The sequence below is a fragment of the Erpetoichthys calabaricus genome, chromosome 9 (genome assembly GCF_900747795.2).
Source record: "Erpetoichthys calabaricus chromosome 9, fErpCal1.3, whole genome shotgun sequence".
Taxonomy (NCBI): Eukaryota; Metazoa; Chordata; class Cladistia; order Polypteriformes; family Polypteridae; genus Erpetoichthys; species Erpetoichthys calabaricus.
This window is the reverse complement of record NC_041402.2, coordinates 32,704,033-32,848,211: the sequence shown is the minus strand read 5'-3', so window position 1 is coordinate 32,848,211 and position 144,179 is coordinate 32,704,033. Positions and strand designations below refer to the sequence as shown.

Below are 144,179 nucleotides of genomic sequence, written 5' to 3'. Positions count from 1 at the left end.
TAGTTTAAAAACTAACTTACACAACAAAGGAGCAAAACTAAAACTCTTTTAGCTTAAACTTTTCCTGTCTATTGTGGATGAGTACAAGAATGACACGCCTTAAAAATAAGAGTAGGGACGCCAACCAGGTTATCTCATTTAAGCTAACAGAAAAGTTCAACAAAAAAATCAATGCCTCTTGATTTTCAAATAAACTAGAAGGCTTAGTCTTAGCCACAGGTTCAAAGTTTGTTTGCTTGGAACCTCTGTCCAGCAGGTGGTTCTTGTCATAAAGACAGGGCCAAGGATTCTTATAGATGGGGAACCAGAACAGGCGGAGCTATGTGCCCTTACTGGGTGGTTTCTCGGTGCTGTAAGGAGAGAAGAAGAAGAAAATGTTAGCAACAGTGCCCCCTCTCATCCTGAAAGATTATTACATACCTCGATCGAGCCCATGAGGAGATCCTCCAATGTGCACGTGTGACATTATAAACTTAACCAGCATGTTTTAACAAATACAATAATAGTCACATTCATTTTTCTAAAGATCATTTAAAGGATACTTTTTTAATTAAAATGAATGTGTTATTCCATGTGGAAATAAGATAATCAATAAAGTTTAGATAGACTGCATTTTCAGAAATATTAGACACATTTTATAGGCAGTTTCAAAGACTGAAAATCACACCATAGAAAAAGTAATTTCATATTTTCTTAAAAGAAACATCTGATACAGAGAGTGATAGTGATGTTGGAGGCATAACACAGCGTGTTTCTGCACACACAACGTGATGAACCACCTCAGGATCCCAAATTAGGACCCAAGCACAGCTGTACAACGGATGACACCTCAGCACCACACTAGTTCAAATGGAATGGAATGGAACAGAGCGAGGTTTATTTTTTTTTACAGTGCCTGGAGTGCCAATCCTGCCACCAATCCCCGAGTTCTCCTTGCAAGTTGGAGGATCCACTTGCAGGGTTGGATGCAGGTTAACATCAAACCCAAGATGGAGCAATTGCAGGTTAAGGCTTTGTGTGTCCCTCCCGAAGCTCCACACCTGTTGGAAGAGAATGCAACCCTTGGGTGTTCAAGTAGCGACCAGAGAACCTCTGATACAAACGATGATGACAAATAACTGGATATGTAATCAAATCTCATTTGAGCACTCTTTATTCTGTAAAGATGCCTTATGTTAATTATAGATAGTCTGGAAAGCTATAACTAAAAAGTTGAAGAAGTATTTGGTTAACATTGAAGACTAAAGTGTAATTTAAATGTAACGATATGAGGCAATGCAACTGAGTTTCACTAAATGTGCACTACTGAGTATGGAATAATAAGGAAAAAGTAATAGTCAGACAGTCAGTCATTTTCTAACCCGATATATCCTAACACAGGGCCACTGGGAAGTAATAATTGTGTACAATTATTATTTTTCACAATACAACATTAGCAGCAAATGAACATTACATGTTTTTTTTTTAATGTAATTGTTACTGGCTGTCAGGTCCTTCCAAATAAAAAGATGTTCAGCTTGACCAAACTTACTAAAATCTTGGATTGGAATAATGCAGTTAGGTTTTTCACTAAAGCAATCCAATCATCATAGATAGATTTTATTATTTTAACAAACAATACCAATTACCAACTCAACTGGGAATGTGCTTGAAAGGTTGCAAAAGCACCAACAGAGAGATCCTGCTTATAGGCCGACGTGTAAAACCTGCGCAAAGATCACCTGCAACATTCTCTTGGAGATTAGCAGACAAATATGATAGAAAAGACACCAGCCTCGCAGATGCTGCTTCAGTGAAGTAAGAGCTCAGAGCTTTTCTCTTCAACTGTCACACACATAACTCTGCTCACTATGCATACCTTATCTACTACATACAGCATGGCAACTTGCATTTTCATGTTTTCTTAAAAAAGAAATCCTAATGGTTTTATTTCCCAGCAAACAACACACAATAGCCTGGCATACAGCAAAAACAGCAAGTTATTCAAAAGTCCTAGAAGAAACAGTAGTGTATTGCTAGGATTTCTGTTTTTTTGGGACCTCATCGAAAATGTTTTTCAGGATAGTAATTTATTTTTAGCTAATCAGCTTCAAAGTTTACCTCTGACATAAAGACATGCAAAATCCTCTGTCTAAGGAAATTCATTAAAGCAAGTGCAAAACCTTCAAAGCTTAAATAAAAAAAAATCTATTATCATTTAAATTTCTAAGATATGAAGATATTTTTTAACCTATTATTAAAGCATTTGAAAGTCCAGGTTGTCATGCCATGGGTATTTGAGGATTCTCTTCAGAGCTCAGAACAAGCAGGTAATGCCACTTTGGGAAACGATGGTGTGCTGTTGCTAACTGTTCTGTCTCTTCCTCCTGCAGTTCAGAGAAGACAAAGAGTGAGGGCACATGACTTATGCAAGAAAGACCCCACCCCTATCGGTCCAGGCATTATAAAAATCGATCGACCACGGAAAGAGGTGTCAAGCCTATGGGGATGGAGCTGTCAATTACAGACCTGCTCTTTGATGAGCTGCATTAAAAGGCATTAACTGGAATCTAGAAATGGTATTTTTGGTTTTTGCACATTTATGTAGTGCCATCATGCACTTGTTTATTTGACTACACAAATTAAACGGAGTTGCCCAGTTGACTCCCTGGGATGTTGTGTAGTTACTTGGGCGATTACAGGACATATGTTCTCTAGTTTATGATGTCAGTGGTTAAGTTTAAAGCTGATTGGATAAGGATCAATGGATCTCTTGGACTGACAACTTTGATGAACAACAACCTTCCTGGAACAGCAGCACCACATAAGAGTATCACACCAGAGTTTTACTGCTTTGGCTAAAATGATATACCTATCTGAAAATAACAAGAATAAATTAAGACTGAGGAGACTAACTGGCATAAATTTAACACATAAACACTTACTTTCATTAACTGGCGAGTTTGAAGGTAAAAAGTCCAATAGAATAGATAAAGTAGAAGAAAAACACTAGAAAAAATTGTTATAAATTTGCAAACAGTTCTAACTGAAGGTGATGCGGTTTCTGAAAAAATAAATAACTGACTTAGGCAAAGATAAAGCAAGGTATAAAAATAATCTGCACAAAACGAATAACAGAAATTTTTAAATAATCTGATTGCAGATACTTTACATCCTCCTCAGAATGAAAGCATAACCTGGGGCCTCATGTATAAACGGTGCGTACGCACAGAAATGTTACGTACGAACCTTTCCACGCTCAAATCGCGATGTATAAAACCTAAACTTGGCGTAAAGCCACGCACATTTCCACGGTAACTCATACCTTGGCGTACGCAATTTCTCCGATCGGTTTTGCAGACTGGCGGCACCCAGCGTCAAAGCAGTGCTACTGTTCCTGTGTGATCACCTTTCTTTCTTAGATCCACATTCCTGATGCTGCTTTATAAATACACTGAAACTAACTGCATATTGTGTATTAGTGTAATGCATCTGATTGTAATTAACCTGCAGCAATATAATGGTCCAGGGAATAGCCATAGTATTCCAAATACCATAACTGCTTTAGCGTTGTAACTCTCACTGCATCTTTTTCTTCTTTCAGCTGCTCCCATTAAGGGTTGCCACAGCAGATCATCTTTTTCCATATTACTCTCACTGTACCACTCGGAGTATTTATATCACTGTATCTGAGTGGGGAATCACAGCAGCAGCTGAAATATCGGTATACAGCATGAAGCAGACGCTGCCTGAGCCATGGCAAAACGCTTTATAGAGACTTCCCAGTACGGACTTCGCGGTTTAGAAAAGGTTTCATCCCAAGAACTCTAAACGCACTCAAATCAGTCCATCAAGTGCTCCTTATATAACTGTTTACTTATAAGTACAATCACCTCACTGTAAACTTGCACTACAGTTATAATATTGCACAACCTGCGCCACTTTATAAAGTGCGTATTTACATATGATGACGGTATTCATTTTTAAGATGAAATGCAGCAAAATATGTTGATTATATTATACAGATAAAACTTTAACTTCATTTAAATAATCTGTATTGTTAATAATTAAACATGTGAGGACACGGTGCCGCAGCGCTAGCTAGCTCAGGGATTGTTCCTGCATTGCGTTGTATTCTTGCGCTGACGCGACACTGGAAAGATAGACGGATAGAATAATTAAACATGTACTACGAAGATATTTCGATGTTCCTTAAAAGTTTTGAAGAATCGGCGTTCTAAGCTTACAGATGGCTTAACGTCTATTACAGAGCTGATTGTGTGGCGATTGGTCATTTGGAGAAAGAAAAGTAAGGACAGGAATTGGAGGTTAGTACGTTTGAAAGAGACAGTACTTCTGTAATAAATTATTTCATCGAAGGTCGCACATGGCGCAGCAAGCCTCTTGCGTGAGATATGAACAATCACTGCGCCACCGTGTTCCCATGTTTAATAACATGCTTTCATTCCTATCATCATGAAAGTGATATCACGTATACATGTCAGTATTTTAATTATTCAGAGAGCTGTAATATCACAAATGAAATGGATTCTGTGTCGGAGAAAGAGAAAGAACGGAAGCACGTAGTGATTCATATACATAGAGCACAAAGAAGATCAAATACAGAACAAAGCATTTAACGTGCTACTTGAGAAACTAGTAAAATAAACGATTTTAAAATGAAGTCTATGATGTTCTACTTTAATGGCAAAATAAACTACGTTAAATTTCGAGATTAAAGTTGACATTTTGTGCTTTTTTCCCACTGTGTGCCTATTTTTTTTTCTGTACCCTGATAAGCTTTCATATGACACTCAGACGGTGGGCTACGACTCGCCTTTTCATGGCGACTTTGATATGTGATTTCTTTTTTATTTCGGGCACTGTGCGACTTTGTGAAGTTGAGCCTTCGAGTTTCTCCGACACTCTGTCACTCGATCAACTTTCTTTTGTTGATTATACCACTGCTTAAACCAACAAATAGTACGTTTTTCCTTTTCCTCCACTTGGTATTCGCTGAAATTCTTATATTTTCCCCGTGCTTTTCCCATTGTCTTTTCACAGAAGGCTATTTATATTGATTTGCATATTGAAAGAGGCGTAATTCTGGGAGGAGTTGGGGCGGGACAGAAGGCGCGTGCACGTGCGTTACTTTTCACGCCGATCGGGATTTATGTAGTGGAAGAATGTGAAAGTATGCGTGCGCACAGATTCCTGCATCAGGATTTTTCTGTGCGTACGCACAATCCCGCTTTTGTGCTTACGCCATGTTATAGTGTGAGTTCTACGCACGGCGTTATACATGAGGCCCCTGGTGTTTTGCAAGGTAGTGTAAAAAATAATTATAACTTGTAGTGTGGTGGTCAGACCTGAGGGATTTCATTTGGAAACACAATGGGCATATGTACTGTACAATTACAGATAACAGAGTCAAGTGTGGTGCTTTAGCACACTGTAGTTAAACAGTAAGACTGTTAAAGGCTCCCTGAAACACCATGAGCTTCAATAGCCTTAGGATGGATATACACATTCTAACAGCACCAGCTTTCAGGCAGTGAAATATTTACATTATGAGCTCCCTAGAAACATTTCCTTTAAAACCAATGCTGATTATCCTCAACCGTATATACAGAGCTACAGATTAATATACAGCAACTGGCTCTGTGACTCACTTCACTCTGGAGGTACTGCTCTGCCAAAATCGACTGTGACTACTCACACCTTCTAGCAATTGTTTCATTCCAGCCTCAGTCTGCCCTAAAACAATCAGCATGAATGTGAAATATTTCTTCCTTGCTTGTTATTTACAGCTTTTTTTTGACACATGAACAATTTATTATTTCCTAATAGTTAAAGCTGTGATTGATGCAACTGCTTCACTCCATGCCTAGGGATATACATTGATGGCAGTGCAAAATTCCACCTACCATCTGATTTGCATTAATTTCAACTACTGTCGACAAATATCTCTGGCGTATACACACTTTGAACAGGCAGTTAACAAAACACACAAATATACTAGAACTATTTATTTCGATGTGAATGAAAAAATGATGCAAAATTCTAAACACACACAGAATAAAACCTCTTCAGTCTTGAGCTGAGAAAGCCTGCATGAAGACTAAATTCAGGTCTGCATAATCCTGAATGGCATCAATATGTTGATCCAAAAGAATGGAACTACGTCTTTCATGATTCAAATAACCACAGCCATTTTACCAGGGCAAAATGCCCATGATCACTGAGTGCTTCAAGTGGCTGCTCATGGAGCCCATGAAATCACAACTCCCTGCATCACATGACTCCTTGCAGTTTGCATACCACTTGAACTGGTCTAACAAAGGCGACATAACATCTGCCCTTCACCCGTCCATGTCTCACTTGGACAAGAACAACACCTATATCAGAATGCTGTTTATTGACTTCAGTTCAGCTTTCAATACCATCATCAGTGGCGTAGCTAGGGGCAGGCAGAGGTGTGCACATTTTTGGGGGCGGCATTATTGGCCAAAAGTCTCAGTACAATCCATGTGTAAGCAGCAGGGTTCGGAAAAATAACACTCATGAATGAAAAAAGTAAAATTCTCTGATTTTTAGCCATAAATGCTTCAAAAATTATTTTCAGATTGTCCTTCTGTGACGGCATCAGACACAGCAGTTGAAATTTATGAAGCAACAACAAAAATAAGCATAAACATTACACTGATACTGCGGTGGGTTGGTACCCTGCCCGGGATTGGTTCCTGCTTTGTGCCCTGTGTTGGCTGGGATTGGCTCCAGCAGACCCCCGTGACCCTGTGTTCGGATTCAGCGAATTGGAAAATGGGTGGATGGATGGATTACACCGATAATAATTTCTAGGAAGATAAACAACTAATTTATAATTTCGTTTCGTTATCAATCCAAATGCATTCTTGCTCTGCGCAGAAAACATCTCCACCTATCACTTGTACACTACACTGGTTCTGGTTTTCACAGTGTAATTCTATTAAACTAATAATTAGAACACGGCTTATCAGTGCGTCTGTAGTATTTTCTTGTCTATTTCATGCTTTTAAATAATTATATGTGACGAATTATTGCTGTTTATCTACATATGAATGAATCTATTCAAAATTTATCTTAATTTTTCTCTATATGTCATTTTAGTTTTCTATTTAAATAGGTTAACATATTCACATATGTTGGAAGGCAGCAAATTGAAGCACCGCCCCATTCCAAGAGGCACAAACTCGAGCTACGCCACTGACCATCATCCCTCAGAACCTGATATAAAAACTGAGACTACTGGGCTTCACTTCTTCCCTTTGTAACCAGATGTTGGACTTCCTGGTAGAAAGACCACAGAGAGTTCATATTGGCAATAACATATCCAGCACCATAATGCTGAGCACTGGAGCCCCCCTGGATGTGCACAACATGTGCATGGACCATAGCCTAATGTTACTCAATAATTCACCTCTTTTGTAAGTTGCTTTAGAGAAAACCATCTGCTAAGCAAATAAATGTAATGTAAATGTAAGATGTCTGTCCTTCTGTTCGTTTTGTGCACCGGGGAGTTTCAGACTCTTCACTTCCTCTACCCACATACTGACATCCCTTTGCTCTCATTCTGTTCTTGACAAGTGCTAATATCCTAGAAGGATAATCTGACTTTTCACATTCCCACAATTCTCTCTCACACAAAGTCCAAGAGCTGAATGTATTGCTGTCATCCTCTTCATCGGGGCCTGATTGGTCCCTAAGAGTACGCTAACTGCCTGCAGTTTCTCAGTGAGGTTTCTTTTGCAGGCGCCATTTATACCCACTGTGGGAAAGTCTGTGGGGCATAACTCACACGTGTCGTTTGCACATGTGCTACAGCTACATACTCAACCGTGACCTATCCATCCTGCAAGTTTTGGACCAATATGATGCGTTTTTCCCAGTGTTGCAATTTTAATGGCCAGCGATGTAAAATAAACTTTTTAATATTAGGAATTATGTATGGGCTTAACAATAATAACTATAACACAAAAATAATATTGAAGGCAGTAGATATTATTAATAATTAGAAAACCATTTATCATACTGATTTTGTTTTGTTAGAGGAGATTTTCATTTAAATTAGATGAATGGCTACATATACAGTATTCACAGCTAATTATGATGTGTATCATTGTAACAATGTTATTATTCATTTATAATTTTAAATTCATTAACTGGTATGTGAAGAGTAAGAAATCCTGATGAAAGACATTAAACCTGCATAAAGCCAAATGGAAACTATAAATCAAGAATATGTGCCTGATGCAGATATTTCTTGCACTCCCTCCACAGATTACAGTTTATTATTTCAAATTATTTTGAAACCAAATACAAGAACAAACAAATATAAAAAACATCGGAAGCAGAATACAGATTTTTTTAAATAATAAAATAGTATTTTAAAAACTTTATTTGGAATAACTATTAAATTATCACCTCATAGATAAATTTAAAATACTCCAGTTTATTATTAGATTTATCTTTAGGGAATTTCCAATGAAATTGTTCATAGTTCAAGATATTCATCATGTTATGAATAATATTGATAATGTCAATAGGGACAGAATTATGGTTTTACAATATTCTTTAGTTTGTGTATTAAAAGAGCTCAAGGGACAGTTGTTCAATCCAGGGCAAAATGGATAGAACCAGGAGAAAACAAAATCTACCTACTTAAGTAGCTTAGAAGAAAGAACACAACAAAAGAAGGATTTTAATGTACTGAAGTTGAACAAAGTGACGTATAATGATCCCAAATTGATCTCTAAGGAAATCGTTACATTTTATTCAAATCTATATTCTACTTTGCATCGCTTTAAAGAATCATTACAATTATTTGATGAGATCAAATATAACACTGCTCCCATTGATGATACATCTAAGCAGGGCCAGTTGAAACATTTTTGCTGCCCTAGGTGAAGCTGTAAATGGCACCCACCCCTTTGCTTTAAGTGGAATTATTACTGGCAGACCTGTGCATCAAACCTCAGAGACACAAGAGAGGAGCCAGGACTGGTTAAAGAACATATGGCAGGGTAGGATACAAAGCAATTTGACAATGTTGAGGGGAGGGGGACTTTTGACTGTTTATAGCAATGTCTGTCTCAGACAGATACCTACATGATAGGTGTCATTTCAGAATGCTTATAGGAATTGGGCTGTAATAGCAGGTTTGATTTATTTATTAAACATTTAATGTCTCACTAAAGAAAAAAGTGTGCATTGCATAATGAATTTTTCACTTAAACTATAACTATATCTTGTAGCTTGTATTTAAAGCACCAGCCTTACTGGGAATTTATGTTGATGGTGGCAGTCTAGTTATAATCTTACCAAGGCAGATCCAGAAATATTTACATTTCATTTAGGTTATTGAAATAAATTGACAAGTTTAAAACATCTCAAATAAATCAATAAAACTGAATTATTTTGCTTATCTTTAAGCAATTTCTGACAAATCCTATTTACTCTACCCTCACTAATGTATGCAAATAGGGCATTCTAACGATCCAATCAATGCGCAAACTCAGAGAGTTTTTCCAGTGAGACTTTTTTTAGCATGCCAGGAACAAACATCATAGAAAGTGGCGAACAACAGACAATGATATTTGACCGTGAAGTTTTAACACCCATGCTAATGTAAGCCCTTTTGTGAGATGATTATAGTTTAAACTAAACTGGCCTTTGGCAACACATTTAAGAGTTGTAGTCTTCTGCACATTTTGATAATTTATTTTTTTTTGCCATTATTATAATTATTATCATTATCATAATTGTTGTTCTGGGTATTCTTGGATCATTATTTATGTTGTAGCCTATGATTTTTGACCACTGAAAACAAAACTAAAACTACAAACCTGCATCTGAAGAAAATAAATAAATGAGAACATTCCATGTAAAGATAGCCTCTGTGAGGCTGACTGCGATGCATCCTGGGAATTGTAAAACCACCCATGATAGGTTTGTGCAGATCATCAGACATTAAAAGCAAACATCACAACATAAAACAATATGATCAGGATAATGGGAATCAGACAGTCGTATTGAGTCCATGTGTTCATATTAGTCAGTGTCAGGAACTCCTATTTTAAATATTATTTGCTTCTGTTGGGAGATTTTATATCCTAAGGTATCCATTGGGTTTATTTGCTTTTGAAATATAATTATAGTTTTTATATTGACTTGTGATTTGGTCCATTACAGTATAGTGTTGTAATCCTGACTTGCAAGGACCATCACGGAGTGGGTGTGTTCTTAGAGGTTGTGCTTTGTCAATCAATGGAATAAAAGGTCAATCAGAGGGTTGTTTCCCCATCCGACTACAAGGATTCCAAAACCATTCAAACCTTCTTGAAAAATTTAGTTTTGTTTCTCTGATTTTTGAACTCCTTGCATTCTTTCTGACTTTGATTTTGTCTTGCGATTCTTGGATTAGGTTACTGATAGTTATTCTCCTGGTTCTAACCCAGGCTATGTTTTTTGACTACATCCTTGTTTTCCAGTGGCTCTCTGAAGTTTCATGCCTGCTGGACATAACAGTCAGGGTCTGTATTGTTTAAAGAAATACTGCCCCCTAAATTTTGCAGCCCTAGGTGGCTGCCTAGTTTAACCAAATAATAGGCCCTGCAGCTAAAAAGAAAAGCAATTCAGATCTAAAAATTGAAGAAACTGATAATGCAATTAAAAGGTTACATCCAGGAACATGAAAGATCAGGGTGGTCTAGACTCAGATTTTTATACATTTTAATGGATAAAGATACGATTGCTGCTATATGATGTTTTAAAAATAAATAGAAAGTTACAAATTCTAGCCAACAATGAAACAGGGATTTGTAAAACTTATTCCAGAACCAGGTAAAGACAAAGCAATTATTAAGACCCATAATCTTACTAAGGGTAGATTATAATATTCTCAGCCAAATTATTGTACCTAGATATAAAGAAGCTGCCTGGAAAAAATAAGAGATGCACAATCTGTGTTTTAAAAGGCAGATCAACCTACAATACTAGACTTATACTGGATATTTCAGATTATAAAGATTGTATTAACATTGACGGTATTGTTCTATTTTAGATGCATTAAACACATTACCACAATCTTTTATATTCCCAACTTTGTAATATGTTGTCTTTAGAAAAAGATTTGTAAATATAAGTAAGATGCTGTAGTAGAATCAGTTGAGTATCACTTTCCCATGGCACTTCAAAGAGGCCCTTAAAGAGGTTCAACTGAATAGAATGTTCTTACTCTCCATTTCACTTCATTGCATTAGCAGAAATTGTTTTTATTTTATAATTTATAAGTTTCATGTTTTTGGAAGTCTAATCGTTTTTAGCCAGCTATCAAGTGAAACCACTTTATTTCTTAAAAATGCAGAGCAGATTCCCAAAGCCGTGAATGCTGTCATATTTTTTTCTCAAGCTTCTGGAATGTCTAAATTTGAATAAATGTGAAATAATAGCTATCTGTGATCAGAATTTAAATAATCCTTATAGCATTCCAGTTAAACGTTTTAGAATTATGATTACTGAAGTACTAGAAATCAATCACACTCAAAACACTTAAAAATAACCTGACATTTTTGTTAATAACTGACTACAAGGAGATACTGTATATCACTTTTTGGACATCTGAAATGGAAAGTATAAGACTTCAACACAGAATTCAAGCGTTTTCCACATAGTCACCATCAAGCTCAATGCACTTGCATTTGTCAAAGCAAGTAGCAAAATTACCTTGAGTGAAGCTCTCAAGTTGATCATTCATCAATTAACTCATCACGCATCTCAAAAACTTTTCCACACAAAGGTTCTTAACTTTTTGGGAACAACCAAACATCACAAGACACCAAATAAGGTGAATAAGGAGGGGGTTCAACTTGCTGGATGCCAAACTTCGTTAGAATTTCAATGGTCAGCTTTGCAGCATGCTCCAGTGCATTGTCAAGGTGAAAAGATGACTTGTTCAGAATCAAACTGGGGCAACCTCCACTACTGTCACTCTTCCCCCTCATACCACTTGCCATGACTTTAGGTGACTAAGAAATTTTTTATAAACCCAGCAAAGAATAAACTTGATGATGTGAACTCACTAAGAACTGAAAGCTAAGGACTTTTGCAATGCCCCTTGTACGCCACATTATACTTATCCAGTTTTTTCAATGGCCCTTTGTAATGAAATGATAAAATCTATTAATCAGTTGTTTTTTTAACTGTTTATGAGAAAACAAATATTAATATACAAGGCAATGTGACATCGTTTTAAAAGGGTGGGCTATGAGCTATTGACTTTCATTCAATCAATGTTACTCTTAAATGAAAATCTTTATAATCAATTGTTAAAAATCATCTAGATTTTGGTTTAACCTTCCATCAAACACTTCTGAATATTTTGGTGATATATATTTTGTTTTCAATTGCAATTTTGACATAACCAGGCTGACTAAAAAACATTCCACATTTCACATGCAACAGCTCTGGACAAGTTACATCAGCCAGGAATAAATCAGCGAGCCACCTCAAAGAGCCATGTAAAGTATGTAGAATCCAACCATTGTGGCACTCAGCGTCGATGCTACTCTGACTCTGACTTCACAGCCCTGATGATCTTATACTCTTAAGATGTCCATCGTAATTTTTTATTGTTCTAGGATATTCACTTAATGGTGGTGTTGTTACAAGCAATTTGACTGATTTCAATTTTTATGTCATCTGTGAAAACATTTTGAATACTGTACATTGTAAACACCTCAAGCTCATAGTACAACTAGTGTATGTGCTAGAAAGAAATTTCAAAATGATTGTGAAACAATTAATAACTCAAGTGTCAGAACCAGCAGAAAATTTTGAACATATTGTGAAATATGCTGATAACCAAACTCTGGCAGTCATCCATTCACGTCCAGGTGTCAAGGGCTTGTCCCAAATGAAGATGTAAGAGTGTGTCTAGCAGGAAAAAGAATTATGCCCCCAGTGTTTCCACTGTGGTCAGATGGGACACAGAGCAGTTGGCTATACTAAGAGGTGGGAATCTGAAAACATGAGTAACAAGTCCTCTCAGACTGAGGTTCCCACAATGCAATACACTTGTCTACTGATTGTCAATGACTTACCTCTTAAAAAAGACACAGTCAAATACAGTGAAAAGGAAAATGCAGAGACCAGTAAGAACAATTAATGAAACACCAGAGTCAGGGTTACTCTGATGAGAAAGCTGAAACTTCATATGACCTCCACTGCTGGCCACACTTTTCCTGCACATGTCAGATCTGAGGTCAAAGAATGTGAGACACGCTCCAAGCTCAGAGCCAAGGCCCAAGAGTTCTACCCTGAACAATGAAAACCATGAGAACCTGACAGAATTCCACAGCAAAGAACATCAATGGAGCAATTGATTTTATTGTTTTGAACTAAACAAATTGAAAGGTCATACAGGGTTATATTGAAATGATACAGTTAGCCTGGTTGAACACAAATTTGTAGCATCTAGCATTTCAAAGTGTCTCTATTCCTCATACAAATTATATATATATATATATATATATATATATATATATATATATATATATATATATATATATATATATATATACTGTATATATTGTACATTATATATATACAGTATATATATATATATATATATATATATATAGGGGCGGCACGGTGGCGCAGTGGGTAGCGCTGCTGCCTCGCAGTTGGGAGATCTGGGGACCTGGGTTCGCTTCCCGGGTCCGCCCTGCGTGGAGTTTGCATGTTCTCCCCGTGTCTGCGTGGGTTTCCTCCGGGCGCTCCGGTTTCCTCCCACAGTCCAAAAGACATGCAGGTGGATTGGCGATTCTAAATTGGCCCTAGTGTGTGCTTGGTGTGTGGGTGTGTTTGTGTGTGTCCTGCGGTGGGTTGGCACCCTGCCCAGGATTGGTTCCCTGCCGTGTGCCCTGTGTTGGCTGGGATTGGCTCCAGCAGACCCCCGTGACCCTGTGTTCGGATTCAGCGGGTTGGAAAATGGATGGATGGATATATATATATATATATATATATATACACATGTATATATATATATATATATTCAGGCTCACTGGTTCTGGAGTTGGTGGTCCTGTGACTCCAGCATCCTCCTTCTGAATCCTCCTCACAATGGCTGCAAAAACAGGAGTCCTTGATATGTGTTGTCGCCTCTGGATTTGAGGTTTTATCAGTTCCTTGTCCAGCTCTTGAAGAAGGAGTCTTCATCTCTGGAGCTTTCCTTTTTGGATTTAGTACCATCCACATGACAACGCATTATAAGCAGAGATGTTCAGGTTTTTAAAAAATATGACAGATGGCCAGCGTAAAGTTCTTCTTTTTCAGCTATAACCACTTACTAACTTATCCAAGTTATCTACTCCTCCTTCTGTAGCATTGTAGTCCATAATGATTTGTGGTTTATGATGCTCCCTGCCACAGATTTTCTGGTATCTATGTAGTGTGCTCATAAGAACCACATTTTTTTCTTTTTCTTGGGATGTAAGAAACCAGGCATGTGTCAGCTGTAAACAAAAACTTACTTGAAGTGACAAGCCTGTTCTTTGTACTCATCAGCTGAGATGGGAGCTCTGTTTTCTTATTGTTCCTACCATTGTCAGTTTTCTCTTCAAGACTTCTTGTCCCAGCTTGTGCGAAGTAAAAAAAATTGTCACATGTGATGTTGTGACCACAGAGCCCTTGTGTCATGTCCAGGACAACCGGAATCCCTTGGCTTTTCTCAGAGGCTCCTCCAACAGGCTTTCCAGTGTATATACAGTACCTGCATATTCCATGCGTAAGATGAAGCAACATCACAGGCAGCCCTGATCTTAATTCCATATTTGGAAGGGTTTTTTTTAATCTTTTATTGAATTTATTACAAACATGGTCAAACTTAACAAAACTAAATTCAATTCAACCCCATTCATGAGAAAAAGAGGAAGGCCAACAGCCAAAGTAGAACTTTAAGAGTAGTAAAGAGGGAAAGGAGTCCTTCTGCTCAATATAAGTGCTTATTCTAAAATGTAATTGATTAGATCCTACCAGGTTTTAAAAAATTGTTGAACAGATCCTCTAAGTGAGAATTTAATTTTTTCCAATTTCAAATAGTATATAACATCAGCTACCCACTGACTTAAAAGAAGTGGGCTAGGATTTTCCCAGTTGAGCAAGATAAGTCTATGTGCTAGTAGTGAGATAAAGGCAATTACAGTTTGTTTGTCCTTCTCCACTTTAAGCCCATCTGTGAGTCCACCAAACACCACTATTAATGGATTGTAACACTAAGGCTGTCTGATAGGTTGTTAAAAATGTTTGTCCAGAATTATGTTAATTTAATACACGCCCAAAACATCTGACCTAGTGAAGCTGGAGCTCGAGTGCAAGGTTCGCAGCATGTATCTTGCCCTGGAAACATTTTGGACAACTTTAAACAAGATAGATATGCTCGATAAAAGATTTTAAGTTGAATAACTGCATCTACGCATATGGAGCTAGAGTGAGTTCTGTGCATGGCTGCCTTCCACTCCATTTCTGGAATGTTGAGTAAGAGATCCATTTCCCAATGTACTCTGGGATCTTTAAAAGGAAGGGACTTAAAAATAGTTTTATATATTATAGTTCTGTCTGAGTCTTCAAGATTGATCAATATTTCTTCTGGAATAAAAATAGTTGGGAGGTAAAGAAAATTGGGCAGATTTCATTTAGCAAAGTTTCTAATTTGAAGATTGTGGAAAAATTGTGTTGACGGGAAGCCAAATTTGGAGTGTAATTGTTTGTAGGATGCAAAGACATTATTTATATTAGGCATGTCAAGCATGCGGCCCGCAACAGAAATCTGTGCGGCCCGCATGACAGATCCTAGTTAGCACTGAACTTGTACAAAATGATTACTATCGTTTGTGATTGAATCATTCTGCATCTTCAGTGTTACTTATTGATTTTTCTTACTTCTGCCTTCTGACAAAAGCGCGTTTTCCCATGGCATTACGGTACCGGAAACGTCATCTGCTAGTATAGCCACGAGCCTTGACCAAAGTTAATGAGCCGTAACGTCACAACTGAAGTGCTAGGCTGCAGCAGGGGTGGCCTTAGGCATGTGCAAACTGTGCACCTGCACAGTGCCGCCAAATCCCAGGGGCCGCCACGCCAATATATATTGAATATAAAACAGAAAGAGAAAATAACGACACAGCTGACGGCAATGTGGCCGAAAAGCATTATGTTTCTTGTTAATTAGTACGCTGTATTTACAAATATCGCTAGAGTCGGAGCAGTAAGCTATATGTAGTATTATAATGTTTTGCCGTAATGAGAATATCATGGGCCGCCACTTGGTTTTCAAGTTACGGACACGCATATATAGAAGTGTGTCATGAGCACGAGGCGGCTATGCAGTGTTTTAACGGATGTGGCCATCCGCCATGCATAAGATACCGTATTGACATTGCCAGGCGAAGGCTACACTACTGACTGGGCTGCTGAGACTGGCCACTGGGCAGAACTGACCATCACGAGTAGTAATAGCCCACATATTTTCACGTTTTTTTGCTCTAGTTTCATGTAATTTTGTGCTAGTATTGTAACGAACAGTTAGTGCAGACTACAGCTGAAGATCTGAAGTGGACGCGAGAAGTTGGTGAGTTGTTTATTAACATATTTTTGTGATTTTGAGTTTGTAAAATTATTGTAGGTCAGGTGGCTTTTTGCATATCGGCTTATTTTACAATATAAACTTTGAAGTAAACTTAGTAAAGTAAAATTTGATTTCTGGAGGAATTGTTTTCCAACTTGAATTACTAAGCAATGAATTCAGTGAGCATTTTCGTGATTTCAGTTCACACAAAAAGGGCATTGTGCTGTTCTCTTACAACGTTGAGAATGCGCCTGAGAATATCTAAATGGAGTTGATTGAACTGCAGTCAGATTCTATTCTGAAGGCAAAATACAACGAAGTTGGTGTGCCAGGCTTGTATGCTTACCTGCCACCCTCGTATGTGCAGATCCGTAAATTGGCATCAATTGTTTTTGTTAATGAAAGCCACCAAAACCCCACATCGCTCAAGACTTACGGTCGAGCACCTTTCATCCCTCATAAAAGTTGCAGCTGCACAAGATTTCAAGCCTGATATTGACGAACTGGTTACTAACAAGAGATGCCAAGAGTCGGGACAAAATAAATAAATCTCACACTGTAAGGCTCCAATATAAGCAATGAATATAATATAATGAATATCAATCATCAAGACACTATATAAAAACAGTCGGAATTGTTTTTTCCGTCCCGTGAGTGCAAAGTGTAGCGGTATTCCGCTTATCACAGACTTACTGCTTGCGGCTTGCGGTACGAAGCGACGCGATGTGAGCAGAGTTCTGGTGCTCCCATCGTTCCCTTGCTTTTAAGCGCGGTGCGCTGGAAAAATAGACAAAATTATGTCTCTGGAAATAATTAATGTTGATGGAGTACAAATGCCTCACCGCGTAGTAAATATCAGGGGAGATGGTGCTTGCTTATTCTCATCTATAGCTTATTTAGTGCATGAAACTCCGTCTTTAGCGGTACAGATTAGGGCTGACATTGTATGAGATGTTTTAAGTAATTGGTCAAGGTTTCAGCCATTTACAATGATGCCGTCAGGAATCTCTTATACAAATGAGCTTCAGTATCTCACTGAAATGTCAAAGTCTCAAACTTATGGTACCATTTCTGAGCTAATGGCAGCAGCAGAGTTGTTCCCCTATGAGTTTCAAGTATATTATTATGGAGTCCTACACTCCAAGTTTGGACAGGCACTCGAGGAGATAAAAAAACTTAGGTTTTCGGGAGATGTTATGAATGGGCACTTTGATGTTCTCATTCCCTACACTTACATGCCTGATGTACACATGGAGTGTACACAAATTGAGGATAAAAGTCGGTCGCCTTAAAAGGCGGGTGAGCCTAGTAATATAGTAAGGACCTAGCTAAGAAGTTAAGAATCTAATTCTACACTGTTGTATGGAGACTGCATGGAAATAAATTGCTTTTCTTTAAACTTTAAGTGTTACATTTTTAAAGTGTTCAGTATTGGAAAGAAAGCTACAGTAACTTTGTATAATAGTATTTGTTACAGTACGGCCCGCTGACGCACGTATGGCAGTCGAAGCGGCCCACCAATGGTAGTGGGTTTGACATGCCTGATTTATATACAAATCTCTAAATGATTTAATCCAGTACATTTTAAAAACCTTAAAAACTATGTATTTGGCAGTTTAGGCGGCATTTACTGCCTGAATGGGCAGCAGCCCCGATATGGTATAAGCTGCTCATCAACAGTAACTCTGGGCCCAGGGTTGCAGCACAGCCGAAGGCGTTCCACCCTCTTGTCCCACACTGACAAGATTGCAGCTAACTTTTTTCTCAGTCGTCGAGCCAGTCAGATGTCTCGGTTATCAAAGCGGATTATCCAGGAAATATTGTGAAAGTCTTTCAGAGACATTGTTGCATAGAAATGTTCTTGGCCAGTTTTTGCATTCAACAGGGATTCAGTGGACTCCCCATTGGATTTGAAAACTCCAGCAAGTATCCATCCATCCATTGTCTCCCGCTTATCCGAGGTCGGGTCGCGGGGGCAGCAGCTTGAGCAGAGATGCCCAGACTTCCCTCTCCCCGGCCACTTCTTCTAGCTCTTCCGGGAGAATCCCAAGGCGTTCCCAGGCCAGTCGAGAGACATAGTCCCTCCAACGTGTCCTGGGTCTTCCCCGGGGCCTCCTACTGGTTAGACGTGCCCGGAACACCTCACCAGGGAGGCGTCCAGGAGGCATCCTGATCAGATGCCCGAGCCACCTCATCTGACTCCTCTCGATGCAGAGGAGCAGCGGCTCTACTCTGAGCCCCTCCCGGATGACTGAGCTTCTCACCCTATCTTTAAGGGAAAGCCCAGACACCCTGTGGAGGAAACTCATTTCAGCCGCTTGTACTCGCGATCTCGTTCTTTCGGTCACTACCCATAGCTCATGACCATAGGTGAGGGTAGGAACATAGATCGACTGGTAAATTGAGAGCTTCGCCTTGTGGCTCAGCACCTTTTTCACCACGACAGACCGATGCAGCGCCCGCATTACTGCGGATGCCGCACCGATCCGCCTGTCGATCTCACGCTCCATTCTTCCCTCACTCGTGAACAAGACCCCGAGATACTTGAACTCCTCCACTTGGGGTAGGATCTCGCTACCAACCCTGAGAGGGCACTCCACCCTTTTCCTCCTGAGGACTATGGTCTCGGATTTGGAGGTGCTGATTCTCATCCCAGCCGCTTCACACTCGGCTGCGAACCGATCCAGAGAGAGCTGAAGATCACGGCCTGATGAAGCAAACAGGACAACATCATCTGCAAAAAGCAGTGACCCAATCCTGAGCCCACCAAACCGGACCCCCTCAACGCCCTGGCTGCGCCTAGAAATTCTGTCCATAAAAGATATGAACAGAATCAGTGACAAAGGGCAGCCCTGGCGGAGTCCAACTCTCACTGGAAACGGGTTCGACTTACTGCCGGCAATGCGGACCAGGCTCTGGCAACGATCGTACAGGGCCGGTACCCCATACTCTCGGAGTACCCCCCACAGGATTCCCCGAGGGACACGGTCGAATGCCTTTTCCAAGTCCACAAAACACATGTAGACTGGTTGGGCAAACTCCCATGCACCCTCCAGGACACTGCTAAGGGTATAGAGCTGGTCCACTGTTCCGCGACCAGGACGAAAACCACACTGTTCCTCCTGAATCCAAGGCTCGACTATCCGACGGACCCTCCTCTCCAGGACCCCTGAATAGACTTTTCCAGGGAGGCTGAGGAGTGTGATCCCTCTGTAGTTGGAACACACCCTCCGATCCCCCTTCTTAAAGAGGGGGACCACCACCCCGGTCTGCCAATCCAGAGGCACTGCCCCTGATGTCCATGCGATGTTGCAGAGGCGTGTCAACCAAGACAGTCCTACAACATCCAGAGCCTTGAGGAACTCTGGGCGTATCTCATCCACCCCCGGGGCCCTGCCACCAAGGAGTTTTTTGACCACCTCGGTGACCTCAGTCCCAGAGATGGGGGAGCCCACCTCTGAGTCCCCAGGCTCTGCTTCCTCATTGGAAGGCATGTTAATGGGATTGAGTAGGTCTTCGAAGTACTCCCCCCACCGACCCACAACATCCTGAGTCGAGGTCAGCAGCGCACCATCCCCACCATATACAGTGTTGACACTGCACTGCTTCCCCTTCCTGAGACGCCGGATGGTGGACCAGAATCTCCTCGAAGCCGTCCGAAAGTCGTCTCCATGGCCTCCCCAAACTCCTCCCACGCCCGAGTTTTTGCCTCAGCAACCACCAAAGCCGCATTCTGCTTGGCCTGCCGGTACCTATCAGCTGCCTCCAGGGTCCCACAGGACAAAAGGGACCGGTAGGACTCCTTCTTCAGCTTGACGGCATCCTTCACCGCCGGTGTCCACCAACGGGTTCGGGGATTGCCGCCACGACAGGCACCGACCACCTTACGGCCACAGCTCCGGTCAGCTGCTTCAACAATAGAGGCACGGAACATGGCCCATTCGGACTCAATGTCCCCCACCTCCCTCAGGATGTGGTCGAAGTTCTGCCGGAGGTGGGAGTTGAAGCTACTTCTGACAGGGGGCTCTGCCAGACGTTCCCAGCAGACCCTCACAACACGTTTGGGCCTACCACGCCTGACCGGCATCCTCCCCCACCATCGAAGCCAACTCACCACCAGGTGGTGATCAGATGACAGCTCCGCCCCTCTCTTCACCCGAGTGTCCAAGACATGTGGCCGCAAGTCCGACGACACAACCACAAAGTCAATCATCGAACTGAGGCCTAGGGTGTCCTGGTGCCAAGTGCACATATGAACACCCCTATGCTTGAACATGGTGTTCGTTATGGACAATCCGTGACGAGCACAGAAGTCCAATAACAAAACACCGCTCGGGTTCAGATCGGGGGGGCCATTCCTCCCAATCATGCCCTTCCAGGTCTCACTGTCATTGCCCACGTGAGCATTGAAGTCTCCCAGCAGAACGAGGGAGTCCCCAGAAGGTATGCCCTCTAGCACCCCCTCCAGGGACTCCAAAAAGGGTGGGTACTCCGAACTGCTGTTCGGTGCATATGCACAAACAACAGTTAGGACCTGTCCCCCCACCCGAAGGCGAAGGGAGGCTACCCTCTCGTCCACCGGGGTAAACCCCAATGTACAGGCTCCAAGTCGGGGGGCAATAAGTATACCCACACCCGCTCGGTGCCTCTCACCGGGGGCAACTCCAGAGTGGTACAGAGTCCAGCCCCTCTCAAGGAGATTGGGTCCAGAGTCCAAGCTGTGCGTCGAGGTGAGTCCGACTATATCTAGCCAGAACCTCTCAACTTCACGCACTAGCTCAGGCTCCTTCCCTTCAGAGAGGTGACATTCCACGTCCCAAGAGCCAGCTTCTGTAGCCGAGGATCGGACCGCCAAGGTCCCCGCCTTCGGCCACCACCCAACTCACACTGCACCCGACCTCCTTGGCCCCTCCCATAGGTGGTGAACCCATGGGAAGGGGGACCCACGTTGCCTCTTCGGGCTGTGCCCGGCCGAGCCCCATGGGTGCAGGCCCAGCCACCAGGCGCTCGCCATCGAGCCCCACCTCCAGGCCTGGCTCCAGAGTGGGGCCCCGGTGACCCGCGTCCGGGCAAGGGAAAACGCCGTCCAAAATTGTTTTCCATCATAGGAGGTTTGTTTAACCGCTCTTTGTCTCAAACAAACAAACCTCCAGCAAGTATAAGAAACCCAAAGTACACATGTAAATTGGTTTGGCCCATTTCCTTCCACCTCTCTCCAAAAACATGCCTCTCCTCCAAATTAGTGCGTTCCAGAATGATTTTCTGAATGGTGTCTGGAATAAAAAGTTCTAAAGAATACATGATGTCATGTACATTTGTGACTGCCATCCGTGTTGGCCCTTCTTGCATCTTAATCACATTGGCAACAAGACACTGTGGTTCCTTACATGGACAAGAATACCATTCAATTTCATCTCATTTTTTTGACATCCATATGTCTCAGCTTGTTTGTGAGTCAGTTCTATCCTCTTCTGCAAACTCACTGTCAGACTCCGAATTGACAGAAACATTCATATTCTGAAAATTCTTCTTCTTCCAAAGTGAGCACTCTCTCCACGTTGTCTTCTCTCTCTTCTAAAATGATGTCTAAGGCCATCTGAGCAGAGATTTTTCTTTGCCATACTGGAATATTTTTGGAAAGAAAACACATATGCGGAGCTATTTATCTGTTGTGTCCCTTCCCAATTCCATTTTGAAAAAAAATTAGAATGATCGGTCCGATGAGATATGGGATTTATGCAGGGCCGGATTAAGATGAAATTGGGCCTGATGCTGCAGCGCAAAAAAGGCCTATTTTTTCTCGCCATTGGTGCATGTGCATTCGACATTCACCGTACATACGCACTCAGACCAGACCGACCAAGGAGCCTTAATTGCTTGCAACGCAACCAGCCAGCCTTTATTGAACATGAATAATAACGACGTAGTATCATAATAACTCAAGATTAACATCAAACTATGTAACATCAACATTCAATAGCAATTCTCTGAAAAGTGCACTTAATGCAGAAAATCTAACAATGAAATACACAAAATTTTGCAATTCTCTTAGGAAACAGAGTAAGAAAAAATGAATTTGCAGAGACATTGGGTCAAAGTGACTCAGTTCAGGCTCTTGAGGGTAAAAATTTGTCCATGATTTAAACTTCATAATAGACCAGAATCCTGTCAAGGATTTTAAAAATTCTAAACATCCATGCCGGGCCCGCGGACAGGCTTTTAGTTTTACCTTTACAGATAACCATTTAAATAGCCATTGATTTTTACTGTACAACTAACTTTCAAGGTGAAAAATTTACTACGTGGCACTTACTGAACAATAATAAAGTGGCAAGAATCCCCAAGATATTGCAAAAAACACAGCTAAATTACTAAGTAAACTGTTTAACGTAAAATTGATAGCATTAACTTGAAATCTTCGGTTAACAATAAACACAACAACGTTATAGTTACGTCACAGCGCAAAGAACAATAGTAACTGTATAATAAGTAATGGTGTGTCTAGGTGTCCAAAAGTCGGACTCCAAATTTCATTCTAAGAATTATTTTGAGGTTAATATAGCAAAGGAAAACTGTTCAGCTTCTGGAAAATTCTCGTCTGTTTTCATCTGGGCCTATTTCAGGAATGGGCCTAATGCTGCAGCATCAATAGCACCCACCTTAATCCGGCCATGGATTTATGTGAATGGGAAAGTTATTGTTTGAGGTTGGATGAGTGTGGAGGAATTGATGGGGGTATTCATAGTTGATGGTGATGTACCTGTAAATGATTGGTATGATAGGATTAGGTTTGGGATATGTGGAAGCAATGCTTCTAAAGTGGGGTTATTGCTGTCTTACAGACAGTTTCCAGACATGCATTAGACCAAGGTATTGTTGGAGGTCAGAAGGGCATGGAGGTGTTGATGGGGGTATTCATGGCTGATGGTGATGTAAATGATTGGTGTGATAGGATTAGGTTCAGGGTATGTGGAAACAATGCTTCTAAAGTGGTGTTATTGTTGTCTTGTAGACAGTTTCCACAGCTGTACTGCTCCCAGGTCTAGCAGACCCAATACCACCAGTGAAATGTAAATGTGTCGGGGCGAGGGCACAATATGTATTTAACAAAAAATTGTCCCTTAAAGAAAATAAGCCAAGGACATCGAATTTTTTTGAAAATTGGTTACACATACGCGATAGTCACATAAAGGTTAAAAAAGGACGTACCTGTGTGTTGCTTTTAGAAAAACACATGTCAATAATAAATGGAAAAGCCAATAGATGAAGGGACAATACAAACCAGTTTTGTTTGAGAATGGAGTAAGTGAAAAGGCACACTTCCCGAGTAATCCTGTTGCAGGTTATTGTTGGTAGTTATCTTCAAGACATAGATATTTACCACCATGTTCGAAAAATCAGACTGCTTTGATTGATAGCTTAAACATACTATATTATGATAACAGAAATGTCTGCTTCCTTAGAAAATGTTTTAATCACTTCCTTTGTAAATTAACGAGCTCTGGGAACGTTGGTCTCTAATCAATATATATTGTCGTAATGCCATTGTCGTAATGCCACAGAGGAAATTGGTATTACCATCGTTTTAACTGATCGTCACGTTGACATGGAAGCAGTTATATACATCTGGGTAAATGAGAATAAAAAAGTATGAAGTATTGCGAGAGACTCCTGACTTCTGATTGCTTCTTTTATCCTTTTGGCACCGTATCGCGGTGAATACACCTTTTGGACTGCCGAGACAGAGGCTGGTTAACGCGCGTCACCTCAAGTGACGTCATGCGACGCGCCTGACTCGCGCCTACTAATGACGTATAGGGGTTTTCCTGAGATGTCTGTTGACATAGACATGCGGTTGAAGGGTTCGCGGTTTATTTAGGTCTGAAGGAACGCGGCTGCTTTTTCTTTCTGGAAGAAGCCGATATGGTTACCATAGGACAGGAGCTGCTGACCGATGAATTCGCTGTGCCAGAAACCCAGCAGACGCTCCTTAGAGAAACAGTGACGTCTCGCCTACAACGACTCTTCCGGGTTCATTTGACTGTTTTCAATCCTTTGGAGCGCGGCCTACTAGCAGAAGAGAGCCGACAGATCTGGGTACAGCTGCGAGGGGACAGGGAGGCTGTGTGCCGGGCCAAGGTAGTGTGTGCGATGACGGGACTACATGCGTGGAGAAGAAAGTTAGATGTAGACTTGAAGGGTGTATACGACTGTATGGGATATCATCGGTGGGACTGGGATTGAGCACAGAAAATCGAAGTGTCCAGAATGTGTGATAAGGCATGGAAAGGGGAAAAATTATAGTATGTCTATTTCCAATCGTGACATTGCACGTGAAACAACGAAGGAGGGAAAATAAAGGGCATGTATGTTTATAGGAATGATCGGGAGAATGTAAGAGCAATTGTGCCATATAAAAAAACTGGCCAATGTGACGACCGTATGTAAAAACATATACATATATAAGTATACGTAAGTGCACCAGGGAAGTTACCAAAACAGTCGCATTTAACCTACTACGTTTATAGTTATTTTCCAAACATTGCAATTTTAGTAATACAGAAGTTATATTTAAATTACAGGCATTTAATGTAATAGTGCGGTTTCCACACTGCGGTTAGCTGTGCCGGTTAACATCATTTCAGAAGACTCCCACTTAATCGTCAAGCCTGTTAAGAAGGTAGCCATAGCTTTGGAACGCACTCTGGACCCTCTTGTGGTAGAAGAGAAGAGAACGAACACATTCTGTCTCAGACAGTGGCAAATCGTGTACTTTTCAGCCAACGATTTATTCAGCAGAAGTGTGTCAAGAAAGGCTACTGCTGTTTCTGTATACGAAAAGCAATACGCCTGTATAATGCCTCATTGAGACTGTATCTGCCAAGTCAGGAGTTTTCTTTCATTTTAGTCTTTCTGGTGTGTGTGTGTGTATTTAATTATGTATTAGTTATTTAGCAAGCCTCTGTAAAAAGCTAATTTCCCACTACGTAATCGATTTACATAGTGATTGGTGGACAGCGAATATACCCACAGGAATAGCATTGTTGACTCTTTGTTACCAGTTTTTATAGCTGACATTGCTATCACTTTATCTTCTACTGTATGCTCGGATGATCTCCATTTTGGCAGTGGATTTTGAATTTGTCTGATTAGTGCAAATTCCTGAAGATGTTTGTTTTATTCCACCAGGTTAATTAGAGACAACTCCTTGTTGAATTACTTATTTCTCGACCTCTACATCACAGTTTGTGCATTTAGATTGACTTAGGTATTGGAAGTAGTAAGACATTAGTTATTCACTGTGGACTCCTCTTTAAGAACCTAATACAAATTTTAGCAACAAAAAAAAAGTATATATCCAAGACAAAGACCTCCAGCATAAACAGTGGAGCTTATGAGTATGTGAGAGCAGTTTAAAGGGATAAAACGTTTGAATTAACATTGGCAGAAAAATTCAGGATGTTCATGAGAAATGTAACGATTTCCTTCATGAGGTAGAAGTACATAATAAACAATATTCATGTCAAATATTCGAAATGTTAAAATGTGTGCTTCAATGTAAATGTTTAAAATTCTAAATACTGGTTATAATAGAAATATGTCATTTTTCACCCTCTGAGAGGGGTCCATAGGGAGAGCTAGGTCCTAATAAAGAATCAAAAATAATATTGTATGTTTAATCTCTAGCCTTTGAAATAGTCTAAAACGATACCTTGCATATTTATGTTTGAAATTTGTCATTTTCTACCTTCTGGGAGTGGCTGTTTGAAGGTTAGGACTATCTGTAAAAAAATCAAATATCAAAAATGTTATCATATTCTTTATTAGCAACCTCCAAATAGCATACAACAACACTACACATGCCTATATTACCGATCCCTGTTTTTTCTAAGTTTTATGAAAAGGAGTAACTTTGTCCCCTTGTATCTCTTTGGGTATGGTCTGGGGTTGGTTAATGTGGCATGCATAACTTCAGGTTCTTCTGATCATTTTTGAGAAGACACCTATTGGTTTACTCTTTATCATAATAGTGTAATAAAACTGGACAGCTAAAGCCTGGAAAAATGTACCCTGGTCTTGTGAATCTCAATTTCTGCTGAGGCCTATGCTAGAATCAGAGTTTGACACCAACAGTATGAATCCATGCCCCACAACTTGCCTTGTGTCAACAGTCCAGGTTTATGGGGTAGTGTAATGGTGAGTGAAATCATTTCTTGGCATGCTTTGGCCCAGTTAATACCACTCCATTATTACTTGAATGACAGTGCCTGTTTCAGTATTGTTGCTCCCCGTGTGCATCCCATGGCCACAATTTACCCATCTTCTAGAGGCTATTTCGAGCATGATGATGCACCATTTTTAATAAGCAAAAGTAATTTCAAACTGTTTTAATATACATGACAGTAAGTTCAGTGTTCTTCATTGGCCTTCCTAGTCACCAAATCTGAGTCCAATAGAACACCTTTGTGATGTGGTAGAACAGGAGCTTCACAGCATGAATATGCAGCTAACAGAACTGCGATATTAGTGTTGTGTTGTTAAAAGATGCTGAATGATTGTACATTGAGTACACGCACACCTCTTTTTTCCCCATAAAGATCAGATCACTCCACACAGGGTAATTCTGTACACATTGGAAGCCAGCAAAAGTTATCCTGTTAATGTGAAAAATGTTATGAGGCTGTTGAGTAATTATTGTCCACTAAGCTTCATGTGCATCACAGTTAAATTAATGTAAGCAATTATTAAGGAATTTATATTAGTGTATAGTCATCTTGTGTTTACCCAGATAGATTATGTTTTAGTAATATGCTCTGGTGGAATTTTATGAAGATGCAGCAAAGATATATGATCAGAGGCGTGCATATTATAGTATTTATCTTTATTTTCAGAAAGGCTAGGTCCAACCTAAATGGCTTGCGATTTATACAAAAAGAAGAATATTGCAGATGTTAGGGCTTATTCCATCAGCCTTAGCTGCTGGGCAGGGAGCAGCTCTAAACGGACCACCAGTTCATCACAAGCCCATCTGTTGGCATTCATCTACACTTGTACAGGGGCTAGCCAGTTAACATAATCTGCATTTTTGTAGATGTGGAAGGAAAACTGGAATACTCTTAAGGAAAACTAACAGACACAAAAACAGTACTATTATCTGAAAAATTAAAAGACAGAGAATGTGCACACTCCACATGTACAGCAACTACTGGCAAAATTCTATTGTAGATTTCTGGATCTGTGAGCCAGCAGCACTAACTTCTTTTTCACTGTGCTTCCTATAATATTTTTTACTGCTTTATCTTGATTAATTTTGTTAAGCATTATTCCTTAATAGTTCCTAAGCTTAACATTGAACAGGAATAGATTCAAATAATGATGGGAAGGATGCAGTATTTTTTGGTCATCTTCTTCCACCATGCTTTTATAATGTGGTATCATTATATTTATATTTAATAGTGAATTATCCCATTTTACTCCGTGAAGCCATTGTGTGGAGCAGCTTTGATCGTGCGTTTTATGACAATAACTGTCATAAAACTGTCAGTGGCCACTATTGACTCACTATATAACTTCAAGCAAGTCAGCTACCTTATAGTGTTTCAGTGTTGGAAACAGGGATAAAAAAGCAGTACTTTGCGATTTATGACTTTTCAGTTGAAACAAGTCAAACCTGCAGATTAACTGACAGCTACTACTTCTAAAACTCTCAGGTGTTTATAGAATAAACCATATATATGTGTATTTCAGACTTTACAGACCTAAGGCAACCAGTCACTAGATTAAATAACTAAGGTTATCATAAGTTAGCTTAAAGGCAGGAATGGACCATTTTCTGATATGAGGGGCAAGTTAAACATTTTGAGACTAAACTTGAAAATGGTTGCTAATTTCTTAAATTGTCAAAAGTTATCTCCCACATGTTAAAAAAAATGAGAGTTTCAAGTTTCTAACATTTTTGAAGTACTGTATATTGTATGTCTACATTTCAGAGACAAGTCAACACAGAGACCAAAAAATCTTAAGTTTTATGCTATTTTAATGCTAGAGAGTAATATACCTTTAAGGTTTCAGTCTTGGCTATTCATCACATTTCAGAACCAGTCTCCTTCATATGCCATAGTCGGGTGATGGACTTCAGAATTTTGTTGAGGTATTACATCTCTTGGAAAAATAACTCCAGGTCTGGCAGAGGAAATGTCATCACCGTGGAATGACTCATAACAGAGAATTGCTGAGTGATGGTCTGTGAGGTAGCTGACACTATAGAAATTAATTGTGGTGTGGGTTAGTTGAGTCAATTTTTTTCATAAACAATTAACTGAGGACTATGTATATTGAGTGCAAAAAAACATTGACTCCTGAAATGATGTATCACGGCTTCTGGTGGCCTCGGAGCCACCTCCTAAATAAAAATAAGGAGGTATTTAGTACTCGGGTGTTATACCATGTAAACCATTATGGATGTAGTGAGAAGTCAAGCAAAATGACACCTTTTATTGGCCAACTAAAAAGATTACAATATGCAAGATTTCAAGGCAGCTCAGGCCCCTTCTTCGGGCAAGATGTCTTAGAAGCATTTCATAACAGAAGATGAAACTTGGATATATTTTCCACTATGACCCACATCATCTAACATCCGGCGCCGCCGAGAGTGGCAGCCTTTTTAGCAGCTCCGTGTAGGACTATATGTGTATGTGTATTTTTCTACTTTTATTTTTCTATTTTTATTTATTGATCACTCCTACCACTTTATTTTATGTGGATTTGTTCCCTGGACACACTTACTTTTACAACGTGGGCATGGATTTTTACACGCCGAGACTCGCCTATTCAAGTACTCAACTTCGAGCGCTGAGAACAAATGCCAGTGCCGGTGTGGTTCCCTATTTACCTGACAAGGTAAGAAGGCGGTATCGTGGCAGCAGAGCCGGCACTATGCTAAAAATGAAGCGGCTTGCGAGAAAGTGGCGTTTTAAGCCTTCGGTGCCTTCTGTTATTCTGGGGAATGTGAACTCAATCTCAAATAAGATCGACGAACTGGCTGCGCTGGTGAAAAATGTCAGAACCTACAGAGAATGCAGTTTGTTGTGTTTCTGCGAAACGTGGCTAACTAACACCATCCCAGATGCTAATGTGGAGCTACCCGGTTTTAGCACAGTTAGAGCAGACAGAGACGCAAGTACCTGTGGGAAGCACAAAGGAGGAGGACTCGCTCTCTATGTTAATACACGGTGGTGTAACTCTGGACATGTTAAAGTCAAAATCTCCACTTGCTGTAGGGACATCGAACTGTTGGCCGTAAGTCTGCATCCCTATTACTTGCCCAGAGAGTTTGGACACGTCATTGTTGTCATCGTGTATATTCCTCCTCGGGCGGACGTGGAGATAGCGAGTGACATCATCCATTCTGCTGTTGCTAAGTTGCAAACGCAGCACCCCGAGGCACTTGTGCTAATCGCTGGAGACTTTAACCATGTGACGCTGGACAAAACATTACCTGCATTCTCCCAGTATGTGGACTGCAACACCCGGGGAAATAAGACTATTGATTTACTGTATGCAAACGTTAAAGACGCATACAGTGCCACCCCGCTGCCTGCGCTTGGGAAAGGAGATCATAACCTGGTTCTGCTTCAGCCTCACTACAAACCAAAAGTGAGAGTCCTACCTGTAACCACACGATCATTCAGGAAGTGGACCCCGGAGGCTGAGAATGCTCTGAGACAATGTTTTGGAACTACAGACTGGGATATCCTGCAGGGATCACATAGTGAGAACATTGAGGAGGTTGTTGACTGCACTACTGACTACATCAACTTCTGTATGGACACTGTAGTTCCAGTAAGAACTGTACGCTGCTATGCTAACAACAAGCCATGGATTACAAGTGACATCAAAGGCCTTTTGAACCAGAAGAAAAGGGCCTTTAAAGACGGTGATCAGCATGAGCTCAAGCGCGTGCAGAAGGAACTCCGAGTCCAGCTCAGGGCGGCGAAAGAGCAGTACAGGAGAAAGCTGGAGCAGAAGTTGCAGAACAACAGCATGAAGGAAGTGTGGGATGGGATGAAGATCATCACTGGCTGCAGCTCGAAGCGGGGTACCACCATTGAGAGAGACGTGAAGAGAGCAAACCAAATGAACATCTTCTTTAACAGGTTTGACCACCCTAACCCACTCTCACCTCAGAGTACTGCACTCTCTACACATCCTTCTGCATAGGAGAGACATCCCCACCCACAATTACAGCAGCGCAAGTGAACAGAGAGCTGAGGAAACTTCGTGCCAGCAAAGCAGCAGGTCCAGATGGAGTATCGCCACGACTGCTGAAGGTCTGTGCATCAGAGCTGGGGGGTCCTCTACAGCGCATCTTCAACCTGACCCTGGAACAGGGGAAAGTCCCGAGGCTTTGGAAAACATCTTGCATCACCCCAGTCCCAAAGGTATCACGTCCTGGTGAGCTGAATGACTTCTGGCCTGTCGCTCTAACATCACATGTGATGAAGACCATGGAGCGGCTGCTGCTTCACCACCTGAGGCCACAGGTCCAACACGCCCTCGACCCTCTGCAGTTCGCATACCAGGAGAAGGTGGGAGCGGAAGATGCCATCATCTATATGCTACATCGATCCCTCTCCCACTTGGACAGAGGCAGTGGCGCTGTAAGAATTATGTTTCTAGACTTCTCTAGCGCCTTCAACACCATCCAACCTCTGCTCCTTAGGGACAAGCTGCCAGAGATGGGAGTAGATTCATACCTGGTGGCATGGATCGTGGACTATCTTACAAACAGACCTCAGTATGTGCGTCTCGGGAATTGCAGATCTGACATTGTGGTCAGCAACACAGGAGCGCCACAGGGGACTGTACTTTCTCCGGTCCTGTTCAGCCTATATACATCGGACTTCCAATATAACTCGGAGTCCTGCCACGTGCAAAAGTTTGCTGATGACACTGCTATCGTGGGCTGCATCAGGAGTGGGCAGGAGGAGGAGTATAGAAACATCATCAAGGACTTTGTTAAATGGTGCGACTTAAACCACCTACAACTGAACACCAGCAAAACCAAGGAACTGGTGGTGGATTTTAGGAGACCCAGGCCCCTCATGGACCCCGTGATCATCAGAGGTGACTGTGTGCAGAGGGTGCAGACCTATAAATACCTGGGAGTGCAGCTGGACGATAAATTGGACTGGACTGCCAATACTGATTCTCTGTGCAAGAAAGGACAGAGCCGCCTGTACTTCCTTAGAAGACTGGCATCCTTCAACATCTGCAGTAAGATGCTGCAGATGTTCTATCAGAGGGTTGTGGCGAGTGCCCTCTTCTACGCAGTGGTGTGCTGGGGAGGCAGCATTAAGAAGAAGGATGCCTCACGCCTGGACAAACTGGTGAGGAAGGCAGGCTCTATTGTTGGCATAGAGCTGGACGGTTTGACATCCGTAGCAGAGCAACGGGTACTCAGCAGGCTCCTATCAATTATGGAGAATCCACTACATCCATTAAACAGTGTCATCTCCAGACAGAGGAGCAGTTTCAGCGACAGACTGCTGTCACTGTCCTGCTCCACTGACAGACTGAGGAGATCATTCCTCCCCCAAACTATGCGACTTTTCAATTCCACCAGAGGGGGTAAACGTTGAACATTATTCAAGTTATTGTCTGTTTTTTACCTGAATTTTTTATTACTCTTTAATTTAATATTTTTTTGCTGCTGGAGTATGTAAATTTCCCCCTGGGATTAATAAAGTAAGTGTCTGTCTGTCTGTCTGTCTAGATTGTGGGAGCATGTTGATTCTAAAAACACCAAACTAACAAGTGCTGTTTAAATCATTTGCACAATTTTGTATGATGTTGAGGTTGCAGTCCATATTGGTTACGTATTCAAAAGGCCCTCATAACGTATCAAATATTAAATATATTTGCTTTGCTGTTTGTAGCAATGAGTCAAATCGGGGAGAAAAAATCAGGTAAAGCTGTTAGCCATCCCTCTCCTCCTCCAAGGCACATTCAGACTGCTCTTCAGAACTATGGATTGTAAGAGATGGCACTCGACTTCTTCAGACCTGTTCCTCTGTAACTTCCACCACTTACCCAATCTGAAGAGCTATCTCTGTAAGAATGTATTATGCCAATGATTAAGACAAATTTGCTTCATAAGAATAGTTGCACAAATAAGGCAAAAGTTTTTTGAAACTTTATAAATGACATAACAAGAATATTAGTGTTACAGAGTTTTGAATTGAAAAGTGAAAATTTGTTTGGTTTTACTATATCTCTGTCAGATGCAGATCTTTTTGATCACCCCTTGTGTATTGGTTAGCACAAGAATAGGTAAGCAGTAGATTTCTGTGGCCCCTGTTATGTATGTTGATGGCAATGTAGAAACTGATGCCTAGGTCTGAAGTTGGTTAGCAGCATTTGCTCTTTTGAAAGAGTATTGTATGTGGTCCATGAAGAAAAAAATATAATTAAGAAAAGTGTGTTATTAATAAAATTATCGATTGATTTATTATTGATATTGCTAAATTCAGTTCAGAATCAGGGATGCCAAGGATTATTCCTGTTGCACCACATTGGCATTAAGAATGACAAAATGCCACACTCATGCAAATGCCTCTAGTTACTCATACAGTATTAATGCAGAGTCACCAAAAAAACTAATACAGGTTTTAAATGTAAGGGACAAAAGGAAAACGTTTAAGCTACACACTGACAGGTCCTGAGTCAGAACTCAAACCCACAATTTTGTTACCCTGTTTGCATTTATATCCTTAATCATGTATCTTGATTTTATATAATCATTTTTTGTACTTGAAAATCAGTCTGATTTATACCAGTAGTTGGATGGTGTGATTAAGTTTAGTATTAAAGCAATTTATGTTCCAGAGATTAAAAAATAAATGAAGCAGTGGCTTCAGTATGGTGCTCTTAGATACCAAGGAGCTAATGAGCATAATGCATTTTTTGAATCATCAATCCAAACGTCTTACGACCAAATTAAAACAAACGTTTCCAGAAAATGCTTCTGGCAGTAAATTCAAATATACATGATCAGAAGCTGAAAATAAGTTCTCACCGTTATGTCTGTTGTACTAAAATATTGTTTGCAATTAGTGCCTAAAGGTCACTTACATTTCCCTTCATTTTAAGATGAAACCTGGGCACTTGCTATCCAGATGAGCTTTTGCAACTTCAGAGTATCCAGAAAATTAAGAATTGGCTATTTTCAGGAATTCTAAGACAATTGAAACTGTGCATTAGGTGAGAAGGCTTAAAACAAAGCAGGTGACAAACATAATTGTGCATAAGTTGCTTTTAGCAGCAGCAAAAGACATGGCAACTTTTGTCCTGAAAGAAAATATCTTCAGGTGAATTAACTTGATCTCGTTATTGGATATTACAGGTCAGATCTGATGTTGATCAACTGTATGCATCATGTGCTGACAGAAAATGCAAACAACCATTTATTTATTTATTTGTGTTTTGCAGTTGGATAAATCCATTGATGTTGTAGACTTAAAATTGTTTACACAGATATGGTTTGAGAGCAGTAGTGAAATGGACTAGGATGTTCTGTTTAGTAAGAGCCCATCTATGCATACAACTCCAAAGGAAGTGTTTAAACACATTTAAACACTTTATAAACTACTAATGGTATTAATTGTTGAAAATTTTTAGATATTACCATCAGTGGTGGTGCTGACAGTTTACGCCATCCAGGTTAGTCTGAGATCATAATCATTTACAATGTTAATCTGAAAACACCATAGTAGCAGTAGTGAACACCACTTACCGTTTCTGTCCATTGAGGTCTTCTGACTCTCTGGGCATTTTGTCTTTTTTTATTGTTGTTCTCTGAGGTAAGAATACTTCTTCATCACTTGTATTTTAAGATTTCATATCACTCTGGTTATGATCATTGTAATGGTTAATATATTTAATAATTATAAAAAGCGTCAGCCAGAATTGCTAAAGGAAGTCAGAGACTCTTTGTCATATGTAAGACCATATAAAGTCTGTGATCAAGAGAACAGATGCAAAACTGACATCTACTGTAGATTAGTCAGACCTTGACTTTTTCATGAATCTGACAGATTTTTTTTGGACACCGTATGACTGCTGCTCTCAAACCATTAGAAATCTGAAACCAGAGAGCAATTATAAAGTTTGAAAATGGAGCTACAGCAGTGCTTCCTTGTTACTGGAACAGTCTTCATCAGTATTAGAGTTTTGTTCAGCCTTGACAGGAATACTCTCACTTACCTTTCCTCTAGAGAACAAGACAGCCCCATGGAACATATGTGTGACAGTGAATTTAAGAAGACATTTTCCCCCTCTTCAAACTACCCGTCACTTTCTTTTAAGTTTTTGCACAAAACCCACAGTTGCCAGACAAGGCCTTAGAATTTCCAAGTGCTTTCTACTGTACCAGATTTTCATCACTTATTGCTTAGCCATCAGAGTAAACACTTAAATTAACACTGTTGTAGAAGCCAAACTACATCTGTCTTTTTAGATCTACGTTTTTACGACTCTTTCTTTTCTCTGGCCTTTTTGTTGTGAAGCAAATTGTCCCAGTCGCATTTATTTTTTATGATTTTGCAAGAGAACTGACAAAAAATCAGATATGTGTGGAATATGTTATTGTCCATTTAAGTTCATCTGCTACTTTATGGTCCTAGAGGAGGAAAGCAGCCCTCAATATAGAACTTGGTAGAATAAAGTTTTTTTGCCAAGCATGCCACTTTTTTTTTAACCTTACAGATGTTTTTAAACTCTTCCAGTATATGAATATTCTTCCAAATATCTGTAAGATCATTCCATTGGTCTTCTGAAGTCTTCATATGAACAGAGGTTTGTTTTTAGAGTAGTTTTCTTCTGGATACCCTCACATTCATGTTCAGTTTATAGCAAGAGAGGTCTAGAGATAATTGGATGTGCTTTTGGGCCTCATTCGAGTTGTCTTCTTGATCTGTGGGATAATCTTGTGCACTTAGTTACACCTTTATTCTACCATATGCTAGAAAAGTGAAATCCATAATCCTCTCCTCAATGATAAACATCTTGAACACTTTCTGAGGTCATCTTTAGGTTATGGTATTACACTAAAGTACAGTATATAAGTAAAGCCACACTGACTGATTCTGTTGCCTCTGTAAATCTTTCATGGTAATTGATTATTTGGGTAGCTTGTTACCCAGTTATTTTAGCACCTGGTTACAATTCATTTTGTAATCTAGTAAATCTTGTCGTTCTTCATTCTGTATTGTATGCATCACTTTATATGAGGAGTAAGTAAAGTCTGTTGTTGTAAGACTTTTATTGTAGAAAGGGACTAGCTTTGATAAAATATTTTTGTATAAAATTTGTGGCATTCAAACAACTACAGGCGTTCATAAACTTCAAAACACCTGTGTTTATGTATACCTCAGTTTTCATAATAACCCACTTGCATGGGGTCACATAGGGACTGGATCAGCAACATTGTGGTTTTCAATTCAGTAAAACACCTTAGCATCTTACTTGCCTTTCATGTGAACAGAGTGGTCAAAGGAAATTGGTGGATCCAAAGATGGCTATGAACTGCTGTTAAAGCCTCTTTCACAACCTCTCTTGCCAGCTGCCAGAATGAAGAAAAGGTACTGTTGTGTAAGTGTATTTTGTTAACTGATTTAACTCCTTAACACAGCTGAGAGCTGGAGCCTATTTTGGCAGCATCTGTGACAAAGCATGATACCCCTTCATCATAGAGCCAATATATTGCCTTTTTTTCTAGTGACAACATGAAATTCTGAGTTCACTCAGAGTCATGTCTTTGAAGATTTGTTTGTATTGTGGGTCAGTGACCAGTAGTTTTGAACGTTGTCAGTTGTTGCTGTAAATCCATAAGGTTGTGTTTCAGTCCCCACCTTTGACTCTGCGTTCCCCTAAACAATTCACTTAAATTTAAAGTGCTCAAATGGTGATTTGCACCATGGTAAGGTAATTTAAAGTGTCTTTGAATTTAGGCATCAGCTGAATTAATAAATAATAATAATGTAACACTGCCTTGAATAGCAGCAGATTTTCCATATATTTTTATATTACAGGTGTTGATAATGTGAGGGGTGTTGTTTAAATAATAGGAAAAAATATTAAAATGTGTAGAAAGTATGTGGAAGTTATTAAATAACAAGGTGTGGATATTTGGAACTATTCTTTTCGTTCTCTGTAATTTGCTTTTGACATTCCTTGGTGCACACCCACCTTCATTTTTCATTTTGCCTAAATTGATTTTTTTTTTTTTTTGTGTAACATTTTCATTCTAATCCCTCTTGTATCTTTGTTTTTTCCAGGAATATGTCAAGGGTCTGTGCCATCCTGAGTTAGAGGAGACTGAGACATATCCGAAAGACATGCACTGTATCTTCGATGGTGCAGACAAATTCTTCCTTCATGCAATTCTGCAGGCTAGTAGCGCTGATGTTCTTGTAGTGCAAACAGGCCTGCTACACATTAGTGGAACTGCTGAAGCTGTCATCATGGCAAAGAGCCAAGTTCAGCAAATGGTTAAGCTTTTTCATGATAGACCATGCCTACCACCAGAGTTGGACATATTGGTTAAAAAAGATTTCAGAAACTTTGTAGAATCTCACTCTGATAAATATGCTATGGAGCTTATGTTGCTGCCCAGCAGCTTGAAGCAGGAACTCCTAACCCTAAGCCAAGGAGCCATGCCAACTGAAGCAGTCTCACTTGTGACTGCTCAAGCGGACAGGAGTAAGGCTGGCACCCCTGTAACGGAGCTAACCAACCAAATATTGGACACTGTACTAAGTGACCCTACTCGAGAACGTCCACCATGCAAAAGAAGGTCATCTTCCTGTGAGGAAAGAAGCACCAAGCGTCAGTTTTCTTCAGAGGTATCCAGCCCTTGTACTTCTTTACAGACAGATGGAGATGCCTCAGAGTCTGATGACTCTGTTATGTTTGTGAATAGCAGTGTAACAAAGGAAGTTAGTCCTGAAACAAATTATAAGTGTCTAGTGAACTTTTTCAAAACAATGGGGTACCAGCAGGATATTGTTGTCAAGGTAATTGATGAGATGGGCCAAATGGAGGAACCTCTTGTACTGCTGGATCGTATAGCTGAAGAGAGTCTGAGACAGACTGAATCATGCAGCAAAACAAAAGAAAGTCTTAATCAAGCTGGGTCAAGTAGGGCCTTCAAAACAAAGGGCTCCCCATCCCTGGTGGTGCAAACACAGAGCCCAGAGGATGTGGAGACAGATGGTCCTTTTATTGACTTAACCCAAACAGAACATAACTTTATTGCAAGGGGAAACTCAAAGCAGCACATCACCCAGAATCCTGTGACAGCAACACACCAATTAAGGGGATCAAGTCTAGAACATCCTATAGTTTCCCCTCCACTACAGGGTGCCCTCACAACTGTAACACACAAGTCTTTCCGCTCATCTATAGAGACAAATACTTCCCCTGTGACTGGGGACAAACGGTTTAAAGAGTCTCTGAAAACTCCTTACAAGCTCATCCTAGAGAACAAACCAGGTAGAGAGGAGCTCAAGCACATCATCATTGATGGGAGCAATGTAGCCATGACGTGAGTACCAAAGTCAATAGCTCTTAAATCTTCTTGCGGTCACAGTATCTGTGTTTCTTCCCTCTGTTTCTTATTAGATGCAATCTTTTTTGTTAAGGGGATTTCTTTAATGGGTAATTGTCTAGAAACAAGATGCTTGAAGTTACTTTTCTGACATTTGTGTCTCCATGTGTATAGCAGGTGTTCCATGTGCTCTTACCTCTATAATAAAGCTGACAAGGACTTTGAACACACTGTAAAATTTGTTCAAATGATTACTTTTGTATGTACAGGTATAGTATGAATGACTGCGTGATTGTTGAATGCCCACTTTTAAAAAATTCCAGTTTTTAAGCTGTTTTGCTGTTTTTGTACAATAGGAACTAGTAATGACATCTCTTTAAGCCAATCATGATGTTTCATTTATTTAGTTTAAAGGACCATGCAAATAGTATTTAACTTTTGTTTTTTGAAGTGGTTGTAATTATTTTTCTCTAGTTTTAATTACTTTGTGTCTTTATACAATAACCATCAATGTGGAATAATACTGATGGCTGAAATTTGTCAGAAATATAAGAAGTGTGAGTAGAAAATCACTTGTGTGTATGCAGTCATGTGAAATAGTAAGTATACCACATGGAAATTGTTGACTTTTTCACCATATTTGAATGGGCAAACAGTGCCTACAGATAAAAATGATACACAGTACTTGAATATAAACACATTTAATTGATTTTTAATAATTTTTTCAACAAAAATAATATTGGTAGATATAATGGTTTACTGTGGAAAAAGTAAGTACACCCTTGGCCTCAGAAGCAGGCATTTCCCCCAGTAGCAGAAATTACTTTTGGTAGGCGATTTGCATAACTACCCACCAGTCTCTGACGTCAGCTTGGTGAATTGTTTACTGCTCCTCCATACAGAATTCCTTCAGTTGCAAAATGTTTGTCGGTTTTCTTGCACATACTCCCTGTTTCAGATCACACCCCACCCATCTTTCCTCCTGGCCCCCACTTCCAATGTGATTTAAATCAGAGCTTTGACTTCGACATTCCATAACTCTCCATGTCTTCTTTTTGTATCATTCCTGGGTGGATTTGTTGGTGTGCTTCAAATCATTATCATGTTGAAAGATCCTTTTATGGTTCAACTTCAAATTTCAAACAGAACGCCTAACATTTTCCTCAAGTACACTTTGATATGATGCAGAATTCCTAGTTGTTGATGACTGCAAGGTGCCCAGGCCCCTAAGGCCACAAATTGACCACAAACAATAACATTTCAGCTACCATTCTTCACAGTTAATTCTTTTCCTGCTGTTACTATTGCCAAACAGTTCTATCTTTGATTTATCTGTCCAGAGCACCTTGTTCCAGAAGGCCTGGTCTTTGCCTATATATTCAATGGCAAACTGTAGTAGAATGATTGATTTCAAATAATTTGGCAACCTTCTTAGATCCCTTGCCAAATTCATTGGCAACCACAATCTTTTTTTCTGAGGACCGTAGAGAGCTCTTTTGATCTTGGCATTGTGACACCACTCAGATTAAAAGCAGAGAGAACACCAGGCTCTTGATATCTGCAGGTTCCACCTGCATACTTTCTATGAGAATCTAATTATTGGCACCTAATGTGAAACAACTTCTTTTTAATGTAATGGATTTGTAGTGGTGACAAATCTGCATTTATTTTGTTAATGTAGAATATGAGAATACATACATCAGGCCAATTTTATGTGTCATTTGTTCAAGTATATCACCTTTATCTGCAAGCAATGTTTGTATGAAAATGTACCATTTGCCTGTTCAGATATGTTATAAAAGTCAACATTTTCTATGGGAGGTACTTAATTTTTCACATGACTATATCTACAAGGTCAACAAGTCATCATTAATCAGCATGTAGGAAGCAGTCAATTATTACTTGTTTATGATATGTAAAGTCTGTGGTGGGTTGGCACCCTGCCCTGGATTGTTTCCTGCCTTGTGCCCTGTGTTGGCTGGGATTGGCTCCGGCAGACCCCCGTGACCCTGTGTTCGGATTCAGCGGGTTGGAAAATGGATGGATGGATGGATATGTAAAGTGTGATTGCATAACTAACCGCTTATGAAATGTTTTTAAAACACAACTTATTCTCATTTTTAAATTTGTGCATTTAATGTATATGATAGGACAGGTCATAATTTAGTTGTTTCAGGACAGTGCAGTTCAGCTGTCCCAGTTGCTTCATAATTAAGCTGAGCCCATTGCTTCATAATTAAGTTGTTTTTGCCTCTTTATTACTAGCCTTGAAGTGAAAGAGGACTACTTGTTCAAACTTGTGCATGTTAGTTTCGGCAAAATGAGAGCACAGTGTAATTCATCTAAAATAGATCCAAACTGTTTTCTGATTCCACTTAATGAGATCATATTTCATTTTGAATAAAAATATTCTTTATTTGTTGCACCATTATAGTAAAACTAGTAACAAATGTTTAGTTAGTGCTGAAAACAATTAAAGGTAAATTTGTTGTGTTTTTAATTTTAATAACTTTGGTGATCTGGGCAAGAACGATTTCTTGTCTTCTACTCACGAGTGTTTCCTGAGTGATTAGTTGTGTCAGTACTGCCGCAACTACTTTTTAGGAGTAAGATTACCCTACCATTATTGGTGAAGTGTGCTCATTCTTTAAATATTTTGAAAAGTATGCTCTTCCATTTTGTCTACTGTTTTATTTGTACAGTACATCTTAGCTTATTATTCTATTCATTTGAGTTTAGAAAATGTTAGATTAATACATATCGTTAGTACAATACAATTTAATGTACAGTAATGTTATGTAAGCTCAACACTATTAATTGGATGACCTTTTCTGTGTTTCATATAAGTATTTCATTTCTACTCAAGTGTCCATATATGGATGCTGTTTGTATTTTATGCAGTCTAGGTATCAGACACAAACCAATTTTCACCATAGTTCATTACAGTCTGGGTTATTCAGCATTTTATGCTTGCCTTTAGTCTTTCAAGAATGTACATCGCTAATAATCTCATCTGTTTTTTTTAACACCATATGACACTCTTCAATTGATGAAGGTTGTTTATGACTTTCTAATCACCATTTTTGTTCCACTCAACCTCACCACTTTTTATACTTCAGGATCGAATAAAAGTCTTTCCCTATCTACCACAATGAAATGGCATTTGTTGTTTTCAGATATTGAAGGATTCAAACCTAATACACATGCACTACCAGTGAAAGGTTTTTCCAGTTTTTATTGAAATATAACCAGTTCATATCCAGCAAATAACCTTAAGTTGTGCAAAGATAAGCGGTAAACTGACAGGTTTAAAAAAAAAAAAAAAAAAAAAAAAAGTTTAGAACTGAAAAATAATGTAATTTTCAGATTTATATAAAAGTCTTTTTAATGGAACAAGTAATGTGTTAACAAATTACATCTTTTCTACAGTGGTGGAAGTTATTTAAGCCTTGAACGTTGATGCAAACAATTGAGAGGTGTCCTAACTTTTGTTGATTATTTACAAATCAATGTGGAAACAAATTGTTGCTACACCCTCTGAAGCATTATTTGGACAATATTGCACTGCAGAAAGTAGTACTGTATATGACTATTATAATTCAGAGAAATAGGCAATTAACAAAGAAAGGAAGACAGACAGACCATTGTAATCCTTAGAAGTATAGGTCTTTGTTTTAGAGAAAATGTAAAGAAAGCAAAGCTATTACTTGGAGCTTGGAAAGTGGAGAAACGTATGAGAGGAACATTTGTTAGACCCAGAGACTCAACAGAATCAAGTGTTTTGGAGTCAACAGCTTACACGATACGGACCTTAAAGGACAATGGTCAAAATAAACAAGTCTCACTTTCAGTATTAAAGAGAGGATTTCAAGCTACAGGTTTAACAGGTCAAGTGGAAGTAAGAAAACTATTTGTAAAATTGCAAAATGAGAAAATAAGGCTTGCCTGGAACAGAATTCACCACCAGTCTCAATGTACTGTAAAATTTTAAGTATAGTATAAACAAACAATTGGAGATATGGATACTGCACAGCTGTTAAGCTTAGCTTAAAGTAGTTGTCCTGTGAGGCAACTATCACAAAAGCTGATGACTCTAAGAAAAAAATTTTGTCTTCTAATTGTGTGGCTTTTGGTCAGCCAGAGCTGTTCCTCTTAGAAATTCCTCTAGCTTCCATGTTCCTTTTGATTGTTTAGGAAACTGTACTCCTTGAAAGCTTGGCTTTATTTTAATTTCTTTAATGGCAAGATCACATTTTTAAGGGCAATGATGGTCTGTCTGTCTCCCTTTGTTAGTTGCCTTTTTCTCACCGTTATGATAGGAATATCGAGTACAAATAATGCAACAAGGGGTGTTCCAACACTGTTTTTATTTAGACACAGTGTTTGTAAGTAATCAACCAAAGTCAGGACACCTGGAATAATTGTTTGCATCAACTTTCAATGCTTAATTCACTTACATTGCTTTTGTACATAACTCTGAAAATTGCAGTGTTACATCGTTGTCATACATTCCTGCGCGGTGTACCAAATGCAGCATATGTAACTTGTAACTGTACATCCACTCATAAAACCGGCTGAGGGCACACTGGACGGAAACCATTGCGACACTGTACTTGTAGTGAATCAAGCTGAGGATAGACTGTGGATGCTGCCGGTAGGTTCAAGTAAAAGGATATTAGACAAAAATAACTTGAGATTGTTGTACAAAATACACCAGCGCGAGTCGATAAGGGTTAACATTGTTTAGATTTCTTGAAGGAAAGTATTTTAACTCTTTAGACAATTTTTATGGTCTGACTGCAGTAATAAATAAATATCCATTTAACAGTTATGGTATTAATTTATTAATATTATACCATTTCTGCTGTGATTAGGAGTAGTATGAATTTCACATTTGGTGGTGCTGTCTCCTTATCAATTCAACACCCTTTGTTTCAATCCCCACCCTGTTTCTAGTTTTCATGTTCTGTCTAGTTGTGCATGATAGGTTAATTGGTGACTCTACATTAGCATTGTGTGTGTGTGTGTGTGTGTGTGAGAGAATTAGTAATTAGTTTGTGAGTATATCCATCTTAATAAAAGGAAAAGTGTCTGTGTGTTTCTTTGGTTGCTATGTCTCAGTTATGCCAAAAAGATAGCACATCATAAACATTTTTAGTAAAAAAATGAATTGCACTTGTTTTTCCAAAAAGATGGCATATCACAAACATTAAAATTGCTTTTGTGAATCCCATACCAAATGGCATTAATAGAGACGTGCATTGCATGGTGCAGCGCAAATGTTAACGCTGTGGACTGCGCTGATTACTTAGGTTTCAACCCATCTTTGATGGACAGCACAGCTAGTAGTGTATTAACAGTAATAATAATCTTTGAACATATTGTTTGGAGATAAAATGACTAAAGGTATACATCCATAGTTTCTTATGAATATTAGATTGTTTCTCAACAGTAACCTTTGACAGTAAAACATGATATTCATTTGCATCATTGCTTACATACGTGTAGAAGATGGTTTATGTTGTTCCTCTTTGCATGATTGAGGTATCTTCATACACTGTGTCGTGAATGCATATAAATGCAACTAAGCTCCTACCAAGATCCAAAGCAATACATGACTGATGATTGTACATTGTTTATTATAGTATTTTTACATCTGTCTGGTGATTTCTTCTTTTTGCAGACATGGGTTGCACAAATACTTCTCATGCCGTGGTATTGCCATTGCTGTCCAGTTTTTTTGGAGATACGGACACAGACATATCACAGTTTTTGTTCCACAGTGGAGACTCCGGTATGATCCTCTCACTACAGGTAAGCATAGCATTGTATTAGCCAAGGTTGTAAACTTGGTTATTGTCTCACAATTGTAAATAACTGATTGAAGCTGTCTGCCTTTAATAGAGACACACTTCCTGCATGAACTGCAAGAAATGGGGGTGCTATCACTCACACCAGCAAGAATGGTCTGTGGAAAGCGAATTGCATCCCATGATGACAGGTAGGATGTATGGGTTTGAGTAACCACTCTTTTAAATGTCATTGACTGCAAGCTATGTGTGTATTTCTTTTTTTATTTTATTTGTATTTTTTAAACATCAGAAAAAAAGCATCTAGCTAATTCATTCCTTTTAGGTTGCTATGATTTGGAGTCTGTATTTGCATTTAAAAAAATGAAACAAACAAGAACGGTATTGAGAAATTTTAATTGTACTGAACTGCTGCTAAGGGGCTCCCCCTTGTTTAAAAAGTATTATGAAAATGGTGTAAACTGAACGAATAAACATAGGAAAAACTGGACATGTTTCCTGTCAAGGTGCTTCCTGGTCCTTTTAATAATTGTGCCTGTTAATGTTAGCAAGCTAATTAGAAAGTAAATTCCACACAATTCCAATGCACAGTTCAGATAACTTTTCGCAATTTAGCCTCATGTTTCATTTGCTATGTAAACCCAGATAACCAGATTCACTTATATTTAAGTAAGTTGCTTACACAATATTCCTTGTTTATCATTGATTTAGATTGGTTCCTATGAAAATTCCAATCTTTGCAGGTTTTAATGCAAAGTTATTTATTCTTAGATACCTACATGATAGTCAGTTGAGAAGATCCTTCATATAAGGTTCTAGAGACCTCAGGTTTCATGTTCTCTTTCATACTGTTATGTTGCTCCTTGTTTCCTTCTTAATTATAGGATGATGTAAAGCTGTTCTTTCTCTTGGGGATGGGAACGAGAAATAAAGGGTTTCCTTTGATTCTATCTACAACATAGAACTATGATGTGATTGTGTATTTTTTTCCACTTATAGTCAATGTTTATGTATCCCTCTGAACAGTTTCTTATTAGACATTTTCTGTCTTTACCTGCACAAAACCCCAGTAATGGCAATTTTTACAAAATTTGTATGCAGAAGGCTGCAGCCAAAGTCTAAACATGCTTTTTTTTCTCTTTTCATTACAGGTTTCTGCTACATTTGGCTGAAAAAACTGATGGGATCATAGTAACAAATGACAATCTGAAAGAATTTCAGCATGAGTCTGAATCTTGGAAGAATATTATCAAAAACAGGTGATTTTTTTTTTTTTTTTTTTTTTTTTTTTTGTACCAGTACACTGTGGCATCTCTCACTCTGAATTTGGAATGACTGCACAGCTTGAAAGCTGTGTGCTTTGCTCATCTTTTTCTTGGCTCCTATAACAAGAAGGTGTTAATTTGCACCGAGTGGCACCTTATATATAGACTTTAGTTTACATTTGTTACTTGAAAAGCAAATGGGTGTTAATGTCTTGTGATCTCTCACCCTCTTTAGACTTTTGCAATACACATTTGTGGAGGACATATTCATGATACCAGATGACCCTTTGGGAAAGCATGGGCCAAGGCTAGACACATTTCTGTGTAAAGACTCCAGGTATGTCTGTCATGCCTCTGCTCCCTCTTTGGTCATCAGAGGATGCAAAAGCAACTGCATTTGACATCCATAACCTTTTTGCCTGCAGCAGTTGCAGAATGGTTTGAAAAATGTGTAAACTCGTGGAAAAACAGTCTATTAGCTGAATAATTAAAATATTTTCACTGTAAATAATTGCATCTAAGACTTTTGCAGGAGTGCATGGTTCATCGTTGCTCTCATTGCTCTGAGAAACTAAGTTTATTTTTTAGCCCCGCCAGTGTCTGTTTGGACCAGTTCAGCATGTTATTTTCATGTTGTTCACCCATATAGGTAGAATGAATGTTGTTGCTGTTAAAAACATATGTTGTTTTCTCAAGTAGTAAAATACCAGGTGATTTGCATACTAATTATAGTAGTTCCTTCTTTGTCCGTCACAATTTTAGAAAAAATGTAAAGAATGGAATATGTTGAATATCTGGTATAGTCAGATATCACACTGCAGCCTTATAGTCATTTCTGCCTGAGTATGCTCTGGCTTCTAAATGACACCAAATGGAATAATGTTGTTCCTGAAAATAAATTATCATTTATATGTATGCTGAAACATACTCTGCCAATAATGAAATGCAGTCACTGCATAAAAAAAACTGTTCTTATTCAGTTTGTGCAGTCTGTATTTAACTAAGTAAACAGAGTTCTGAGAACTACAAATAAGTTTAAAAAAAAGTCTACTTGTGTAATATCCATCCATTCATCCATTTTCCAACCCACTGAATCCGAACACAGGGTCACGGGGGGGTCTGCTGGAGCCAATCCCAGCCAACACAGGGCACAAGGCAGGAATACATTTTTAAAATATATGTTACATAAATAAGGATTCTTAATATTTGTGCATTTGTTTTTTATAACTACACAAGTACGTTTAATTCAGGCTTATGTAGATATTTTTGAAAATCTCAGTGTATGAATACAAAAGACCATATAGAGAAGCAAGATGGCATAGTGGATAGCACTTCTGCCTCCTAGAAGACTTAATTCAGATTCCAAGTCTCGCCACTCCATGTTGGTTTTTCTAGCACATTCCAAATATGTTAGGTTATCAGACCACTCTAATTTTGTCCAGCATATGTGAACGTGGGTGCAACGCTGACTTGGACTAAGTGAGATTGAAATTAGTTAGATGTGTAATGCTCACTGTATGGTGTATCCCTGCCCAGTAAGTTTGCTATAGTTGAACACAGAACTGTCTGCTTATATCCTAAATCGTAATTCATATTACATCTTCTTAATAAAATTAAAACAACACCCAATGACAATTTGTTTGATATTTTTGCCTTGTAGTACTGTAAATCAATAGTTTTTTTGTGAAGCCTTAGTGAAGAAAGTGTATATCCTATTTTCTCATAAAATGCTTATGTAGATTATAAACTGAACAAATAAAAATAAATAAGCATTAGTGTATTTACTTTACTATCAAATCTGTTTAATAAGCATTTTTTAACTTGAAATTTGAATATTAAATTAAACATGCATGTTGTTTCTAAGCAAAGTATCTAAACACTGTGCAGTTTAATTTAAAATTGGAATCTTAACTATCTCCTGCACTCATTCACCTGCTGCTGTGGCAGAGAAAAGCCCCCAAAAAAAGCATGGAATTTGGGTGGACTTTCAACTTAATTGGACAGGTGGTGGCTGTTGCCTCAGCTGAAAAAGCCTTTTATTTTATTCATTTTATTTAATGTAGAGTTTGATCATTTAAGTTTCTAATTTGCATAATGTTGTGTTTACTTCTGCATTCCTGGAAGATTTGTCAGTTGTGTAGATACTTAAATTCGAAGACAGCTTTCAATCTTTATTCTAGTATTGTGTTGTGTTGCCAAAATGTTATCATGTCTTGTGAGCTAAAGCGCTGAATACCATAAAATAAATAAAGACCGTTATTATTAATGCAAATATAAAAAATCTCCATGTAAAACTGACCTAGTGCTCATTTTAGAACCTGTTGATTCAATTTTTATATCCTTAGAAAATATTTTCAGTACACGAAGACATAATTCAATTGAGACACGGAGTTTAATGTGGTTAAAGCTGTTTTTGGTACTGCTACTGAAATGAGCATTTTAGTTCATAGGTTTACTAGTGTATATGTTCAGGACTTATTAGTTTTGAATTTCTCCAGCTACTCTAGTTTTTTTCCACTTTCCAAAAAAAGCATGTATGTAGGAGATTGTCTGGCCGCTGTAGAACATTAGTAAGTCTAGGTATATGCATTATTGTGCCCTAAATGAACTGGTATCCAGTGGAGGGCTTGTTTCTGTCTTGTACCTAGTGCTACCAGGATAGGTTCTGACTTTCCACAACATTATAATCAAACAAGCATCCCCACTAGTGTATGGATGACTAATTCCAACTTGGAAAGAAATCATTGATTTTTATTTTTTCTTTTCAATGTATAATATCACAAAAATGTTCCAAGCCGCCTTGTATTGATAAAATTGCTGCATTATACATTTGAGCAAATTCTTTATGAAAGTTTACTTTTGTACACCAATGTATTTAATGTATCTATTCCTTATGCAAGTTTAATTTGCATACAGTGGACAAATAAAGAGAATGCCTAAAATTGACTTAAACAGGGCATTTAGTTCTCTGAGAAACATCAAAACACCTTTTCATATATTCTGCAAATATCTGGAACCATACAAGATGAATAGAACTCTATTCTTTTATACACAATCCCATGCCCTTATCCAGACCCAGCTCCAGAATATCCGAAAACTGAATGGTGGCATTGTTTTCCTTGGTGGCATTGTTTTCCTTAAAGATTCCACCGAAGTCAGGGTAGAAATGCTTTACCATAGCATGAACTTGATCGCTCAGAGTTGTTTCGTATTTATTGACATTGGTCTTGCCCTCTAAGAGAATAAACTTTGCCATTAAAATCCTCTTCACATTATGAAGTAATCCTTCCCTGTAGAAAACAATTATGCAGTAAATTTTTTTGTTTGTTTGCTTATAATGTTACACATGTACTTCCCTGCTTCTTAAGAACGAGGTAGAGCACCATATTTCTTCTTTGAGAAAGTAAATTTTTAGGTTTAACAAGAGCTTTTTGCACCACAACTTGACCATCAAAACGCTCTTTGTGAACTTGACAAGATTTTATTAATGAAAGTTTACGTTCCTGCCATAGATTTTTGGGGGTTTTTTTTGTTTTGTTTTTTTTTTTTTTGCATCTTGAATGAATACATGATCATCACAGTCAAGGACTTTGCAGTTTCATCCAGTTATTCCCAGCTGATATGTGAACTAAGTTGTGGTTTCTTATGAAGACCATATAGTTTAGTTGTATTATCATAACTGAAATTTCTGCTAAATGTGCCAAAAATGAATATCACTGACATCACTTCTTCAATACATGGTTGCAAAATTAAAGAAAAATTATGTCTGTGCAAAATTTCTATACATGACCTTAAACATGATGGATTGTTAATTGCTTGATTACCTTAAATTACCCACCCATCTAAAAGCACATGCTTTCCATCTAATGTGCATCACAGGTTTCTTTCAGCTTCCTTTTCAGTTGAGCATATGTTTCTGTTCAATAGTTGAAGCAAGAGTCATGAAAATCATTATGAACTGAACTGAATTTATAAATTTTAAGTAATAATGCAATATTCTCAAACTGGACTGGGAAAATGTTAGAGTAAACATAGCAAAGGGTCAGTGCCAAAAGACTGTAATTAAATGTGAGACACTTTTGGATTGTTGTTTAATTATTAACTGATGTGTGCATGTGTGTGATTAAAAAAGCAACACTATATAGGAATCTTGTGGAGTATCACTTTGCATGTGTTGTTTACTCAAGTTCTTTTTAAAATAAGTGGAAATCCTATTTGTTCAAAGTTGGAGTAAATGAAAAGAATCATTATTCAAATTTCTCTTTTTATTTGCAGTACTTCACATGTTAAGAAAAATACTTGTGTGTATGCATATAATATAACTCCTTTAGCCATGCTGTTGTAGTTGCCCATTTGGTAGTCTTTTCAGCACTTAGATAAATTTACTATGTTTTACAAAGTGACTAGAAACATATCACTCCTGTGAAAAGTTTACATAGAGAGAAACAGACATTTTTCAAGAGCGCATGTAACAAACTTTTGAAACTTTGCAGTAAATGATATAATACCACCAAGGACACAAATCCTGATCTTTTTGTTGTAAGTTTGGAGCTCTACTATTTTCCTGCCATGCCAATGTTTAGATAAAATTTTTCATTATAAGGTTTTATAAAACCATCAAGAAAGAGTGTTAGAAAATGAACTATTTCAAATTAAAAAGCTCATAGACAGCAGTTTTGTGCCCATAAAAATATATTATATGAGCAAATTAAAAAAGCTTTCATTACTGTGATATTTTTACTTTTACATCCCAGATGTGCATGTTAGGCTGATTGGCACCTGTAATGCGGCCCTGGCTGGTTCCTGTCTTAATAATAAATGTGGCTGGGTAGACTCTTTGGCCAATTGTGACCCTTAAATGTGATTAAGAGCTTTAAAAACCTGATGGACTTTTTAAAACTTAAAATAATATTATACAGGAGAAGTAAAAAATTGGCTATTGGTATGTTTCAATGAGAACAGTTTGAAATATCCACAGAACAGCATTTTGCCATTGACCATGAAATGCACATGAGGACTTTACAAAAACCACCCAATAATCACTGAGTATATGCAGACAGCATAGCAACAAATTCAAGTTTGCACCATACGTTGAACTTAAATTAAGTTCTGCTAATCTCTAACTTGAAAGATTTTAAATTGATATTTATTTGATACCTTTCCAAAGACATTTTACAACATTTTATAAAGCACAAATGATTCTTAATGGAGCAGAGTAAATAGAGCCTTTGAACAAGTCCACATGGGTCATCTTACTAGGTGTTTACAGTCATGTCTCTCAACATTTTGGACTCCAAGTTCCTTCCTCTCTAACACCTCCTTGCCTGAAGAAGGGGTCTGACTTGCCTTGAAAACTTGCATATTGTAATCTTTTTTGTTAGCCAATCGAAGGTGTCATTTTGCTTGACTTCTCATTACATCCATAATGGCTCACATGGTGCAACACCCTAGTACTGCAGTTTTACCATTAGTAAATAAACTGTATTAAATATACTACTAGTCCTATAGTATAGAAAGATGGTGAACTGACATTAATCAGAGAAGAAACAAAAGACACCAGGCCATTTGCTAGCGAAGTGATATTTGACAGCTGCCAAAAAAGCTAGTTTCTGATGGGATATGTACTGTTTGCATCCTGTCTTATAAAAAATGTGTCTTAACATTTGGTTGTGTGTGTGTGTGGTTGTATATGTATATGTGTATATTATTCAAAAAATGACATTTTTATTTTGAATGCGCTAGTGATATTTTTTCCCAAATACAGATAAAAGATGGGGGTTCCCCACATAAGATTTTTTGTAGGTGATATCGCAACTATGTGACTCGAATAATAATGAGATGTATACAAGTTCAGTTTACAAATAAAATGCACAAGGTGTGGACCATAAGGGCATTTGAGATTAGAGGTTATTAGAAAAGAAATGTGTTTTTAGACTGCTTAAATACAGTTTCATTAAATATTTTACTGCCTGGTAAACTAAATGCTTAATGCCATCTTAAAAGAGCAGTATGACCACTAAAATGTTCCCCTTTTGTAAATTTTTTCTCATTACCCTTCTCCAGGTGTAATGCCCAGCCGGAGCCTCGATGCCCATTTCTACCCAAGCAAATTCAGACTCCAGTTCCTTCACAGCTCCTTGCCAATTCTGCCTCTGCTCGTTACCCCATCCAGAAGTATCCCATGGAGAATCCTGGTCCACCGACACGATCTGCCCTTGAGACAAAAGGACTCCAGCAGCAGTTGTATGACATTTTTCCTGAACAAAAGCAGAAGATTGATAGTGTTCTTTCCGCACACCCCTATATGCGGGATTTAAACGCACTTTCTGCTATGGTGCTCGACTAGCAGAATCCCATTTGTTAGTGAACTTCTGGAGTGGCCTTGTTTTCTTTAAGGAAGACACTCTGTTATGTTATTGTTATCTTAATCACTTGTTAATTTGGATTCATTTAAAGTAATATTTTTTTATTTTAATTTATTATTGAAATATTTGCTTATTTGCACCACTGGCTAACTTGCTGTCAGCGGACAGTAGTTCTGTTACCCTAATTTAAGCCGTTAAGGTGGCTGATGTTCCTGCATACCCACTTAAGTTCATCATTGCAGGTGTAAAGTAAAGTGATAAGTAATTACATTAATTGCTCACTGTTTATCTTCTGCTTCACATGGGAAGCATTGTGCCAAACTTAAGTGGCATTTTTGGTGACTCTGGGGACAAAACGCAGGTGGTTATCCACCTCTTTGGAAACTAACATCACGTTTTCAGGTAACCAATGTATATTATTCAGAGAAAAGTACAAACAAGGCTCAATGTTTCTGTTTAATTCTTTGATGAGCAGAATAAAACCTTCAGGCTTACATGAACCAAATAACTAGGTCTGGCATAGTGCTCTTATATGTTACAGTACATCAGTCATTCCTAAGGTCACTTCCTGGAGAACCCTGTGGCCACATTCATTTTCCGTGAGTTATTTGACCTCTAATGGATCTCATTGCTTAATGAGCTGGTCTTTCTTCTTCTTTGTCTGCAATGAGAAAAGCACAGCAGTGTGAGATTTACAATTATAATACATTTTTATGTATTGGTATTTTTGCTATAGCACCTGCCACTCTTTTTGTTATTTTTCTATTAATACACCTTTTCTTTTCCCTTAATTACAAAGTACTAATGACAATTAATGACAAGCAGAGCAGACACAGTGCAACCAACACTGAATGCCGAAGCAGCTGCGTCAGTGCGAGACTACTAGTGTGCTCATTAGTATATAATGGCCCGCATAAGCAAAACACCTGGAAAAGCACAATGAAGATTATCATGATGATGCTGCAAGTCTTAAAAATGAAGACAAAAAGAAAACCTCAAACTACCTTCATATACTAAACAGAAATGCTTGACGTATTCCAATAAAAAATTTGAAAAAACAGTTTTGTAATGTACTGCTTTGAAACTAAATCATATAAACTGGGGACAAAAGCCACAGGGGTCCCCAGGACTGAAGTTGGGGGCCCACTGAACTGCATTTTCAAGCAGCCCCCTTTACACCTTTTCTCGGCTCACTGATAACGTCAGCAAGCCAGTTTACCTTACATGTGATGAACTGCCGTCCTTCCAAGTTGTTACAATGAGTGAACTGCGAAGGAAAAGCTGACTACAGTGATTGTGTCACACTTGCTCACCTCAGCGCCATTCTGTCAGAGCGCTCCACTACAGCAGGTATCCTTAACCTCATGGCTCGGTGTTTTCACTTTCTCGGTGGCCACTTCCTGGAATGCTGTCACTGCAATTTCCAGCTTCATGTTCAGGTATGTGATTGTGATTAAGTGTTTGTATTTTCAGAACTGTTTATGTAGTCAATTATTGTTTTCAGGAATTATAAATCACCTTGTATTTTTACCCTTTTTATTTTTGAGGCTAATCAGTTATGGGTGGATAATAAAAGCTGCCCCTCCATTTTCTCAGTCTTCATTTACTAAAATGCATACACAAAGGGTAAGAGCCTATCCTGTTGTCATCTGAAGCTAAGCAGGAAATATCTTAAATGTCGTTATCTGGTAACAAAAGTTCTGTGATAAGTAATGTCACAAAAACAATTGATATTGAGTATCCATATAGGGCAACGTATGTGAGATGGTGAGTTAGCATTAGTGATCAGCTACTCCCATCCACACATTTTCTCAACTTTAATCATTCCAGTTCAGAATCGCCATTTTGTTTTGTGTAATTAACTACTTGATTTACTTTAAACAAGGAAAATTGCTTTTTAACCATTCAGACTTCTATTGTAACAGTTCTAATTAAAAATGGACATCTTTCTTAGAAGCCCTCCGATACCAGTTAGGAGAGGTCTATGGGTGTGCAGCCCACTTCAAGAGCTGCAATTGCATTTAATTAGAATTAGTGCCAAATTCCAGCTACACCATTTTAATTAAGTGAATTTAAGATATATATGATTGTATTCTTATGGTCACAGTTTTGTGGTAAGACCCACTTACAGTTAATCTTTGATAATTTATTTTTCAGCATGATTAACAAAACAAACTGAAAATTTTAACAGGCCACAATTGCTTCTACTATAAAATAATACTGAAAAACCTAGCTTTCAAAAAGGCTCTTTCTTCAACAACATAAGACATGTGCATCTTCAAACACGTGTAGTGTAACTCTGTCTACAACATGGTGCTCTTCAAAGTAATCTCCACCACTGGTGTTGCTTTTGCTTTACCATTGAACCCACTTTAGAAAAACTCTTTTGGGCACTCCCCGGTAAAGCATCTGATGGCTTCTTCCATTTCACCTGTATCATGGAAATGCCATCTCTGAAGGCTTCCCTTCATGTGACCGAGCAAGTGAAAGTCTGAGGGTGCCATATTGGGGCTGTAAGGCCGATGTGGCACCAGTCCAGTGATCATGATATGCGTTCACGATGCGTTGTGATGTTGCAGAATAAGTGTGGAGTTGTGCCAACAGTTCATAACACACCCGTTTCTCCCCTTTTCATTGGCCAAGATTCCTGTCTTCATCTCAAAAAATGACCCTCATGTGGCTTTAGTTTTCCTTTTTATAATGTGCTCCAATGATTCTGGAAGTAAACATTTAGCAATAGTTTTGAAAAAAATAAAGTGTTTTGCATGTTGTGAGCATACAATGTGGATTATGCACCACAAGTGATGTAAGATTTTTCTTTTATCATTTGTTTTTCCCAGGGACGTTTTTCAGATTCTTTGCCATTGCACAGTATTAGTCAGTTTTTCTCGTCGTTCTGCATTTCTTGAGCCAACACGACAAAGTTCATGGAGTAAGTAACAGGCATAAATATATTTGGTTGGAGTGTGTTTATTCTGTTCCAAGTATTTTGGCCCATTGTTCCATCAATATACTGTAGTACTGCAATATTCTTTTAGCGTGATACAGTATTATATCATTGCTGCACTTTGACAAGCGTAGGATTTTTTGTTTCTTGTTCCATCCATGGAAATTAGAACATTGGAACAATCTAGACGAGAACAGGCCATTCAGCCCAACAAAGCTCACCAGTCCTATTACAATACAATTTACAGTACAATTTATTTTTGTATAGCCCAAAATCACACAAGAAGTGCTGCAATGGTCTTTTAACAGGCCCTGCCTCTTGACAGCCCCCCAGCCTTGACTCTCTAAGAAGACAAGGAAAAACTCCCAAAAAAAACCTTGGGAAAGGCAGTTCAAAGAGAGACCCCTTTCCAGGTAGGTTGGGCGTGCAGTGGGTGTCAAAAGAAGGGGGTCAATACAATACAATACACAGAACAGAACAAATCCTCAATACAGTATAAAAATAAATTCTGCGCCATACTTCTAAAATTTTTAACAGTAGATGATATCACATAATAAGATTTGGATAAGTTTAGAGTCCTGGAGACCTCATCCATGAAGCTGCCTCCCCCATTTAGCCATTCCACGGCTGAAACCGCGCTGGGCCAACCAATCCGATGAAAGGACCCGTCTTTCCCACGATTCCTGCAATCCTCCATCAGTGATGACTTTACCTTAGGCAGGCAAAACAACTTGGCAGGTGGGTCGTGGCACCAAGTGCCACATTTGAGTACCGAGAAGAGAAACAGAATAGGTGAGGGTTAGTATCCATTTGTAACCATCATGTTACTTATGTTTTAGTGCTAATGACCAACAACAGAGATGCAGTCTGTACAGTTAATCAGCAGCTCTAGTCAGGATATGCTAAACAGCCGGGATTTGAAAGCTGAGACCAAAGGGGCATCTCTTATAGTAGCAGGCAGACCATTCCACAGTTTAGGGGCCCTGTAACTAAAAGCTCGACCTCCCATTGTTTTTTTATTAATCCTTGGAATCCTAAGCAGACCGGCATCTTGAGATCTTAATGTGCGCTCAGGTTTGTAAGTCATGATAAGTTCAGACAAGTAAGCCGGACCTCGGCCATTTAATGCTTTATATGTTAAAAGGAGGATTTTGAAATCTGCCCTAAACTTAACCGGGAGCCAGTGTAAGGATTTAAGAACTGGAGTTATGTGGTTGTATTTTCTTGTTCTTGTAATAATTCTTGCAGCCGCATTTTGGATTAACCGGAGGCTGTATAAACAACACTTTGAACATCCAGTGAACACCGCATTGCAGTAGTCAATCCTACTAGAAATAAATGCATGAATTAATTTCTCAGAATCCTGTTAATTTAGAAAGCGCCTTAATTTCCTAACATTTTTAAGATGGAAGAGACATGTTTTGGACAACTTTGTAATATGCGCTTTAAATGACATGCTAGAGTCAAAGATAACTCCTAGACTGCAGGCTGATTCAGTAAAATTAATGGGGATTCCAACTGAGTTAAATGATGACAAAATATTGTTATGATCAGCGTCATTCCCTCCAATAATTAACATCTCTGTTTTATTTGTATTTAAAGACGTGTAGTTCTCATTCATCCACTCCTTTAATTCACTAAAACAACTAATTAAAGACAACATTGGAGAAACTTCATTTGATTTAAATGAAAGGTATAACTGGGTGTCATATGCATACGAGTGAAAATTAACATTGTTTCCTAATGAGAGATCCCAGTGGAAGCATGTAAAGTGAAAACCGTAAAGGTCCCAGTACTGAGCCCTGTAGGACACCATATTGAACTTCTGTGTATAATGATGGAGTACTATCAGCACATTTCTGTACATATTGGAATCGATTTGATAAATAAGAATTAAACCAAGCGAGCACGGCGCCTGTAAGCCCAACATCATTTTCTAGCCTATACAGTAAAATAGAATGGTCAATGGTGTCAAATGCTGCACTTAAGTCTAACAACATAATTACAGTGGAGTTTCCTTCATCAGAGGATATTAGAATGTTGTTTACAACACGCATTAGTGCCATTTCTGTACTTTGTCCAGTGTGGAAACCAGACTGGAATTTCTCAAATAACTTGTAATGCGTAAGGTGTGACTGAAGCTGACTGGCGACTACTTTTTCTAGTATTTTAGAGAGAAACGGTAAATTTGAAATACAGTAGGCCTATAATTATTTAGTATGTGTGGGTCTAGGTCTGACTTTTTAAGTAATGGTTTAATGAGTGACACTTTTAGTGTATCAGGTACTGTGCCATGCAATAATGAACTACTGATAATGTTAGAATAGGCGCTGCAAGAACATCCGTTGCACTTTTTACTAGTTTTTGTTGGCACTGGATCTAGGAACAAGTAGTGGGCTTCATTTTAGAAAATTAAGTTAAGACTTCCTGCTCAGTTACAGGATTAAAATTACTAAAGTGCTGAATGTAATGTGAGACAGGGTCTGCTAAGCTAGTATGTGGTTTGTACTGTGATGCTGAGATCTGAGGTCTTCTATTTTTAATTTTCTCATTGAATATTTCATATTTAATTAAGTCCTCCAAAATAACATCAAGTTGAGTTTTGAAGGTCCCTAAAAGTCCTACTGTCTACCAAACTATTTGATAGCTTATTCCAAGTTCTCTGCATAAAAACAAACCTGCCAACATTTATGTGAAATTTACCCTTTACGAGTTTCCAACGGTGTTACTGTGTTCTTGATGAACTCATTTTAACGTCACAGTCTCGATCCACTGGACTAATTCCCTTCATAATTTTAAACACTTCAGTCCTGTCTCCTCTAATCTATTTTTGCTGAATCTGAAGACTAAAATCTTTTAATCTAGAACTAATGCCTTTAATTATAATTTTATAATTATATGAAGTCTCCGTTCAGCACTAAAGATGGCTGATGTACTGAGATGCATGTTACATAATATAAGTGAGCATTCACATATTCTTGCAGTGCAAAGTTCTGAGATTCTTGCAATCCATTTCCACAATTACAAAAAAATGTAAGTGATGTATACATGTAACTTTCATTACATTTAAATTAAAATACATTACAATATAATGCAGAATTGAAAATATATTGTTAAACATAAATGAAATATTATATTGTAACCCAAGTACAATATATTGATGATATTGTACTGTTAGGTCCCTGGCAGTTCTCACCCCTAGTAAGTGAGGTCCAAACTTTCTCAATTTATATGCTGCTTGTCTGTTTGTTCATGGGATTTTTTAAAATTCTATTTTAATTGCAAGACAGATTCAGGAAAAGTATGAAAAGAAATGCAAACTGTTACATTTAAAAAGAGCATTGGACCCTAGGGAAGCCATGAGATGAACAAAGCAGTATATGGGAGTGGAGGAATGGCCTGCAAAAGTGGATGTGTCTATGTATGACAGCGCTGAGACAATCGTCCGTACTATGTATGGAGACAACCAGAGCTTTAGTTGTGGAACTCTGAGTACAAAGTTCGGCCCTAAAGCCTTTTACTGTTTGCCATGGTATGGAAGCAGTCAGAAGACAAACATAATAAGGACTACCAATAGAACTCCTATATACAGATGATGTTGTTTTAATTGTTAGAATAGAGAAAAGTTTCTTAAATGGAAAAACAGAGATGGAGATGGGATTAACAATGAACCTGGACAAAACTATGGTGATGATGGTACGTGTCAGACAGGGAGCTGTAGAAGAACCTGGCCAACTAGTGTATGTGCTAGAGGTAAAGGTTCAAACTCTTATCAAGTGCCCAGAATGTGAGAAATTGATTCACAGAAAATGGAGAGGCATATAGGAAAGACTGAACGATCAGCATCTCCTTCATGTGCAGAATCCCACTGATAGTGAGTGACACAGCTGACTTTGCTATTGAAGGTGATACAAAATTAGAGTGGGTCGATTAAGTTTTGTTATCTTGGCAATATGCCAAGCTCCACTGGTGGGGCAGATTTAGCAGTGACCACCAGAGTGAGGTGCAATTAGTTGTAGTTGTCATAAAGTTGCTTGGGTTCAAAAGCACAGCTTTCAAAATTGCCCAGTAGAGGGGGAAAACACCATCAACATACCCAGTCTAGAAATCCAAAGGGACCAGACAAATCTTGAAGTTTTATTTTACAAAAATGGTTGTGCAAAGCACAAAGCTCCAAAGAGCACAAAGGAGATGCCTGAAAAGTCAAGGTGATACACCATAAACAAAGTCCTAAGACAGAATTCAAAATTGTGGTCAAAACATAGTACAGGTTCAAAAATGTTATATGACACAGTCCCAATATAAAATCAAGAAATCGAAGTCAAGATGTAGCAGAGGTTTTAAAAAAAATAATCAGAAAGCACAGTTCTAAATTCGAATCCAAGACGTAAAGTCAACGACAAAGCACTGGGTCGAAAATCCAGAAAACACAAAGCAAAGCAATAGAACAGTAACTCACCAAAACAAAAGAGCTGCCAGGACTCATTGGAGGCCATCCCTTAAATAGGATGAAGGGCCGTCCCTATTGGTGATGGGCAGGTGGCCCTACCCCTTGTGGGACCCCGCCCAAGGGAAAAAGACAAATGAACACAAAGAAAACTGTACATAATAAATAAAATAAACCTTAATACAAATTAATGGCATAACATAACACAAAATAAACAAGAACCACAATTCTGAACACCAGCCAGGGGGAATATGTTGGCTGAACCATGACAGTAGTCATTACTAAAGTCCAAGGTGACTTCAATAAAAATGAAAGGAGGAATTTATTCCACTTGTGTGTATGTCTGTATGCTGTACAGTAGTAAGACCTGAGGAAATTAAAAAGAACTAAGATGTGTCACTGAAAGATACATTAAAGAATACAGGTCTATGCAGCCATCCATCTACTAGACAGACAGAATAAAAGACACTATATGATAGATAGATAGATAGATAGATATTTGCACAAAGTGTTTTGTGGTTGTGTTCCTTATATAGAAGCAAGATATAGGAAAGAAAAATGATAAAAGGCAATGTAACCTGGTAGCCAAGAAGTTGGACAATATGATGCATTGTTTTGAGTTCAATTCCCACAACTGACCCACCCTAAGTGAATAACTTTTTCTACTATGTAACCATTGTACTATATACATAAAGTGGATTAATCTTTTGTTCATGTTCAAAGCATTCTATATAACAAAACAACATAACAATTTCCAATCCTCTTAAATGATTTTAGAGTAATTGGGGACCTGGAGCCAAATCTAGCAGCACTGGATTAAAGGTAGGAACCAACCCTGGATTCATTACTAGTCCATCAGAGGGAATCATTTACACACAAACACACACTGAACCAGTTTAGAGTTGCCATATAGCCTAGCACACAAATCTTTGGGATGTGGGAGAAAAACTTCAGTATCTAAAGAAACACCACAGCAGAATTCACTCTGACAAAGACCAAGTACAGGTTTCAAACCCAAGATGATTAATGTGTGAGGCAACAAAAGCAACATTTATTTTTATAGCACATTTTCTTGTATGAAAGGAGCTCAAAGTACTTTAAATAATAATTGCTAAACAGTTACAAAAAGCAAGTGAAATTATTTCACAGAAATGCAAATACAATGAAACACAGGGCCAAATGTGACACATCAGGGGATAATCAATTAAAAATGAATGCAGTGAATAGCAGCAAAATCCTGTGCTGCAAAGGGTGCGCCCACAGGGCTTCTTCCTAAAACACCCAACACCAATTTTTCCAGTCTGTGCATTTTAAACCTCCTCCGGGGTTTCATGGAGAAGTGAAAGATACTGAACAAAAGACTTGATGTGAGAGAAAAACAAAACTACAATTGCTGTTATCGGGAACTCAGTAACACAAGATAACTGAAGCTTAAAAATAAATATTGATGTTGTAGTTAGCGCTGCCACAGTGGAGACAGACAGACACACACATACGCAGACCACCGCAGCTACTGGGCTTCAGATATTTGAGAAGTGCCTCTGTCTGCTACAATATCTTTCTGTCATTTTAACTATTGCATCAAAATATGACATAACAACAGCAAACAGAGTTTAGAAAAGCATTGTGGTCTATGGATACACGTGTTAAAATGCTGTGGCTGTTTTGTCATTTCATGTTTGCATTTTGAATTGGACAGTAATGTTACTTTTCTTTAGTTATTCATTTAGATGTGCAGTCAGAAAGTGGATGTTGTGCAGCCCAATCAGTGCATCTACTGGTGTTGTTGGGCAGATTTGTTGATTTGGGTGTTTTTCATACTGAAATCTGCATCTCCTGAACCCTTTCATTATCAGCTCTCTTAATGGCAGTCCTTTAGATAAGGATTGACACACCGTTTAGGTCTAAAGCATATCTATCTATCTATCTATCTATCTATCTATCTATCTATCTATCTATCTATCTATCTATCTATCTATCATACAGTGCTATATCTATCTCTATCTATCTATCTTACAATGCTATATCTATCTATCTATCTATCTATCTATCTATCTATCTATCTATCTATTCTGCAGTTCATATTTTCACAAGCATAGCTGCCAATTCTTTTAGCCTTACATTGTCTCCTACACTACCATTGTAACACTGAACAACACAGAGCACACACAGCATCTGTGACAACATACCGTTCACCTTTACCACCCTTCCATTGATGCTTTCGAATGTCAATGTATAATCTGATTCTACAGAAAGTTTTTGTCCTTTGCATCAGGTTAGGTTTATTTTTAAAACATGCAATTTGTTCGTTGTGCACACGCTACATGTTTATATGTTTAATAGAGTGTTTTTAAGAGACTTTTCGACTGTAGACAGTTAATCGTAATGAGACACTTGCTCTCTGTCAGAAAGGTTAACAAGAGCACCTCAGACATTTGCAGTTCAAAATCACTGCCCCCATTTTCAGCACCAGTTTCATGAGGTATTGGATTGGTTTAGAAATGGGACACACAGTAAGCACCTATATTGGTTCCCACCAGTTTTAAGAAAAATTCACTCATGGTTGTCTGCGGACATATATATTATACGCCTGGCTTCAATGAGACTACAAATTAGAAACACAATGGGCAAGTTAATAAACAAATGCTAAAGTTAGATGGCTAGGGAGGAGTGGAAAACAAACACTCCAGCTTGTTGGATCCCGGAGAAAATAAAGCTGTGGAGTTCCAAGGTTAAAAGCCCCTTCTTAATGTTTTACAGAATATAAATGTGTTGCCATTACGATGATACCCTTATGGAGATTTCTTCATCTTAAAAAAATGCAGCAGGTGGCAACAGTTCTAACCACAGTGTCATACTACTTGTCAAAGCACAGCACAAAACACTGAAAAAGGTTTGGGGTAGCCACCCCGTATACTTGAAAATCAAGCGTAGAGAAAAGTATATGAAGTCTTTTCAGGCAGAGCTCATTACAGAACTGACTCAGGCTAACAAATATATATATGGTAGGTACAGGAAATGAAGTCAGGAGAGCCGAAACCGAAAGTGATGTCATCAGGCGGGATGAAAGAGAGAAAGTATTATGTGACGGCGCCAACCCCTGGTCTGGTGGATAAATACCCTTATTCAAGCATGTAACCTGCTTCCCAATCGCATGTTTGTGACATACTATATATCAAATAATGTTAACAAAATTATATAAAACTGGCACAAAGTCTAGGTTTGCCTACTGACTTGTTGCCAGTGTCCCTGGGCTAGGTTCTGGTTCTCCCAGGATCATAAACTGGATTAAGTTCAGATTATGGATGCATAGAAACAGTAGCAAGTAAAGTGTTGGACTGCAATGCATTACATTTCCAGATTAAGGATTGCATCCCAAATTACTGCACAACCCTGGTGATCTCAATCATTCTGCCATTCCTCTTGTATCTAATCTTAGAGAGTTAAAGTTTGGTTGTTAAATTTATTTAAGTGTCTGCAAATTTCTATAGAATATGGTATAGTCTTTTACCCCCATAAGTTAACACGAGATAGAATTTTCTTAGCTATATCTGTATAATTCAGTGTTCATTAAGCCATTGAGGAAATAGTCTTACTGCTAGCATGAACTGTTAGATATGTTTGCAAATAGGAGTTGGCATATAGTTTTCTGACTCTGCTTAACTTGCTAAGTATGACTGTATAACCCAACTTAGAGAAATGAAACAAAATACAGTATATGAATCTTAAAAAATAACTTTTCTTAAACAAGAACTTTTCTTTAATATCAATTTTTCTCTATTTTTTGTCTGAACTGTTTTGCTTTGAATTTTAGTTAAAACTTTAAAACAAAGATACTTGGTCTGTGGAATTATTTGAACACATGTCACACTTATGAAGCAAGCAGAAAGCTGCAGAAATTTGGAAGCAATACTGAACTGAATGTCCAAAACAATTCAGGATGCTATTCAGTATTGAAAAGTGCAAGACATAAAAGTTTTGTAAAGTATAATTTGTGCTGCTGCCTTGAAAATCTGCCATCTTGGGTTTAAATCCAAGCCTAGGCCTTCTCTTTGTGGAGTTTTCACTTTTTCCCCATGTTCCTTGGTTTTTCTTCTGGTATTCTTCTTTTTCTCTCACATCCTGAAGACATATTCGTTAGGCTAACATACTCCAAATATGTGGGTGTGTACCCTGTGAGGGCTGGTTCCTGCCTTGTATCCCAAGCTTTTCCCCCCATCACCCCTGAACTGGATGAAGGGATATGTGAGTACTTGAGCCTAGTTAGTGTGGTGTAGTAGTTAAAGGTTAAGACTGATAAGTGATACTCGTCATTTGTGGTTAAACAGGTAATTTTGTCTAGATGGTGTAGTCAAGTATATGACTGTCAAGTGATATTGACAATTGGCAGATATATTGTAATTATGGCTTGGTTATATGGTCTTACCGCTAAAGTATAAGACAGTGAAAGACAGGGGCCGCCACAGAGCCCCAAACACAAGCGCACAGAACAAATTCCAGGTTGAAATCAAAAGAATTTATTACAAAATACCTTGCGCAAAACAGTTAATACAAGTTGTCTCTTCTCTTCACCACACTGCTGCTCCTCCAAGGCGAGTGTTGCCTGTCTCCGCTCCCAGCTCCAGCTCACTTGGATAAGGCAGTGCAGTCTCCTTTATTGAAGACCCGTGAGTACTTCCAGTGCCAGGAGCTTCACCTGTTGAAAGCACTTCCAGCCCATATGAAAGTCCCAAAGAATAGGGAGTGTAAGTCCCTGCAGCACCCCCTAATGGCACCTATGGGCCCCAGAAGGGTTGCACTTCCAGACTACAATTCCCAGATACTGATACCCAGGTTTGCTGGCACCTAGCTTATGGGAGGAGACAATATTCTATATATACAGTAGATAGATAGATAGACAGATGTGTGTGTATATATATATATATATATATATATATATATATATATATACATTGCTCTTCCCAATCCTTCCACGCTGTTGGTGTCCTGACCAAGCAAGGATCCCAACTTAAAACTGGCTGTGACGCAGGTCCTCGTGTGTCATCCTTCATAAGTGACTTTACACTGAGTCAGCATGTGGTCCTGAGCAATTATTTTAATATGTTGGTGTTTCAGCTGTAACATTTAGTGAACAAATATATGTATGGTCATTATAACCAGGTGCATTACGGAAAACAAACTTTGATTAGTAATATAATGGCTATGATGTGTGACTGTGTGGCTGAGATGTCTGGGCTGATGGTTGTAGTCCACGTTGACCAAGTTAACCTTAACAAGTCATTTTAACCTCCCAATAATGTTAAAAATGCAATAATTGCTTTTTTATTCTTGCCTTTAACATTTTTTTTCCTGAGTGTTGAAGAGGGTGACCAAGTGGAAAGCAGGAGTGTAAGCAGAAAAAAACAACAGGATTTAAGGAACGCAGCCAAATAAGCCACGAGATGGAAATGTACTCGTTGGCCAGCATTTACTCAAGTCGCCATGCTAGTGTAGGAAATATGATACCAGCAGGGGGCAGTGTGCCACATTTGTTGAAAGTCATATGGACCTTAAGAAATGGCAAGGGAAGGTGGGCAGTTGACTAAAACAAGTCCCTCATGACAGCAAGATGATCCAGTGAAGAATATGTGGAGTCCTATTGCATATAACAACGAGCAGGCTGTAATGTATGTATGTGTTGACCCCCAGGGATACAGAACTACCTGACCTCAAGAGGGACCCCTAGACCTCCATAGGTGTTCCTGCTCACAGAAGTAGATCCAAGGATTACCATGAAAGTGACAATAATGTGGGGTTCAATAGCTTCTCTCTGGCAATAGCCCATAGAGTGTAAAGACTGCATGTGAATTGGGGGTAAGCACTTACTGGTAGGACTGGGAGAAGTCAGACCTAAGAGAGAAGGTGAAGGAGCGTTTGGCACTTTGAGGAGGAGAAATGGGTGAGCCATCTCAGGAGGTAGGCATGATGTGAGACCAACAAAGATAGGCCCAAAGTGTTCTTCTTTTTTCTTTCTATATTTCTGTTTTCCCTTTTCTTATGTAAACATGATACATTTATTTACTATTTTAAGCAGTTTACCATTAGGTCACTCTTTCCTTATTCTGGGTCACAGTAGGAGCTTTTCAATGGAACAACCCCCTTCTGTTACAGTGTCATGCAAATCAATATACATGTAATTGTTCCATGTCACTGGAAACGTGGTGGAGGGCACTCTGTGAATGGTGTCCCACGCAGGAATGTGAGAGCAACCAATAGGAAAGCAAAGAAATGAAACGACATGCCAGTAGGAGCAGTGGCAGCCTGAATCCAAGCTGTACTGCAGGGACAAGCAACTCCTGTGACATGGACCTTTATCTTTTTGTATATTTTAAGACTTTCCTCAAGATCTTTATAAAGTTGTCATAATTCTTCCTCCAAAACTAAATAAAGACATGCATTTCCTTTGTATTAAACTCATAGTCATAATCATTAATATGATGTGCTAAAATTTGCCTCCCCAGACTCCAGGAAACCTCATCTCTTAGCAGTTAAAAGCTATTAAGTGACTTGTATGATTGTGATCTGCTCTGTAACTGGAGACCCTCGTTAGGTGAGCTACTAATGTTTCAGCACTGTTAAGTGTTCTCACATCACCATGAAATAGATACAAAGGAAACAGGGACCAGTGCATCAAGATGGGAGGCCTGCATCCATTGAGTAAAGTGGCAGAACCCAACGGTCACAGTGTGACACATCCTGGAATATGCTGGATGAGTGGTCCCCTCTTGCCTCAGTCCATTGTGCTGTGTTCTAATGTTAAGGCTTAGTGAGCTTCTACTTCCTTTAATAATGAACTCAACCATTATCCACACATCTCCCCTGTGGCAGTTTTTTTTCACATTTAAATTATCTTAAAAAATTAATTCACTACATATACAGATGAAAACATTCTAAATTTCATCTATTTTTTGCTTATTCATAACAACTTAATGTTTCTGATCACCAGACAAACTTAGTGTAATACAAAATATAACCTGAGTAAGCACAATACACCATATTTAAATGAAGGAAAAAAGTTCACCAACATTTACATCCCTCATGTGAAAAAGTAACTTCCCCCATAAATTTAATACTTGGTTGTGCCTCCTTTAGCAGCAACAACTACAGTACAATCAAATGCTTCTGGTAACATGAGATCAGTCTTTGGCATCACTGTAGAGAGACGTCAAGCAAAATGACACCTTTCATTGGCTAACTAAAAAGATTACAATATGCAAGCTTTCATGGCAACTCAGGGCACTTCTATCTTGCCTGAAGAAGGACCCTGAGTTGCCTTGAAAGCTTGCATATTACAATCTTTTTAGTTAGCCAATAAAAGGTGTCATTTTGCTTGATTTGTCACTACATACGTAATGGCTAACACAGTACAACTCCCTAGTACTGCATCACCGTAGAGAAAGTTTGTCCCACTCTTCTAAGTAATTGTTTTAATTCAGCCACATTGGAGGGTTTTTGACTATACACATTCCCATTTATGTGGTGGGCTGGCGCCCTGCCCGGGGTTTGTTTCCTGCCTTGTGCCCTGTGTTGGCTGGGATTGGCTCTGGCAGACCCCCGTGACCCTGTAGTTAGGATATAGCAGGTTGGATAATGGTTGGTTGGATGGACATTCCCATTTAAGGTCCTGCCACAACATCTCAATGGAGTTCAAGTCAGGACTTGCTGTTGTGCTTCAGATTGTTGTCCTGCTGCTTAATCCAATTGCACTTGAGCATCAGAACACAGACTGATGACCAGATATTCTTCAATACTTTCTGATAGAGAACTAAATTCATACTTTGCACAAGTCATCCAGGCCCTGAAGCAGCAAGGCACCCCCACACCCTCACATTACCACCAACATGTTTGACTATGGACATGATATTGTCATTCTAGAAAGCTGTGTAAGCTTTAAGCCAGATGCCTTTCAAAAAGTTCCATTTTTAACTCATCAGTTTATGGAACATTAGCCCAAATATTCAGGAGGTAATCAAGGTGTTTTCTGATAAATATCAGATGAGACTTTATTTTCATTTTGTTGAGCAGTGATTTTCACTTTGCAGCTTTCCCATGGATACCATTTTTGCCCAGTGTGTTTCTAATGGTGGAATCATGAATACTGACATTAAATGTTCCTTAGATGTTTGGATGTTGGATTCTTCTGTGACTTCCTGGATGAGTTTTCTATGAGCTCTTGGAATGGTTGATTGAGTGACTAAGGGGGCAATTACTCTTTCACATGGATGATATAGGTATTGGTGAACTTTTTTTCTTCAATAAGTCAAATGTCATTTAAAAATGGGGTATTGTGTTTACTCGGGTTGTCTTTTGTATTGTGCTAAATTTGTTTGGAGATCAGAAAGTTAAATATTAGAGGAAATCAGGAAGGGGGTGAATACTTTTTCATGGTACTGTCAATGTATTTCTTTTTCATATGGCTTAGAGATTAAAGCAAAGTTTTACAATTTCTTCTCAGTGATTAAAAAACTGAAAAATACTGGTTTTACACAAATGTGTCTTCCTTGATGCAATATCTGATAGATCATGCAGCCTCTAGTCTTTTATGATAAACTTCTACTACTGTCATTTTGTTTTACATTCTTCTTTGCAAACCCAAGCTGACTCAGGCTGTAAGGTAAATGTAATGAATAGAAATGATCAGTTCATGCCATTTTCCTTTTTATTGAAGTCTGTGGCTTAACTGGGCCACTAAACGAAATATTGGGAGTCATTTCTAGAATCATTGCTTTACTACAAGATCTTCTCCCAAGTCCCCAATGCTCTCATACATTGCAACAGGTTTTCTCTCTACTTTGCAGAATCTGTTTTGTCTTTTGTCTTCTTCAGTCTCCCAGGCTCTGAAGAAACTATATAGGAAGGGTGATGCTCCCATCAGTATGATTACTGGTAAAGATGGCAATTTCAAGATAATGTGTGTTATTACACTTGTACCAAAATGGTTCTTAGAACTGCTGGGAAAAAGATCATGGTCTTCCAAACTTCTACTGCTTGGTGTTAAGAGTCTCCCATATTCCTTCTGGCAGAAAGCTGAGATCAGATATAAGCATTTTCCAACACTTGGTTTAGATTTGCAAATCTAACAAGCAATTTGGATTTATTAAGCATCGATATAAATGCTGCTGCACAATTACTCCATTCACATCCACTACCAATCCAAAGTTTGGAAACACCTAGAAATGTTAATGGTTTTGATAGAATTGATACCCTTTTTTTTATCAAGATACCATTAAATTGACATAAAAATATAACTAAGACATTACAAGTGAAACTAATAGCTATCACTGCTTGAAATAAGTGGCATGACTACAAAGCTCCATTTTCAGCAGCCATTCCTTCAATGTCCGAATGGTCAACTCCCTTAGCTTGTCCTTAATTAGTCAGGTATAAATGCTAATTGCTTATTAGAAAAACCTTTGTTAAATGTATTAGCACTGCTGAAGCCTGTTGGTTGTAAGGCATCTGCATTCCTAAAGTTCCATTTTTTGTTCATCTTTCTTTAATACTAAGTTTTAGAAGAAACCAAGTTTACATAGATTCACAGGTATGCCAAATTTTCTTCATTTTCTATGATGGAATTTGTTGGGCTTCGGAGAATTTTAAATTTGAGAATATTTTCTCCTACCCTTCTTATGATTGAGCTTTTTCAGTACCTTACTTGGGACTTGCTCTGAATGCTCCTTTATCTTCCTGATATAGTTTTTTTGATAGGAGTTACAATAAACAATACTTCACAGATATCAGTGCATTTAAACTGAACACACCCACAAACTTCATTCAAGTATTTCTAAAAACAATTATATGCCCAAAATGACAACGCAAAAAATGGATTTTTGAAATGTATGAGAATTTATTAAAAATTTTAAAAACTGGTATCTCACATTGAGGTTGTTTTCCGATTATTTACTTACCGTAGTACTTTGAGCTTTTGGCAGTGATTTTAGTTTGGAGTCTTCCTGGCTCTGATGTGATAAGCTTTGCACACCTGGATTTCTGGATTTTCTGGCATTATTTTCTGAAGATCCTTTCAAGCTGTATCAGGTTGGGTAGAGACAATTGATGGACAGCTGTTTTCAGGTATCTCCAGAGATATTTGATGGGGTTCAAGTCTGGGCTTTAGTCTGGAAACTCAAGGACATTTCCGGCACTCATGTTTTCTATTTGTTTTGTGCTTTGGGTCATCAGCGTGTTGGAAGGTAAACCTACGACCCAGTCTGAAGTCCAGAGCATTCTGGAGAAGGTTTTCATTAAGGATATCTTTGCACTTTGCTCTGCTCAGCTTTCCCTCAACCCTGTCTAGTCTCCCAGTCCCTGTCCCCATAGCATAATGCTGCCACCACTTATGCTTTGCTGTTGTAATGGTATTGAGCAGTTGATAAGCAGTAGCTGGTTTCCCCCAGACATGATGTTAATCTTGGTTTCATCAGACCTGAGAACTTGTTTTTCAGAGTCTGAGAGTCCAAGCTGAATTCCATGTGTCTTTCATTGATGAGAGGCTTCTTTCTGGCCGCCACTCTGTCATAAACTCCACATCGGTGGAGTGTTGCAGTGATGGCTGTCCTTCTGGAAGTTCTTCCGTCTACACTCATGGCCAGAGTGACCACTGGGATCTTGGCCACCTCTATTTCCGAGGCTATTCTCCCATGTATGCTCAGTTTGGTCATGTGGCCAGCTCAAGGAAGAGTCTTAGTTGTTCCAAACCTCTTCATTTTAAGAATTATGAAGGTCACTGTGGTCATGAGAACCTTTGATACTGTGGTACATAATCCAGTTTCTAAACTCTGCAGGCAATCCTTTCAACCTCAGGGCATTGTGTTTGCTCTAATATACATTGTCAACTGTGGGACCACTGGTATGTGTCTTTACTAGTCATCTCCAATCAACTGAATTTAGCACAAATAGACTCCAAACAAGATGCAGAAACATCTCACTCATGATTAATAGAATGGGATACACCGTAAACAAATTTCAAGTGTTATAGCATTGGGCCTGAATACTTGTTTCAATGTGATATTTCAGTTTTTTATTCTTAATAAATTTGCAAAAATGTATAAAATCCTGTTTTTGCTTTGTTATTATTTGTTAGTAAGTGAAGCTTGATGTGGTGAAAATGAATTTAAATAATTTTAGCATAAGGCTGCACAACAAAAGGGGAAAAAGGCGAAGTGGTCTGAATACTTTCTGAAGTCACTGTAGATAGGTCAAAGCAAAGGGGATGAATACTGTTGGAAAAAGCCATATACTTTGTATATTAAATTCAGAAGAATCTCTAAAATTTTAGTACCATAATGATATTATAGTTTGTATAGATCAATAGCAAAATTTACCAATCTAAGTTAAGATTTCACAATGAAACTCAGCAAAATAAGGAAAATGTTGAAGGTTTTTATTTAGTCAAGTTTACACAAGAAATCATGAAATCTGCCTTCTCAGATGTATCCAATAACAGACAGGAATAAAATAAAATAAAAACAAATACAAACTTAGACAGAAATTTTGTAATATTTATATAATTTACATTTCCATCATATGAAAACAGATTTTACCTAAAATAGTAACCTAAACTCTATACTTTCAGACTTTATTTTTTATTATTTATGATATTGCTATTGAAAAAAGGTGTAAGGCACTGGGAAGAAGGAATTTCTGGAGTGATTTGCTGAAGTTCTGTGTGAAATGCATGTCCATCATTAGATGAGATGATTTCCATTTTAATTAACACTACTTTCTGTGACACAGTTACCTGTGATAGCCCCAATAACTTAACTGTATGTTTGGTAACCTGTTGGAGCTTTTTTTTTTTTTTAATTCTGATTAGTCAGACCACCAAACCATGCAATGAACCTGAAAGTGATGACAGTCTGGATCACACTGGGACAGAAGGAGAAGATGAGGTTCTTGTTCACTTTAAATAGTCAGAGTTGACAGAGGAGAAATAAGTGCTGTGTACATTTAAAGTGTAAGTTTTTTGTTATTAATTTTCCAATTAAGACTATTATCTAGGATAGTACCTAAGTATTCGTTTTTTGCTACAATTTTTGCATATTAACCCAGAACATTGATAGGTAACCATGCAAATTTCTCCCTCTTAAAGTCAAATATTATTTGTTTGACCAAACTTTTTTGACACAGGTGAGTGATTTATATAGACGTCTCTAAACTAGCCCCATTCAGGTGACCCTCAACTGCATATCACGGTTATAAAATGGATAGATGGAATACATGTTTGAATTTATATTACCAAGGGTCCATAGCAGGTCACATACAATAGTTTCGTAGTACAAAAATTGGCGGAGGACCTTCCAAACAACACAGGGAGCACGCTAAAATAATAACACTCCCCTCACGCTTTTGTGTCTCTTATGAGAACATTGGCAAAAAATGAACATCGTGCTTCTTTATGTCTTGTGAGAGAAATACGCCGAGGCGGAGTCGGCGCCGGAGGGGAGGCGCCATCGGGAACAAAGGGGCGGGGCACATCCTGTGAGCAGCTGCCCTTAATCGTTTGTCTGAAAGGTTCCCTGTGCGCGCGAGCGGGAGTGAGCCGGCGCGCGACCAGGTGGATGAGGAGAAGAGCTGCCAAACAAATCCAACAATAGGCCGTCGACGGTGGGGACGCGTGTCCACGGAGGTGAGTCCCGCAGTGAAGAGCGGTTTTAGAGGCGCGGTACGGCGTCGTGTTTTCATATGGGGCCTTTTCAACGGAGGGCGAAGCGCAACGCCGAAAGGCCTGCACACTGGATGGCCACATCTCTGTCCTGATGGGCTGTGGCCTTTGGCTGGCGAAGCTTCGGCAATTCGGAAGGTTGTGTGTAGTTTTCTTCGTTCTGGATAACATGGCGCATAGCTGGTAGGGCTCTGTGTATTGTTCCGTTTGTACAACGGTTTCGTAAAGGTTTGTTTTCAGACGCAACCACCTCGTTTTGGTTCCTGTGTGTTTCTGACAATTCAGCCATCTCCCCCTCTTCTCCTTTACGTGGTCATGTAAAGCTCATCCACTTCGTCCTTGCTGGCAGACCTCTCCTCCCCCATCTAAATTGTGTTAGGAGCTTAATCACATTTTTGCAGAAAACTCGCATTGCACTTGCCTTGCCGGTGTCATGTCAAGATCGTTGCCTTTTTTTGAATTACATAGTGTATTTATTTGACGATCACCACTGCAATAGGGAGTATTCAAGCCAAGCAGACATTTCCAGACAAGTTTTATTGCGAACTGCAACTAGTGAAAGTCTGGATAGGCCGCCGGCGACGGGCATCCCGAGTTTGGTTTGAAATGCACAAGTGTCCCCTCACTTACACACTTCTGAGAGGACTTTGTGTTCAGGATTTCGAAGCCACCACGATATTGCACATGTCAGCAAAAAAATAAATCCTAAGTGATGAGCGTGTCTTTACTGGCCTTCACGACCGTCTCGATAGGGGAGCACTCAGTACAAGGCGCAAACGGTGATCTTTTTAATGTGTAGTCACCTTTTAAATTGATATACATCTTTTCTTGGCATTACAGGGGACCAAGTTGTGTATTTTGTCTTTTTTGTTAGGTTTTATTATAATTATGAGACGCAAGTTGTTTTATGGGCCTTGAATATGATGGTATACGAAGTTGTATTTTCAGGGTTTACTGCAAAGTTTTTGTTTTTTTTTCTTTTTCATAAAAACTACTTATGAATGCCTTAAAATGATTTTAGGGTTTTTTATGGGCCTTTTTTGGACCATATTTTGTGTAGGAAATTACACTCTTATGGTAAAGAGTAAACAAATGTGTCTTTAGCAGAAATGATCAGAATGACTTGAAGTTGTTAATACCACATCATCTGATCCTGGGGGTTCACCCCCTAATGGAAACGAGGGGTTTAAACTGGCACCTTTTCACAAAACTTTGAAACAATGGACATAGGTAATATAGGCATGTGTAGTGGGTTTTTGTATGCTATTTCAAGGTTGCTGACCACAAATATTTTTTGACATTCAGTTCTTGACCAGTGTTCCCAGCCCTCTAAGACCCACTCCCAAAAGGTTGAAGATGACATGTTATGCACCTTTAATCCATCCAAAGACACTCAAGAGGAGAGATTAGCAGACACTGTTCAGCTTCTGCATCTCTTCAATGAAATTGGAAGTACATTAATTTAATTGGTAGATCAAAAGTATAAGTTAATTAAGTAGACTATAACGTAAGAATATTGCTGTACTCTGTACATGTGACAGCAATGACCCTGCACACCTACTTAAACTAATTTAAGTGTTGCAGATTGAACTGTTGTTATGGGAGAGCTCTGTTCATATTTAAACGAATATTTCTCCCAACTATATTTTTATTTACTACTTACCATAGCATATGAAGTTTGTTATGGGTGTGAAATTTTTTTTAATCTTATGTTGTAGTGAAGAGAGTATGTGAAACATTCTGACTGAATGGGACCCAACAATAATCAATGCTAAACAATGTGGAAAAACATCCATGGGAGGGAAAAAGAAGAGAGAATCTTGCGTAACTTGTGTCTCGTACCTCACATGTCCTTTATCCATTCTTATGCTGAAAATGTATAAAATGCATGTATTTTTTTGCTAAAATATTAGTAATATGTACTTTCAAAAACTGTGTACAAGTTAAACAGGAAAGGTGCTTTCCCATAAATGTTTCACATTTGCCACTGTCCAGCATTGGTTACTGTTGTGTCCTGTTCAATCAGAATGTTTGTCATGTACTTTCTCCACTAAAATCTCTTTTCATGAGATCAATAAATCTTCCTCAGTAGTCACTACAAGCTACATTGAGGTAAATAGCATATGAAAATTACCATTTTTTGGGTGGAGTACTCTATTTAATATAATTGGTATACAAAGCAAATTATAACACAAGTGGTTTGCAAATCAGAATGCATCTGTGGAGTTTAGCATGTGGTATATCTGGTATAAGGTGAACTCCACAAATTAGCCCTAGTAGTGAACTGTTTGCTTTATCCATATGAGTGTATTTGTATGCACACGACTCTTCTGCTTTAGACTAGAATCATTTCTTTGCCAATTCAATCAGCAAGCATGTTCTGATAGGACAGGGGGTCTCAAGCTCACTTGACATCTCCAAGTCTGGAGCTGAAAACCCTTGTGATGGCGATATCCACTGGTAGCACCTCTTCTCATGTTTACATCACATATCTTTATGCAAACAAGTTGCTACCTGTAACACTGTTTTGGTTTGCAAATTAACATTTGACCATGGTGCCTACTGGAAAAAGATGCACATGAGCTGCAAGCTGTAAAAGTCAACAATGTTTTATATACTAATGTCAATAGATGGCCTTTTTGGTGTTTTTCACTTGTTCTGACTTGTTAAGCACAATTCAAGTGTAGTTATTGTATGAAAGATGATATATCTAACTGACGTTGTTGGGATTTTGTTTTTCTGTGAAATCCAGTGTTGCCTTTTTTCTGTAGTACAGTACCTTTTTATCTTTAAAGTTGTTTCCCTGTAAAATGTCTGATTCAGGAGCATCACAGTAAAGTGAAATGGATTGCCATTAAAGTCCTTTTTGTAGCCATATGGAGAGATGGTGTTTGCAGTCATGTGGTGGTGGTTTTTTCGTCTTCCATCCATGTTCTGTGTCTGTTATAGCCAAGTCAGCTCTGGAGCCTTAGGAGATGTGCTTGTAGAGAGTTAAGGATTAATTAATATTGCATGACAGCAGGTGACAAGTAAGGCTGTTGTCTTGGCCAGTATAAATATCATGCTGATGCTTGTTTTTATAGGTAGCTTTTTCAGTTTAAGAGCTTTTAGATTTAGAATTTGAGTGATCATTGCATTGTTTTACCAAATGAAGGCACTGGTCTTTGGGTATCAGTGCCGTCGTTAAAGTAATTTCAAAGGTAATAAGAGCACAAGTTAAAGTCATGGCCTGACCTTTTATAATGGACCGAGTGAAGAGCCATTTGGATTGATGTAATTCTTCTCAATGTAAGGATGCAGGTTACCTAAAGACAGTTCAGACTAAATCTCTAACCTTGTAAATTAAGTGTTCATTTTCATCTTGCCCATTCATATATTGTAATACTGTTGTTGATCAGTATTTCAGATGGTTTTTACATCAGTTGCAGCTGGTTTTCTGGAATTTAATTTGTGACCTATTCATTTGGTTTTAGGATCACTTTCTCTTCTTTAGTGTTTAATTTTAAATGTATTTGAGAAAGTTATGATTATTCATTTTGCAATTGGAGAGTGAGTCAGTATGCATCTGTGTATATCATGCAATGATTTCCAAAGAATTCAATAGCAGTTTACATCTTTTGGAAAAATGTTACTTTTTCTTTAGAAAGTCATTTGCACATTCATGTAAAGAGAATGAAATGTGGCTGCTGAGGTAAGTTTTTTGTTGAGTTGTGCATTTACTCTTAAGTTTGCTTGACCATGTGCCTTCATTAATTCAAGACATTTGTTGTTTAGCAGACTGCTTATTCAGTAGCACTATCTGTATGTCCAAACAAATATAAGCATTCCATTCTCAAACCCAATTCAGGGTTGTGGAAGGACAGAGCATGCCCTAATGGCCTTGGATGCAAGGCAGAAATCAGCCCTGAACAGGGCATTAGCCCATCACAGGCTCCTACCACATAGTGTTGGGAGGTATACCGGTTCATACCGAAAAGTTTTTTATTTTTGTTATGATATGGATTTTTCCGCAATACTGGTTTAAATAGCTTAAACAATGTTCGGAAAGTGGTGCAGTGGAAAACTGTTTAAGGGGGGACATTTTTCACTGCTACACCGCTAAACACGCATGCAATGGAGTACATGCGTTAGTGGAGGTATTGAGCGATGAAAATAGACGGAGAACATTCAGAAACTGAAGCTGTAGCAGATGATAAAGTTGAACGTGATGACATGGAAGAACGTTTGCCGAAAAAAGGAGCCGTGTCTGTTGTCTGGAGATACTTTGGTTTTAAAAGGTTGGATGTAGACCAAACAACTATTTACTGCTAAAGTTGTCGCCGGAGGTGGCAACACAAGCAATTTGCTGCACTCCCCCTAGCCGCAAACATGCTTTGGTGTACCATTAATGTATGGAACTAAGATTGGCTCCCTCCATGTCCTCAGGTAAAACTGAAAAAGCTAGAGGACACTCGAGTCAGACACGTTTGCCAAAGGTACTGCCTACAACAAAAAAAAAAAGCAAGTGGTGGATCGAGATAACCAACACAATTACAATCCATATATAGCTAATGTCAGTGGACAGAGATTGGTAACATTAACAAAGTGTAGTTGGTTTACAAAAAATATTTACTATTTATTCCTTTTCTAAGACCTGTTCAGTGCAATACAACTTTTGACGAGCACCTCTGGATATTTTACTAAGTCTAAATGCCTGTTTGGATGGTTGAAAATATGTTGTCAAAATTATAGTTTAAGTTGTTTGCTAAATTTGTTCAATAAAAAGGTTCTATATTTTGACTGCAGCTGTCATGCAATGTGATTCCTTCTCTTCATTAGTGCCACCCCCTTGAAAACTATCGCTTTACGGGGTCATGCAAACCTGTATTAATGTGTGTGCACATTAAATTTTTTTTTGTGCAATTGTAACGACAGTGGAATAGGTTATTCTTAGCCAGTCTATTGCAGAAATTGCAGTAGAAAACGTGGTTAACATCCACTCATGCACGGGAAATAAATACCGTTGAATACCGTGAAACCAGTATCATTTTGAAAAATACCGTGATATAGAATTTTGGTCATACCGCCCAGCACTACTACCACACCAATCAAGTTTTTAGAGTCTTTGGTGAATGTCAAAAGAGTGTGTGCAAAATCAACACAGACAATGACTAGGTCTGGGAATTAAGCACATGATACTGCATCCATTAAGGAGTTGTTGTAACCAATGCACTACCATGGCACCCTATCCAAATAAAAATCTTTACCACCCCATAAAAGTCAAAGTAGTGTAGTGGTTAGCTCTTTTGTCTCACAGCTCCACTTATTTGTTTGGCTAACCCCCCTCCACTTCCTATTCTGATTACTGTCTGTGTGAGCTATGTATGTTCTCTTTGGTTTTTCTTATTACACTGAGGTATTGCATCCAGGCTTGCTTTTTGCTATAGGTCGTCTTATCTGTAAAGGCTGTAACTCGCCGTGACCCTGTATCAATATATACAATATATTTTTATGCTCCAGTTTTAAAGTCTAAATCATATTAGCTGTTTTTAGAATAAACTTTTTATTTTATTTACAGATGATCCATAATGCATTTGTGGCATCCTTGCAGTTAATATAGTTTAAAACAAGACTGCAAATGCAAGTGTGTGCCAGTGCACATTAGCATTCTCTTTTTGGTTCAGATTTTTATAATTTCATTTTGGATAAAGAGCCATTTTAATTTACTTCTCTGAAACTATTACAGTATGTTTAATTTAGGCATTTGTTGTAGTAAAAAATGAATTGGATCCTAAGTGTTTTTACACTGATACTTTACATGTTATGGCGTTCATTTGAATGTAACATTGATCAAAACAATGTAAATGTTTATAATTTTTTCAATTGTTTTTGGTCTAAATGTGTCCAGATCAAAGCTGCTTTTTGAGTTCAGGGTTGCAGAGAGCATAACCTTATTAAGAAATCCTTTGGTGCATGGCAGAAGTTAGACATCCAGTACATTATCATTAAGTTGCCTAAAAACAATAATATACAGATTTCCAATATTTAAAGTCGCCACGTGATGAATATATTTGGAATTTCAGCTGCTTACCTTACCTTACATTACATTATCTTGTGCTAATAGATCTACAATTTTAGAAGCCATTTTTTGAATTAAGGTGCTGTTATTGACTTTTCGTTTTGCATGCTTTAAGGCTGTTTTTCCATTGAGACTCCATTGTCCTTTGGATGCTTTAAAACAGTGGAAAGTTGTATCAATTTTTCTGTTCCTGTTTGTATTGTTTGTGGTGCAGCTTTATGCTGGATGTTGCTAGACTGTAAATATTTATAAATCGTTGATGTGTGTATTCTTGAATATTGAAAAATCCTTTACATTAGATTTTTTTTTTTTTTGGATAGTTTGCTAAGCATTTTTTGTCATCTTGTTAATTTTTAATGCAAATGTTAAAATGTCTCTCATACTTTTCCTCCAGTTGTTTGGAATCTTATAAGTCTTTACCATTCCTGTCTTGCTCTATATTGAATGTAATTGGTGGTGAGTAGGAGATAGTATGTTGGATTTACTTGTTACAGTGCAATGCAGGAGGATATGTTTTAACTCTGGTGCTCAAGAATTTTGCAGTGTTTATGCATTTTACCCTTAGAGGCATGAGAAAAAGGACAATTTGATGTGGGTTGTAATAGACATGTATTGATGTATCATCCTCTCTTCATGGTACACGTGTCTGTTAAAATAACAATGCTTAATGCTTTTCTACCCTTGAAGTCTCGTCTGGAGGTCACCCCTCTGAATAAGCACTCGGACTGCTTCTTTGTCACTAAGTTTGCAGAAATTTTTTCACCTGTTATTTGATGATGTGCATTTTTTTCCCAAGAGTTTGGTTAATGTATCTATTCTATAGCCAGTAAATGTACGGAATTTATGATGTTGGTGGTAGTCAAGTGCACATGGTCATCATAACGAAGTTGCAGCATATAGCATAAAGCTGTGCAACATACAGATAATAATAAAGATACACCCAATGTGGACATCCTCCATAACGACTTTATATTTTAAGATTGATGCAGATTTTGTGTGTTTATAACCATATTGCTACTGTACATTTTGACATGCAAGCATGTGTGCCATTTCCACAATCTCCATCACTTGGCAGACTTTAGATATTTTGGTATTTATCGTCACCAGTTTTTATTCAAGATATTATCACAGTAATTTTCTGCTGAAATTTGGTTTAATTCAATAAGAGTTAGACATACATACATACATACATACGTGTGTGTGTGTGTATATATATAATATACACACACACACAAGCATGAGCATAGATGGGCGGAGTGGTGGCTCTGAGGCTAAGGAGTTGCGCTGGTATCCCGAAGGTTGCCGGTTCGAATCCCCGTCACTGCCAAAAAGACCACTGCTCTGCTGGGCCCTTGAGCAAGGCCCTTAACCTGTAATTGCTCCAGGGTCGCTGTACAATGGCTGACTCTGACCCCAAGGGGTATGTGAAAACTACCAAATTCCTAATACAAGAAATTGTATAAGGCGAAATAAAGAACAAAAAAAAAAATAGAAGCATGTTGTGATGTAATTACTTATTCATTTTTATTGTTCTTTTGCATTAGAAGTGTGTGTCTTGTCCAATATTACAGCCTTCTTTCCACAGCTGCTGCTACAGCTAGTTTCCCCCTTAAATTTGGCACAAGATGGGATGTCAGACTCTGTCAGTACAGGTGCTGGTCATAAAATTAGAATATCATGACAAAGTTATTTCAGTAATTCCATTCAAAAAGTGAAACTTGTATATTAGATTCATTCATTACACACAGACTGATGTATTTCAAATGTTTATTTCTTTTAATGTTGATGATTATAACTGACAACTAATGAAAGTCCCAAATTTAGTATCTCGGAAAATTAGAATATTGTGAAAAGGTTCAATATTGAAGACACATGGTGCCACACTCTAATCAGCTAATTAACTCAAAACACCTGCAAAAGCCTTTAAATGGTCTCTCAGTCTAGTTCTGTAGGCTACACAATCATGGGGAAGACTGCTGACTTGACAGTTGTCCAAAAGACAACCATTGACACCTTGCACAAGGAGGGCAAGACACAAAAGGTCATTGCTAAAGAGGCTGACTGTTCACAGAGCTCTGTGTCCAAGCACATTAATAGAGAGGCGAAGGGAAGGACAAGATGTGGTAGAGAAAAGTGTACAAGCAATAGGGATAACCGCACCCTGGAGAGGATTGTGAAACAAAACCCATTCAAAAATGTGGGGGAGAATCACAAAGAGTGGACTGCAGCTGGAGTCAGTGCTTCAAGAACCACCACGCACAGACGTATGCAAGACATGGGTTTCAGCTGTCACATTCCTTGTGTCAAGCCACTCTTGAACAAGAGACAGCGTCAGAAGCGTCTCACCTGGGCTAAAGACAAAAAGGACTGGACTGCTGCTGAGTGGTCCAAAGTTATGTTCTCTGATGAAAGTAAATTTTGCATTTCCTTTGGAAATCCAGGTCCCAGAGTCTGGAGGAAGAGAGGAGAGGCACAGAATCCACATTGCGTGAGGTCCAGTGTAAAGTGTCCACAGTCAGTGATGGTTTGGGGTGCCATGTCATCTGCTGGTGTTGGTCCATTGTGTTTTCTGAGGTCCAAGGTGAACGCAGCCGCCTAGCAGGAAGTTTTAGAGCACTTCATGCTTCCTGCTGCTGACGAACTTTATGGAGATGCAGATTTCATTTTCCAACACGGACCTGGCACCTGCACACAGTGCCAAAGCTACCAGTACCTGGTTTAAGGACCATGGTATCCCTGTTCTTGATTGGCCAGCAAACTCGCCTGACCTTAACCCCATAGAAAATCTATGGGGTATTGTGAAGAGGAAGATGCAATACGCCAGAACCAACAATTCAGAAGAGCTGAAGGCCACTATCAGAGCAACATGGGCTCTCCTAACACCTGAGCAGTGCCACAGACTGATTGACTCCATGCCACGCTGCATTGCTGCAGTAATCCAGGCCAAAGGAGCCCCAACTAAATATTGAGTGCTGTAAATGCTCATACTCTTCATGTTCATACCTTTCAGTTGGCCAACATTTCTAAAAATCCTTTTTTTGCATTGGTCTTAATTGGTATTCTAATTTTCCGAGATACTGAATTTGGGACTCTCATTAGTTGTCAGTTATAATCATCAACATTAAAAGAAATAAACATTTGAAATACATCAGTCTGTGTGTAATGAATGAATCTAATATACAAGTTTCACTTTTTGAATGGAATTACTGAAATAAATCAACTTTGTCATGATATTCTAATTTTATGACCAGCACCTGTAAATGAAAGCAAGGAGAAGAGGCTGGAGTGTCAAAACCCACTATTTAAAAACTAGTTTGATAGTAATATATCAGACATTTTTTAATGCAACAAATGTTCTTTCCGATGTTTTAAAGTAGTTTTGTAAAGTTTTGAGTGGATACAGTTATCAGCCACTATTTCAAATGTTTTATTTCTACAATTTTAACTTTGCATAAATTGTTCAATTTTGCATGCAGGAATTCGTTTATATTTACCCAAAAAGTCAGACGTGCAGAAATATCCAAAGAAAGTAAAATATACTGAAGAAAAATAAGTAATTGTTTATTTTGACCCATACTGCACTGTGTTCCTGTCGGATTATAATTTTTCTGCAGCTTTAAGCCAGTTGAGCTGTCTGCATAAGGCTATAAGTATGATTGGTATCAATGTAAGAAATTGGAGATACTTGCTTGAAATATTCTTAGCAGGTGGCACAGTAGCACACACTGATTAGCATCGCCACTTTACAGACCCAGCATACTCCGCTCAAATCCAGTACTTGATTGTCGGTGTGGAGTTTGCATGATCACCACTTGTCTGTTTTTGTTTTTCTGTGTACTCCAGTTTTCCTCTGCCATTCTCAAAGTCTTGCAGGTTTGGTTAAACGGTCCCTGAATGTGTGTGAGTGGACTCTGCAATGGGCTGGTTTCCTGTCCAGGCCTTTTTCCTGTATGTTGCCAGGATAGGTTTTTAACTCCCTTGTTTCTCTGAATCCGTGTAAGCTGTTTTGAGAATGGCTGACTAGTTTTTTTTATATAAACTAGTTTGACAGTGAACATATTTGCTCTGAGATTACCATGAACTGCAGCCAATACCAAAGAACATTTGTAAAGGACCATAAAAGAATGCAAACGTAAATTGTGGTATATCACCGTGAAAGGCATCCTACAAAGTCCTCAATTTTTTTTCAGAAATGTTCTTTTCAGAGTTGGAGAGGTGTCAGACTTTGACATACTATTTTTCTTGAAAGTTATCCTTGAGCATTGTTTATCTTGTGTGTGTCACTGATTTTATTTTTCAGATTCAGATTTAAAGGCAGTCAGTCCACCACATATACTTGTAATCATCATTCCTTTAAAATGTATGTGTCATGATGCAGCCACATATTTGTCTAAATAAAAAACCAAAAGGATGAAACCTTGCAAATTGATTTGCTAAACAATAAGTCCACTTCCTGTGTCTTTTTTTTTTTTTTTTTGTATTGATTTGAGCACAAGACTGTACTTTGGCCTGTTTTTAGCCTTCAATTTAACAAAGTTTAGTTAAGTTTCTTTTAAGGTGCAGCTTTGGGGGGAAAAAAATGACATCCTGTGCTGGCCGTGTTGTCTTCTCCTGTGGAGCGCTTGCGCAGCTCTAAGCAGATTGTCAAATTCCACAGCTGCACACTCTGTGTATGCAACACATACACCCTGTGCATGTGAACTTAACAAAACAAACAATGAAGAAAATACTTCAAAGTAACAAATAAGGCACAATTACTAAATGTGATTTTTAAAAAAGTTATATTCTTGCCACAAGCAAGATAATTTGCTTACCAAATATTTGTACATTAAAAAAAATCTAAATTTTGCGGATTAATATATGTGTGGAAAACGCACAATTCTGCATTGAATTTCAAGCCCTGCTCTAAAACAGTGAATTCTGTGTCACATAAGTGAAGAAATCACAGTTGCGCTGCCCTACAAATGTAGCCTTAGACTGGTATGAGTTCTTTGGACTACTGTATATAGTTGCCAAATGGTCTAAACTGTGGCATGTGTCGCATAGTTGTTGCAATTTAACTAGTGAATTTCTTTGAAAAGTTTGTTCCATTTCATCCTGTGAATGCTTGATTGGACTGTTAGACTGAGTTCTGGTGACTGACAAGGCCTCTTAGTTAAGCTAAATTTACTGCTGTGTTCATTGGATACTTCCAGGGCTTTCCTGGCCTTGTGATATGGAGGAGTATTCTACTAAATAAGACATATTTTAGATGACTGTAGTACAACCATGAAAATTTGAAATAAGGTGAATATATTGTTAAAATACTTAACTGCATGCCCTGCCCATAGCAAAATATTAAATGTGTGCCTTGAAAACCTGTCCCAAACCATTGCAGTGCCTCTGACTGTCTGAATTGATGACACCTACTAGGATGAATGGATGTTTTCTCGTATCTGGATCCTAGGAGGAGGATCTGGAATTCATCAGACCATGCAGTGTTTTACTTTGTGTTGTTGTACTGTGTCTGCGTTCTCTGGCACATTCTAACTATGTTTCTTACTAGCAGCTTTGAATCTCATTTGGGTTGTTGACTGCCACACCTCAGTATATAACAAAACCAAGGTGTACATTCAGCATCACTGTTATACTTGGCTGTTAGTTATGTGACTAAACTTGTTTTGGGTGGACCCATATGTGATCCTTCCTCAATATAGGATTTGAAAATCCTTGCAGGTTTTCTTTTTCACATATACTCGTAGGTGGGTTGGGCACACTACCATGTCCAAATTAAATCTTTTAGCATTACCTGCATTAACCCCCTAACACACCCACACCCCACACTCATTTGTATGGTGTGTACCTGCACGCTTTAAGTAACATTTTAAACAGAAGGTAAAAAGTTTTAATGTAGGGATTTTTTTTTTTTTTTTTTTTACTACAATGATCTGTACTAATACCCTTCATGCTGTGTGCTGGAAGTTTTATTTACTTTGTAGATTCTGTGTTCTCACCTTGGAGCCTTTTTCTTTTTTAAAAAAAAAAAAAAAGGATTAACATTTAACCAAAAAAGAAAAAAACGTAAACTGGATAACTATTAACACTGTTGACATCCTGTATTTTTGAAAGAACATCAACATTTCTAATTCTTTGCACCTAGCATTATTATGGCAATAGTTTGTTTTTCTGAGCTAATATGTTTGGAAAGAACACTAAAGAAGTAATTCTACACTTGGTACTTGTATAATGTTCTTGGAGTAAAGATGATTGGTGATGCTTATGTTTTTCCTTCTTTCTCAGAACATTGAAGATTCCATTCCTTTTAAGGCATTAATGTTTAATATACTTTAGGTTATAGACTGTTTATAGTTTAATGGTATAAACTGAATATGAAGAGTAATGTTCAAATTGTGCTTGTGATGTCAAAAAGAATATGCAGTATTCTTTCCCAAACCAGAATGTGTAGCTTTGTTTAGCTGTGGTCCTTGTCAATCTAGGTATCCACCCTGTTTTTACAAAAAAGTCTGAACATGCTGTGGTGGTTTTGAATTAGGTTGTTATTGCCAAAATCTAAACTTTTTACCTTTTGCAGACAGGTAATGAATGTACCTACAAACTAAACTGAAACTTAGCAAATTTTGTAAGAGAGAACCTGAAATACCATAAAGCCACGCTGTTAATTCTGCATACAGTATTCTTTTGTTGTCCTTTTACTGTTCCTTAGGATATAGGTGTAGTGTAAAGGCTCCTGGTATGAAAATGTTTCTTTAAATATAGCCAGTGTAAATCAATCCAGACTATAGTAAGCTGCATTCAAATTACTTTCAGTTTGAAAAGATTAAAATAGATTTCTTTGTCAGTTCTGACTGAAATTGCACATATCACTTTGTATACAGCATCTTGTATCTTAGGAATTTAACACTTGCCCAGTTAAGCATTTGCTGGCTTCCTTTTTGCAATTGTGTACATGTGTATATCATGCATGCTGTCAGACTGGTATACTTGTATCATTTTTGCTTCTGCGCATGTTTGTAGACTTGTGTGTAAGTGCTGACTTAGAAATGTAAACATTCACCAGGCAGAGTGATTTGCTGTTAAGTTTGTAGGCTGTAGAACAACTAACAACTTGCTTACCCCTGATGTGAAGTATTCTATTACGTGAAATGCATATCTTTGGTTTTGCCCAGCCAACTTTTGATATTTTTATTTAGTCATTCAAAAGCGCTGTTATAGCTGACAAAAGTCATTAAATAATTTGCTTTACCACCATTTTCCCCATATGGTCTGTCTGCCATAGATCCTCAGACGCAGCCTGAAACGCCATATTCAGTTAAACATGCGATGTGCCCCTGCCATTCCAAACTCCTTTGTCTGGTTTCAAACAAGGAGAGGGGGCTTTGCTGAGGGCTGGAGGTGGGACTGTAACCCGACTCTTCTGCAGAGAGTGCCACTCCATTTTGTGGCTTGTACTTTTTCCCCAGTAATACTGACACCAGTGTGCTTTCTGCTTGCTTGTTTGCTCTATTCATTCATAAGTTGAATCTGTGAGTAAATTAGTTTTGAGAACACATTGGAGTGTAGTTGTAAACAACTGTACTTGATTGAGCTGTTGGTAATTACTCTTATATGAAAATAGAAAAATGCTGTGCTTTCAAGAAACACTTAACAAACATTTATGGTTTTATTTAATGTGCAAAGTATCAGCTTTTTAAAATTTATTCCCCACATAGGTAAAGTACAGCAAAAGCAGTGTTCTGTTTGTTTATATAAAATGGCCAACTGTCTTGAAATACTTTAAATCTGTGGGATGGGTTTATTTAAGGACCAGTAGAGGATATCTTGAATTGTTAAGTGTTTATAGTAGTGTTGCCTTTCCTCATCTTCATTCTTGGTAGAGAGAAAAATGTGTTTGCTTAGTGTACGTGTTTGTGTGTGTGTCTGTGTGCGAGCTTGTTAATGGGCAATTGCCCCTTCAGAGTTGTGTCTTGCCTAGTTTCTGATGCTGAGATTGAAGAAAGTTCATCTTGTATGGCACCTTGAAGGTCATGGCCTACTGGAGGTCATTTTGTAGGGCTGTGATAGTGCTCATCCTGTTCCTTCTTGCCCAAAGGAGCAGATACCGATCCTGCTGATGGGTTAAAGACCTTCTCCGGCCCTGTCCAGCTCTCCTGGAATCTCCTCCATGCCCTTGAGACTGTGCTGGGAGACACCGCAAACCTTCTGGCAATGGCATGTATTGATGTGCCACCTTGGAGAAGTTGGACTACCTTGTGCAACCTCTGTAGGGTCCAGGTATTGCCTCATGCTACCAGTAGTGACACTGACCTTAGCCAAATGCAAAACTAGTGAAAAAACAGATGAGGGAAAAATGTCAGTGGCCTCCACCTGTTAAACCATTCCTGTTTTGGGGGTCATCTCATTGTTGCCCCTCTAATGTACCTGTTCTTAATTTCATTAACACAAAAGCAGCTGAAACTGATAAACAACCCCTTCTGGGATATTGATCTGGTCAGTTAATTAGCAGAAGTTTCATTGACTTGATGCTATACTTGGATTAAAAAGTGTTCCTTTAATTTTTTTTGAGCAGTATATTTCTGCTAACATCTGGTAATCTGGACATCATATTATAATCAGAATATGAAATTTGCTAATATTTGATTCATTAACATTATCCTTAAAACCAACAATGATAGAGTTCTTGGACTTTTTACTTGGTTATGTTTCTTGCTCTGAAAAAAAAAAGATAGGCAAATACCTGGAAAGAATTACTGTATCACGTGGTGCACACTCAGTAAAAACATTTTGCAGATGGCCATACAGTAAAATAACCAGGGGTTATTCTGTCAAGATTGTTTGTCTCAAATATAAATTAAGGTTAGTGGTATAGTTGTGCTAAATTGAGGTGAGGCTAGTGCATAATCAAGATATTCAGTAGACTTCTAGTTTTATACAAAAATTTTTGGAAAAACTATGAAACAGTTTGTGCCTAACATGGCTGTTTTTTATGTGAGGCAAGAGAAGAATCACTATTTTACACATTTGCAAAAGTCAAAATCCATCTGTTAAAGTGATAATTGTTAATGTTTTCCATATGCCTTATGTTAGCATCATAGGCTGGCCACTGTAACTAGTTTGTCTGTATGCACAGTTACAAAAAAGAGAACAGTATAGCATTCAAGGGTAGACAGTGAGAGGAATACAGATTTTGTCAAGACTCGGCTGTCATCTGAACATTTCAGATCCCCCTGGCTTAAGTGGCCTGATATTAATCACATCGGTGTCATCTGTTCTGTTATCACATTTCTTGTACTTTAAAAATTGTTTTTACCTTGTATCTAGTTGGTAGTGGTTTAGTGAATTTGAATGTACCAGCTATGACAGCTGTCTGAAGTTTATATCCTGACCTGTTGTGTTTTTTTTTTTTTTTTTTAATTACTTTGTGGTAAGAAACTTGAACAGTGTGTAGATCTAGCACATATGGAAGGTATAAAAAGTACTAATTTAAACCAAATTAACTCTTTTAGGGCGGATGTCGACTTTTGTCGACAGGAGGGTTTGAGGGCGAATGTCGACAAAAGTCGACATCCAGGAATAGAGGGCGACAATCAGCTGTTAATGGCGACAAAACTCACTGTCACGTCGCAGGCATTCCCTCTGTGCTTGGAGGAATGCTAGACTCCTTGACTCAGCAACTAATCCTTGCGTGTGCGTGAGTTGCGAAATGTAAACAATGACAAGGTGGCATCGACATGTCACAAGAGAGCGAAGTGAGTGCAGAAAAGAAAACACTCGGCAGACAATGTTTTGCGCATTATCGCGGAGTCGGACTCTGATTTTTCAGAATCGGATTTTATTGACAGTGATCAGGAGATCGAACAAGAGAGTGAGAAGCCGGCATGAGCTGATCGGACACCAGCCGATGCCGCGCCAGCTGATCCGCTGCCAGATGAGTGCATTCGCGCAGCCGATGCATCTACGGCAAGGTTCACGTGGAAGGAATACACAGATATTGATCCGTAGGTGCCGAACTAGCAACCGGACTTCACAAGATGGCATGGCTTGCTGTTGGACATGACAGATCACCCGCTCCTGGACTACTTCAGGCTGCTCTCTCCTGATGCTGCTTTTCAGCTACTGTCAGACGAGACAAACAGGAAGGCAGAGAAATTTTTTGAATCGCGGGCTGCGCTTGCATTGCATTCTCGTTTTTCAAAGTGGAAACCCACAACAAAAGACGAGATGAAGCATGCTGTGGCATTACAAATAGAGACGGGACAGAACTGGTGATATAACTTCAGGGAGCATTGGTCCAAACATGCTTTGTCCTCTGGTGGCTTTGGACAGGTTATGCAGCGTGATGATGGGTACGTGCTCCTGCAAAGTTTTATTCACTTCTGTAATAAACAGAAGCAAATACCATGGGGTGAGCCAGGCCATAACGTCGTGCATAAAGTTCAGCCCCTGCTTGACATTGTGGAAAATTTTATCAGCCTGGCTGTGATTTGTCTGTGCATGAATCTATGATAAAATAAAAGGGACACCTTTTTTTCTGCAAATATATGCCAGACAAGCCCACAAAGTATGGCATAAAGGATTTTGTACTGGCAGAAGCAAACACTGGTTTCTGCCTTAAAGTAATTACTTATACAGGAAAGTATTTCTTTCAAAGAGAGAACTGTCCCTTGACAAGTCAGGTTGTGCTGGAGCTGCTTCAGGGCTATGAACATTTGGGTCATGTTGTGTACATTTGGACAATTTTTATACATGCCCAGTATTGTTCATGGAGCTACAGAGCAGAGGAATTGGAGCTTGTGGCACAGTGAGGGTGAACAGGATACACATGGCTTCACAGTTGAAGCCAGACAGGCTGAAGATGAAAAGAGGTGACAATACGTTTTTTATGCGGGTGGATAACTTGGTGGCAGTGGCATGGCACGATGGCAAATGGGTGACTTGTCTCTCTACAGTACACACTAACAATATATGTGAGAGAGTGCAGCAACAGACAATTGAAAAGTAGGCACCAAAGCAACACGTATTGTAAGCAATGCAATGTGGCAATGACTGAAATTGGCTGCTTTGAGCGAGATCAGACTTTGCAGGACTTTGCTGTGTAAAATGTATGTGATATGTATGTGAAATCATAGAGTGTGCAGGCTCATACAACATGCAAGACAGTAACATTTGTCAAAAGGAAATATTTTTTGTTGATTTCAATTGCTTTGTGTTCTTTTTTTTAAAAAAAGTTAGTTTTTGGAAAAATATTCAGCCCTGGGAGAAAAGAAACAAAAAAAAAAATTAGCCCTAAAAGAGTTAATCATCCTAACTCTGTAATCTTCAATCATTTATAAACAGTACCATTGAACATTTCTTGCAGTGTTTGTTGTGGTTTTAATTTTCAACATTTGAGTTCAGCTTCTAGTCTTCATCAACACCTCTATTCTGAAATATAATAACTTGGCACAGTAAATGTTTAGTTTTGGTCAGTTATTATCCCTATGTTAATATCTTTAAAGACTATGTTGGCATTACCTTCCCATTTACCTGATTATCATTTCCTTCAGATTGAAGATTTCATAAATATTACCTGTAAATGTCAATTTATTAATCCAAGTCGGTATGCCTCAGATGGCAAATGTTTTTTTATCACAATAGTACTTTGAGCGAGAAATTTTGTATTATCTTCCAGTTTAAACAGACATTAAAAGATCAGATTTAACATTTATGTTTTAAAGCAAAAGAAAACTTGTCTCCTCTTTTATCTTGCTTAAGAGGATCTGGACCAAAAATGCCAACCTGTGACAACTCTTGATTAATGGAAATAGATTATTTAACAAGTTCTAACAGATACTTGACAAATACGTTTGCATCAAAATTAACCATGTAATTTTTCCTTATTATAATATTTGCACTTTGCTTCATAGTAAATTGCTAAAAGCTGTACTCATGTATTTTCTGTTAATTAGTTTTTGCCGTATTCTTTCCTGCACAGTTATTCATTTTGATTTATTTTGTTGCTTTGTCATTAGTGTTTGCATGCTATATACTGGGGGCTTTCAAGTTCTCAAGTGAAGTCCTGAGAAGCTGCAGGTTTTTTTAGTTTTAAATTGATCACATTGTATAATTTGGTGATCTTTTCTTCTGCTCGTATTTTGCATTTAGAAAAGTGTAGTAGTGTGAGCTTCACATTTATAAGAAATTAAGCCTTTTTTTGCCAAAGCTCTAATTGTTAAGCAATGTTATTTTCTTTTTAATTTGTTTTTTTTTCTGGCAAATGGCTGTGAATACTAATAGGCAGCAGTGACTTTTGTGTTCTTATTAGCAGATAATGACTTAAAGAACCAATCATTGAACAGCAAGCTATAAAGTGAGAATGCATCCCTGTCTAACACAAACTTCTGGTAGTCGTTTAGCATAACCATTTTGTAACTTCTGGAGTAACACAACAAAAAAATAGAAATTAGGAAATGGCATCTTATCTTAATAATGGAAGAGTCTAATTAAGATGGATTATTAGGATGAAAACCTGTAGCCACAGTGAGGCCCTGAGACTAAAGTTCAAAACCCTGCTGTAAACAAATGAAAGTATCTGAAAGGTCTGCCTGCATTGCCAATAAATTCATTAATAATTGTTTAATAATTTTACTTTGAATATTGCCTGTATAGCAAGCTTTTGGTGTCCAAAACAGAAGCAAATTTGATAGTGATTTTGTGTCCCATGGCATGGTATATTGATACTTAAGTACTAAACACATTGGATGCATATTTATCTGTACCTCAAAAAAATACACAGAATTTTGGGAGTTCAGTTCTTTTTATTGATCTGGCATTTTCTCCCTAAACCCTGAACTGTATACTGGAATTAATTCCCTAGGTTCTTTCATGCAGTGTTGATGGTATTATTGCGTCTACATAGTTTAATTTCTGGTTTCATTTCAAGTTAAAATAGCTATAAGGAGGTATAAAATATTCCCCGGGCATTTTTTTTTTTTTTTTTTTTTTTAGGTCAGTCAACACATTGAATTAAGTGGGCTTGGGGAGGCAGACAGGGAGGAAGCTATGCTTTTGTTCACTCGATGTTTCATAACTCTGGCAGAGAAGACATGATGTGTGGTATTAGTGCACACCCCATATTAATGAAATTGAAATTCTAGGTGGTGGTCTGTGGATGTATGAGCTACATAAGTAAATTACAAATCTGTCCGGTGAAAATTATTTTAGAAAGTATAATTATCCATTAGTCTATATCCTCTTACATTGCACCTTATTGGTTTTCCAGTCTGGGTTCATGCATACTTTCATATTCTCACTTGGAGAATGAGAACATAATAGAATTATTATGAATCTTTCATGGTACAAGTAATATTTAGCCATATGTTTTAAAAATAACTAATGTATGCAGTAGTAAGAAGCAACTGAAAAACTGGTCTAGAAGAAAATTAAGAATTAACAGACATGTTCATGGTGCTACTGATTGACTGGTCTAGTAAGTATGGAATAGCTTGTGAAAATGTGACATTTTTACTGTTTTCATTATGTCAGCTTTTCAGTTTCCAACCAGTTTCTATACCTGAATTGCCAGAGGCAGAAATTATACAGCAGAAACCAACTGTGGGTACAATATCAATCACTGGGCAAAGAAATTGTCACCTGAGCTGCAATTTACAGTGGACAGTCTGCCTATGAGCATGTCTTTCAACCCGAAAGAAACCCTAACAGGAAACCTACTAAAAGACAGGGAAAACGTACAAATTGAACACACACAGCACCCCATCCACAAATCAACCCAGAGACCAGTCGCTATGAATTGGCAATGCTACTTGCTGTGCCACTATGCTCACCGTCCCTGAGATAAGTATGACAGAATCCATTAGCTACATTTGTTTGAGAAGTGTTTTGGTGGTCATGGCTTTAGCCAAGTATCTGTTCAGTTCTTCAGTATCATAACCTTTATTTCATTTTAAGAAGCACTGCGCTCGTCATCACTTTGTGTTATCATTTTTGAATTGCCGAGGTACTTTTCACTCCCTCATTGTAAAGCTGAATGAATACTTTTTGGTCTGAATTTTCATTCTTGTCTTACTTTTTTTTTTTCTTTTTTTTTTTTCCATTCCTTCTCTTTTACAGAAATGAATCGCCAGACTGCCACAGCCCTCCCTTCGGGCACGTCAAAGTGTGCACCATCTCAGAAAGTGCCTGCCCTCACTGGCACCACTGCTTGCAACAATGACTTGGCCAGCTTATTTGAATGCCCCGTTTGTTTTGACTATGTGCTTCCACCAATTCTCCAGTGTCAGAGCGGCCACCTGGTTTGCAGCAACTGCCGCCCAAAACTCACATGCTGCCCAACGTGTCGTGGTCCACTTGGCTCCATTCGGAACTTGGCAATGGAGAAGGTTGCAAATTCTGTACTGTTTCCTTGCAAATATGCCTCATCTGGTTGTGAGATCACGTTGCCACACACTGAAAAAGCGGACCATGAGGAGCTCTGTGAGTTCAGGCCCTACTCCTGCCCTTGTCCTGGCGCTTCATGCAAATGGCAGGGCTCCCTGGACGCTGTCATGCCACATTTGATGCATCAACACAAGTCCATCACTACGCTTCAAGGTGAAGACATAGTCTTCCTCGCCACAGACATTAATCTTCCAGGAGCAGTTGACTGGGTTATGATGCAGTCGTGCTTTGGATTCCATTTTATGCTGGTTTTGGAGAAACAAGAGAAGTATGATGGTCACCAGCAGTTCTTTGCTATTGTACAGCTCATAGGAACACGTAAGCAGGCTGAAAACTTTGCCTATCGGTTAGAGCTGAATGGTCACCGTCGGCGCCTCACTTGGGAGGCAACTCCAAGGTCAATCCATGAGGGCATTTCCACCGCAATCATGAACAGTGACTGCCTAGTCTTCGATACAAGCATTGCACAACTTTTTGCGGAGAATGGCAATTTGGGGATCAATGTGACCATCTCCATGTGCTGAAGGAGGTGCCCTTGTGGTCTGGCTTAACTCCAAGGTTTGACCTGCATGTGGAAACTCGGATGTATAGAAACCACTGAAAACCTTTAGCTGCAACACAATACTTGTACTAATATCTAGAGACATTTAGGGAAAAAAATGACCGCGTGTTTGTAGGATTGTGTGACTGTCTGTCCTTTTTGATGAGTGAATGTCAGCAGTTCTGTTCCCCTACATTCAGATGTTCATTTGTCACCACGTGCTGCTGTTTTTGTTCGTTTTTTTTGTATTTTTCTGTCTGTTACTATTTTTATTTTTATGTTTATTTTCCATTAAATAAATTTGACTGAATCTTTATTTTCTTCCTCTGTAGTTTTGCTTATTTGTGTGCAAATATGTTTAATAACTGGGAGAGAAAAGCTTCTGAGAACTTGGAGTTGTAGAAAGTATTTGGTTGTGACAGGGTATACAATTTGAAACCTAAAATTATTACAAGAAATGTGGCACTGGTCACACTTTTTACTTTGCATTGGGCCTGATAAGGGCTGTGTGACAGGGGAAAAAAGTTAAAATTTGTCAGATTGGAGTAATTTATGAAACACAAGTTCAGTTTTAGTAGCAAAGTGACTTTTAAGCAAGTCTTCTGCTTAAAGGAATACTACGCAAACCCCCCAAAAAAGCATGTTTTTGTATGCTACTTAGTCCATATAGTTTACAGAGATGGACAAGAAAACAATGTAATCTCTTGCTTTCTTGGAAAAAAGGACTTCAGAATGGTTGTCATTAAATGAGACTCTATGGTTGCCAACACTGGACAACAGCAAACAATGTGGAAAATGTCAATGGACAAAAAGCAGAACATTCTTATCTATCATGTTGCATAATCCATATCCATTTGAATGCTCAAAGCATGCAGAAATCAGTTCATGAAAACTCATTGTACAAGATAAAATATTAAAGAATTGAAGACTTAATTCTTGACCAATGAATGAGGGAAAGGGGTAGGGGCAGGTCTTCGCTTCAAAAAGTGGCTCTCATATTTTTGAGTTTACTGTGATTTGCTTTGTCTAATCCAGAAGTAACTTTTAAAATTGTTTTGGCAAAAGAGCATGCATTTTATGTTTTGAACTTAGACTGCTTAAGAAACATGGATTGTATAACACATGAGTAGCGTGAGATTTTTCACACCGTTGGATATTGTCCAGCAATGGCCACCATAGAGTCCTGTACTTTGAGAAATGTTATGTCTTTTTGCCATGAAAACACGCAACATCAAAATAAAAAAGAAGAAAAAATCATTTTTGGGGTCGGTGTATTATTCTTTTAAGCTGATGTCACATTTATGCAACTTCTAGTCATTGGGTTTGTTAGAGTTGCCAACTACAGTTTTTGATGATGTTGCCACACCACATGAGTTTACACCACAGAATATCACTGCGTGTGTCAAATTTAGCAACCACACGCCAACCTTCCAGTTTTGTGACAGCCAATAGCATCCTGCCTGATGGAGCCAGTGCTATATGGAGGGTTGACAGGTATGGGGAATTCAGCCACAATCTCTGCCATTTTTTCCCCAATTCTATTGTGGGATGTTAATTTATTTTTTTTTAAAGAGACATCAGACAGACAAGGTGCTTTTCCATTTGTGAAGTCCAAACTTCCCGCATTCCTTAATTTTCATCATTGCATTGCATCTGTTACTCTTCCAGATGAGCATTCATTGGTTGCCCCCTCTCATGCACACAAAGTCCGCCCCACGACTAAAGACAGAATGAAACCTGAGTGAATTGAAGGCCATTTGGACTGTGTCACCTAGGTATGTCACACTAGATGACTGAAAATCATTGGAGAAGTTGCATAATGTGACATGGCCTCAAGTGACTGTTAAAAATTCTTGGTAGTTAAAAAAAAAAAAAAAAAAAAATTTGCTGCCCCTCAATCTAATGTACAAGTGACTGCTGGCTTAAATCTCTGGAGACCACTCCCTGGCCTGTTTTTATTTTTGTATGTGATGATCATAGAGTATACATTTATGTATTATACCCCGTAGGGCCTGTAGGGGTTTTAGTATGGTTTTGCTGTAACTCGTTTCCCAATTACGTAGATAACACGGAGGAGCTGATACTTGGCATTCATTATGTGCCTAGCTTTTCCTAATAACGGAATTAATCCAACAGTCACTGAAGCAAATGAAATACCTAGTGAGAGGTGGGACAGTTTTAGTAAAGAGCATGGCTCATCACAGCACAAACCTCACAGTAGGGCACAGATGCTAAGTAAGACGTTATGAGGTGTCTCCAATCAGATCTGGAAGACACTCACAAAGAAACCCCCCCACAGAACCCTAATGGAACACAGCATTAGAAGAAACTGGCAGCATCTTTCAATTTGCACTTTCTGAACCGATGGCTGAGCAATTTCTTAAATGGAAACGGATTCTGCATCCTTTTAGTAAAGATTACAGGGTAAATGTATGTTGATCTCAATTTTTCTATTCTTATATTACACACTGTAAATATTCCCATGCTTTGCTGGTCTTTCTGGCTTTGAGTTAAATATATTTGATTCAGTTATTCTGTTATGCTTCAGTCCATCTATTATATAAAGGTTTCAAAAAATGTTAATGGCATATATGTGCTTTTTCATGTCTGTAACTGTCTAATATAAGCAAAATTCATTTTGTAACATTACTCAGTATACTAAATCTGTTAGACCTGTTCATGAAGGAGTCTGTTAGAATGCTCTTCTCTATCTCACACACATTGCAACTGCACTTCATCTTAGTTTTGATCCACTTTTAGCCTGCAGCCATGGGGCACACTGACACTGTGCTAAATCTGTTAAATCAAAGTTAGTCTTGTTACTGTAAATATGTACTAAAACAAGATAAGCACAGGGTCATCCCAAGCTCATAGCACACTGCAAGTGACCCATGTAGTGTGAGAAATACTGAGGCAGTTCTGAAGAGGGATGCAGTGCGCGGAAGGTGGCCTCTGTTCTGTACCCATTATTGAATGGCCTAGTAAGTTCTTGAGCAATATGAACAAAGTGTGTACTGTACAGAAAATTTACAATAAGGGAGAACAGATTTGCACTTCATGGTCTTCCTCTTTCTCTTCTCTCTTATTTCTAAACATTTTATTAACCGATGCTTCATGATGTACACTTGCCATTGTAAATGGGACCAAGTTTGGTGGAGAGCAGTTGGCTTCTTTATTTGGATTTCAGTATTAACTGGTGGCAGGTTAAAAAAAACAGGACACCATTAATATTTGAACAGTTGTTTAAATCTAAAATGGGCATTTGAGAGTTCTGAACTGAAACAAGTGAGGTAACTAGAATTGAGCCAAAAAAACCTACTGCTTTAGAAGCAAACAAATGGGTTCAAATTATGAAACTGGAATGAAAACCTGCATCCACTGCGGCCAGTGATTTATTGTAACAGCAGTAGTTAGGGGGTCTGCGGTGGGTTGGCACCCTGCCGTGGTTCCTGCCTTGTTCCCTGTGTTGGCTGGGATTGGCTCCAGCAGACCCCTGTGACCCTGTGTTCGGATTCAGCGGGTTGGAAAATGGATGGATGGATGGATAGTTAGGGGGTTAGAGGTTTTCATCAAATACATCATTGGGACAGGGACATTATGAGGCAGTCGTCTTTAAAATTCTATGGGCATGGATTAAATGTTCTTATTTTCCAACCTGCAGCCTCCTTGGCATTGTTTACCCCCAGAAAACTTTTTTTTTTTTTAACAAGAAAATGTTATGTTTAACAGAGTCATGTAAATACCAAAATGTTTAGGTAAAAGCATGTGGAGTGTCCACTGCTGTACTGACAGATTTAGTACCCATTCTTTGTGTGATATTTTGTGAATCGCCACCAATGCAATCGGGGCAGTAGAAATGTTTGTTTTTGTGCACCTTTCTTAAATTTTTGGTAGCTTGCATAATCAATGTTCCCCCATGTGGTGTTTGTAGGCTGCCACAGCACAAGGCTTAGTGACTTCCACATTTCCCTTCACACAAACACTGACCGTTGCCTCATTGTGAATGGTGCATAGAGTGCTAACGTTGTGCTTGTCTTTGTGCCTAATAATTATTTTGCCTTTTTTTTGGGCAGCTGCTGTTGTACCACGGTGAAACTTCACACAACTGAATACATTGGACATATCATGACCGTTTGGTTGTACAGTGCTGTATTATGCATCAGTTTCTGTTTTCATGTCAAAGTTTGATGACCAGTTCACATTGTCATCACTATCGCTCAATTTGAGCAATGCTTCAGTTTGTTCTAAAACTGCCATTACAACTTTGTGATTGTGTTTTTCATTGGAGGCCACACCCCATTCATGAATAATGATAAGTTACCACAAACACATAGAAATTAATCATGAATGGTGGACAGCATGGTGTTGCTTTATTCACTAGATGGTGGTAGAATGCTGTCCTGAGAGTTACTCAGGCATAATGTTGTAAAATGGATCATTACACGTCACTCTGACTCGGGCTTAACCATATTTACATAGAATTCAGGCTCAGGGTTAACAGCAAGAAGGTTAATACAGGAGTCCCGGGACACACTGAGCAAATCAAACCACCTGAAGATGGCACTTGAAGCCCTAACTTGCACTGACTATACAGAGTTTGTTTTGGCAGTCTGCTGGGTATTATAAAAGGAGGATAATTTCTGCTTTGAACTAATAATTGCAGAATTTCTTGACAGTATAAAATTAGCAATAGGTGCATTGTCTTTTTAAAAAAAAATTTATGCAGACTTACTTTCACTGTCTAGCCAGAGTCTGTAATGCCCTTTTCGTCTTCACTTTTTCATTGTTGTATCTTAGTTGCTCCACTAAAAAAAAAAAAAAACTGTATATGTATACACATACATACATAATACAGTATATATAAAAAATACCGTGTTAGCCCATGCTGTGAAAAGCCCAGGGTCCTAGAAACTACTAAAAGCATCAGAAAAAAAATCAAATGTAGAGATATTGGGTAATTTCATTTTGCTGATGTGCTTGCATCAATTGTGCATTAGCAGCTAAGCGAGTTTGTTTCCTTGGAAGTGGAGCCCTTAGCCTGACTGCACCTCTCACTTCTGGGCTAGACAGACAGACAGACACTTCCACCCGTAGATGTGTTTTTATAATAGAAATATATATACAGTATATATATTATAAAAAAAAAAAATCTTGGAAATGAGACCTGATTTTCTTGGAGAGAGACTTGTACGCCCCGTGAGATGAGTCCACGTCCGGGGCCAGAAATAAAGTAGAATGTCATAAAGAATTCAAAAATGTTGGTGCAGTACACATGCAGAGCAGGTTAGAGATAATGGAAGTACAAAAATATGAAAGTCTCAAAAAAAGGATAGGAAAGATCGCATTACCGCAAACAAAAGACATTAAATATACAGTGCATCCAGAAAGTACTGTATTTACAATGCATCACTTTGTCCACATTTTGTTATGTTACAGCCTTATTCCAAAATGGATTATATTCATTTTTTTCCTCAGAATTCTACACACAACACCCCATAATGACAACGTGAAAAAAGTTTACTTGAGGTTTTTGCAAATTTATTAAAAACTGAGAAATCACATGTACATAACTATTCACAGCCTTTGCTCAATACTTTGTCGATGTACCTTTGGCAGCAATTACAGCCTCAAGTTTTGTTGAATATGATGCCACAAGCTTGGCACACCTATCCTTGGCCAGTTTCGCCCATTCCTCTTTGCAGCACCTCTCAAGCTTCATCGGGTTGGATGGGAAGCGTCAGTGCACAGCCATTTTAAGATCTCTCCAGAGATGTTCAATCGGATTCAAGTCTGGGCTCTGGCTGGGCCACTCAAGGACATTCACAGAGTTGTCCTGAAGCATGTGTACATAAGTATTCACAGCCTTTGCCATGAAGCTCAAAATTGAGCTCAGGTGCATCCTGTTTCTCCTGATCATCCTTGAGATGTTTCTGCAGCTTAATTGGAGTCCACCTGTGGTAAATTCAGTTGACTGGACATGATTTGGAAAGGCACACACCTGTCTATATAAGGTCCCACAGTTGACAGTTCATGTCAGAGCACAAACCAAGCATGAAGTCAAAGGAATTGTCTTTAGACCTCCGAGACAGGATTGTCTTGAGGCACAAATCTGGGGAAGGTTACAGAAAAATCTGCTGCTTTGAAGGTCCCAATGAGCACAGTGGCCTCCATCATCCGTAAGTGAAAAAAGTTTGAAACCACCAGGACTCTTCCTAGAGCTGGCTGGCCATTTAAACTGAGCGATCGGGGGAGAAGGGCCTTAGTCAGGGAGGTGACCAAGAACCCGATGGTCACTCTGTCAGAGCTCCAGAGGTCCTCTGTGGAGAGAGGAGAACTTTCCAGAAGGACAACCATCTCTGCAGCAATCCACCAATCAGGCCTGTATAGTAGAGTGGCCAGACGGAAGCCACTCCTTAGTAAAAGGCACATGGCAGCCCGCCTGGAGTTTGCCAAAAGGCACCTGAAGGACTTTCAGACCATGAGAAAGAAAATTCTCTGGTCTGATGAGACAAAGATTGAACTCTTTGGTGTGAATGCCAGGTGTCACGTTTGGAGGAAACCAGGCACCGCTCATCACCAGGCCAATACCATCCCTACAGTGAAGCATGGTGGTGGCAGCATCATGCTGTGGGGATGTTTTTCAGCGGCAGGGACTGGGAGACTAGTCAGGATAAAGGGAAAGATGACTGCAGCAATGTACAGACACATCCTGGATGAGAACCTGCTCCAGAGCGCTCTTGACCTCAGACTGGGGCGACGGTTCATCTTTCAGCAGGACAACGACCCTAAGCACACAGCCAAGATATCAAAGGAGTGGCTTCAGGACAACTCTGTGAATGTCCTTGAGTGGCCCAGACTTGAATCCGATTGAACACCTCTGGAGAGATCTTAAAATGGCTGTGCACCGACGCTTCCCATCCAACCTGATGGAGCTTGAGAGGTGCTGCAAAGAGGAATGGGCGAAACTGGCCAAGGATAGGTGTGCCAAGCTTGTGGCATCATATTCAAAAAGACTTGAGGCTGTAATTGCTGCCAAAGGTGCATCGACAAAGTATTGAGCAAAGGCTGTGAATACTTATGTACATGGGATTTCTCAGATTTTTTATTTTTAATAAATTTGCAAAAACCGCAAGTAAACTTTTTTCACGTTGTCATTATGGGGTGTTGTGTGTAGAATTCTGAGGGAAAAAAATGAATTTAATCCATTTTGGAATAAGGCTGTAACATAACAAAATGTGGAAAAAGTGATGCGCTGTGAATATTGTTTGGATTTAAACTTTAAGTCTGAGACTTTTAGATGGTCTAATTCGTGTTGCCAGCGAGAATTACAAGATTCCAAAAACGTTGTTGCGGTAGGAAGTCCTGTGAGACGGAGACTTTTAACATGAGATTCTTTCAAGTCACGCCCTACTTACAACTATTTTCAAATAAGACCGCGGTCATCTAACCTCAGTCATGTGAATGCTTTGGTCAGACGCACTTCCTGTGCTCTCTGCTCTTATAAATGTTATCAAGACAATAAGTTCATACGTTCTAGATGACATGTCAACAATTCAATGAAGAAGAAAGAGCATGGACAAAGTCTTGTTTATTAGAGAGAAATAAATGATTTTCACTCACAGGTGGTTATACGTTGCATTGTCACAATGTAAGTCCAAACACGGAAACAAAATTCAGTGCAATCTTGAAGAAAAGTTAATTCCAAGTATTGTTTTTACTAAAGTTTTAAAGTAAAAGTGAAAATAATGCATATGTTACAATTCCCATGAAGATAACAATCTCTTAAAATTGTAGATCCGGTTAACCAAACCTGGGGTGGGTGAGCAGGGGGCGGAGCAACCCAGTATAAATATATAAATGAAAAAATAATACACTGGCACCAGAGCACTGGGCTGTGTCTGCTCCCATTGGCAGTATGATTGGTGTGTGAGACATTTTGTGCAAAACAACTTTGCAGGATTACCAGTCAATCAGAGTAAGCCAAGCACATGGTCAGGCTCATCGCTTCTGATCAGACAATAGTTTGGGACTGTAAATTCAGTTGTGATGAAGTCAATCAAAACTCATAGAAAGATGTCGAGAAGCAATGAGCAGTGCCCTGTTAGACTGATGAGCAAGTATTCTCATTTGTGAAGGTGTACAAGTAGGTCGTCCTCATGCGTAGTAAATATTACATTCCAAAAACAAATATTAATTAGCAGGAGTTGAGACAGTAGACATTTGATCTGAGATAACCTAAACGGAGGATATGTTCATCTGATTGCTACTAGAGAGAAAATATGCTACATCATCCAGTGAAATGAAACTGTCCACCAGACACATCTACCATCCCAAAACTGAAGCACCTCACCAGAGTGGGCCTTCTTTTGTGCACTTGCCTGTATCAAACCTGTAGTACCACATAATTTTCAAGTATTCTTCCCCTTGTTTGATGATGGCCGTTTTTTCCTAGAGCTGTGTTTGGTAAATAAGCCAAATAACTGTTGAAAATTCAGTGATCCACAAATACAACTGTCGACCCTCCAAGCTTCGCCCAATCCCGGGAAAAGATGCTTTTTGCCCATTGAAAGAATCCACAACAAGGCCACAGGGGGGTTTACTGATGTGTTTAATTTGCTTGGAAGTTTGCAGAGTGAAATGCAACCAAACTAACTGGAAATTGAAACAAAGTAACAACTCATCCTCTGATCTGGAACAAAGATGAGTGAGAAAACCCCTTATTGAGTACCTGGTGGAGACCAAAGTCTTTTAAGGTGTCCCAATAGCCTGTTGCTTTCCACGCTGGAGATATGAGGAGGACTCACTGGAACTTAGCACACCTAGTAGATTTCTATTTCTGTCTGCTTCATAAAATTAGCCAAAAATGAGATCTAATGACATAATCCAGGCAAAGGGACCAAACCATTCAATAAGAAACTGAAGCAGCAAAGCACCAATGTATCTGTGAACTTTATTACAAGTCAACAAAATCATCTCCATCAAAAGTGAGGTTTTACAGAGCTTTTCCATTTTTAATGGGCAAACCTGAAGCCTGTGCCTCTAATCAAGTTAGAATGATTACTTCTGATATCTCACATGAGACTCGCTGCTAAAAATGCTTGACTGAATATTCCTACAGCAGCCACTCTTTCTTGTTTCCTACTTTCCAGCATTCATACAAGAAGGATTTACCTCTTCCTGGATACTCACTGCTACGCAGCTTGAGTAACGGCAGCCATTACTGAGGGATCACACCAGAACGATGACCTACATTTAGAAAAGTAGCTTGCAAAATGGCAGTTAATGACCCAGTTGGTGGCCACTGCATCCTATGAATGTTCACAGCTTGCTGTTCACGAGGTCATGGCTCCTTATCCTTGGAAATCCGCCATCGAACGCAGCATTCAGCACATCATCCAGGCAGCTGGAGGTGATAAATTTCAAATCTGCCCGCACATGGGCTGGGATCTCCTCCAAGTCCTTCTCGTTTCTTTTAGGGATGATAACTTGTTTTATTCCTGCTCTGTGGGCCGCAAGCACCTTGTCTTTAATTCCTCCCACCTTTTGAGGGGTGAAAAAAAAAAAAAGAATTTACTATTATTGCTTATTTTATCCAAGGCGACTTACAACATTTTAGATACAATTGCTTGTATTTCTTTTGTTTTTCCAACTGGAGCACAAGCAGGCAACGTGATTTGCTCAGGGTCACTCAGCGTCAGTAGAGGGATTTGAACACACAATCTTGGGGCTTGAAGTCCAAAGCCTCAAGCAGTACAACACACTGCCCACAAGTTACTACAAGTAAATGTGAAATCCACCACCAAACAACGTCCCACTCCTTCACTGCAGGGGCACCAAATGAGGGACTTGCTGGCACCTCATATCTTTATAGATGACAGAAAGCCTCAATCCACTCTTTGGTTCAAATCTCTAAATCTCTATAATCTCTTTGTGAATTTCCCCTTGGGATTAATAAAGTATCTATCTATCTAACTTAAAATAAGACCAACAAAGTATGGGCTTCATGGAATATATTTTTTTAAAGTTTTTTTTAGGGGGCACAAAGGTGCAGTGGTTAGTACTTCTGCCTCACAGATCCAGCACCCTGGCTGTTATCTGTGTGCATGTTCTCCCCATGTCTGCTGTTACTTTTCCTCCAACAGCCCAAAGATATGCTTGTTAGATTTAACGCAGGTCCCACACTAATTCCACATGGCTGGGTTTTCGTGTGTTGCATATCATGGACTGGTGCCCCATAGTTGCTTTTGCAATATTAGCTTTGACTTTCCATGACCAGGAATTGGATTAAGAAAGCCTGGGAATATTTTTTTTCCTATAAAAATTCAAATTGGCTTAAAGTTAAGAGGGGTGCTCATTTTAAAGTAGACAAAATCTGTTTGCAATCAAGAAAACTGTGCAAATATACAATTACACATTTTCTAAAAAATAAATAAAACCACATTCATTTGAAATACTGTAACACCAAGTACTGGGCCTTAAACTCCTTGTACTCATGTAGTAGTAATGCTCACCTACCACTAGATGTCAGGCATTCTCCAATCATCTTAAAATATGCAAATATATCAAGAAGTATGGAAGAGGATTTGTGCCAAAGTTCAATGCAATCCAACGTGTTAACACAAGTGCAGTGTAACAGGTGCACGTGGTGCATTTCATTTGGGCCGGGATTTTTCAAGTCATAATTAAAAATATATCAACCAAAGAAGGTTAAAACTGACAAATTTCAAACATAAGCATGTGGGATATTGTTTTAGAGTATTTCATGGTCACTGATTATTTTGGATTTTTGATCCTTTATTAAACCTCTATGGACTATAAGCAGGTGAAAAACATAAAATTTATTTTACAATCGAGAATATTTAGACTTTAAACTTTTAAATTGGAGCACAAATTACAAATATGTGACACAACTATTCTTGGTTATTATGTACTTTTACCATCCATTTTCCAACCCGCTGAATCCGAACACAGGGTCACGGGGCTCTGCTGGAGCCAATCCCAGCCAACACAGGGCACAAGGCAGGAACCAATCGCCAATCCACCTAACCTGCATGTCTTTGGACTGTGGGAGGAAACTGGAGCACCCGGAGGAAACCCACGCAGACACGGGGAGAACATGCAGACTCCACGCAGGGAGGACCTGGGAAGCGAACCCAGGTCCCCAGGTCTCCCAACTGCGAGGCAGCAGCACTACCCACTGCGCCACCGTGCCGCCCTATGTACTTTTACCTCATTCCGTAAATCATTACATTTCTTATGAACACCGGGTGTTAAGGTGGCTTACACTAATTCAGACTGTTTTTAGTGTTATATAGGCAACAGATGCCAACTGCTGCATCTTAGTTTGGTGGTCCATTACAAAAGCATACAGAGACTACCGAGATTAGGGTATCCATATATGTTTTACATTGAAGCTTTTCAAAAGAATACGTGATTGAAGTTGAGAAGACACCAAATGTAGAGTGACCCTAAAATGATGATGTCACATCCCAGGTGGACAGGGAGGTTATCCAGGAGCAAAGGCTAATTAAATAAATGTGCCCCGTAAACATGAAGGTTGGAGGAAAAAGTCCCCCCGAATTATTTATAAGTAGTAATCTCAGATATTATTATTGTCACTATGATATTAAAACTCAGCTTTAACCATCCCATCCAATGTTTTTTGTTTTTAATTTTAACACTTCTCCTTCCTTTCCCACACTCGCATTCTCATTACTTTAGCACTCGCATCATATAATGGCCCACTGTTTCAAGAAGCTACGCTACTACTTCATGTAATAAGCGTTCGCGCCCTGTGTGCCCCCAAAAAGATGTACTCACAGGAAGTACCAGGCCACGTAGACCTATCTCCCCAGTCACTGCCACTGAACAGTGAAGCCAGGCAACTGACTTGAAATAGAAATGTGTGCGGATACAAGCCGCCGACTGCACCGCGAGGCTTAATGAGGTTTCCCTCACAGCAGTGCTGGTGTTGATTTGGTGAAACTGAGTAACACAAGTGGACAAATACCACATGGATAATGCCACACAAGCAACAATGCTTCTGTATGGCATTGGTCACCATTGGGTTTTGTTATCACAAATGTATTTCTTTATGTTCTACATGAAAACAAGACATTAAACATTTTCTCAGCCATCACTACAAACAACATGGTTAAGTAACCTCAAAAATTTCATTTTTGTTTGGGAAGGGAACGGAAGGCATGCGATTTCACATTTTGTTAATAACAGAAATAAAAAAAAAAGTTTCCTAAAGAATGATGATTTTTTTATGCCAGTTTGTAAAAAGAGAAGTTGTTTTATTTCTACAAACAAAAAATTTTGTATTTTTGATGCATTGTCTAGTTTCTAGTAATATCAGAGGAGGAGCTTAAAGCTGATTGGTTGAAGCGATGTTGTTCTAGAGCCATACGAAACCTGAGGGTATGAGACTCACCGCCGGCATCTTTGACTTTAGCAAATTAGTCCTCCTTGTGAAACACTTCAAGTACCACTGACTTATACACTGGTTTTTCTTTTGAATGAATCAATATGTTGCTAATTATTTTGATTTTTTTAGCAAAAAAGGAAGGGAAATCAATCTACAGTGCCTATAAAAAGTATTCACACCCTTCAAAGTTTTCACAATTCAAAAAATTAGACCACTTTGCAGAGATGTGTGTTCACTTGGACATTAAAGAGTCTTTTTCTGCTGATCAATGTCAAAAAAGACAAATTCAATTCATTGATTCAGTGTTGCACAATAATAAAATGTGAAAACTTCCAAAGGGGTGAGGCGTAGTATAAAGTGCTTATTAATATGTAAATATGTTTCTGCTATTGATGAGACTAAATAGTCAGTCACTTTCACTGATTGAAAGGCAAAAATGTTGTTTTGTATATTTTTCAAAATGTCTGTTTAAACAAATAACCTCATTTCTGTCCGAGGAGGGCAAAAAAACAAATCAATTCCTAAACTTACTGATGTCTTCCCACTGTGACCCACAAGTCAAAATGTACAGAAAAAAAAGAACCCACCAAGTTTATATTTACTTCTGGCCGTCTCACTGAGGGAGCATCAGATAGATAGATAGATAGATAGATCACTTTGCTTGTGAACTTAGGAAACAATCAGTTGGACTTAAGGTTTTGCCCTCATGTCTTTGGCACAGGTCATTCCAAAACAACTCAGTCCAGAAGATGTTACAAACCAGTATGCCGTTAAGTGTTCAATGAAGCCATAAAACCCCTACAGTGTGTCTTCATTGTGATCTTCAAGCAGCTTGGTCAGAAAAAGGTTATTCAAATATTGCTTGAGATCGTCATTGCCCAGTTTTCTTTTTGTGCATCACACCGCTCACTCAAAGCTACCCCAACATAGCTACCCCTACTGTTTCAAGAAGCTACGCTACTACTTCATGTAGTAAGCATTTGCACCCCTTGTGCCCACAAAAAGATGTACTCACAGGAAGTACCAGGCCACGTAGAGTTATCTCCCCAGTCATTGCTACATCTGATCTCACCAAACGGCCGCTGAACAGTGAAGCCAGGCATGTCACAATCGTGACCCCTGCTGAAGGGCCATCTTTGGTTACTGCACCAGCAGGAAAGTGGAGGTGGATATCAGTGTTGTCAAGGAGGTCAAAACCACCTGAAGCTGCAAGAGAAGTTGAGTCGGTCATTTCTTCACTTTAACTTTGTGATCATTACCCTCAATTAAGGGTCATAACCAGTGGTAGACTAGAACATCATCTAGACAATTAAAAAGCATACCTTGACCTGAAAAATCGGAATCCTGATTGGCAAAGACCCCACCAATACAAAACATGCTTGAGGTAGTGCCTGCCATCAGAGGTGTATTTAGAAAAAATTTCTTCACTAATTGTTGCTTCTTACCGTTGGTCAGTTGGTAAGCTTTAGCATTGCTCCGCAACCAGCTGATGGCCAGATGGGCCGACTCCTTCATCACATCACCCAGCTGTCCTGTCAGTGTTAACTGACCTTCTCCTTCCATTCGACTTGCTTCTACAAACATAATTTCCCCACCAAGAGGTGTCCAGGCTAGTCCAACAGCAACACCAGGCTGGTTGAGTCGCTCAGACATCTGTAGAATTTTCCCAGTGAGCAGGCATTAAAACAATGAAGTGAAAAGGAGTCCCCATAATCACAACAATGTAGACATGTCTGACCTGATTTACTTTTATACACATGTAAATAATACCAGTATAAGTTCCTAAACCGCCGATCCCTGTGACAGCTCCACACTCCCTTGACACTTTACAGGAGCCGAAACCATCAGTAGTCATAGCCCAAGATGAGCCAGGCGAATGAGGACACACATATGCAACAAGGGGTTGGTGCAAAAGCGGCGAATAAACAAAACAGTGTTCAAAAAGTGCAGTGCGTCAGTCCTTCCATATAAATAAATACATAAAACCAGTAATAAATATGTGAAGGTTAGGAAGTCCTAATAAATAAATCCAGTAAAACGAGGTTAAAATCCAGAGATCGTTCGTTCAGAAATACAAGTCCCAATGCTTCCTTCTACAACCAGGCATAAGCTTGCTTATCTTATGTAGACCTTGCAGCCAGAGCAGCCACCCACCAACAGATGCACTCACCCAGAAATTCCTGGCTCGGGCCCCCATTGCCAGTCCTTCGGACTCATTGAGGCATGACGCCAAGGCACTCACACATCTTCTGCCCCCTGTCCCTTGGCGTCTGAGAGAGACACCACTTAAGAAGCTGCTCCTACTCCCCAGCATTGCTCAACAGGAATGCCCCAGGCTTCTCTCCAGAAGAATCACACCGAAGCACTTGCCTCCATTCCTCTTTAGTACTGGCTCTCCCAATCCTGCCTCTCATCTCTCTCTTTATTTCATGTTCTTTCTTTTCCAATCTGTCTCTTTTGGTCCTGTCTCGTTCCCTTGTTCTCTTTCCTCTCTGCCATACTGGCTCCTTTATATGGCCTGATTGGGTGCAGATATGACCCTCTGCCCACTCCAAAGTGAGAATGAGGCACCTGACTGATCAATTCATATTTGTATGCAAATGCGTGATCGGCCAAGCAAGGCAATCAACCCCAGAGTGGTGTCGTCATGCACACACCTGCACGATCATGCAGAACATGATTATTTATTTAAAAATCTGCACTGTGCCACAGACCTCTTATCACAACCCCCCCAAACAAACCAGTATGAACTCAAAAAACTCATGGTGGGTCAACTCACCTCCATTTCAAAAATTGGTGGGCCCAGAATGTCACGAACAGCTTGTTTGTCTATCACAATGGGCATCTCAGGTGGTAGTACTAGGTCATGATCTGTTGAAACACATCAGCTATGGTTAAAGAAGTCCTTGACAGCCTCCATCACTCAGTCAGGTCTCCATGAGCTCAATGAGCCCCACATACAGATGAAAGGAGGTAATCCTGACGAGCTGCCCTAATAATCCACACTGGGAACCAAAATGAAACGGCACTAGCAGGACCAAGGGCAAGAACTCAAACACAGCTGCTGTGCCACAATGGCCAAACAAAAGGCCCCATCCAGTTTTCACATCTACTCTCCGAGTCATTCACACACGGCACACATTCTTCAGGTACTGGCACAAATTTACAAAAATAAAATCACAGTATACTGATAAATGCTCTGGGGTGTGTATATTATATATTATATATATAAAAAACACTTACACATACAAACATACATTCTGCAAAAATGAAATCTAAGCAAGTGAAAAGTATTCTTATCACGACATTAAATCTTGTTTTCCTTATTGTAAGAATTATTGACTTATCAAAAAAATGTGTATTTACGATTATTTAGCTTACTTTTAAGAAATCTTGTCAAGTAAATTTTGCTTACTCCTTTAGCAGATTTTTTGCTAAATAAAACCAAAACAACTCCCATTTAAATTTTTTTGTCTAGTTTTTGCATATGCATTTTTTGCAGTAATTATGAATGTACACAATCACATTGCAAGGGCACCTAGTGAATAGACACACATACGCAGACACAAAGTTAAGTATAGACAAACAACAAGAAATGGGTAAAAGTGCAATACACAGAGAATGAAATGTGCAGGGTGGAGCATCGCATGTTGCTATTCAAACGACGTCTTTTTCAGGGGGTGCTTTACCTGTTTCAGCAGGACAGTACCAAATCACATTCTGCACATATTACAACAGCATGGCTCTGTACTAAAAGAGACCTGGTTACTAAAGAGCTTGTCTGCAGTCCAGACCTGCCACCCATTGAAAACATTTGGCGCATTAGGAAATGAAAAGTAAGACAAAGGAGACCCCGAACTGAGCATCTATAATCCTACATCAGGCAAGAATGGGACAACATTTCAATTTCATCGCTACAGCAATTGGGTCTCCTCAGTTCCCACACGTTTACAGAGTGTTGTTAAAAGAATTGGGGGTGCAACACAGTGGTAAACATGCCACGGTCTCAGCTTTTTGAAACATGTTACTGGCATTAAATTCGAAATGAGCATTCAGACAGTATAAACAGACAGACACATTCCACCACACACTATGCACGTATGAACATGGCAACACACCACCTGGCACATATGTCTACCTGACGAATCATCAGCTGGTGTCTTTGCTGCCTTTTGTCCCTCAGCCACTTTCACTGCAACAGCCCGGCAGATTGCACCAAACTTCCTTTCTAGTGTGCGTACCCCTGCCTCACGTGTGTACCTGTTGAGAGAAATGTTGCATTGCTGTCACTCTCCACTACTCAGTGGCAGTAGGTGCCACGTCTAGCTCAAAGGAAGTGTCACCTACCTACTGATGATCTCAGTGGTAGCTTCTTGGGGAATTTGGACCTGCAGTGGGCTCAGGCCATGCTGTTCTAGCTGCTTAGGTATTAAGTGTCGATGGGCAATCTCCATCTTCTCTTCTGGAGTGTAGCCTTCGGAAGAGGTGGAAGAGACACAGAGTGAAACAGACTGTAGGCAAATTTCAAATTCAGCAGGTGACACAAATACACACACACAGCCTGACTACGTCGTGTCACATATTTCACCTGGCACTTGGATGACCTCCATTCTGTCCAATAAGGCTGGTGGGATTGTAGCTGTAGTATTTGCTGTAGCAATAAACAGCACTTGGGATAGGTCAAATGCCACATTCAGGTAGTGGTCAGTAAAACTGTGGTTTTGTTCTGGGTCCAGAACCTCAAAATTAATAAAAAATAAGACATGTAAGAAACTTTAACACCAGCACCCATCTTGGGTTTAAGTGAACATTTCAGTAATGAAAACTGAATTCAAGTGGGATGAGGCCTCATTCTATTTCAAGTGAGGCTTACAGACCAGGGCATGAGCCCTTACCCACATTTTAGTCATCTCCATCACTAGCCCACCTCCAGCAAAGCTGCAGAAGGGTCCCCTTGAAGACTTTTCCCAAGTTTGTCCACCTCATCCAGAAGAAAAACTGGGTTGTTGACTCCCACGGTCTTCAAACCATTTATAATCCGGCCTGGCATGCTGCCCACATAGGTGCGCCTACAAACACATGACCAACAAATGAAGTCAAAGAGCTCAACTTGGGCGATTAACAAACTAGTCCACTTACAGTATGAAGTCTAAATGAACCGAATCCACGACCACCTGTCATCGTGAAATGAAGCTACTTAAATTACAGCAATTACAGTGGAACCTCGGGTCACGAATGTCTCGGACCACGTACAAATCGATTACGACCAACAAGTTCGCCAAACTTTTGCATCTGTTCACAACCACACACTCAGGTAACGAACAAGCCAGTTTCCATTCTGGTTTGTACGCGCCGGTGATTTATGCACGTGTTCAGTCTCTCCATGTACAGTACTGTAAATTGTTCTCGGTCAGACGTGCATCGCGCAGAGGGACTTTGTGGTATAGCGGGTCCACAGCTCACGTCAAGAGGCCAGTTTTAAATAAATAAATCGCCGCACTTGCAGCTTAGCGAGGGGGCGTTGTGGTTGATTGCTACAGCAAAGAATGCACCGGGCTTGTTTTTAAAGATACTGCTTCGAGCATTGTTTTAACCTCGTTGTATTTAATGAAGACTTTTTTCTATTGGATTTTAACCTCCACTTCACTTCTGTTTTTATGGGATCATTTATTTATTGAAGGATTCTGAAAGCACTGCACTTTATTTAATTTGGACTTTGTTTTTGATTGTTGTTTTGTTGATTTTAATAAAAGCACTTGGCACTTTTTGCACCATCCGATTGCTCCATTGTAGTGCCTCACTGTCGTGCTCATCGGTAACATTACTGACGGTGACGGGTTTAAGGGCTCCCGGAAGAGAGATGGGAGCATGCAGCAAACCCGCATCGTCACAGACTTTACCTCAAAACTGAAATCTCCTCTCCACCCAGTTCCTCCTCACTTCCTTCAGGCCAGAACTTGACTCATGCGAGGTTAGTTTTCTTGCTTGTTTATGATTAGTTTTTGTATAAATTATGGATTGTTTTCCCCCCCGAGAGCAGTTCGTAAGGCTATAGCATCAACTCTTGCAATGTTAGTTTTCTCTGCTCAAGGTTTTCTCAGTGTTATTCAATGTTTTTACATTTAGTTTACTATTACACTGTGCATTCTATGGTATAATTAACTATTTTTGTCCTTAAAAATCTTTAAAAAAAATGTATTTACAGTGGGGCAAAAAAGTATTTAGTCAGCCATCAATTGTGCAAGTTCTCCCACTTAAAAAGATGGGAGAGGCCTGTAATTTTCATCATAGGTATGCCTCAACTATGAGAGACAAAATGAGAAAAAAAAAATCACATTGTCTGATTTTTGAAGAATTTATTTGCAAATTATGGTGGAAAAAAGTATTTGGTCAATAACAAAAGTTCATCTCAATACTTTGTTATATACCCTTTGTTGGCAATGACAGAGGTCAAACGTTTTCTGTAAGTCTTCACAAGGTTTTCACACACTGTTGCTGGTATTTTGGCCCATTCCTCCATGCAGATCTCCTCTAGAGCAGTGATGTTTTGGGGCTGTCGCTGGGCAACACGGACTTTCAACTCCCTCCAAAGATTTTCTATGGGGTTGAGATCTGGAGACTGGCTAGGCCACTCCAGGACCTTGAAATGCTTCTTACGAAGCCACTCCTTCGTTACCCGGGCGGTGTGTTTGGGATCATTGTCATACTGAAAGACCCAGCCACGTTTCATCTTCAATGCACTTGCTGATGGAAGGAGGTTTTCACTCAAAATATGACGATACATGGCCCCATTCATTCTTTCCTTTACACGGATCAGTCGTCCTGGTCCCTTTGCAGAAAAACAGCCCCAAAGCATGATGTTTCCACCCCCATGCTTTACAGTAGGTATGGTGTTCTTTGGATGCAACTCAGCATTCTTTCTCCTCCAAACACGACGAGTAGAGTTTTTTCATCTGACCATATGACATTCTCCCAATCCTCTTCTGGATCATCTAAATGCTCTCTAGCAAACTTCAGATGAACCTGCACATGTACTGGCTTAAGCAGGGGGACACATCTGGCACTGCAGGATTTGAGTCCCTGGCGGCGTAGTGTGTTACTGATGGTAGCCTTTGTTACTTTGGTCCCAGCTCTCTGCAGGTCATTCACTAGGTCCCCCCGTGTGGTTCTGGGATTTTTGCTCACCGTTCTTGTGATCATTTTGACCCCATGGGGTGAGATCTTGCGTGGAGTCCCAGATCGAGGGAGATTATCAGTGGTCTTGTATGTCTTCCATTTTCTAATAATTGCTCCCACAGTTGATTTCTTCACACCAAGCTGTTTACTTATTGCAGATTCAGTCTTCCCAGCCTGGTTCAGGTCTACAATTTTGTTTCTGGTGTCCTTTGACAGCTCTTTGGTCTTGGCCATAGTGGAGTTTGGAGTGTGACTGTTTGAGGTTGTGGACCGGTGTCTTTTATATTGATAATGAGTTCAAACAGGTGCCATTAATACAGGTAACGAGTGGAGGACAGAGGAGCCTCTTACAGAAGAAGTTACAGGTCTGTGAGAGCCAGAAATCTTGCTTGTTTGTAGGTGACCAAATACTTTATTTTCCACCATAATTTGCAAATAAATTCTTTAAAAATCAGACAATGTGATTTTCTGGATTTTTTTCTCATTTTGTCTCTCATAGTTGAGGTATACCTATGATGAAAATTACAGGCCTCTCATCTTTTTAAGTGGGAAAACTTGCACAATTGGTGTCTGACTAAATACTTTTTTGCCCCACTGTACATATAGCTCGTACAGTCTAGAACAGATTAATTGTATTTACATACAACTCCATGGAGGAAATTACTTCGGGTCACGACCAAATTGGGTTGCGACCAGAGTTTTGGAACGAATTACAGTCGTGACCTGAGGTTCCACTGTACTACCACCAGACTACAGTATGTTTAGTAAAGAAAGACAGTCATTCAGGGTCAAATAAAATCTATTTAACACGTTTCAATCATAAAGGGGATATGGATACATTTTGGATAAGTAAAATAAAATTATAAAGCATAATTTCTATTGCTCCGTTTGTGCAGTTTAGGCAGATTAAGTGATTTGCTTCGGGTCACACAGTTAGCAGTGGGGACTGAACTGGCAACCTTGAGATTTCAAGTTGTTGGTTTGAATGGACTGATGGCAGGCAATAAGCTAAATTCACTGCCCAGTGGTGTTGCTAGGGGCGGGTAGATGTGGCCGGTCACCCCGGGCGGCACATTTTTGGGGGTGGCATTACTGGCCAAAGGGCTCAGTACAATTCATGTGTAAGCAGCAGGGTTCAGAAAAATATTACTCATGAATGAAAAAAGTAAAATTCTTAGATTTTTATTCACAAATGCTTCAAAAATAATTTGCAGACTGTCCTGTGGCGGCATCAGACACAGCAGTTGAAACTTATGAGGCAATAACAAAAATAAACATAAACATTACACCGATAATAACTTCTAGTAAGATAAACAACTAATTTACAATTTATAATTTAATTCTGTTATCAATCCGAAAGCGTTCTTGTTCTGTGAAGAAAACATCCCCACCTATCACTTGTACACTACACTGGTTCTGGTTTTCGCAGCATAATTATATTAAACTAATAATTAGAACATGGCTTATCAGTGCGTCTATACTATATTCTTGTCAATGCTTATAAATAATTATAATTACTGCTGTTTCTCTATATAAGAATAAACCTAATCAAAATTTATCTTAATTTTTCTCTATACGTCATTTTAGTTTCCATTTAAATAGGTTAACATATTCAGATATGTTGGAGGGCAGCAAATTAAAGTACCACCCCGCCCCGAGCGGCACGAACTCTAGCTACCCCACTGTCACCGTCGCTGTCCTAAAACCACCCTGGGGCTTTCCTAGCTTTGCAGCATGCCCATTTAGAGATTGAACATGAATGCACCGCAGCAGTGAAGCCGACATCCAGAAGCACTGAAAAGGTGCGCTAATATCAAAGAACACAAGGTACATACATACATTCTACTATCTGCTTAGTCCAATGCAGGGCTTTGGAGCGTCAGAGTCTATCGTAGCACTTGGCACAAAAGTGAGAAGCTTCCATGGGCAGGGCACCATTCTCATGCAGACTCCCATTCTCATATGAATTCAACGACAAATCACCAATCATGCCTGTGCTTGGGCATGTCATAGAAAATTTACAGTACTATATAGTAGGTCTGGGTGGTATTACGGTTACTGAAAAAGTACCGAAAACCCAACTTTTAAAACAGTACCATACCAGCATTAACCTAAATTTCCATACTGAAGGTAAGTGGTTGCCTCACGCTCTGTTGTTCCATCAGCGTCAACTCCAAGAGGTCCCCTCCCAGCCCCCATTACTTCCAGTGTCTGGTGTTTGTATTTCTTAACCACTGCAGCAACATCTTCTTATTTTCTCCTTCAGAGAAACAACAAGTGCACCCAGGCCTGGTCATTTAGTATCATCCCTTATTAATGTTACACACACAATGAATGACGCCTTCTTGTACGTCTTTTTTTATCATCACTGCTGTAGCCAAGCTGTCAGCCGGCTGGATGTACTCATGTAATGTTCCTCTGCTCAAGTAATATCAGCCTCCTTCTGCCCCTTAGAAAAGTGGAGTGCTAAAGGCTGAATGTTCTCAAAGTTCTCAGTACAGGTAAGGTGTACCTAACAAATACCTGAAGGCACTGACCCCTGAAACCACCCTTAGCCTGAAGGCTGACCGCTGTATTAAAACAGCCAAGATGTAAAGCTCAGCCTGCCTTGCTTGACTTTTTTGCATGCATAACCGCTCATTAAGCACTGAATCCTGATGAAGTGTCTATAAACATTAGATAAACCAATTTATCAGGCACCAAATATGCAGCAACAAACTGTTTCTCGTCATGGTGCCACATTTTAAACATTTGGAGTCACACATTGTAAAATTCAGCAGCATCAATTAGCAGCCTTTCTGGAACACATGCCAGCTAACTCTGGTGCTGTTGTTTTTGATAACAGACACCATAAAATACGGCCAGATTCATAGCTAGAAGACCACAGGCACAGTCTGAAATAACCAATGAGAACATTTAACCTTACGATTTTAGCAAGTTACAACTTTATACTAAGCATTTCTGTGCCTTTAAAGACAACTAAAAACATTGTCAAATAATGTGCAGCTTAACTCCCGTAATAAATTGCAGTCACACGCCAACTTACAGCTCCATTTGGGACTGGCCATTTGGTTGTGTGTTGGTCACAAAGTGTACAGGTCATTGCGACTGAGGCTGTGTGGGCCTGGTGTGGGTCACCGGTACACATACTTTAACTGCATTACGGACCAAAACTTACAAAGCGGTCTTCAAACCTCGGTGGTTGCATGCCAGGTCTGTCTAAGGGAAGGCAGTGATGGCTGAATCAATCAGAATTGGCCACGTGGTGCTTTGCCAATCTAAACAAACCTAAACAAAGGGCCCTCCAAGAGTCAGAATGCATTATTATTATTATTATTCCAGAAGGTCAAGTAATAACAAAAAAAGTGTTACTATGTACCAAAGTGTTTCAATCTTCTTGATTGAATTAAAAACTGTGTACTGTCTGCACAGATTGAAAATAAAAAAGATAAGCTAGGTAAATGAGTCGTGCTGCATGGCACAACCCATCAATGCCCCGAAGTCTGTAACTCCATGTATGCAATGAGATATATATTATATATAGTCATGGACACCAGGCATGGGATGGCATTCCAGCTAGGATGGTTCAAGGTTCCTTACCAAGGCTGGGAGACCAGTTTAACAGAAGGCCAGGGGGAGACTAATCACATGTGACGATACAACAGGTGGCAGTTTCCCTGGGCTATGGTGTCTGCATGGATAACCGCAGGGCAAGGTGGGAACTGCAGTCCCGTTAGACAGCCCTATTGTAGTCCATGGGTGCCGCCTGGGGGAGCCGCAGGAACAGACCATCCCCACTTTAAAGAACTTCCACCTGACCCGAAAACACTTCCTGGATGCAATGTGGAGTATCGGAAGTATTCCCGGGGTTCGGCATAAAAGAAGCTGAGTCTCCTGTATAGGCAGTCAGAGTCGGGAGGAGAGTGGATGAGACTACGTGGGAAGTGTGGAAGGAGACAAGAAGATTTGCATTAATCGAACGATATGAAGATTGTGTATTATTCTATTGTGGAAAAGATTTGGAGGTACTGTAAAATAAAAAATGACCTTCAGTTTAAACACAGGACTGTGTTGTGTAGTAGTGTTTGGGGTACTGCTACGCCACCTACTGGTCACAATATATTTAACTTATTGCTAGTTTGTGACCATTTGTTGGTGGCAATATCAGTACAGGAAGAAAGACAACCAAGAGACTGCTACCTCTGGAGCTCCACCACTGCTTCTCTCACTACAGAGCGTTTCATTCAATGGCTGGCAGTGCTGCACAAGTATATGATAAACAACGGGTGTACCGCCTTTGTGGCCTGTAGTGGCTGGTTCTGGCAATTTCTAGAACATTATTGCGCTATTGCTTTCCAAAGGCCCTCGGCCCTAAGTATGAATGGCCTCAACAAGGTCGACCACAAATCATTACATGACCGTACTTCCATTGTTTTTGGTTTCAAGCAGAAAAGTAATGTGATTTTTGACCAAAATAATAAGTTTTCACCTATTTAGCCAACAGAGAAATGAGTCCAGCAAATTAAATTCAATCAATTGCAGTAATTGCTGCAGATTCAGTAAAATAGAGGGTGGAAGAAAGATGACATACCTATGACCTCGAATGTCAGATTGGTCACAAACTCCTCCAAGAGCAATTCTGTGGAACTCTCTGCCAAGGGTCTTGGCAATGGACCGTCCAACACTGGTCTTTCCCACTCCAGGTGGGCCCACAAAGCACAGGATTGGCCCTTTAAGATTGTTTTTCAGCTGCCGTACCGCCAGGTACTCAAGAACACGCTTTTTCAGCTTATCTAAGGCATAGTGGTCATTGTCCAGCAAGATGCGAGCTGAACTGATGTCCAGGCAATCTGAGAAACACAGAGGAGATAAAAGTGGACTGAAGGTAGGCATACACTTCTCCGTTTTGAATGGCTTAAAATTAATTACAATGTATATACTACTGAATAGTAACAGAGAGCTGTTAGATTCTGAAGACTTCATCTAACAGCTCTCTTTGTTTTTTTAAGTTGTAGCATAATAAAGATATCCACTTCAAGGGATTAACCCTAAAAGCCACCCCATAGTGACATATCCTACCTTGTTTGTTCTCAGCCCTCCTAAACTGTAATATACACATTGATTCAGAGTGTACAGGTCATGGCCAATGTTCCCTCTAAGCTGAGTGCGTGAGCAATCGCTCACACAAATTCATAGCGTCGCTCATACTTCCCGCACGTTTGCTCACTTCGACCGTCGGAGTTGGTGCTCATAAATTTTTGGCTTAAACAAAATGTCGCTCATAAACAATGTTTTTTGCTCACTATATGCTACTCCTTAGAGGGAACATTGGTCATGGCTATCTGCCCATGAAGGATTGCTGGGAAATACCAAGATCGGAAGAAGAACAGAGTAAACCCCCCCCTTTCCCAAGAAGTGAACATGCATTACAGAGACCGTCAACCTGCTTCACTTTACATCATCCAACCTTTGCTGCTCCTGTCCCAAGGTAACTCAACCATCAGCTCCAGGTAGTTTCTGGTCAGAGCAAACTCTGGCATGGACTGGGGCATCTTCCTCAGTCTGCAAAAATACCATAAGAACATTTTTTGTGAGTAAGGCAGTTCTGGTTTAACCATCAAATTGTCAGCTCCACCATAAACACAGGATCCCAGCCCATCCATGCATACACTAACGTGTTTAGTACCACTGAGTGTATTCGTGTGTGCTCAATGTAAAAGCTACTGGATGGAATACAAGATGTTTAACTGATGTCAAAGAACAGTCTTACTGGCTGTCATCAATATACTTTGCCAGCGCACAGCAGAAGTGACCACCTATCTAGTACCAGACTGAACATTTCTTCTCCCAAGAGTCCAAATTTTTCATGGCATGAATTCATCAAAGTTGGAAGGATTCCTTGGAGATTTACTGTAGATTCATGCTGACTTTACAGCACCACACAGCTCCTACAGACACACGTTCATATTGTACAGCTTTCAGCTCCATCCTATGCCACATGTACTGTGCTGGACTGAGATGTCACTGTCATGTTCATGGAATAAACTTAAGATGACGTGTGCTTATCTTGCTAAAACTATCCATTTGGAAAAGGGTATCACTGTGGCCATAAAAGTAATGAAAGTGGCTTTCGAATGACAAACAATATGTATTAAGTGCCTAATGTGTGCTGAAAAAATAATTCCTGACACTAACGTGAACTACTGATACAGGGCATAATGGATTGATGCTGTTTATGCCCCGTTCTGAACATATCATCTGAATGTCACAGCAAAATTCAAGATTATCACATCAGGTTTGGTGATCATGTGGCCAGTGTAGCCTCATCTTCCTGTTCTTAGCCAAGAGAAAAGAACTTGGCATTGTGTTCTGCAACCACAGCCCGTCACCTCATGGTCTGAAGAGCTGTGTGTTCAGAGACACCCCATCAGCACACCACTTTGTAAAGTGCCATTATCTACTAACTTAAAGAGTTGGAGCATTTTTCTCAGTCTCATTTACAAGGTGTTTTCTCCCACAAAACTAGCGCTAACTGGATGGTTTTTGGATCTTGCAAAATTCACGGCAAATTCTAGAGACTGTAATGTATAAAAATCCAAACCACCTAATCCATCACCCACAATAATAACATTGGCAAAGTTGTTTAGATTGTGCATCTTGAATATTCTAAAGCAGGGGTCCTCAATCACGGTCCTGGAGGGCCGCAGGTTTTTATTCCAACTAATTAGAAAGCAGTCCATGCTGATAATGAAACTTGGTATTGAACTGTTTGTCTTGTTAATGCTTGCATTCACCCGAGAGCAATTTTAATTGCACTGTGGAGTTTCCTTCTGTGAGAACTCTATCCAAGTGTTTTGTGGATCAGAACAGGTTTAAACTTAATGGTCCTTCCAATTCCCCTCTCATTCATTTCTAAACATTTTTATCACAGATACTTCATGGTAAGCTTGTGAGCTGGAGAACTGCTGGTTTATTGGTTATCTGCATCTCATTATGAACTAATGTCTGATTAAGAAACCAGGCAACAATTAAAACTTAAATGCAGCTGTTAAAATCTAAAATAAGTAATTAAGGGTTCTGAATGGTAACAGGCAACAGAACTAAAATTAAGCCCAAAAAACGTATTGCTTTAGTAGTAAATAAAAGGGTTCTAATTAAGAAATTGGTTAAAGTGAAAACCTGCAGCAACTGCAAACCTCCAGGACTGTAATGGAGGACCTCGGATCCACAAAGTAACTAAAATTTGTATTTGATGAATGAAAGCACCAACAAGGCATAGAGTTAAACACCAATTATCATTATCAGCAAGGACGGAGTTCTAATTAGGACACTGGCTGGAATGAGGACCACTGTGCTAAACTTTGTTTGAACAGCTGCTAAACGTTTTGATGACATCATTATATAACGCACTGTATACCGCTGGTTTAATTAACAGATTAATGTAATGAAGTGGCCATTTAACAGTCTTGTACCTTTTCACTTCCTTCAGACAGACTTTCAGTGCTTGCTCTGGCATGTGGACACTTCTGATTTTCTTTTCAAGCATGGCGATGTCATTGCTGTCTTCCTCACCCTCCTCCACAGAATCATCCAAAGAAAATTGCTTGAAAGGGTGTTGTCCACCCTTGCGCACAGGAAGGACCGCCACGACCTGGTCAAAGGGGCAGAAAAGGTAGATGTGATTAATTACTACAACTGTCAGGACAAGAGAGATGTTGCTACTTTGCCATATTTGAGAGGTTTGATTACAGAGTGCCTTGGAAAACAATTCAGTCCATGGACCAGTTCTCTAATTTTACTGAATAAAACATCTTTGACTGAGGATTTGTTCTCTGTGATATTCTTATTTCAAAGCACTGAAAGTTAAAATGAGTTTAATGTGACATTGCGTTATGCTAGGAAGAAACAGTGGGAGGAGAAAAAAAGAAATTTGCTGCTTACCCAAGTGTTCAATCCCCACACTTTAATATTTTGCAAAACCACCTTTTGCAGCAATACCAGCTTTTCATCATTTGGGGTTAAATATGTCCCAGTTTTGTACAAAGTTAGTGGAACAAACATGTTGTCACTTCTCCAGACTTCAGGTTGTTCAGGTGAGATAAATGGCTTCTATGCACCACAATTATCAAATATAGCTACAGATTGTCAGTTGGATTGAGATCATTGACGACCTTTTGTCATAGAGTTACTCCAAGCTAACTATGGCCTTGTGTTTAGGATCATGCCAAGTCTTTCTAACTGTCCACTCTATCCTGCCTTTGCACTTCAGTTTCACTTGAAGTGTTTTTCCTCTTCTACTCCTTACCCAATACACAGAATATACAGAAGGAAGACCTCTACTAATTTATACTCGTACCTTCTTCTGGTCTTCATGACGAGGCTTCCTGGTTTTCTGGATGAGTTTCAATCCTTCAATTTGTCGGATCAAGAGTGGAATTGCCATCTTGAATCGTTCCTCCAGTTCCACTGCATCCAGAATCTACCAAAGCAAAAATATGGTCAATACAACTAAAAGACAGCAGAAATTATCTGGCCAGATCAAGACCACCACGGTGCCCCACCTGTAACTTCTCCTTATTGGTTGTGCGGATCATTGAGGTCAGGATGTCTGGCAAGGTCTCCACTGGCATGCTGTCCAGGAGGCGGCGCAGTTTGGCAACTACTGGGACAGACATGTCCAGCATCCCTACAAGCTATTAGGAAGAGAACACTGTATCAGCCATGTACCACTGATGAGTAAAAAGGTGTCCTTCCAGCCAAACACTCACCTGTGCAGCGTATTTAAGGAGCTCCTCCGACAGCTGTCCCAGCTCTCCCTTTAGTGATGCCTGGCCAGTGTACTGCTCCAGCTGATCTAGCTGCTCCACTTCTGCCACCACAAAAGGACGCTCCTTCACTATCGTCACAGTACGGAAACGGCAAAGTCCTGTGACCAGCAGAGTAAAGTGCGACTTTGGCCAGTTGCTGCCAACAACCTGCACACTAATGCCTGCTGTGCCAATCCTACATTAGACAAGACAGCAAAGTCAAGACTGAGTTAGCTGTCCATTTGCAAGGAGAGGCAAACTCAGGACCTCAGTAATGAACATTCTGACCTCCACAAACAGCTTCATGGGGTTCACTAATCAAAGCCAAATATTCACTACCATTCAACACCCACCCAGAGGGTGCTCAGTGCTTTCAAATGAGTGTTACATCCATGGCTAGTATTTAGCACCCTACCCTGTTAAAGTTTGGGTTTACAGGCTGTAGCAATTCCGTTGTGTTTTTTTTTTTTTTTGTATTATTTATTAAATAAGTTAAAACATTGTGTAACATTAAACAAAAGACAAAAATGACAAAATTAAAAAAGAGGCTATATTTTTATCAAAAGGCCAGCAGATAAAGACAGTTGATAGTAGATGTGAAATTGGAACTTTTAACTCAACATCAGTTCTCATTTCACATTTGCCAGGAGACACCAGGTTGATCCCCTAGCCTTTTGGAATAATATTCTGAGGACAATCAGTCAAAAGCAGACCTACAGTATTTGGATGACACAGGTCAAGCCATGTCTGGAGGAAAACGAATACATCATTCAACAGGAAGAACATCAGGTGCTAGCGTGATGGTGTGAGGAGGGTTTGCCATTATTGATGGAACTACAGGTATGAATTCTGCACTTGAGCAGACATTCCCCTTAGGAATACTCTGGTAGTCTGTTGTGACTTGAAGCTGAAGCATAATTAGGTTATGTAGCAGGATAATGACCGAAAAAGCAAAATCAAGAATACAACTAAATGGCTTTGAGGAACAAAACTACATTTCTGGAGTGACCTACTCAGAGTCCTCATTTGAACCCAGTAGAGATGCTGAAACGAGGAGTTCATGCTCACAAATCTACCACTGTGTCTGCCTTAAGGCAGTTCTGCAAAGAAGAGTGGGATACAATTCCACAACACTGTTGTAAAATCAAATTATGGGAAGCCTTTACTGCAGATTATTGCTGGGAAAGGTGCTGCAACCACATAAGGAAACTATGGGGACAATTATTTTTCACAAGAATGATCGTGGTGTTGGATAATTTTGTTCATCAAATAAAGAAATAATGACTTAAAAACTGAGTTGTGTGTTCACTCAGGTTCCCTTTCTCTAATATTGTATTTTGTGTACAGTCTGAGACCATGTACAGTGTAAAATACACAAATTCATAGGATAATAGGAAGGGAGCATATCCTGTTTTACAGCACCGTGCATTCCCACCGTCTACGCATTCGCTCCTGACCTCCAGGCTGTCTCTCTGCCCTCAATCACTCCTGCTCCAGCAGTGTCTCACATTACTGTACACTCGCACCTCTCATGCACACACTGCTGTCTCCACATGATGCCGACGTGTAACACAACTATTATAATCGATATCCGCATTGATCCTTAGCATCAACTGTGGTAGCACCATTTCACGTTAAGCAATTTTGTAATCAGACAGAGGCTCTCATATTTAAATAATTCACGAGGTGTGACTCTGTGTTGCTGCACAGCTTCAAATTATGGACTGTCACCTTCTACCAGTATCCATTTAAGAGTTCTCCTACATTTGTAAATGAGCGTGTCCTTTGATGATTTAACACCACATGCAGGATTGCAGCGTGTGCACATCATCTCTTTTGGCCTGCTGTCAGCAAGTGTGTCCTTCAGCAGACCTGCTGTCCAGCGAAGGCCTGGTTTCTGCCTTGAGCCCGATGCAGCGGAGTCAGATTTCGACTCTGTATGACACTGAAATCGATTGTGTGAGTCTGAAAATGGAGGCAAGTTTAATCAGGTGGGCTGCACACAATCTTTTCATGTTAGAAATACCATCCTGTGTTTTACTTTTATAAGACCTGTACAAAGGATACGTGGGCACTGTGAATCCTGATTTTGCTTGATTTCATTTATATAAGCCAATCCTTAGTGAAATGATGGACATATAATTAGAAAAAAAGTCCAATAGGTCCACAGATAATCAAAATTATTAAAAAAAGATTCTATGGAATAACAAAGAGGTCTATGCAGATAGATAGCATTTCTCCAGATCCATATTACTAACCGAGAATGCTAAACCGGATGGACGCAGGGACATCCGGCCATGGGCTGTAGCCGCAAAAAGACGTACTGCACAGGCGCCACAAGAAATGAGGGGCCGCGAGAGGCGGACAAGACCACAGAAAAAAGGAGTGAGCACAGAAAAAAGGAGTCAAAGAAATGAGGCGCCGCGAGCACAGAAAAAAGGAGTCAGCACAGAAAAAAGTAGTCAAACGCAGGCGCCGCACGAAACCCATTGCACACGAAACTAGCACACAAAAAAAAAGAAGACGCTCGCGCACAACAGCAAGGCAGCCCCCCCCCCCCCACCCCCCCTACAGGCACCGGACGGGACACACACCAAGAGGGGGATTCAACAAGCCCCTGGAACACAAAAAAAAAAAGAACACAAAACCACCCCACACACCCTACAAGCAACGGACGGGACACACAAAGAGGGGGATTCAACAAGCCCCTGGAACACAAAAAGAAAGAAGACGCTCGCGCAACAACAATCCTCACCCCCCCCCCCCCCCCCCCCCCACATCAATAAGAAGTGACACCCAAAGCCCCATTTCTAAAGGAACCGTCCGTATTAAACATACGTCATCTCAACACCTTCACACTATGCAGCATAGGTGGATCTCCTTACAATAAAGCACTATTAACCGTTCAACTGCAGAAAAGGCTCCATATTAACAGTGAGTGCGATCCTCCTTATTACTTATCCATATTTCTCACGCTGAAGAACAAACAAGTCATGAATGCACGGTCACGGGTACAAAACGATTCAGATCGGATAACGGGAACAAACACACGAACACGAATGAAACAACAAAATACACGGCGGCGCATACAACGCGCTTCGGAAACTACGGGAGAAAAAATGTCTCGGATCAAAAAACGCAAAGCTCAAGTAACCCCGTTACAGAGACGTGCCCAAATGGACAGACACAATGAACGTAGACGCATACAGCGCGCGTCTCAAAGTGCTGCATCGAAACAGGCACGATTTCAAACCGAAAGAGCTCGCGTCTCAGACATACAAAAACGGGAGCGAAGAGACAGAATAAATGAACGCAGACGTGTACAACGCGCATGTGAACTGCCAGAAAACAAGCAAGCAAGACTCCAAAAGCAGAAAGCTCAACTGACCGACATACAAAAACGGACAAGGATCGATACAAACAATGCACGACGTAGACTTAAACGGACTTTTCGCAAAGCGGAGGCGAATCAATTAAAACTCCAAAATAGCGCGTTACAAATAATGGACATGCAACAACGCGCCTCTCAAACGCCACAAGCAAAACCTGCCCGTCGCGGACATCAACGCCAGACACCTGCTAAACGCTTACACCAGTTGGCTGACAACGCCTTCAATAATGAGTCCACTATTGAGGAAAATTCATTGGGATTAATGAATGTCATTTGCAATCATTGTCATTCACTTAACTTCCCTGAAGAAACAACTGGCAATACAAGTAATGAATTTACACGTTGTTGTCAAAAGGGGCAGATTAGACTGCCTCCTTTACATTCATATCCTGAATATCTACAGAAGCTTCTAACTAACGATGTGCCTGAAAGTAAAAACTTTATGAACTGCATTAGATCCTACAATAGTTCATTTGCTTTTGCATCTACCGGAGTAAATATCAGGCCACCAAAAGGCAATGGCCCATACTGCTTTCGCATATGTGGACAAATATTGCATCGCATTGGAACAGTGCACCCTGAAACAAATCAACAACGCAAATATGCACAAATCTACATCCTAGATCCAGATGAGGCGATCTATCAACGAATGAACCTTCCTGAAAACAAACAATGCACAGAGCTTATAATGAGAAACATCACTCATGTCATAAACAATCACCCATTAGCTAAGTCTATAAAAATGCTACATGAAGTTGAAAAGGAAGCCAATACAAAAGCAAATGCAGAAGGTATAGCAGCAACCATCTTTACAACTAATGTTGTATACAAAGAAATATTCCAATAAAACATTACTCTATGCCAAACACTATTTGTTATTTCTATAGGCATCATCCAAACCTGCACACTATTCTATATCTAATTCATACATCTCACTCTTTGTCATGCCCCAACGCCAGGGGTTGGCGAGCGAAGCGAGCAGGGGGCGGAGCCCCCTAGTAATAAAGAATTGAAAAACACTTTGTTTTCAGGGTATACTCAGAGGGGCGGCACGGTGGCGCAGTGGGTAGCGCTGCTGCCTCGCAGTTGGGAGTTCTGGGGACCTGGGTTCGATTCCCAGGTCCTCCCTGCGCGGAGTTTGCATGTTCTCCCCGTGTCTGCGTGGGTTTCCTCCGGGCGCTCCGGTTTCCTCCCACATTCCAAAGACATGCAGGTTAGGTGGATTGGCGATTCTAAATTGGCCCTAGTGTGTGCTTGGTGTGTGGGTGTGTTTGTGTGTGTCCTGCGGTGGGTTTGGCACCCTGCCCAGGATTGTTTCCTGCCTTGTGCCCTGTGTTGGCTGGGATTGGCTCCAGCAGACCCCCGTGACCCTGTGTTCGGATTCAGCGGGTTGGATAATGGATGGATGGATGGTATACTCAGACTTACAAGTTTTCTTCCAGGTGATCAAGAATCCTGGAGGACTTTGTTTTAGCTGTAATATTGTAGAGTATATTTTCCTCTTCTACATCTGTTTACTGCTGTACAGTAACTCTTCTCTTCCACAAAAACTGCTGGTTTGCCTTTCATACCACCGCTGTATTTAACACTTCCATTCCTGCCTGGACTCCACCCCTTACTCCTATTGGTTCTTTCCCATCACTATTCCTGCAGCAGGCATCGTAAGATTTGCTCCTTTAGACTGAGAGATGCATTCGGACTGTCAGACTCGTGCACATTTAAACAAAAGAAACCACTGGTGTGGACAAACAATGAATCTAATGATTCCTACGACTACTGTTAGACTTATTAAGCCCAACTTATTTTGATGATCATATTCAGTTGAAATTAACACAGAATGAGTTGTTTCTCATGAACAACAACAACAACATTTATTTATATAGCACATTTTCATACAAAAAAAAGCTCAAAGTGCTTTACATAATGAAGAAAAGAAAAATAAAAGACAAAATAAGAAATTAAAATAAGACAACATTAGTTAACATAGAAAAAGAGTAAGGTCCGATGGCCAGGGGGGGGGGTCACAAAAAACAAAAAAAAACACGGCTGGAGAAAATAATAAAATCTGTAGGGGTTCCAGGCCACGAGACCGCCCAGTCCCCTTTGGGCATTTTACCTAACATAAATGAAATAGTCCTCTTTGTTCTCACGGAAGGACTTTATGATGATGGTCATGAAGACTCAAACTGACTAACAGGTTAAAATTAAGGGCTTAAAGTGTAACATTTTTACAATAAAGACAACACCTGGCTGGATTGGAATGAGAAATTATTGTGTGTTAAAGGTAACTATCATACACATCAGTGTATTTCTGGCTTCACAAAATATGTGCAGATAAAGAGTGTGTAATCAAACAAGATGTGCAATATAAATACGGCAAACGTCCCTCTTACAAAACATTTATTTAAAAGAAAAATGGCAACTACAGTATGGTCCTCGACCCAAACCGAGTAACCTTGATCTATATTTAGAAAACACTGCACATGCGTTTAGGTGACCTGGTCAGAAGGTACAAAGTTGACAGTAGCAAGAAAACAATCTTTGGTCAAATACAGTACCATCAGCTCACTCAGACAGAGGCAAGAATGGATTAACCACTAAACAAGAGTACGGTACACTGAAGAAACTCGTCTTTCTAACAAGGTGGTCCAAAAGCAAAGTTGTGGAAAGCTTTAAGCAATGCCAAGGAGACACCTACACAGGTAGCAGTACAGGCCAGTTCTGAGGTTGGGAAGATCATTCTGGAGGTAGAATGTAAAAAATGTAAAAAGAGCAAACATTCTTTGACTGCCTGGACAGAAGAAGCACAGTAAGGAGGATTCTCAATGTATGACCTTTATATGTGTATAGTTTACCTGTTTAAGATACAGATGTCAGAAAAAAAAGTAAAGTATTTGTGTAACTGGTGAAGCACCCTGGGAAGGCGTTCACTACAGTAACGTGTGTTTCAGAAGAGGGGCATCGTGGAGGAAAAGCCATGGGGTAGGCAGCGTGGCCAAGTTGTGAAGGCCTGACCCTTTAAACTACAAGGCGACTAGTTCAGAAACAGAAGTAGTAAAATACTTGATCTGCTGCTGCTCCAGTTTATTTATATATATATAATCTTTTTAATTTATTTGGATGTTCTTCTTTTTAAGCCTGCATATGCCGAGTTCATGTCCAAGCAAGTGTCTGTTAATGGCATTTTGGATCTCTAGCTATAAATATGCAAACTGTATCACAGACCTTCTCTTCTCCTCTATTCTTTTCTATATCTATATCTATATATCTATATCTATATATATATATATATGTTGCGACACGTGTTGCGCCCTCATTTGGGCTCATCAGGTGTACACACTCTACTGCTCCCCTTGCAGGGATAGAACCTCGGTACGGGGTGAGACACAAAAACAATCGGACTGAGCTTGGGGCTTTCCTGGTAAACCGTCTGAAAGTCGGCCAGACATGAATCCTAGAACTATATCCCCTCCTACACGCCCTCTCAAACCGTCGACTGGCTAGGTATATCCTGTGAATAGCCCACTCAGTATTTACACAATTTCTACACAAGTTGACGTGATAATGTTGGGTGAAAAAAAAATAAAATCGAACAGCAAATCAACATCAAATTTCTCATGAATTTTCTCTTTTTCCGTAAAGCAGTTCTTGACTGACAAAAACATTCCTGTCCTCCATCATCCTCCCTATTCGTCCGATTTAGCTCCCTGTGATTTTTACTTGTTCCCGAAAATCAAAAGTGACCTGAAGTGAACACATTTTTCTTCAATGGATGAAGTGGAGACAGAAACGGTAAGCCTGTTGTCAAGCCTGTTGAAGAGCCTCAAGCAAGAAGACTTCCAGCACTGTTTCAATCAATGGAAGATACGTATGGAGTGGTGTAGAGATCGGGAGGGGGAGTATATAGAAGGTGACAATGTTTAGAATGCTGTAATTCATCTAATAAATCTAATATTCACAAAGGGAGAAGACGAGTCACGTCACTTGAAATAGTTTTACACTCCTAAGCTTTCAGCCCCTACCAGGAGTCATCCTGATGATTAGACACAGGAATCAAAGGCAGTAAACAGCAAATGAAGAAGGGGAGAGTAGGTGGAAGTAGGGAGGTGGTGGGGTTCAGAGGGTGCTGGCCAGGTCTTGTGAGTTGTTGAATGATAAATGCCATCTTCAGAGTGTTATCTATAGTCACCAGTAGAGGGGCAACACCGAGCCACCAAACCCCAGAAACACACAAGACCCAACACAACTCCAGGTTCAATAACTGGACATTTAGTCCACACAGCTGTAATGGTATGATAGCCACAGTTAAAATACAGACTTAAAATCACTCTCTCTTTCTCTTCTTCTTTTCCTCCTCTCCTCCAGTGAGTGTCACCAGCTGCCTCCCACCTGACTGAATGAGATATGGCAGGGGGCTCCTTTTAAGCTGGACCTGGGAGTACTTCCGGTGGCAAGTCATGGCTTGTTGGAAGCACTTCCAGATCATACAGAAACCAGGAAGGTCGTCCTCTGGCAGCACCTTCTATCGTTACCCAAGGACTCCACAGGGCTGTGCTTCCAGACTCCACTTCCTGTCCAAACTGGGACTACTTGTGAAGAAGACCACCACCTATTAATTTGGGGGATGATCTGCTCTTGGCTGCCCACTCTTATCAGTCCATTCTTTCTTCTAGCATCCCAGCCAGGGTGAGAATTACAGTGGTGTGAAAAACTATTTGCCCCCTTCCTGATTTCTTATTCTTTTGCATGTTTGTCACACAAAATGTTTCTGATCATCAAACACATTTAACCATTAGTCAAATATAACACAAGTAAACACAAAATGCAGTTTGTAAATGGTGGTTTTTATTATTTAGGGAGAAAAAAAAATCCAAACCTACATGGCCCTGTGTGAAAAAGTAATTGCCCCCTGAACCTAATAACTGGTTGGGCCACCCTTAGCAGCAATAACTGCAATCAAGCGTTTGCGATAACTTGCAATGAGTCTGTTACAGCGCTCTGGAGGAATTTTGGCCCACTCATCTTTGCAAAATTGTTGTAATTCAGCTTTATTTGAGGGTTTTCTAGCATGAACCGCCTTTTTAAGGTCATGCCATAGCATCTCAATTGGATTCAGGTCAGGACTTTGACTAGGCCACTCCATAGTCTTCATTTTGTTTTTCTTCAGCCATTCAGAGGTGGATTTGCTGGTGTGTTTTGGGTCATTGTCCTATTGCAGCACCCAAGATCGCTTCAGCTTGAGTTGACGAACAGATGGCCGGACATTCTCCTTCAGGATTTTTTGGTAGACAGTAGAATTCATGGTTCCATCTATCACAGCAAGCCTTCCAGGTCCTGAAGCAGCAAAACAACCCCAGACCATCACACTACCACCACCATATTTTACTGTTGGTATGATGTTCTTTTTCTGAAATGCTGTGTTCCTTTTACGCCAGATGTAACGGGACATTTGCCTTCCAAAAAGTTCAACTTTTGACTCATCAGTCCACAAGGTATTTTCCCAAAAGTCTTGGCAATCATTGAGATGTTTCTTAGCAAAATTGAGACGAGCCCTAATGTTCTTTTTGCTTAACAGTGGTTTGTGTCTTGGAAATCTGCCATGCAGGCCGTTTTTGCCCAGCCTCTTTCTTATGGTGGAGTCGTGAACACTGACCTTAATTGAGGCAAGTGAGGCCTGCAGTTCTTTAGACGTTGTCCTGGGGTCTTTTGTGACCTCTCGGATGAGTCGTCTCTGCGCTCTTGGGGTAATTTTGGTCGGCCGGCCACTCCTGGGAAGGTTCACCACTGTTCCATGTTTTTGCCATTTGTGGATAATGGCTCTCACTGTGGTTCGCTGGAGTCCCAAAGCTTTAGAAATGGCTTTATAACCTTTACCAGACTGATAGATCTCAATTACTTCTGTTCTCATTTGTTCCTGAATTTCTTTGGATCTTGGCATGATGTCTAGCTTTTGAGGTGCTTTTGGTCTACTTCTCTGTGTCAGGCAGCTCCTATTTAAGTGATTTCTTGATTGAAACAGGTGTGGAAGTAATCAGGCCTGGGGGTGGCTACGGAAATTGAACTCAGGTGTGATACACCACAGTTAGGTTATTTTTTAACAAGGGGGCAATTACTTTTTCACACAGGGCCATGTAGGTTTGGATTTTTTTTCTCCCTAAATAATAAAAACCATCATTTAAAAACTGCATTTTGTGTTTACTTGTGTTATATTTGACTAATGGTTAAATGTGTTTGATGATCAGAAACATTTTGTGTGACAAACATGCAAAAGAATAAGAAATCAGGAAGGGGGCAAATAGTTTTTCACACCACTGTATAAGGGCAAGAAATCCTCCTCCATCCTCCTGGGCACTTACTGTACAGTATATACACGCGCAATCTTCTAACAGACAGTAACTATATGGAACTATAGAAGAATGGGCAGAGAAGACACTGCGGTCCTTTAACGTGTGTACTGACATCCTTTAAATGATCTACAACTCCGTAATGGCCATGGTGATTTTCTACACTACTGTGGTGTGCTGGGCTGGCAACATCACTTCATGAGAGGCCACTGCAACAACCAGCTGATGAAGCAGGCAGGCTCTGTTATGGCGCTGATGGAGGTAGCAGCAGAGGAGGAAATGAAGATAAAACTGAACGCCATTCTAAGGGGGCTCCTCCATACCTACAACAATATGCCTTTATGATGCCACATTGTGCCTGCTCTTTTTATCTTTATCCAAGTCAAAACTTTTGAGAAAAGAGTTGTTGTTTGTTCTAATATTACTTACATACAGTATGTATGGATTTATTGAGCCTCTGTAGACGGCCAAATTTCCCCCTGGGGACAAGTGCTATCTCTATATAAATAATCCTATCATACCAGTCATCGGATTTTTCGGTTACAAGGCAAGGTCAGACTGCAGAAGAACGCTGCTACTGTATAAAAGTAAGAGCCTGAACATGAGGTTAACTGGAGTAGTGACTACTGTCAATTTTAAACTGGTCCAGTATGTCAGAGTGAGTTTGCCCCGCAGTGGACGGAAACACATTCCCGGTCAGCTGCGTCGTTATGGGGGCTTCCGACGCTTTAGCCCCTGATCACAGGCGCCCAGCCTCCTAATTCATCCAAATGGACTTTGGCTTCTAGCCTCTGATCTTCGAGAGCCCAGGCCATCTTTCTCCATTCTGCGTTGTTTTAAGGCTCGTTGACTGCGCAAAAACTCCACAGGGGGTGTTGAGGTTAACGGTATTACTAGTGCAGCTAATCCCCTAGTAAGTGGTGTTCATAGCGACGGCCCTGTTCCACGGTTACCTCCCATCTTTCCTCCTGCAACTCCTAATTTCATGAGTGGGTTAAAAAAATGGATGTGCTGACAGAATAGGATTCTAGAGATCTTGTGGACGTTGAACGGGTCTAAATCAACCAAGGGACGTGTCCAGATCAGGAAGCGGGACCCCCGAGGACATAAAGTTCTCGACGCAATATGAAGGCAATTCCAATGAAAAGAGAGAAGCAGATGCGCGGTAAATTTATGCAACTTTTATTCACGCCTTGCTTATGCTTTAGTGCTTTTTAATAGACGTAAGGCTTCTCACTATCCTGCCTGCATTCACACCTGCACATCTGTTACATCTCAGCATGGCATTACGACTTTCAGCGACCCCACTTCTGAGTCCCCGCTTACCACCAACCGCGCCCCTCCTGCAACAGCTACCTGTGTAAAGTGGGCAGCTCATCCTCTTCACTGTCAGGGTCACGAGTGTTCGGCAGGACTCCGATTATTGTGCTCTTCAGCGAGGTTCCCCGTAATAAACGTGCTTTCACAAGCTTCATGTTTCGCGGAGAGTCCACGGTTATCCGCATGCTTGACCCTGGCAGAAGCACATTTTCGTTTGTCAAAAGTAGAGGTAAGCGACCAGGGATCTGAATGCCTGTGTCAGACGACATTCTTCCACTTCGGACCTGTCACCACAACACCAGCGACACAGTTTTGTACCAGAGTGCGCGTACACAGTTCAACCGGAAGGACGAGTCGGAAGACTGTGGCGAGACTTGGACTACAAATACGGCAGATGAGTAAGGACAAATCATTAACTAAGGACTACAATTACGGCACGTGACCAAGGACGGTCCGGAGGACCAAGATTATAAACCCGGCAGAAGAAAATGGACAAGGCGGAACTTCAAGTAGGTATGGCAGGTCAGCGAGGGAATTGTTATAAAAGTCGGATTAAATGGTATGTGATATGTAAAAAGTGAAATCATATTTGCATTAAATATAGAAATAAGAGTATAATAATATAAATACTGTACACCAATTGTTATTATACTTATTATTCATATTTAACACTAGTATTACTAATAATAACAATAATAATTATAAGCACAATTATTATTTTTATTATTATATGCAGATTTAAAGGATTATGCATTTATGTTTTGAAAAAATGTACTTATTTATGTACTTAATTATGTTTTGAAAAAATGTACAACAAAAGAGCAGGAAGGGATCACACAGAATGAAGGGTACTCCTCTACAGTAACCCCACAACAGCTTACTTATGCCATTTTTCCTCTAAAAACCGGAACCAGCATGAGGCTGACACCCTTGTTCTAGGTGGGTTTCCATTACTAGCCGGAATTATAAAAGGAAACATCACTTGTAAAGTGATGATATTAAATGTAGGCAACATATATTTGTGCAGCTCCTGATATTCCATCCTGTCTATCACATCAGCAGCAGTGTTGACAGCAAGATGGGATCCAACCCATACATACACATAGTAGATATGAAGAAAGTTACTGGATGCTAATAGTTCTTTTGCTTCCTTTCCACACTTGTTGTTGTTACTGTTTTTTTCCTAGATACTCAAAACTCCACTTTCTTTCAGCTTCTAAGATAGATAGATAGATAGATAGATAGATAGATATGAAAGGCACTATATAATAGATAGATTTGAATGGCACTAATAATAATAATTCTTTGCATTTATATAGCGCTTTTCTCACTACTCAAAGTGCTCAGCAATTGCAGGTTAAGGGCCTTACTCAAGGGCCCAACAGAGCAGAGTCCCTATTGGCATTTACAACCTTTCGATTGCCAGTGCAGATCCCTAGCCTCAGAGCCACCTCTATATAATAGATAGATAGATATGAAAGGCACTATAAAATAGATAGACAGATAGAAGTGAAAGGTGCAATGTAATAGATAGATATAGATAGATGATAGATGGATATGAAAGGCACTATATAATAGATAGATAGATAGAAGTGAAAGGTGCTATATAATAGATAGATAGATAGATATGAAAGGCACTATATAATAGATAGATAGATATGAAAGGCACTATATAATAAATAGATAGATATGAAAGGCACTATAAAATAGATATACAGATAGAAGTGAAAGGTGCTATGTAATAGATAGATATAGATAGATGATAGATGGATATGAAAGGCACTATATAATAGATAGATAGATAGAAGTGAAAGGTGCTATATAATAGATAGATAGATAGATATGAAAGGCACTATATAATAAATAGATAGATATGAAAGGCACTATATAATAGATAGATATGAAAGGCACTATATAATAGATAGATAGATAGACAGAAGTGAAAGGTGCTATATAATAGATAGATATGAAAGGCACTATATAATAGATAGATAGATATGAAAGGCACTATATAATAAATAGATAGATATGAAAGGCACTATATAATAGATAGATAGATAGATAGACAGAAGTGAAAGGTGCTGTATAATAGATAGATATAGATAGATGATAGATGGATATGGGCAGCACAGTGGCGCAGTGGGTAGCGCTGCTGCCTCGCAGTTGGGAGACCTGGGGACCTGGGTTCGCTTCCCGGGTCCTCCCTGCATGGAGTTTGCATGTTCTCCCCGTGTCTGCGTGGGTTTCCTCCGGGCGCTCCGGTTTCCTCCCACAGTCCAAGGACATGCAGGTTAGGTGGATTGGCGATTCTAAATTGGCCCTAGTGTGTGCTTGATGTGTGTTGGCACCCTGCCCGGCACCCTGCCTGTTGGCTGGGATTGGCTCCAGCAGACCCCTGTGTTCGGATTCAGCGGGTTGGAAAATGGATGGATGGATGGATAGATGGATATGAAAGATACTATATAATAGATAGATAGATAGAAGTGAAAGGTGCTATATAATAGATAGATAGATAGATATGAAAGGCACTATATAATAGATAGATATGAAAGGCACTATATGATAGATAGATAGATAGATAGATAGATAGATAGATAGATAGATAGATAGATATGAAAGGCACTATATAATAGATAGAAAGATAGATATGAAAGGCACTATATAATAGATAGAAAGATAGATAGATATATAGATATGAAAGGCACTATATAATAGATAGATAGATAGATAGATAGATAGATAGATAGATAGATAGATAGATAGATAGATAGATAGATAGATAGATAGTGCCTTTCATATCTATCTAATAGATAGATAGATAGTTTTCTGTCTCAAGGGGAAACTAAGAAATTCATATGTAGCTATCATGCAAAAGAGAGTACATACAGTATACTAAATTATAAATATTTAAATAAAATATAAAACAAACTACTATTAACTAAACAATTATATTAATAGTTGCATACTGTAAACAAGCAGACAGTAAGTCAGTCATATCTGAAAGTAGAACGACGTCTTTAAATTCCAGACAACACTTTGCAGCACTTCACCCAGGATGAACGACTTGAAGTGCGCCTCAACAGCGTCAGCTAAACTTGATTTCCAAAAACTTAACAAGCCATCTCTCTGGTCTACACACCAAAAAATGGAGTCAAGCTTATTAATCTCCACCGGGGTTGGGGGGAATGGAACTGTAAACCCTTGCCCCAAAGAACAAAAACAAAGTTTTTAAATAATATTTTGGGTTTTTTTGTTTTCAACAAGTTTCAAAAAGCAAAATGGGAGCAAAAGTATTCCTAAAAGGTTGAGTACAATGGTTAAAAACACAGTTTGTAATGCAAGAATAGTTTTTTTAATGTATTTTAAGTACTCTCTTCATTATTTCCAGCTCTTTTTTTGGATTTATTTATGTGGTAAATCTATTGACATTAAGACATCTGTGCTACCTACATTTCTGAAATGATTTCATGTCTTACACGACTCCATTATCTTTTTATGATGGATGTCACCATTTTGTTGCTGTTTCCACAACGTTGTTAAGTTTGCATGACATTAGTGGAGAGGTGGTCTAAAGGTCAGTGTCGTATACTCGCTGATATCCTCTTATTAGAAACAGAAGCTCTCTTCCTTGATGTGGATATTCTCATTAAAGCCTCTTTGTTATTCAGCCCCTTCCTAATATTGTCGACTTTGATTTAGTGGGTTAGCTTTTTGAATCTTTGGATGAAAGTAGGAAGGATTTTTTTGAGAATGACCCTTACCTTTGTTTTATTTCAATCCTTTAGTTTCTATGATGGCATCATCTGCCTCTGTTGCAGTGGCATATCAAGAATAAATAACAAGAAGAAAGAAAAATACAATTTTAAAGATAAAAAAACAGTTATAAAACAGAGAATTGAAAAACAAACCACCACTAGTGCTACAACTTCTCATGGTTAAATAAGGTTCTTCCCCTGGCTTTTCTTTATATTCTTTATATTTGTTTTTTTTCTCTCTTTTTTGTTCATTTTTCAGTATTGTTCATTGTTTTCTGTCATTTCTGATAACGTTGTTCTGTTAATTTATTATTTGTCTAATTAAGTATTTTTGTTAATTTTGTTCTATTTAGATAATATGTAGTATCTAAGTGTGTTATCCTGTTTTGCGGGAGGATCCCCAAGAGGTGGTCTCTGTTAAGGGACCCCCCCCTATCCGCCAGTAAAGGCAGGCTGGGAAGTGAAGTCCCTTCACAGTTCACTTTCAGTGGGCTCTGGTGGAGTTTGGTCTTCTTTGTGAGTGTTACTTTCTCCTTTGTATTTTTGCTGGATTTTCAACTATTTTCCTACTGAGTTAAGGAGTACGATTAAGAATTGTGCATTTGGACTTGTTGTTTTTGGATTGCCTGTTGATTAATTTCCTTTGTCTCCTTTTGTGAGCATTTTGAATTATGTTTTCTTTTTAAATAAAGCTTTTGATTTATAAAGGTTCCTGTGTTCTGTTTTATGCTGAGGCCTAAAGTTTTGTTTTCATGGTTTTTACCCATTCCCTAGAGAACCTTTAAGTCATTGAGAATTCAAAGCATATTTTGAAGTGTTTGAAGCTCTAAAAGAGAGTTCCTAAGCACAAAGTCCTAAAAACTGTAACAAAAAGCCCCCCAGGTAGAAGGATTGATCAACCTTTGGATTGGCAAAAACCACCAAGTGTATTTAATGAACTGCAGGTGACTTCTTGTTTCTTTGGTCTTTATGGGTTTAAGGGTGTTCTCTTGATATTGATGGACACATGACCAAACCTGTCCTTTAATATCAATAGGCACGAGAATTCAGAGAGTGAGTGGAAGACAAGGATGTAGTCAAAAAAACGTAGCAAGGGTCAGAACCAAGAGGTCAGCTATCAGCAACCAAAGCAGTAATCTCGAGACAAAATTAAAGCCAAGAGTGCAGAACTGAAGGGTTTATGAATCTGTGTTGTTGGATGGGGAGGCAAACCCCTAGATGACCTTTTATCGAGGCCCCAACTTCTGAGGACATGTCCATCCGGGATGGTTCTAGCAATGCTAATCAATAATTGCACCAACTTAAAGCTACATCAAAGTCTAGACAAATATCAAGCCCAAGTGTGAGGTACGGCCTCTCGGAGACTGACCTGGAAAAGGCAGACGAATGCACAGACATTCCAGGACCCCGCTCCACTGCATCGTCTTCAGTCGAGAGCGAAAATGGGAGCAAGGGTGCAAGTGATGCAGGTCACAATGGATCGCCGATTTCAGAAGATCACTTGAAACTAGAAAAGGCCTTGCGGTATGTGCTCTTATCTACTCATCACGAGCCCGAAGCACCGGCTGTGACAGGGGCTGCAATTCCACCCGCGGAGCACGAAAGCCAAAACGATGTGTCCAACCTGAAGGAAATGATCACAACATTGGCTACGGCCGTAAGTGAGCTTAACAAACACATTCAGAGAAATATGAAGAAAGAAAGAAGTGACTCACTTAAGACAAACGAGAAACTGCGGCAGGAGCTGCGTCAGGATAATAAAGACCTGGAAATGCGTCTATTTAATCGTTTTGACGAGACCTTTAAAGGCATAGTGGCAAAATTAGAGGAACACATTGAAGAAAATAGGTCTAAACTGAAGAAACTTGCTGATCAGCTGGATGACGTTAAGCAGGCACTCACGGCTCGATTTGAAACAGTGGCACAATTTGCATCTAATGCCGATGAAAAAGCTACAGTTGCGAATTCCGAATGCAAAAAAACTCGGAGACAGACTTGCGGCCCTGGAAGATGGGTGCAGAAGGAATAATATTAGAATCGAAGGTCTACCCGAGAAACGTGAAAGTACAAACCCAGTGAAATTTGCAGTACAATTACTCTCTAAAATAATTGGAGATGACTTTAAATCAGATACCGAGATAGCAGCAGCTTATCGCATACGCGGATCAAATACCTTTAAACCTAGGTCTTTTATTGTTCGCTTTGAGCGATTACGATATAAGCTTGATGTGATGGCACTTCTCAGACACAAGCAAGAGATTATATTTGAAAATAATCGCATTCGTATTTTCCCTGACTTCTCACCTTCTACTGCTGCTAAACGTGCAGCCTTCTACAACATTAAACAGCTGTTACGGAAAGCCGATATCAAATACAGCCTCTTGTATCCCGCCAAACTGAAAGTGGATGTTCAAGGCCAATATTACGTATTTTCCATCAAGGAGGAAGCTGAAAAGGAATTAAGGAAGCTGATCCCAACACTCTTTTGAAAGTCAGTAGTGACAATAGTGAGCCGTATCCTCACTTAGCATGGCAAGGATATATCACCTGCTTGTCTGATCCACTTGTAAAGATACGGGTATTATAATTATACATCCTTTTCTCTACTTGGACACTTTATGTTTATGTCTTAATGTTTTAATTACAGTTATAGATGTGTGTGTGCAAGTAATTAAAGTAGGTTTTTTTTTTTCTTTTTCTTTTACTACCCTAAAGGAGACTGTTTAACATCATACCCTTGGTTTATAGTTATTGCTATTAGGGCATTAGGATTTACTATGCTTATCCTAGACCACTTTTTAACACCATTCCCAGGGTTCATTATTTTATTATCTTAATATTTTAAGATTGCTGAAGATTATATTTTAAGCTTAAAGTCTGTTAATGATTATATTTTTGGCAGATAGTATTTAGACTTTTGCTGCAATAGATATCTCTACTTTTCAATTCTCAAATGCCGCTGCTGGGGGGGTTTTGCTTGTTTTGTTTTGGACGTGCTCTGTCTCTCGGTATGTCAGAGGACCAGGACATTGTGAAGTGGGGTCTAGCCTCACTGGGGAGGCAAAATGGGGGGGTGGGGGGGATATGAGGGGGAGAGAAAGAGAGCAGGCTATATCTAATCTATCCTTTTAATCCTTATAATTATAACTATCAATGCAAGAATAGGCTGTATGGCAATAACTCATGGGGAAATTGAAAATTAAGATTAAAACTGCCTCACTACCAGTTAAGACTATAAAATGACATCAAAAATTCAGAATCAATGTCTCCATGATGGGACAGTTAACTTTGTGAGCTGGGATGTTAAAGGCCTGAATCATGAATTAAAGAGAAAGAAAGTATTCTCTCACCTAACAGGCTTAAACGCTAAAATAATATTTTTACAGGAGACCCATTTACTAAGCAAGGATCAGTTCCGGCTACAAAAAGACTGGACTGGCCAAATGTTCCATTCAAGCTTTACAAAGAAAACTAGAGGTGTGGGAATTCTCATACATAGAACAGTCTCATTTGTAGCATCAGGTGTAGTATCAGATCCTGAAGGGAGATATGTGATGGTCATGGGCAACTTATTTAACTGTAAAATGATTCTGATAAATGTTTATGCACCCAATGTCGATGATAAGGAATTCATGCAAAATCTATTTGCATCCATTCCCAATGTGAACACTCATAAAATTATAATGACTGGGGACTTTAATTGTGTTTTAAATCCACTCTTAGATAGGACTCCTGTCACGGGGGGACGACATCTAACACTGCAAAGACAATTACACAGTTTGTAACTGATCACAGCTTATCAGACTCCTGGAGGTTTCTAAACCCAAACTCAAGAACATATTCGTTCTACTCACCTGAGCATCATAGCTTCTCAAGAACTGATTATTTCTTTATAGATAATAATTTATTGCCTACGATTAAATCTTGCAAATATGACACAATTGTTATCTCTGACCATGCACCTCTGGTCTTGGAGCTAAAATCATTATGCCCCTCACACTCACCTCGCAGATGGTGTCTTAACCCACTTCTATTAGCAGACAAGAACTGTACAGAATTTATATCCAAACAAATCAGCTTCTTCCTAGAGACAAACACACCCTCAGAGGTTTCTGCAGGAACACTCTGGGAAACTCTAAAGGCCTTCTTAAGAGGGCAGATTATTTCATATCTTTCCCACAGAAATAAATTAGAAACCAAGAAAGTGTCAGAGCTAAGAAGCGAAATTACCAGAATAGATGAAGAACAAGCCAGGCGTCCAAGTGAGGCTCTTCATAGGAAAAGGCAGGCTCTGCATACAGAACTCAACATCTTGACAACTAAAGAAACTGAACAACTTATTTATAAATCAAGACATCATTACTATGAACACGGAGAGAAAGCTAATAAGCTTTTAGCTCAACAAATCCACAAGCAAAAAGTTCGCAATGCAATCCCAGTAATCATCAACACGAATGGAGATGAAATCATTGACCATAAAAATATAATGCACACATTTAGAGACTACTATAAATCCTTATATTCTACTGAGTTTAAAGAAGACAACAAACAATCTAATGCATTTCTGGATACATTACAGATACCACAAATAGATACTTTTAGTGCTGAGGAATTGGATAAACCTCTGACGCTATCAGAATCACTAGATGCTATAAAGTCACTTCAAGGCGGGAAATCAGCAGGCCCTGATGGCTACCCTGTACAATTTTATAAGAAATTCTCCACTCAGCTAGCTCCCCTCTTATTGGCAACATTTATAGAAGCTAGAGACAATCAAATTCTACCTCAAACCTTTCGTCAAGCATTAATCATCGTCTTTCCTAAACAAAATAAGGTCTTGTTACAATGTGCATCATACAGACCAATTTCACTTCTGAATAATGATGTTAAGATACTCTCCAAAATCATAGCTAGAAGGATGGAGAAAGTGCTGCCTTCGGTAATATCACAGGATCAAACTGGATTTATTAAAGGCCGACACTTATCTTCCAATCTTCGACAACTGTTTAATGTAATATATTCACCAGCAAAATCAAACACCCCAGAGATATTATTATCATTGGATGCAGAAAAAGCATTTGACATGATTGAATGGAACTACCTTTTCACTACATTAGAGAAATTTGGGTTTGGCCCGAATATTTGTGCATGGATCAAATTACTGTATACCAATCCAGAAGCTTCAGTTTGTATTAACAACATTTGTTCAGACTACTTTAAACTAGAACGTGGCACCAGACAAGGATGCCCCTTGTCACCACTGCTGTTTGCAATCGCCATTGAACCACTGGCGGTCCACTGTCAAAATTCTAATCAGATAAAGGGGATTATCAGAGAAGGACTGGAACAGAAAATTTCTCTACATGCAGATGATATGGTTTTATATATATCAGACCCAGAAAACACTGTGCCTGCAGTTTTAACAGCGCTTACAGAATTTCAAAAGATCTCTGGTCTCAGAATTAATTTGAATAAAAGTATACTCTTTCCAGTGAATTCTCAAGCACACACCCTACCTTTTACCATAGCAGATCAGTTTAAATACCTATGGGGTAAACGTCACAAGTAAACATAAAGCTCTTTATCAACAAAATTTTGCCGTCTGTATGGAAAAAATTAAGCATGACTTGCATAGATTGTCAACCCTTCATCTCACTCTAGCTGGAAGAATTAACATTAAGATGAATATCCTTCCTAAGCTTCTTTTTTAATTTCAAAACATCCCAATACATATCAATAAATCATTTTTTAAACAATTACATTCAACCATAACCTCATTTATTTGGAACTCAAAACATTCACGTATCCGAAGAGCGACCCTACAAAGACCTCAGGCAGAAGGTGGCATGGCTCTACCTAATTTTCAGTTTTATTACTGGGCAGCAAACATACAAGCTATAAAAACCTGGACACAAATAGATGAACATACACAGGCTTGGTCCGCAATAGAAGTAAAATCCTGCAGTACTTCTTTATATTCCCTGCTCTGCGCCCCAATAAATGCAAGTTATCGCAAATATACTAATAACCCAATTGTACTTCACTCACTCAGAACATGGAACCAATTCAGAAAGCATTTTAAGATGGAGAATCTTTTATCTGTGGCACCTCTGCAAGAGAACCACCTCTTTCAACCCTCACAAACATATCTGGTTTTTAATATCTGGAAAAGATTTGGGATTAAATTGCTCAGAGATCTTTATATGGACAATATCTTTGCATTCTTTGAACAATTACATTCCAAATTTAACCTTCCAGCTACACATTTCTTTCACTATCTTCAAATTAGAAACTTTGTTAAAAAAAAACCTGCCCGATTTTCCTCACCTCGTACCCTCCACCCATGCTGGAAAAAATACCACTCATTTTCGAGACTTAGACACCATTTCTGCAAAATATAAACTTTTATTAGAGTCCCTTCTTTTCAAAAGATCCAAGAGGACAATGGGAAAAAGATCTAATTAATATATCAGAAAAGGAGTGGAAGGTAGCAATGCAGAGAATCCACTCGAGTTCCATATGCGCAAAGCATACAATTATTCAACTCAAAAATTATATATCGAGCACATCAGTCTCGCTTAAAACTGTCCAAAATATTTCCAGGGCAAGATTCAACCTGCGAATGCTGCAACCAAGCTCCTGCCTCACTGGGTCACATGTTCTGGGCCTGCACCAAATTAACATCATTTTGGACCAAAATTTTTAAGTGCCTTTCAGACAGCCTTGCCATTAATAGCTGTGTTTGGTGTTCTTCCAGATGGATTTGAATTCACTACACTTTTGGCACACAGACTTATTTTGTTAAATTGGAAGAATCCTAACTCTCCTCTTATAAGTCAGCGGGAAACCAATGTTTTATATTATTTGAAACTGGAAAAAAACAAATTCTCAGTTAGAGGATCTGTACAGAACTTTTTCAAAACCTGGCAGGATCTAATCAATAATATTTTAGAATAAGAATTATCTCCGCATTTCTTTTTCTTCTCCATTTATCTTTATTGCCCTATTAAACTTAACAATTTAGGTATGTTTACAAGCTTTAAGTATTACTCCTTTGGCCATGCTCTCCTTCTCAGGGGTGGGGTTTGATTTGTTTTCAATCCTATTTTTTGTAAAAATTGATCTATTTGTATGGAATGATTACAATAAAATTAATAAAAAAATAATAATAATAATCACACCATCATAATGGTGGCGATGTAATGGTCTAAGTAACAAATCAAAATTAAAAACTATATTTCAAAAATACATTAACCCAATGGATACTTAAGTGTAAAAAAGCAAAAATAGGAGTCCCCTGACAATAAGCCGTTCCCCATTTTTGAGGCCTGGACAGGCCTAAAGCCTGTCTGTGAAGTTGGCAGGTCAGGTTTGCTTTTGGGTGAAACGTTTTCTGGGCAGGCTAGCGGAGGTTCCTGGCCTTTTTTATGGGAGTTTTTTGAAGCCTCATAGCATTTTGCCATTTTGTGTGCTCCATTACAACAGCACCACAGGTAAAACTGGGAGTGTGTTTTAGATAAGCCAGTCACTAACCTCTCATCCTTCTTCCAGCCCAGTTAGGAGGACCATTTCACTCCAGACAAGTGACTTCACTTCAATTGTGCATTAGAAGTCCTGCCTTTTCTGATCAACACAAAAAAAAGGAACAGACCCAACCATTTTGTTCCAGCAGCTGTAGGGGCAACACTTACCAACTGAAGCCATTTATTTGGAAGACTTTGTCTTGCTAAGGGGCTTAGCACTATTTACTTATGTCATTTTTTAGCATCATAGCTTATTAAACAGGGTGATCTGAGAACAAAAGACCCCTCAACCCTTTTACATTGCCCTTTATCTGTTCTCTTTTACAACAGACACTCCATACCAGGACACTTGAGGTGGAGTGCCACCCAAATATCATAACTGCCTACGTCAAGCAATTAAACAGCCATCAGAAGAACGGGCTCATTAACCACCCCACACACATACAACAATGCTGGCCTTCATATTCCAGTTGATAGAGAAAGTCTTTGATGAGTCTGCATGAAGTCCTGCCAAAACGTGACAAAATCTTGATGTCCCCTCAAGGAGCCTGGGCCATTGTAAGCATGGCCTCTTTTTAAACACACAATGGATTTGATTGTTTTCAGTACAAAGAG

The 144,179-nt window shown here is 39.3% G+C and overlaps 3 protein-coding genes across 4 annotated transcripts; 2 read left to right on the top strand and 1 right to left on the bottom strand.

Annotated features, from left to right (window-relative positions):
- Positions 1-24,443: 24,443 nt before the first annotated feature.
- Positions 24,444-52,398, top strand: n4bp1 (nedd4 binding protein 1). Its single transcript, XM_028809258.2, has 7 exons — positions 24,444-24,781; positions 36,979-38,246; positions 43,933-44,063; positions 44,154-44,250; positions 45,211-45,318; positions 45,560-45,661; positions 51,388-52,398. The coding sequence occupies exons 1-7, from the start codon at positions 24,566-24,568 to the stop codon at positions 51,668-51,670; spliced, it is 2,205 nt and encodes a 734-aa protein (XP_028665091.1). The 5' UTR covers positions 24,444-24,565; the 3' UTR covers positions 51,671-52,398.
- Positions 52,399-71,596: 19,198 nt separating this feature from the next.
- siah1 (siah E3 ubiquitin protein ligase 1) lies at positions 71,597-93,134 on the top strand. Of its 2 annotated transcripts, none has more exons than XM_028809256.2 (2): positions 71,597-71,750; positions 91,951-93,134. In XM_028809256.2, the coding sequence occupies exon 2, from the start codon at positions 91,953-91,955 to the stop codon at positions 92,799-92,801; it is 849 nt and encodes a 282-aa protein (XP_028665089.1). In that variant the 5' UTR covers positions 71,597-71,750; positions 91,951-91,952; the 3' UTR covers positions 92,802-93,134. The 2 variants fall into 2 exon arrangements, with proteins under 2 accessions (XP_028665089.1, XP_028665090.1); XM_028809257.2 differs by lacking the exon at positions 71,597-71,750 and adding an exon at positions 71,819-71,969.
- Positions 93,135-101,738: 8,604 nt separating this feature from the next.
- On the bottom strand, positions 101,739-132,636 carry lonp2 (lon peptidase 2, peroxisomal). The gene is made up of 15 exons (XM_028809255.2): positions 132,323-132,636; positions 121,193-121,427; positions 120,986-121,117; positions 120,781-120,903; positions 119,897-120,075; positions 117,892-117,986; positions 117,016-117,274; positions 110,176-110,317; positions 109,837-109,987; positions 109,596-109,722; positions 109,387-109,508; positions 108,028-108,119; positions 106,694-106,901; positions 106,264-106,454; positions 101,739-102,358 (listed from the first exon to the last, which is right to left on the bottom strand). The coding sequence occupies exons 1-15, from the start codon at positions 132,553-132,555 to the stop codon at positions 102,137-102,139; spliced, it is 2,511 nt and encodes an 836-aa protein (XP_028665088.1). The 5' UTR covers positions 132,556-132,636; the 3' UTR covers positions 101,739-102,136.
- Between the last annotated feature and the right edge of the window lie 11,543 nt (positions 132,637-144,179).

Bases quoted from the DNA above. Each gene is read 5' to 3' on its own strand.
- lonp2 (XM_028809255.2), bottom strand. From the start codon at position 132,555: ATGTCGTCTGACACAGGCATTCAGATCCCTGGTCGCTTACCTCTACTT. The intron at 121,118-121,192 runs GTGAGTGTTTGG...TCTTCCTAATAG, and splicing joins TCCTTAAATACGCTGCACAG to CTTGTAGGGATGCTGGACAT. The intron at 108,120-109,386 runs GTAGACATATGT...GTGTTTCAACAG, and splicing joins ACCAGCTGATGATTCGTCAG to ATCATGACCTAGTACTACCA.
- n4bp1 (XM_028809258.2), top strand. From the start codon at position 24,566: ATGGTTACCATAGGACAGGAGCTGCTGACCGATGAATTCGCTGTGCCA. The intron at 24,782-36,978 runs GTAGTGTGTGCG...TGTTTTTTCCAG, and splicing joins AGGCTGTGTGCCGGGCCAAG to GAATATGTCAAGGGTCTGTG. The intron at 44,251-45,210 runs GTAGGATGTATG...TTTTCATTACAG, and splicing joins ATTGCATCCCATGATGACAG to GTTTCTGCTACATTTGGCTG.
- siah1 (XM_028809256.2), top strand. From the start codon at position 91,953: ATGAATCGCCAGACTGCCACAGCCCTCCCTTCGGGCACGTCAAAGTGT.